Source organism: Papaver somniferum, chromosome 8, assembly GCF_003573695.1.
Source record: "Papaver somniferum cultivar HN1 chromosome 8, ASM357369v1, whole genome shotgun sequence".
Classification (NCBI taxonomy): Eukaryota; Viridiplantae; Streptophyta; class Magnoliopsida; order Ranunculales; family Papaveraceae; genus Papaver; species Papaver somniferum.
Genome location: NC_039365.1, coordinates 42039421 through 42183599, shown reverse-complemented (window position 1 = coordinate 42183599; position 144179 = coordinate 42039421). Strand labels below are relative to the sequence as shown.

The window sequence follows — 144179 nt, the reverse complement described above, 5'->3', positions numbered from 1 at the left end:
ACTTAGATTCACGCAAGTAGTTTGTCAACTCCATAAGAAATTCTCGGGTTTAAGAACTTCGGCAGTTCGCGGACTGAGTTCACGGACTTGGCTCACGCCATTCTTCCGGTTCTCTTGATCAACAAAGTTCGCAAACTTTGGTTCAAGGAATAAGACTTATACATAAATGTGTTTCCACAACAATGCTTATGTCCACCATTGGTTATGTAATCTAAACTCTCATTTCAATCATTGAAACATTCTTAGAGGACGTTATATATTTGTTACACCATTTCTCGTCAAAGCAATTTTCAAGATGATTGAAACATATCACGACGTTCGTCACATGGAAAAGATAAACTTGATTGAAGCGAAAAGCTTACCAACACATATTTCGAGATATAGATAGGCGAGGTATACTCGGCTCTAAATACCAAATGTGTATAATCCAAGTCTATATATAGCATACGACTTCTTGTCTCAAAGAGTAGGAGATAGAGTAGATAGACTTTTGAGTGATAGATAAGTTCAAGTCTTCACATACCTTTTTGTCGAAAAGTTCCATCGGTTCCTTGAGTAGTTCTTCTACTTGTATGATGAATCTCCATGAAGTCCTTGAGCTCAACTACACTTTCTATCCTAGTCTGAGACTTAGTTATAATAGACTAGAAATCAAGACTTATAGTTTTGATCACTAACATTTACAAACATGCTTGACATAGCAACGCATGCGAGTGTTTGATGTATTTTCAAATAGTTGAAGTGATAGTGGTAAAAATGGGTTCTTTTCAGATTTGTGAAGGGAATAAAATTTTTAGATTTTTTTTTTAAAACTTAAGAATGTAGCAAAATTAAATAGCAAAGTGATGTGAAATTTTATGTACAAATAGGGGATTAAGATTCCACCATTCAACAATACTTATATGATCTAATATTTTTTTTTACTATGCAATTTAAATAATTGGTTTGATTCAAAATATTGCCAAAAGCAGATTTCCAAAATATCAAATGTTAATCGCAAGTATAATGCATCAAGAATCTAAAACTAAGCATGCATTATCAAGGGAAAACACAGTTGATTAATACAAATCATTTAATTCATTTTTATCAATGCAATTAATCACATAAAAATATTGCATAAAAAAATAGAGATTACCACATAATTATTGTGAGAATGGCTTCCTCTGTCACCCCTGGGATTGGGTTTAGCTACTCATGATGAAAAACCTCTCAAAATATCTCATTGATGCTCAAAAGTGTTTTACAATGAAGAGAAAGACAAGAAAATGATATAAAACAGGATTCTGCGACCCACATAAGGCGTCCAGAACCAACGATAGAGATGAAGGGCTGTTGTCGTTGGAAAACTATGACCCACAAACGACAGACGACAGTCGTTGTCTTTGTTGGTAAACGACTGCCTTTGGTAGTCTATTCTTTCTCTTCTTCTTCCTCCTCGAGCATCAGCAGCAGCAGAACCAGAATCTCTGCAACTTCAATTTTCTTGCTCTGTAGTGCTCTAAACCTCTCCCAATTCTCCCTTCTCTCTTCTATGAGTCCCCAGCACTCTATATATACTCCACAGGATCAAGAAGTCTCGCTATAACTCGAGATAATTCTCTCTTAACTCAGTTTGATGAAAAAATATTCTGGGAATATTTTCTTCCCTGATTTAGCTTCTCACGCGTAGATTTCCATCCTGGTCACTCTAGAAATGTTTACACACGACCCACAATGTTGCTAGAGCCCTCATGCATGAGCAGAACACGCTCAAATCTTCTCTAATCCCGTGTTTCCCTGTTTTGCATTCCGTGAACTATCCAGCTAATTCTGGCCAAATTTGATCGAACCAAAATCCCAAAACGTGTTTGCTAGGACATATCACAACTTCCTACCAAAAATCAGCCATTGAATCGCCCTAGAACACGTTCAAAAATTCCAACAAAACATCTGCCAGTTGATAGTATTTTTTTCCCGCCAATTTTTGGTTTTTGAATTTGGGAAGAAGATGTCCTCCCCCCTAACCAGAACTGGGGTGCGAATAGCAGCTTTCTTGGGGGTGACCTGGGGGTGCTCCGTGCAACTTTTCCAGCCGAACTTTCCAACAATAATTATTTTCCAAAAATACCTACAAACACACAAAACACCATAATAAGGACGAAAACAAGTACTAACAATACGAAACATTGAGGACAAATTAGACACATAAATGCGTCTATCAGCGAGTTCGACCGAGCAATGCTCTAACAGTGTTTTATAAGGAAACCTAAACCTAACTTGATTTCTAAGAAACTTTCTCTTATAAATAAAAATGAATTTATTTTTTGAAAATAGTTCTAGGAACGGATACGTTTTTCATCTTCTTTTCTCTATCTTCTCAACATTGGTTGTCTATTTTCCTTCCTTATCCTTGCTACTAGAGCTTCTTCAATGGATTGTATGTGAAAGTAAATGTCTAAGTCCACACAAGATATATAAAAATTCATTTCCCTTAAAATTCTTCTCTAACCCCAACTTCTTAAATCAATGTGAAGATGACATGGCTTAATTTTTGTTAGACATTGTCAAGGTGAATGTCTAAAACAACTTTTGATTACTTAAATTAATTCCAGTATATTCAATAACCATTTTTAGCTCTAATAAGATCTAAAAATTACTAAAAGTAAAATTTATATTAAATCCATAAAAAATCACAAATAACACCATTGGAGATAAACTATTTTTTCTCCCTAAACTTAAGGAAAAATTGGAATGAGGATGTCTTCTTTGTTTTGCCACCTAGGAAACACACACAACCACCATTGGAGAAGCTCTAAGTTCGAAGTTAGGTAGATTATATTGTGCTTATACATTCTATATCGGACCTATCATGGACACATTTCCACAGATGAGTATAACATCTCTCATTCTTGAGGAGTACCTGCAGGATAGTGTGTTAAGGACAATTTTCTTAGCAGGTGGCTTTGTCCTTGTGTGTCAAATTGAAGTTTTCAATTTAGTTGATTATTTTTAGGTGGATCTGACCTAGATTCATCTATCGTTCGTTGTTTCATTGTTACCGATTCCAACACAATAATAACTGTTAAATATTTGATTGAATTTATGATGATGATTAAGAAGGATTTTGATCATGAAGGAGTGGGAAACTAATAGTTTCCACTCACTCTATTTTCTTTGATTTCTTTCTTCATAATACATTCTCTCTCTACACATGGTCAATATAAGACCATAGAGATAAGATGACATGTGGACCTCTAATGTCCACTTACTATTTTACTAATACTTATATTCTTACACTCCTATTACATTTGAACATTACATTAACACTCAAAAATCTCCTCCTTAATGTGATGTTCTACAACTCCAATTAATTCTCTAAAATTTTGAAACTTCCTTTTGGGAAGTGCCTTGGTGAATATGTCCGCCAATTGGTCTTCCGTTTTGCAATACTTGAGTTCTATCTCACCATCTTCAACCGCTTCTCGAATGAAGTGATACTTGAGTTTGATGTGCCTTGATTTACAATGCTCAACCGAATTTTGGTACATAACAATTGCGGATTTGTTGTCACAAAAAATTTCGGTGAACCCTTCTTGCTTCTCTTGAATATCTTCCATGATTATTCTTAGCCATACAATATGATATGTAGCTATTGATGCCGAAATGTACTCCGCTTCCGCCGTGGATAGAGCTACGGTTTCTTGCTTCTTCCATGCCCATGTAAATATACCCGAACCAAGAGAAAAAGCATACCCCTATGTACTCTTCATGTCATCAATGCACCCTCCCAAGTCGCCATCACAATAGCCAACTAATTTGACATCCAAATTTCTTGAATACATGGTTCCAAAATTCATTGTTCCTTGTATGTACCTCATCAACCTCTTTTCCGCGCCAAGATGTAGATGACTAGGTGAACTCATGAACCTAGAAAGCATACTTGAAGCAAACATGATGTCGGGTCTTGTATGTGTAAGATACAACAAGTTTCCAATAAGACCTCTATAGTAAGTCTCATCAACTTTTCTTCCTCCATCATCTTTCTTGAGTTTCTCATTCACTACAAGTAGTGTAGATGTGGGGTTACACCAAGCATACCAAATTTCTTCAACACCTTTTCGGCATACTTTCTTTGAGAAATGAACACTCCATATTCACTTTGATGAACTTCTATACCAAGGGTACTTGATCACAAAACCTTGTGGTTGTTCTACATAGACCTCTTCATGGAGTTCTCCATTCAAAAATGCCGATTTGACATCAAGTTGGCAAAGTAACCAACCTCTTTGAGAAGCCAAGGCAATCACGGCTCTAATGGTGTCAAGACGAGCAACCGGTGCAAAAGTCTCATTGTAGTCGATGCCGGGTTGTTGTGAACATCCCTTTTCCACCAACCTTTATTTGTGCCTTTGAACCGATCCATACGCATTGTACTTCACCTTGTAGATCCATTTCACGCCAATAACTTCTTTGTCACTTTTCCTTGCTACTTTCTCCCATGTGTCGTTATCATTTATGACAACAACTTCTTCTTCCATAGATTTTATCCAAACCGGTTCTTTTGATGCTTCTTCAAAATTTTCCGGTTCAACCGTATAATAGTTACATCTTTCATACACTTCAATCAACCTATGCATCTTCTTTGGTGCCGATCGTGGTGATGTTGATGCACTAGTACTTGGAGACATACTTGGAGATGCTTTAAACCTTGCATTTGGGGGTGTTTGAGGTAGTTCTTCACCTTCTCCAACTTCATTTGTTGCTGAAGTTTCTTGTTCATCATCAAGAATAATGGTTTTCTTCTCAATTTTACCTAAAATTCATATAAAGTGACAGAGCTCTACTCAGATAGTTGCACTATAGACATCATATTCGGAGTCAAACTAATCATATGGATAGAAAAAGGAGATGGAAATAGAAAAATGTAGATGGTTTTGATGTTAACCAAATGGTCGATGTTTCACATATCTGTCTGAAGGCCACTGCCAGAATGAACCTATCCTAATGGACTGAGATACCGGTCTGACTAATATCAACACAACTGGCATATACAAGGGAACCAGTGGTCAATAACTTAAATCTAGATCAACAAACTGGCAAATACAAGGGAACCAGCAGTTGACTACACAGAACAATAACCATTTTTTTTAACTTAACGGCACAAATAGATCTTTTTGATCCAAGCGCATGCTTCTTGTCAGCAGATTACACGATAGTTCCCACGGGTCCTGCATTCCATGCTTGCTTAGGCGACGGAAACAGGGAGAACACAGGCATATTGCTATCCAAGTGTTAATACTTATTCCAATTGGTCTAACTGGTCCGGTCTTTCTTTCTCTCTTTTTTTTTTAGTAACTCAGTCACTCTAATTCACCCTAGCAGTGGTAACAACTTGAATCGTGTGCCCCACCTAATCACTTAGAGAAACATGGTTTAAAATTAAAAAAAAAATGAAAAGGACTCAACGAGATATGGTGCAACTATCATGTTATTTCTAACACCTGAGCTCTGTGCTTTTATGAATAGACTCTATAGATGTTTCCATCTAATCAGATTGGTTCCTGAACTCCTACAACCAAGATGCTTCCATCCACTTAGATTAGTTAGTGCCATCCTGAATACGCATAAATCTCTAGGCTCTGGAGCGTATTTATTTATTGCAACTAAAAGATTTTCCCATACCCCCAAACTTAAATTTAACATTGTCCTCAATGTTTCCAATGATAAAATTAACAGCATGAACGAGGAGAAATTGCTACCACTTGAAGCAAAAAGGGTTGAGGAAAGATATTACCGTGTTGCGTGAGATTGGGTTACCTCCCAAGAAGTGCTAAGTTTAAAGTCTTCAGCCAGACATCAAATACCTCAAAAAGGATCTTCACCTTCCAAAGTCATATACCAATAGCCGAAAAAGTTGTGGGTCCATAATACCAAATAGAGCTAACACCAATATGAGACAGCTGCACTGGTTCAGAAAAATGAACAGAAGGAGCACATCCTCATCTAAGGTTTCTTGCAAGACAACCGGATCTATCCAGAACCTCCAGTTGGGCTTCATAAGAGTGTCTTGAAAAATAGATTCATCCGAAAAACGGGTTTCTAATATATGGATTTCCTCCTGAACAGTATCAGGCGGATCAGTTTGTGGAGTCTGAATAGACTCAAGCGATACCTCAGATGCACTAGGCTTGAGTCCCAAGTTAGGGACTTCTACTGGGGATAATTGACAATCTCTACCCCCAAATTTAGGGTAATCACTATTCTCCGTAAGACCTTTAACTATGGATTGAATTTCCGGATTCGGAGAGTATTTAAAATACTCTAGAGCTTCTTCTAGTTCATTACCCCCAAACTTAGAGTTTTGGGTGTCTCTAGATAAACTAGTCACAATATTCCTAATTTCTAGACCATCCGGTTCTTGAAAAAGGTCAATTGCTTTCTATGAGTTATAATCAGGTGGTTCATCCTCTAAATTATTTTGAGGTATACTAGCTATAGGACTTATATGTTTCATATCCTCTATGGTCATCCCTAGAGTTTCCTTATTGTGTTGAAGCACGGTTACTGGCCTAATCTCATGATCACTATCCAAATCGGAAGTTATAGGACAAATCTCAGATGAGCCTACAAATGCATAATTGGGATCCAACTTAGGAGGATCTTTAGGCTCTTCGAAATAAGGGCTTAAGGTAGATTCGGTAGCTAGTAATGGTTCAAACCTAGATTTCCATCTATCGGTATCTAACATAGGAATAGAATCCAACAGAGCATTTACTTGTTCAATGTTGCTATCATCGTCGAAATCCATGCTAAAACGGGCTAGACAACTCTCTAATGGATCTTCCGATTCGGTATTTGGTACAGACTTCGGAACTAAGGTTCCTATCATGTTGACCTCTTCAATGCACGTGTCATCTAGTTCAGAATGTATCTTATTGACATTAAAAATATTCAACTCAATAGTCATATTACCAAAAGATAGATTCATAATACCATTTCGACAGTTTATGATCGCATTAGACGTGGCTAAAAACGGGCGACCTAAAATCACTGGTATTTGGTTCTCTGGTTCAGGGACAGGTTGGGTATCTAGGATAATAAAATCCACTAGATAAATAAACTTGTCAACCTCTATGAGAACATCCTCGATCACACCACGAGGAACTTTAACGGACCTATCAGCTAACTGAAGTGTTATCTGGGTAGGTTTCATCTCACCAAGTCCTAGCTTAAGGTACACATGGTACAAAAGTAAGTTCACACTGGCTCCTAAGTCAAGCAACGCTTTCTCAACACGGTATTTACCTATTGTACAAGCAATGGTAGGGGACCCTGGGTCTTTATACTTAGGAGTAGTGGTATTCTGAATAATAGAACTCACATGACTAACTATGAAGGCTTTCTTCTGGACACTGAGCTTACGCTTTCGCGTACACAAGTCCTTAAGGAACTTGGCATAAGAGGGAATCTGCCTAATTGTATCTAATAATGGAAGGTTGATATTAACCTGCTTAAAAACCTCCAATATATCATTAAAGTTGGACTCCCTCTTAGTCGGAACTAGCAGCTGGGGGAACGGGGCTCTGGGAACAAAGCCGGGCTCATCAGGACCCTCATTGGTCTCTTTGGAGACTCTATCAGTCTCCTAATTTTCTGGCTCATAAGGGTGAACTACAACATGTTCACTTTCAGGTATGTCGACCTTATTATCAACTTTCTTTCCACTCCTAAGGGTTGTAACAGAGTTCACATGATTGTACGATTTCTCTCCTTTAGGGTTAGGATCAGTATGACTAGGGAACCTTCCTTCTTCTATCTCATTGATAAACTTAGCTATTTGGCCGACTTGAAGCTCTAATTTAGCAAAAGACTGGGCACTATTCTTAATATTCTGTTTGGTTTCCTCTTGAAAATTACCCTGGCTTTTTACTAACATTTCTTGGCTTTGTGATAGCATTTCCTGGCTCTTCCTTAATATACTAAGGGTTTCCTCTAAGCTAGTTATTCTATTCTCAGATGGGTTCTGGGTCTGACCTGAAGAGTTCTTAGTATAACCAAAACCTGGGGGAGGCTGATAATTACTAGACTGGCCTTGATTCTGGCCCTTAGACCAAGAGAAATTAGGATGGTTTCTCCAACCAGGGTTGTAGGTCTCTGAGTAGGGGTCAAACTTCTGACGGTTTTCAAACCTAGCATTGTTATAGACAGCATGAGCTTGCTCTTCACTAACCTGACCTTCCCAGAATGAGTTATCCGGCTCTATTCCACAACTAGAGACTTGAGAGTCTCTATTAGGTTCAACAAGGGACTTATTTTTAGATTGACCCATTTCCAATGCTTCTAACCTTCTAGATAAAGCAGCAAACTTAGCATCTGACGCAAAACTCGTATCTACCATATTGGTGCTACTTTTATTGACCAAGAATCTTTTAGGGGGTTCAACACAAGACTCCCACTGTTGGGATTTTTCAGCGAAAGCTCCTAAGAAGGTAAATGCATCTTCATCATTTTTACTAGTGAACTCACCAACGCACATAGATTCGACCATAGCTTTGGTCGAATAGTCCAAACCATTATAAATAATCTCTACAAGTTTCATCTTATCAAATCCATGGTGAGGACACTGGGATAGAAGATCATTGAATCTCTCTAAAAATCTATAAAGAGACTCTCCCTCTTGTTGCACACTAGTACTAATGTTCTGCCTAACAGCTGCAGTTTTATGCTTAGGGTAGAACTTCATATAGAAGGCAGCGATAAGTTCCTGCCATGTTTCTATGGATTTAGACGGTAGGTTGTTCAGCCAGGTCTTGACTCTGTCTCTCAAAGAAAAGGGAAACATCTTAAGTTTCAAGACTTCATCGGTAAGGTCCTTTATCCTAATTGTTCCACAAATTTCCTCAAAGTCCCTAATATGAAAATAAGTGTTCTCATCATCCTTTCCTAAGAATATAGGGATCATCTGGAGAATACTAGGTTTTATCTCGAAATTAGCCGTAGTGGCTGGCGATTTAATGCAAGAGGCTCGGGTGGACCTAGTTGGGAACATGTAATCTTTCAAAGTTGTCATTGCTGGCACAACAGAAGTACTAGGGGTAATTTCCTCACGAAGAGACAAATTCTCAAAACTGAAGTTTCCAAAAATAGGGCTCTCAAAAGAAGAGTCTTCGAGCTCCCAACTTTCACAAGAAGAACTTCTAGGCTCGTCACTAATCAAACGTCCAAAAGTATTTCTTTTCCAGGCCCTTTCGGGCATACACTAAAAAAAAATTCTAAACGGAAGGGAGGTTCTATGCAAACACAAACAAGGCTGACTTCACCACAAAAAACCTACTGATTTCTAGCAAACAAAAAGCATGATGGCTCTACTTAGATTGTTTCTAGACCAGCTTCTAATCCTTCGAAAAGGAATTCGTTACAATCTGAGCAAATTCTATGGAATCAGTACGAGTCAAAGTGAGTTGAATAGAGGCGAGGAAAGCTCAGTGGAGCTTTGATACCCAAGGCCTCACCGGTGTTCAAGGCGGCGCAGTCACGCATTCAACTCACAGAAACCATCCTGAACTTCGAAGTATGCTCAAAAGAGTAACCAATATTTTTCGAATGACTGTCCTATTAAGCTCGTTACCCTATAGGTCTCGTTCTATTCAAAATTTTAGGCTTAGGTTCGCGTTTGGTTTCGTTTTCCTAAGGAGGGCAAGAAGAGAACGGTGATGAAATCCGAACCCTTATCTTGTATGGCCAGTCCTTACCCTTTACGAGGAATTTAAAGCAACTGGTTCAGTCCTCAACATATAATCACCTTAAGGCATACAGTAAACCCGCTTGCAGGAGATTCGCGGGTGTTTCGAAAGACTTACCTCCCGTACCAGACGGGCGAAGAACCGCTGAAGTCGACTCGGGCCACGACTCCTATGTCGTGTACGAACCCGAGGGGCCGAGACGATATTGTAATCGTCGTCCTTCCCTGCAAACAGTTTGTATTTAAGGGTACCCTTCCGTAGGGTTTTAAAAAAAAAATTGTCCAACTGTCCAAAGTCCAAAGTAAAGTGCAAAAATATTACAAAAATTTCCTCATACAATTCTAAAAATAAATAAATAATAAAACTAAATCCTAAAAAACTATTTGTCTTCTTTTTTTCTTTTCTTTTAGCTTTGAGCTTTGTTCCAAGTCCTTAGTGTCCAATCTTCAAACCTGCAAATCAAAGACACAAATAAAGAAACGTAAAGAGGAACAAATGAAAATAATAAAAAATAATAAAAACCTAAAAATTCTACCTAAGCACAAATCCGCGTCGGTGGCGCCAAAATGTTTGATGTATTTTCAAATGGTTGTAGTGATAGTGGTAAAAATGGGTTCTTTTCAGATTTGTGAAGGGAATAAAATTTTTAGATTTTTTTTTAAAACTTAAGAATGTAGAAAAATTAAATAGCAAAGTGATGTGAAATTTTATGGACAAATAGGGGTTTAAGATTCCACCATTCAACAATACTTATATGATCTAATATTTTTTTTTTACTATGCAATTTAAATAATTGGTTTGATTCAAAATATTGCCAAAAGCAGATTTCCAAAATATCAAATGTTAATCACAAGTATAATGCATCAAGAGTCTAAAACTAAGCATGCATTATCAAGGGAAAACACAGTTGATTTAATAAAAATCATTTAATTCATTTTTATCAATGCAATTAATCAAATAAAAATATTGCATAAAAAATTAGAGATTACCACATAATTATTGTGAGAATGGCTTCATCTGTCACCCCTGGGATTGGGTTTAGCTACTCATGATGAAAAATCTCTCAAAATATTTCATTGATGCTCAAAAGTGTTTTACAATGAAGAGAAAGACAAGAAAATGATATAAAAGAGGATTCTGCGACCCACATAAGGCGTCCAGAATCAACGATAGAGATGAAGTGTTGTTGTCGTTGGAAAACTATGACCCACAGACGAAAGTCGTTGTCTTTGTTGGTAAACGACTGCCTTTGGTAGTTTGTTCTTCCTCTTCTTCTTCCTTCTCGAGCAGCAGCAGCAGCATAACCAGAATCTCTGCAACTTCAATTTTCTTCCTATGTAGTGCTCTAAACCTCTCCCAATTCTCCCTCCCCTCTTCTATGAGTCCCCAGCACTCTATATATACTCCACAGGATCAAGAAGTCTCGCTATAACTCGAGATAATTCTCTCTTAACTCGGTTTGATGAAAAAATATATTCTAGGAATATTTTCTTCCCTGATTTAGCTTCTCACACGTAGATTTCCATCCTGATCACTCTAGAAATGTTTACACACGACCCACAATGTTGCTAGAGCCGTCATGCATGAGCAGAACACGCTCAAATCTTCTCCAATCTCGTGTCCAACCCGTGTTTCCCTGTTTTGCATTCCGTGAATTATCCAGCTAATTCTGGCCAAATTTGATCGAACCAAAAGCCCAAAACGTGTTTGCTAGGACATATCACAACTTCCTACCAAAAATCAGCCATTGAATCGCCCTAGAACACGTTCAAAAATTCCAACAAAACATCTGCCAGTTGATAGTATTTTTTTACCGCCAATTTTTGGTTTTTGAATTTGGGAAGAAGATGTCCTCCCCCTAACCAGAACTGGGGTGCGAATAGCAGCTTTCTTGGGGGTGACCTGGGGGTGCTTCGTGCAACTTTTCGAGCCGAATTTTCCAGCGATAATTATTTTTCAAAAATACCTACAAACACACAAAACACCATAATAAGGAAGAAAACAAGTACTAACAATACGAAACATTGAGGACAAATTAGACACATAAATGCGTCTATCAGCGAGTTCGACCGAGCAATGCTCTAACAGTGTTTTATAAGGAAACCTAAACCTAACTTGATTTCTAAGAAACTTTCTCCTATAAATAAAAATGAATTTCTTTTTTGAAAATAGTTCTAGGAACGGATACGTTTTTCATCTTCTTTTATCTATCTTCTCAACATTGGTTGTCTATTTTCCTTCCTTATCCTTGCTACTAGAGCTTCTTCAATGGATTGTATGTGAAGGTAAATGTCTAAGTCCATACAAGATATATAAAAATTTGAATGAAGATGTCTTCTTTGTGTTGCCACCAAGGAAACACACACAACCATCATTGGAGAAGATCTAAGTTCGAAGTTAGGTAGATTGTATTGTGCTTATACATTCTATATCGGACCATCCTGAACACATTTCCACAGATGAGTATAACATCTCTCATTCTTGAGGAGTACCTGCAGGATAGTGTGTTAAGGACAATTTTCATAGCAGGTGGCTTTGTCTTTGTGTGTCAAATTGAAGTTTTCAATTTAGTTGATTATTTTCAGGTGGATCTGACCTAGATTCATCTATCGTTCGTTGTTTCATTGTTACCGATTCCAACACAATAATAACTGTTAGATATTTGATTGAATTTATGATGATGATTAAGAAGGATTTTGATCATGAAGGAGTGGGAAACTAATAGTTTCCACTCACTCTATTTTCTTTGATTTCTTTCTTCATAATACATTCTCTCTCTACACATGGTCAATATAAGACCATAGAGATAAGATGACATGTGGACCTCTAATGTCCACTTACTATTTTACTAATACTTATATTCTTACACTCCTATTACATTTGAACATTACATTAACACTCAAAAATATCCTCCTAAATGTGATGTTCTACAACTCCAATTAATTCTCTAAAATTTTGAAACTTCATTTTGGGAAGTGCCTTGGTGAATATGTCAGCCAATTGGTCTTCCGTTTTGCAATACTTGAGTTCTATCTCACCATCTTCAACCGCTTCTCGAATGAAGTGATACTTGAGTTTGATGTGCCTTGCTTTACAATGCTCAACCGAATTTTTGTACATAACAATTGCGGATTTGTTGTCACAAAAAATTTCGGTGCACCCTTCTTGCTTCTCTTGAATATCTTCCATGATTATTCTCAGCCATACAACATGAGATGTAGCTATTGATGCCGAAATGTACTCCGCTTCCGCCGTGGATAGAGCTACGGTTTCTTGCTTCTTCCATGTCCATGTAAATATACCCGAACCAAGAGAAAAAAGCATACCCCGATGTACTCTTCATGTCATCAATGCACCCTCCCAAGTCGCCATCACAATATACAACTAATTTGACATCCAAATTTCTTGAATACATGATTCCAAAATTCATTGTTCCTTGTATGTACCTCAACAACCTCTTTTCCGCGCCAAGATGTAGATGACTAGGTGAACTCATGAACCTAGAAAGCATACTTGAAGCAAACATGATGTCGGGTCTTGTATGTGTAAGATACAACAAGTTTCCAATAAGACCTCTATAGTAAGTCTCATCAACTTTTCTTCCTCCATCATCTTTCTTGAGTTTCTCATTCACTACAAGTAGTGTAGATGTGGGGTTACAACCAAGCATACCAAATTTCTTCAACACCTTTTCGGCATACTTGCTTTGAGAAATGAACACTCCATATTCACTTTGATGAACTTCTATACCAAGGGTACTTGAGCAAACCCATGTCACTCATCTCATATTTCATCATCATTTCTCTCTTGAATTGCTCAATCATATTGGCATCATCACCCGTAAAGATAAGATCATCAACATACAGGAAAAGATGAGAATAAACGTATCTTTTGTCTTCACATATGGTGTAGGCTCACTCTTGCTTTTTTTGAAGTTTTTCCTTTTGAAGTCTCCATCTATCTTACTATACCAAGCTCTTGGTGCTTGCTTGAGGCCATACAAAGCTTTCTTCAACTTGTATACTTTTTTCTCTTCTCCTTTAATCACAAAACCTTGTGGTTGTTCTACGTAGACCTCTTCATGGAGTTCTCCATTCAAAAATGCCGATTTGACATCAAGTTGGCAAAGTCACCAACCTCTTTGAGAAGCCAAGGCAATCACGGCTCTAATGGTGTCAAGACGAGCAACCGGTGCAAAAGTCTCATTGTAGTCGATGCCGGGTTGTTGTGAACATCCCTTTCCCACCAACCTTGCTTTGTGCCTTTGAACCGATCCATCCGCATTGTACTTCACCTTGTAGATCCATTTCATGCCAATAACTTCTTTGTCACTTGGCCTTGCTACTTTCTCCCATGTGTCGTTATCATTTATGACAACAACTTCTTCTTCCATAGATTTTATCCAAACCGGTTCTTTTGATGCTTCTTCAAAATTTTCCGGTTCAACCGTACAATAGTTACATCTTTCATACACTTCACTCAACCTATTCATCTTCTTTGGTGCCGATGGTGGTGATGTTGATGCACTAGTACTTGGAGACATACTTGGAGATGCTTTAAACCTTATATTTGGGGGTGTTTGAGGTAGTTCTTCACCTTCTACAACTTCATTTGTTGCTGAAGTTTCTTGTTCATCATCAAGAATAATGGTTTTCTTCTCAATTTTACCTTCTTCCCAATTCCATGAAGTACCTTCATCGAACAAGACATCACGACTTATGATCATTGTGTTGTTTTTCAAGCTAACAACCTATAACCTTTTGAGTTGGAAGCCCACACACTTCTAACATGGTATCAGAGCTAGGCCCGTATGAGAGTGGAATGAGAAGTAGACCCAAAGGGCTGCCCGTCCACCCGTACAGAGGTCCACGTTGTAGTGGCTTAATCTCCGCCCTACACGTGGAGGGGGAGCATGTTGGAGAAACTATAAGATAGTCCCACATAGCTAAATCCTTAACCTAGATCTTAATATATAAGGTGTGGAGCCACTCCACTCATTTCCAATTGGTTTTGAGTTGGAAGCCCACACACTTCTAACATAAAACATTTTTTGTTCACAAGCATAAAACATTAAGATTGTAGAAGAATTGTTGGAACAAAGGAAAACCCCAATGTCGCAATTGCAAGAAATATGGACGTCTGGAGAAAGATTGTATACAAAGAAGATGAAGAACAAGCCGGCATAGCCGAAGAAAAAGAAGAAAAACAAAAAATGTTTTATGCTTGTCAACAAAAAATGTTTTATGTTAGAAGTGTGTGGGCTTCCAACTCAAAACCAATTGGCAATGAGTGGAGTGGCTCCACACCTTATATATCAAGATCTAGGCTAAGGAGTTAGCTATGTGGGACTAACTTAAGATTCCTAGCATAAGTGACAGAAGCCTTAGCAAACAACATGCAATCATCCGCAAAAAATAAATGAGAGATAGAAGGACTCCTCTTCTTGAACTTAAAACCCTGAATCATTTTATCCTCTTCTGCCTTTAAGAGCATTTGAGACAGAACTTCCATATATAGGAAAAAATATAAGGCGAAAGGCAATCACCTTGTCTAATTCCCCTAGAGGGGAAGAAAACCTCACCAGGCGAACCATTAACCAAAACAGAATAAGAAACTGTACTAATACACTGAGAAATCATTTGATACCACTCTTCAAAGAAACCAAGTTTCCTAAAAACGGCAAGAATAAAAGGCCATTCCAACCGATCAAATGCCTTAGAAAGATCTAGCTTAATAGTTAGATGACCATTTTTAGAGTTTTTCTTTTTCTTTTTAAAAGAGTGAAGAATTTCATGAGTGATAACAATAATCTGTCTATTGGCAACAAATGGATTGAAAAGGATAAATCAAGGAGTCCAAAAGAGGTTTTAACCGATTAGTTAAAAATTTTGAAATAATTTTATAAACAAAATTTGATAAACTAATCGGTCGAAAATCATGAGGAGAGGAAGGATTTTTAATTTTGGAAATTAAAGTTATAAAAGTATAGTTAGACTGTTTAAGAAGAAATTTATTTTGAAAACGTTTTGTACATGAGACACAATTTCTAATTGGACAATGTCCCAATTATCCTTGAAGAAACCAGCCGGAAAACCATCCGGTCCCGATAAGCTCCAAAGTGCCATACTATTAACAGTATCAATGATTTCATTAATAGAAGGGATGGCAGTCAAGGAGGAATTAATTTCATCAGAAATAATAGGCTTAACAAACCTTAAAGCTTCCTCTATATTACTATTATCAGGGTTGGAAGATAATCTAATGTCAATGGTATAGAAAGATGGTGTGCCAGTGTTGGGTCTGGTGGATGACTTTTTTTTTTAACGGAGCAATGTAAGAAAAACCGTGAATTACACGAAGGTTTCCGGCATCCAGTCCCTTCCTCAACTCTAAAGTCTCGTTCACTAACGGCGATGGCTGAGAAAGGATAATCCTAATTGTTAAGGTGAAATCCTGAATCTCTCTAATTTCTTTTGTTTTGGTTTCTATCTATGTTGACCATATGCATATCCTTTGTGAAACTCAAATCGAAATTGGAAGATGTTATCAGTTTGATTAGTTTATGAAGACTATAGTTTTGATATTACAGAACCAACTAGTGGATCCAATCGGTTCTGAAAAGAATAATGTTAAATTTTCTCCTCTGCATATAGTGGTTGTCAACTTGCTTGATGAAATGCTTCAAAAAAAAAAAAACTTGCTTGGTGAATTTACAAAATTTAGGCTTCAAATTGACAAGCTAAACACTTATACATGATTCACTATATCAGATGTTTTTAGGTTGATCAGAGTTTCCTTTGTATATTTGTAGGTCTAGTATTCATATTATTCTTGTTACTCTCTTTTGGATTTGGTCATCTAGTTTTGAGAAACAAGAAGTCTACCAAGTGTCGTCGATAAATAAGAGACGGGAAGTAATCACTTAGAAACATTAAAGCGTTGTCTACATTCTTATTAAGACATGGAAATTAGAAACGAAGATAGGTTAAGTAAGTTACCTAATGCTCTAATCCAACGCGTCCTCTCTTTCCATCCATTTAAAGATGTTGTCTCCACCGGCATTTTATCTAAAAGATGGAGGAAAGTTTGGGTTTCTACTAATGTCTTTGATTTTCGTGGATGGTGGCGTAATTATTTGGATAAGGCAGAGGGTTCTTGCGATCATGAAATGGATCCAAATGACTATTTAATGGCAGCTAAAGTATTTTTGGGTTTTGTTAATAGAGTGTTGACTGTTCATGATGACAATAGTGATATGCCAGCTTTACAGAAATGTTATCTCGAAATTGACCAAATACTCTTTCATAGAGATACAGTCAAAGCACTGGTCTCTACCATAGAAAGGCGTCAAGTTGAGAAGTTGATTTTCGATAATATGATGTTACTGAATGTGATTATTCTGATGATGATTGTGACGAGGATGAGGAAAGCATTTATGAATATTCACTTAAGAAGCTGTATCTTCCTCACTGTTTTTTCACTTGTGAATCACCGACAAGGTTGGAACTAAACTTGACTTATTATACTGCTCTTGTACTTCCTAAATCATTTTCATTTCCAAGGCTGAAGATACTTAAGCTAACTTATGTCAAGTTCAATGATAACGACTTGCTTCAAGATTTCTTTTGCAACTGCCCTACTCTTGAAGACTTGAGTTTGGACACTTGTACTTGGAAGGTGGAAATGGATGCAGGCAAGTTGTTTTACTGTACTCCCAAATTGAAGATATTAAGATTGTCTGATTTCATTTATGAGGTAAACGTTTTTTCCATACTTTCGGTTTCTTGTTGCTCCATATGCATCTAAATCCTAACTAGGAGATATAATTCGTTGCTATCTAATTCTCCTCTATTCTAGGGTCTCTGCTTTGCTAATGTTCTTGGAACCAGTTCTGTGGCGAAATTTAATAGCTTGGCACATTTGGTTTTAGCGCAATTGAGTTATTTGAATATCCGTAAGCTGTTTGATTTTCTTCACAACTCGCCTAATCTTGAATCCCTCGTCTTCGATAATGTACGTAACTGGTCACTTTGTTCTTTATCTGCACACCCTACACTATACTGATGGTAAAGCTCATGTGCTTGGTGTTACTATTGTTTTTATTTGTAGCGTATCTGCAACAATACGACTGATGATCTTATGACTGATGCGGTCCCTCAGTGTATGTTGCTACACATGAAGTCAGTTGAATTCAACAACTACTATGGGTCATCATCTGAGACATGCGTGCTGGAATACTTTTTAAAGAATGCACTGGTTCTGCAGAAGATGACTACTCGGCTTTGGATATCACACTTACCAGAAGATTTAAAAAACAAAGCTATGGAGAAATTACTAGGATTTCCAAGAGTCTCCAAGTGTTGTATTGTTGAGCTGTTGTAAAACATCTCCTAAATTTTCATTTTGTCGTTTAAGCTGTTGAACTTATGTCAACGCCCCAAAACTTGCATTACTTTTACTTTTAGCAGGGAAAGTGAAACAGAAGGAAAGATATGGTTTAAATGAAAATTTTGTTTCTGCATCTCTGAGAGTAAAACTGAGCATTTCATTTTAAGCTCAAATTGCAATTACAAATCACCAGAAACTGACTAACATCTTAGTTACAAGTTTGGGATGTTACAAGTATGGATAGCTTAGAAATTTTGGTGTTACTGCTTGGATGGTACTGGCTTAAATCAGCTCATTCCACATTAAGGTGGGTAATCAAAATAATTTCACCAATACTGGTGGACCCCTGAGTCGAGTCCAACAATGAATTCATGAACCTCATTTTCACACAGCAATCTTTCCTTTACTACAACAATAAGACTACAGTAAGACTACAGAATTGACTTTATCACTGAACCATTGAAGGCAAATTAACACTTATTCATCTGATGCAGTAAAAATATGATAACTGTACAAAAATGTAATACATCTTAACCACTGAACAATTCATGTAATACTTTGTGGCGGATTTAGTAGCTTTTTGTTGTGGTATGAGGAATTTTCAACCAAGAAGTTGCACGGCAGCAATTGATGGGATTTTCTCTCTCAGCTTTTGTGTTACTGCCACTCGAACAGTTATGACCCCAGCAGCTGGTCCTAGTATCCGGATTTTCACAATCGGTTCCTCAATTGCAACTAGTTCCAGACCTCCACCACCAGTTCCCACAAGGTATGGCCTTATTTCCTCCAGAACCTGAAATACGAAAGGAAAGAGTCGCAACTTACAACCTGAACAAAATTATGATGACTAAAAATGCACAATCCGCTCCTTTTCAAGAGTAAAGTAGCAAACTACAATGGTGATGCTTGCCATTAATGTAAAAATAATGTGCCAAACCAGTACAAAGTGTAATGAGAACCAAATGCCCGAGGGGATACATCTAAATAAATCAATATTCTTCTCTACTCAACAAGGTCACAACGGGTAGCAACTAGTAAGGGGTCATGGATCAACTGGCTTTCTTGATTCTGTCTCCTTATTCGAAGAAATGTATATTATCTTTTGTGTGTATATATGACTAGAGACATGATATCATACTTTGTTTATATGGATGAGAAGAGATGTACAAATGGAAGGAATTAAAAGGCCAGCGAGCAGACATAAGGGCAATCAAAATGCCATACCAGTAGGATGTTAGTATAAACTACTAGGCTACTTAAGGTATTGATTTTCAAGTTAATCAATTGCCATAGCCGTGCAATGACAATCTACAACTAGCAAGTCCCTAAACAACATTTACTTAGTTAATGTCATGCAAGTACGCAACCGTCCAAAGACTTCTCTAGACATTTTAGCATCTCATGAAGTCTCTGTAACTGTTGTAAAAGTTGAAAAAGAAATAGACTACAGTAGGTTGAGTCTAGAGAAAGAACTAAATATTAAGGACAGTCCAACCAATCAACTATCGACTTACATGAAGAGAAAAAAAATATCTCTTTAAGTATCACTATTTTGACATTCCAACCATGTTTGAAGATAATCTTGCTACAAGGATGGACAGAAGACCAAAGGTGATATTGTTATCTCACTTATCAACCAACTTGCTCCACTCCAAGCACCCATACACATAAAAACACACAAAAAGAAGAAGCAAGAAATGATACAAAACAATCTTCTCCAGAATTTCTAAAGATAGCAAGCACCTAGAAATATATACTTAAGCAATTATAACATGCAAAAAAAAAAAATCATTAACCACACATACACGGAACACTTAGCAGATTCTTTATCATACGAACACAAGAAGACAAGTCCCAATCCAATGTTGAATAAAAATAGGTTCACCACACACAAGAACACAAAGGAACGAGTCAAGGCAACGTTGAATAAAAATAGGTCCCAATCCAATGTTGATAAAAATACTTTCCAGTTCCACTCATGTGAAGCAGTCAAGATTCATGACTTATATGATTTTAGTTAAGTAAGAAAGCTGGTCATCCATCCTTTCTCTCCAAATGGAAACAGTCTTCTAATGGTGATTCCACGTACAAATTGGGCTTTATGCAAAACAAAAAATGAGGTGATCCTAAGATCTGATCTGGTGACAACTTCAAAAACCCACTGTATACAAAGAAATCTTGTTCCAAGGAGAATTCTTAATAGGGATGTGTGATAAATGATGTTTGGTCAGCCAGGTTATGGCTCAAATTTGTAGATTCTGTCTCCCCACTTATGTTGATTAAAACAACTATACTATGTCAAGACTCAACGAAAACACTATTTGATTAAACAAGTAAACTGAAGAAAATGATTACCTTTTCTATATTTTCGGCATTCAGTTCAAGACCAGTTTCAGTGTCCTCAACTGGCTCGACCGCAACTATTTCCGGAATCTTTTCCATTAAACGACGTTCGATGCCCATCTTCATGGTCATCATAGCACTTGGGCATGACCCACATGCTCCTTGTAACTTCAATCTGACAATATTTCCATCAATCTCATGCAACGCCACATTACCCCCATCGGACATGAGATACGGTCGCACTTCATCCAAAACTGTCTCAACATTTTCTGCAGTTAGCGGCAATTCCACTACCGACTCTGGGGTGGCAACAGCCTTGACAACTGCAAAGAATGAAAATATAAGAAATGATTACTTCAACTGGAAAAGAGAAAAGGTAAGAAACCCCAAAAGTTACAAAAATACTGAACCAATCAACTTGACAAAAAACGGAATTACCTGTACTTGTAACATATATGAAACATTTTTATTTGACGAGAACAAATAATTACAAGAATGCTGTAAAATGAGATTAACATGAAACTGAGGTTTATTGTACTTAAGCGGATTGAATCATCTTTGAAATCAGGATATGACGATATATGAGGCAATTTTGTTAGCAAAAAAATCTTCTGAACTTTGGCTCCTAACCTCAAATATGGAACATCATGTAAAAATAAACTGACCTCTATCAACACAGACATTTGTTTTTTTACTGCTAAACTCTTAAAAGCATCAGCACAGACCACTAAACTCCTCTGCTGATAAAACCCATCAGACTAAGACCCATTAGCTAGCCAGTACAGCTACCAAAAATCAACTAGAAAAAGTGTGCCAAACCAACAGACATCTCATAGCACCTGGGTATCCTTCCGCGCGCACACACACATAGGGGGAAAAAATGAAAACATTGTGGAATCTATCAATCAATGCGAGGTTCTTACTTTCCAAATTGTCTCACATAAACAGATCAACTGAGTTCACTCCCATAAACCTAATTGCAGACAACCCTCCAACATCTCTTCAACCTAATCAATCTAGCCAAGAATCTCTAAATCTATATTAAATTCCACTCTTTGTTTTATGCCCTTCTACTTGCATTGCACTAGTCCCTAATTGAATTGCACTAGAGCATAAGCAATTAATCAAAGAACTAATTGAATCGCACTGGAGCATAAGCAATTAATCAAAGAATAAAGATTTTATCCCTTTGGAATCAACGTGAGCATAAATTAACCAACTCTAAATTTGATTCAGTAGATAAATACCCTTTTCAAATTGATGCACCCTAATATTTTTCCAAGACAATTCAGAAATTAACCTTACCTAACTGGACTACCAACAAATAAGAATCTAAAAAGGAAGAAAAAGATCACCTTTCTCACGCGTTTGAATATCTCTTCGACCACGAGAATAACGAAACGAACAGCTCCGCCCCAAGAAATTACTTCTTGCGAGGGAAATCTGCCTTGGACGAACGCTTGAATTCTGCAAATTTCATATCAAATTGTAGATTTTTCAGTCACAATCAAGAGATTAACTAACAAAACGGGAAAGAGAGATAGAGAGAGAGGGGGGGTACCTTGAAGGGGAATATAGAAGTGGAACAGGAAGGTTCAGGGGATTGTTGAACCCTAGAGTAAGAAGGGTTTACAATCACTGCTTGCATCTCTCTCTATCTATCTCTACCCTGTGCGCCTGTCTGTATGTCTCTGTTCCGAAATAAAAGAAGCGAAATTTGTTGTTTTGAGGGAGGAGTTGAAGAATTATGAAAGATTCTGTTTGGGTGCTGTAGGAGAGGAGAGGAGAGGAGGAAGAGGACAGTTTAGGAAACCTTCTGGATGTTGGAGATGTGACTTGGCCCTTTTGTTTCATGAGGTCACTAGTGACATGCCAAATTCGACTCTTGGCACGTAGGGCCATCGGGGCATCTCAAGTTCTACTGTCTCATTAAAGGACTAGACTAGAAAAGAAAGTTAATAAGGGTTAATGCCCCTTGTTGTTAATAAGGGATTTTAACATAATGCACGATCATGAAAGGTCCGTATTCACCAACCCTACCACATCTGAATTTTCAGAGATGCAACAAATAATAGACTCTTTAAATTTGTCTGACCTAGTTTTGTTGACTCTAAATTTACGTGGTCTTGTAAACAGTCTGGCAATGACTTAATTCGAGCTAGACCGGACAGAGCTTTGGTAAATGGCTACAACACTATGAGCATTCGAAGCTCATACATATAAACATCGTTGGTTCAGATGACATACCGATTATCTTGTGCACTGACTCTGATTATCTTGTGCACCGATTCTAATAGTCATCAAGGTAAAAGGCCTTGCAACTACTTCAATTGCTGGTTTAGGGATCCTACCTCATATGAGGTCATAAAACAATCCTATAAAACCAACATTAAGAGGTCCCATGCCTTTCAATTCACAAATAGTTTAAGGAATGTTAAACTTTCTCTCATACAACGAAATATTACTCACTTTGGTAATATAGCTCGGAAAGTAAAAGATTTGGGTAACTAACTACAATTTTTGAATAGTTAATTACTACTCAAAATTTGGAGCCTATTAGACAAGTTGAAAAATATTCTGAACATTGATAAAAAGTTCAAGAAGACTTTTATGCCCAAAAAAGTAGAGAAAACTATATTAAAGGTTGGATTTACCAATTGATTGAACTACACACAACCTGTGATATTTCAATTATATAAACAAATATAATGCGGAAAACAATTAATAAAGACACCAGAAGTTTTGTTAACGAGGAAACCCCAAATGCAGAAAAACTCCGGGACCTAGTCCAGATTCGAACACCATACTGTATTAAGCCGCTACAGACACTATCCTACTATAAGTTAACTTTGTACTGGAATGTAGTTGAGCCCTAACCAAGTCTCACACCGATTAAGGTACAGTCTAGTTCCTTACGCCTCTGAATCCCAACAAGACTCTACGCACTTGATTCCTAAGCTGATCTCACCCACAACTAAGAGTTGCTACGACCCAAAGTCTAAGACTTATAAACAAATTTGTCTCCCACAGATAAGTCTATTATGATAGATAAATATGTCTCCCACGGAAGTACCTATGAATTTTTTGTTCCGTATTTTGATAAATCAAGGTGAGCAGGAACCAATTAATAATCCGGTCTTATATTCCCGAAGAATAGCCTAGAAATATCAATCACCTAACAATAACTTAATTATATGGTAGTAGAAGAAGTTATTGTGGAATCACAAAGAATGAGACGAAGAACTTTGTGATTACTTTTTATATCTTCCTATTGGAGATAAATCTCGAGTTAAGCTTAGAGAAGATAGTACTCAATACGATAGAACAAATAAGATCAGATCACGCACTACAGAGAAAATAGTTGGGTCTGGCTTCACAACTCCCAAATGAAGTCTTCAAGTCGTTAACCTATAATGGTTTTGGAAAAACCTAGGTTAAAGGAGAATCGACTCTAGTAGCAACTAGGACACAGGAAAGTGTCGGGATTAGGTTTTCCAGTTGCTAGAGTTCTCCCTTATATAGTCTTTCAAATCAGGGTTTGCTTTCAATCGAAGATAAGATATATAACTTAGTAACAAAGCATTCAATATTCACCGTTAGATGAAAACCTGATTTAAGATTCAAGCTAAGTCTGCTTAAAACCAAAGTCGTTAGATGGTCTTAGATTTTTACACACAAATAAAATATACTTATACTTAGATATGGGTAATCGTACCTAAACGTGTATATTGAGTTGGCTCAATAATAGTTAACCGAAGTTTGCCGTATGAACACTTTTGTCTTAACCACATTCATCTAACACTTCTAGATCCATTAAACATGAAAGATAATCAAATGAATCTAATTGTGTTTCTCATAGATTTGTTCAATTGTTCACTATTTCACAGAAATATATATGAACCAATTGAATCAAAATCGGATTGATTCATGAATGTATTTGTTCATGAGTATGAAAACATACTTCATCGATTTTAGAACTTTAACCACTAAGTTTGCAAACGGGTACGCAAACTATATCTTCCGGACTTTGGTCTTTTCCAACAGTTTGCAAACCATTATGCATATTGTTGTCCCTGACCTTAACTCAGGTAGAACCGTTCTCATACTGGTATGCAAACAAGGTTTTCGGACCTGAATTATACCACAACAGTTTGCATACTTCTATGCATACTGTGTTGTATCCATAAAAAGGTTAATTTGTTCTAAACTCTCATTTCAATCATTGAAACATCCTTAGAAGACGAAAATAGCTGTCTCACACAAACTATTAACTTATAAGTAATTTTCAAGTGATTGAATGATCAATATGAAACTTTCCGAGTCGACATCAAATGATTCTCTCACACAAATCATGTAAGATGTTGCAATGCGATTTTCACATGATCATCTTTTGACTTATTATTTAGTTTCCAACAAATAAATTGTTTCCAACTAAATTCGTCAAGAATATGATGAACGTAGTTAAAACAAAAAATCTTCCAACACATATTTCGAGAAATAGATAACCAAGTTAAACTCAGCTCGAAATATCAAATGTGTGTAATATAAAAGTCTATATAGCTATACGACTTAGTCTCATTAGGAGATAGAATAGAATATACTTCTAAGTGATAGATAAGTTTTAGTCTCCACATACCTTTTGTTAATGAAGTTCCTCCAAGCTCTCCTCAGTATATCTTCGTCTTCAATCGATGAACGCCGTGAAGTCTAAAGCTCAACTACACATTCTATCCTAATCCGAGACATATCTATAAGTAGACTAGAAATCAATACTTATAGTTTTGATCACCTAAACTTGAGAAACAAGCTTGAGATAGTAACACTTGCGAGTTCGACCGAGAAAATGCTCTTACAATCTCCCCCTTTGTCAATTTTAGTGACAAAACTATCAATATGTATGGATTACAAAATAAATAGACTTTGTATCTTCTCATCCATCATGCTTGATTTTATTGATTCTTCAACATTCCTTGAATTCTTCGGCACTCCAAGTACTCCGTGAAGTCCAAAGATCAACTACACATTCTATCCTAATCCGAGACATAGCTATGAGTAGACTAGAAATCAAGACTTATAGTTTTGATCACCTAAACTTGACAAACAAGCTTGAGATAGAAACGCTTGCGAGTTCGTCCGAGCAATGATCTAAAAATCTCCTCCTTTGTTAATTTTAGTGACAAAAGTATCAATACATATGGATTACAAAATAAATAACTTTGTAGATTCTCATCCATCATGCTTAATTTCCTTGGTTCTTCAACATTCCTTGAATTCTTTGCCACTCCAAGTACTCAAGTGATTCTGAACGTGTTCAACTCAGCATCATTATTGCTGAAAATCTGTAGCCATAACAATAAGAAAACATATGTTCTCAATCATTGTTATACAGTGTCATAGTATTATTACATAACATCAAAGTCCAATTGTATCACAACTTTGACAATAATACTACGACGATATGTATCACTCCTCCTTAGTCAATACTTCCATCTCACAATGAAAACCACTCCCCCTTACATGAGTATCCGTAAACCATATGTATGTAGTGTGAACTACCAAATAATTCTCCCCCTTTTTGTCAATATAAATTGGGAAAGGTACCAAAATTGCGGGATCATAATGAAATTCTCAAAGAGATAAATTCATGACTAAAAGAGAACATATCAACTTTTTTGCGGGATCACATAGTCGAAACTTAGTGTATTCATCAAGGAGTTTATAAAGATACAAGATAACTCCTACAATATTCCACAGCCGCACTTCCCACAAATATTTGGCAATTAAGAACAAGTTCAATTAATAACTCTCCCCTATAAAATGTCATTCCCGGAAGAACAACAAGAGCGACCTTACTTTTAACAAGAAAAGAAGGATTTCTTTGGACATTAACAAATTGCATCAAACATGAATTTGTATCCAGAAAACTCGAATAAATTAATCACAAGAAGACCTTATAGATTAATTTAGTCGGAAATGCTCAACATAAGAAAACTTACGGAGCCATACAGTACTTTCACATAGAAGTGGATCGGGGAAAGATCAATACTACGGAATATTCAAAAGTTCATTCTATCTTTTATCTATATTTGCATAAAGACATAATAGACTTAACTTTTGACATATATGAGATAATCATAGTTCATGGACGTAAACACACATATCTCATAAAGTATTTTTGCAATATATAAAACCAATAAAGATTAATACTGCAAAATCATCTTCCAAATAACTTAGAATTTGAATAAATAAATCTTGCAAGATGACAAGACGTTGACAATTGCTATGTGTAATCACAAAATTTTCTATTCCAAACCCTAGTTATCCTTCTTAAACACAAGAATAAATTCTCATAAGAAGTTTTCTAGACAAAAAAAAAATCAACTCCTAAAATACTTAAAGACTTGGACATAATCAACAACCAGAGATCGAACAACAGCAAGATCATCAGTTGCTTTCTTCAGTTCAGAGTTCAGGAATTTAAGATTCTTCGTTGCAATTTTAAGTTGATCAGGAACAACCTCAAAATCACGAAGAAGATTCCCTACCAAATCGGATGACATCTGAACAGGTCTATTGTCTTCAAGATCGTATGCATAGAAACAGGTTATGCCTAGAGGATCCTTATGAAACTCAATAACCTTTTCATCTTCGATTTTTTCTTGATTTTTGCATACATCCATCGTGCAGTTCATGATATCACAAGAAGTTTTCTTGAGGTTACGGAACATACATATATCAAAAGAAAGAAAACCTTTGATATATATATGTGCGTTTAATGAGGAAACCCTGGAGACACATATCAATCTTTCCAAACACGGCAGTGTTGGGACTATATGTTCAGTCATGAACCAGGTGCACGAATAGTTCGTGGTCATGAAAAAGAAATCAGATTCAAGGAGCCAATGGAGCCATATTAAAAACATGTTTTGACAGATTATCAAAAAACAAGTTTTTAACTTTTGAAAGAATATCTTAGCTTAAATAGATTTAGGCATAAAAAAATTTGTCGATAAAACAACAAATCAATTGTCTTAAGGAAAAGACCAAAAAGAAGCTTCTCAGAGAAAGCAACAAGGAGTATTACTTCAAGAGATATTGATTACTTACAATATCAAGTGTAATAATTAACCGGAGCAAGGCTCAACAGTAAGATAATCATTATTTTTAATAGAAAAACAAATTCAACAAAGACCACTTTGTCAAGAAGAAAGTATCTTCTTGAGAATCATGTGCATCCTCACCCGGTCTCAAATATGACGCATAACTATAAGCAGTCATGTAGTAATATGATGAGAATTTTTCTCATCAAGGGTGTTGACTCTCTCTCCTTTTCTTTTATAAAAAACGTCAGAGAAGTCAATAGAGTTAGTCTCCAGGGAATTAATAAAAGGGGGAGAAGAGATACCTGATGTTGTTTCCTTCCTTTCCTTCTTAATGATGTGCGTGAGTCTATTTATACTGGTCTTGAGTTCCGAAACACGATTGTTGATATGAATGTATTCAGGAACGGTTGACACTTTTGAACCAAAACGTTCTTCAGCTATGATATGAGTGTTTGAAGATTTTTTCTTTTGCATAAATTCCTTTCTACTTATTGGATCAAAAAAATATTCATTGTCCTTCTAACGTTATTCATTTTATGAAAAGGTTTCGTGTTATCTTTACAAGCAAAAATTGGCTCATCACAACACTTTCTTTTCCTGAAAGTTGGACTTTTAAAACCAGTAATATGATAGACAAGTTTGTTTACTTCCTTAGACATCCAGACAAATGAAAACGACATCTCCTTTCAAGGTGACCTTTTTTTCCCAATAATAACACTTGAATGAAATGCTATTATATGTTTTCATGTGAGCTGTCGTTGGAGGTTGACTGACCTTGTTCTTATAAACTTCTGCCGCTGAAGGTAAATATTACTTTTTCCATCAGTAAGATTTCTCTGCTGGAGATTACCATTAAAACCAACAAAATTAATCAAACTACTACTTGAAGCGTCTATTCCTTCACAGCCCAAACCTCGTGTGTCACGATGTTTTTTACAAGCTCCCAACATAATGGACAATTTTGTTGAACTAACGTTAAACTTATTCAAGTTTTCTTCCAGTAATTTGACCTTATTGAAAGCAGCAGAAAGGTCAGCCTCCAATTGTTTTTCTCGAGCGAGGAAAACATTTTCTCGGTCATTAAAACAACTTTGTTGAGAGCAACATCTTGCTTGTGATTCTGCAAGTTTTTCTTTTAGCACAAAGAGATTTCGACAAAGATTTTCACAGTACAGAATTCTTTGAACGTATATCTTCTTTACGATCTTTAAGAAGAGATTGTAAGAGATTATATTCACAATCGTAACCCTTAAAGAGGTTTCTCATTTTATTGTTTTCTTGACAGAAAGGAGTCAGAAACTCAGTCAAACAAGATGTTGACTTCTTTTTCTTTATGAGATGGTCAAAAAGCTTGATGTATTGTGAGACTTCCTCATGAACATCTTTTCCATCATCTGAATCACTTTCATCTGAAAGATCATCTAACTGCTCGTCTAGACGAGTTTCTCAGTTATACACGGTTTAAGTCAATGGAGAAAACGTGAGAGGTTCCTCAGGAGAATCAATGCTTTGAACCAAGTCAGAACGTTTCTGAACTGGCAATGCGATGCTTGAGATATCACTTCCGTCCATAGAGTTAGATTACTACAAACACAGACTTATGAGGTCTTTAACGTGTTTGCCTGCTCTGAAACCAATTGAAAACGCGGGGGTATAACCACCACACCTAATAATTCATTTGGCAATCTGTATGGACTAACTCCATATAATTCTAAGAGAACCAGCTTATAAAGCGATCTCAAACAAGAAATATATCAAAGAGTTATATCTCAATTTCTCAATACAATCTGCAATCGAACATATAGAAATTTGTGAGCCCGATTAAAATGAGAAATAACTTGGACGTTACCAAAGACCAATGTCCAAGTGTAAATCAATTTATATCACCAACCAAAGGTTGGATTTACCAATTGATTGAACTACGCACAACCTGTGATATTTCGATTATATAAACAAATATAATGCGGAAAAGAAATAACACATACACCGGAAGTTTTGTTAACGAGGAAACTACAAATGCAGAAAAACACCGGGACCTAGTCCAGATTTGAACACCACACTGTATTAATTCTCTACAGACACTAGTCTACTACAAGTTAACTTCGTACCGGAATGTATTTGAGCCCTACCCAAGTCTCACACCGATTAAGTTAAAGTATCGTTCCCTACGCCTATGAATCCCAGAAGGACTCTACGCCTTGATTCCCTTAACTTATCTCACCCAAAACTAAGAGTTTCTACGACCTAAAGTCGAAGACTTATAACAAATCTGTCTCCCACGGATAAGTCTATTCTGATAGATAAATCTTTCTCCCACAGAAGTACCTAAGAAGTTTTTGTTCCGTCTTTTGATAAATGAAGGTGAACAAGAACCAATTGATAATCCGGTCTTATATTCCCGAAGAACATCCTAGAAATATCAATCACCTCACAATAACTTAACTATTGGTAGTATAAGAATTTATAATGGAATCACAAAGATTCAGATGAATAGATTTGTGATTACTTTTTATATCTTCCTATAGGAGATAAATTTTGAGTTAATATTAGAGAAGATAGTACTCAATACGATAGAACAAAGCGTTCAATATTCACCGTTAGATGAAAACTTGATTTGAGATTCAATCTAAGTCTTCTTAAAACCAAAGAAATATCTCTCCACCGTTAGCTGGTATTAGCTTGTTACACACAAATGAAATATACTTATATTTAGATATGGGTAACCGTACCTAAACATGTATATTGAGTTGGCTCAATAATAGTTAACCGAAGTTAGCCATATGAACACTTTTGTATTAACCACATTCATCTAACACTTCTAGATCAAATATGATGATCAATCAAACATGAAAGATAATAAAATGAATCTAATTTTGTTTCTCATAGAGTTGTTCAATTTTTCACTATTTCACAGAAATATATATGAGCCAATTGAATCAAAATCGGATTGATTCATGAGAATCAATTCATGAACATTAAGCCACGGTTTGCAAATATTGCATTCCTTAATTCATTAATGTATTTTTTCATGAGTATGAAAACATACTTAACCAATTTTCGAACTTTAACCACTAAGTTTGCAAACGGGTACGCAGACTATAGCTTCTGGACTTTGGTCTTGTCCAGCAGTTTGCAAACCATTATGCATACTGTTGTCCCTGACCTTAACTCAGGTAGAACTTTTCGCATACTGGTATGCAAACTTGGTTCCCGGACTTTAACAGTTAAAATCGTTCCCATATTGGTATGCAAACAAGGTTTCCGCACTTAAATCATACCAAATTCGACTCTTGGCACATAGGGCCATTGGGGCATCTCATGTTCTACCGTCTCATTAAAGGACTAGACTAGATGCACGTGAAAGTCCGAAACTCGTAAAGGAAAATCAGATTCTTGGGTTGTTGGCAGTGGAGCAACTGATCACATGTCTTCCGAGTCTAACCTCTTCTCCACCTATAACTTCAATCCTAGTAAACCTTGTATTTTGACAGCTGATGGATCCCCAAGTATTGTTTCTGGTGAAGGGCGTGTTCCGATAAATAGCTCTGATGCTCTTTCTACAGTTTTACATGTTCCGAAGTAAAATATACATCTGGGTACGAAAGCATGCCAGTCCGAACAGAACACATTGACCCCAAAAATGGACGTACACAAATCCTAGTAAACTTTCTTCAATATAAAAGGATGAAAGGTTACAACAATGGAACTACCTGAAACAAATTGGTAGAAGGATAACATCCCTTGTTGTTAAAAGGGGATTTAAGTATCATAATGCATGATCATGAAAGGTCCATATTAACCAACCCTTTGAACAAATTGGTAAAAGGGATAATGACCCTTGTTGTTAATAAGAATGTTGATGGTGGTTTTTAGTATAGGGCGAAAACTGTAAAAGTCTATCTACCTGACCCGACATCAGATGTAGTAGACATTGATATGTCTATATTCCGCAGGGAATTTGGAGAATATATCAAAATCTGATGAGTGCCTATGTCTCTCTTCACATTATACTGAAACTCAAGCTCCTAGATGAATTGTTCACTAGTATAAAGCCTAATGAGTATATAATCTCCTAGCTGCATTATTCACTAATGCCGGAGCCTGCCGAGTATTTTTCCTATGATATGTTCCCCGGCTGAACCCTTAATATTGATGTGGCATGACAATTTGTGTTCACTCGTAGCAGAGTAGCACGAATTTCCAAGTATCGAGGTTAAGGTCCTTGCATAAAAGTACTCAATCAGAAAGCATACTGCTCTCTGGCAATAAACTTAGAGAACACATAGAATTCAATCAATTTTGTGATAATTCAAAAGATTCAAAAATTACCCTAATTAATTTGCAAAAATTAGGGTTTTTGCGCCTTGCGCAATATATTAGACCCAGTTGGTCAAAATTAAGCTTAGGCGAACTAAGAAATTAATCCGCCGTGGATTAGTGAGTGCAAAATCCTACCCAAAATCAGAAAACAAGGAATAAAAAGAGCCGCGGAATAGGAGCAACATCAAAGGGAGGTGTGGCCATGCCTTAGGCTAGCCGACGCCATTTGCAATTGGAACGACTCCATGTTTCCCGACCGGCCTTATTTCCCCGTCGACCAATCAGGTCGCCTTAAACCTGCCACACGTTGGCTGGGCCCATACTTGCCGGCCCTTTTTCCCATCGACCAATCAGGTCGCTTTATATTCGCCACACGCACACTAGAAGTGCGGACACGCCCATGCTTGGACGATCTCTCTTATATATTAACCAATTAGGTTGCTCCAAACTTGCCACAGTGTTAAAAGAGGCAAACTGCGCCAAACGGTCACAAAGCCATTGGCTTTCCAAAAACCGCGCCAACATGCCAAACGTGCTATGTCGCACCAATGAGCTGAACATCATTCCGACATGACAAACATGTCATGCCGCGTCAATGCACTAAACGTGCATGCCAAACACGCCAAACGTGCCACTTTTCCACAGCAGCATGCGAACGTGCCATAAATAGCGCGCCTACGTGCTAGCCCATTTTCTACTCGTGGCCAACGCCATAACAAAGTTCGGTCAAGGTTTCCCAACTAGAACACGATTTCCTTTAGTGGCATTAGTTGAAACCCTAACTTTGGTCGTGGCCCAAATTACGCCACTTTGGGCCCAACAACATTCCACGAGTCATGTGGGACTGGGAAGCCCTAAAGATGGCGCCATGATATGGCCACTCATAGCCGCCCTTGCTCCTGTGACCTTACCCACGTTTTGGCTTCACCATAATTCCTCTGGCGTGGCTATGGCACCGTTTGCACAAAAAACGTCGTTGTGTCGCGGTCACATGCCACACGCGCAAATTAGGGTTTTGGAAAAACCCTAACTTAGCCAAGGTTGCCACGCCAACCAAGCCAAGTAATGCTCCCTAGGGCATTAAGTTTGATATGGAAACTGGAGCCGATGTTTCCAAAGCCGTATTTGGGTCTGACACCAATATGCGCCAAATTCTAGCTTGGCCATGCCGCCAAGCCCTAATTTAGGCCACGACGCCAAATTCTAGCTTGGTCATGCCGCCAAGCCCTAATTTAGGCCACGTCGCCTAATTCTAGATTGGCCATGCCGCCAAGCCCTAATTTTGGACACGACGCCAAATCCTAGCTTGGACATGCCACCAATCCCTAATTTTGGACACGACGCCAAATCCTAGTTCTGGACATGCCACCATGTCACTGGCATGTGCCAATGGCTCCACTATGCTATTAAAAGATTCCAAAAGAATGTGGCTATAATCAATGACCACCCTTCTCATGAGTTACAATCTCAGCCGTCCAAATTCGCCACCGAATTGACAAGCCCGTGGAAAGTCTTAAGCGATCAGCCAAGGCAAGCCTAAATAACATCAAGTGCTATATTCCTGCGGAAAGTCTTCTGACTTTGACTTGCCACACATATTAAACTGCTACACGTTTTCCACGAAAACACTCGAGACATTATTAAACATGTCACAAACTGGGGGATGCTCATCAAGGTATTAGTCTGGCGGTTTACAGCGTGCGGCGTGCAACACGCCCATTACAAGAAAGTGTCATAAAGCAGGGAAGTTAGTGGAAGAAAGAAGAAGTGGGTGTAAACTAACCCGTCTCCTTCATAGTGGGAACATGGTCTCTGGTATTTACACATTACCCCACTTCTCCATCACTCAATCATTCCCACTTTTTACAAGATCAGGGTGCGTTCAATATGACTTGTATAAATAGTTTCTACCTATTTCAACCAAAAAAAAGTTTTGGTCAGAACAACAACACAATATCTAGAAAACACCAAATAACTAATAGCTTACATTCCGAAAGCCAGTTCCACATTCTGATACAAGTTATAAAATAGCCACACCTTCAGAATTAACCATTCTGGTCTCAACACCTTCTTCGATTCCCTCCCTAAGACCAATCATTCTTCTTCACTTTGTGACCGAAGTAAGACTGGAATGTCCATTTCTTGGTTTAGGCCAGGATTGTATAGATTGATCTCTCGAATCTAGAGTACTCCCATGCAGTGCATTTGTATAAGGTTTAGGCTCGTTTCTCATCCACACACCCAAATTTACCAAAACCAGCAGAAACAGTTTTTACACACAAACAAATGGCGACCGTAGTGGGAGATTAAATCTCTCGGTTGCAAATTCAATTCTAAATTTCATTTCTATCCCAATTGGTCTTAGGCCCAATTAAATCGTTAATTGAAACCCATTTCAGTCAAATATTATTTTCAGATGTATTCGGGTCATTGGAACCTTTCAGAAGCAATGAATAGCTGGAAGCCAACTACCATGGAAGACATGACAAAAATGATAGAGGATATGGTTCCCATCCAAGTCGATATTATCAGGAGGCAAAACGATACGCTTCGTATTCTGAAGAGTATAATAAGCCGACTGTGGGAAGAATCAACAAAGGCTTATCCGAAGGATCCTGCCAATTTTCAAGAGTAATACGAAGTATGTTAAATATTTGGCTAAAGCGTGCGCCTCTACCGATGCGGATGCTGACGGAGCACGTAGACACATCATAAAGGAGCAGAAGAGCATCCAATTGGATTCTGCCAATACAAAGAGCCGGGACAATTTCAGAAGACCGGCGGAGGAGACTTTCCAGGTGCGTCACAACATATGCAAGACAAATGTAAATAGAATTCCTTTGAAGCCTTGCTGGAAAACATTTATTTCCAAACCCTCGCAGAATTTCAAAGAGTTGTCCAACAGTCCCCAACCACGACTGCTTTGATGAAAAGAGAAGCACATGAAGAGGGGGAAATCTACCAAAATGCTTATGGAAACGAACACTGCGCCAATGAAAAATATCCAGCTCAGCCACCACGTGTCTCCGTCGCTGAAGGCCCCTCAAGAGAAATTACCTTTCAGCAATACGGTAGAAGTAAACGGTCCGCTCATGAATCAATGATCACTCAAGCGTCAGTTCTTCCCTCAAAGAGAGCTTCATGCCAAAGCTTGCAAGAATTTCCGCCACAGCAATTACTGATGCGGGAGAAGCCAGACTCAAAATATCCATGCTTCCCGTTGCCTATCAGAAGAGTTATAGAGTTACTGGAAATTTGGGTACGAGAGGGAGTAGTCCAACTGCCCCCGGTAGGGCGTCCAACAACTGATCATGTGATGCTAGATTCAAGATATTGCCACTATCACGGGTTTATTCATCATCCTACAAACGAATGCAACGCTCTGAAGCACATTGTCCAGGAAAAGATTGATTCAGGGGAATTCCTCCTGGGGACTGGAGGTTCCCCGCCTTGCCGCGGATCGACATAGAGATGTTACAAATACAATAAAGGATGATTGGGGACTTCTCGTGTCCAGGATTGCGTCACACAATAAACTCTGATTTGCAACCTAAAAATTCAGTTTTGTGGAGAGACCCCTAAGCGGATAGAGTATGTGGCCGTATCGGACGAGAGAAAAAAAGAAATTGACAACACCAATGTACCATCTTCAAGCACAGTCAACACGTCCCATGGCGTTACATCCTCTACCACCAACACCAGCAGCATCAGAAGCATCCCCTCTGACGTGACACCTCTTATTTCCAGATCCAGAGCCGCCGCTACTCCTAATATTTCTTCGAGCATGACGCCTCCAATCATCACCCGGGATGCCACCACTTCTTCGTCCGAACGAGAAACTAGAAGAGCCAGAGGAAACCAACCTTCCAATTACCATTATCGATTTAATGGAGAGACAGGAAGTTCTTGCCAAAACTCAGACAGACATGGCCACAACTCAAAATGAGCCTCTTCAACGTTTCGCTCCAGAAGCCGCTCCGCTTTAACGTTTCGCTCCATAAGCCGATTCAACGTTCTTTCCAGAATTCGCCACTCCTCCCTGCCAAGGATCGTTCCGTAGCCTCCATACTCCTCCCTGTCAAGGATCATGATCACAACCAGCTAAGGTTCATAGTTGTGGCCACTTTTTGATCCATCTCGCCAAAGCTCGTGGTTGTCGATAGTTTCCTCGCCTACGCATCCAGCCAATCACTTTGCATCCATGGACGCCCATGCAATTCCATCCAACCTATTTTGGTTCCCACGACAATGTAGTCTCTTCTGCTGCCAAGAACTGTTGATGTTCGTTTGTTGATACCAGCCAGAGCTTTACCATAGGAACAACCACTACAAAGGTAATTCATACTTCTCCATATTTTAGTTTCACATGGAAGAAGTAAGTGAGTCACCAGTACGGATGCAAGATGATATCTTTATCATGGTCAACTCACCGACCATACAAGATAGAAACATGTAAACCAAACTTGGGGACTGAGGCTCTACACGGAATCCCTTCACTGTCAAAGCTCAGGAGACACTGTCAACCCAAAATTCATAGCCACGACAAGTTCATCTACTCCATAAAGGTGTAACGTAAGGATATCATCACCTCTCTGTCTAGAAGGCGCCTGCAACACTTTACGAGGCCCATGATGGATCCCAAGCCTACTCAGAGAAAACAACTTCAATAACCGAAGAGAGGTATGACTGGGGACTTCTCATCGAGGTCCATCCCCGACAACAATCAAGCATTCATGAGATAACTCCAGAAACGCGTCTGAAACATTTTTCTTGAAAAGACAGAGGGATCCACGATTAACGACATAACTCTCTCACTTCTACCTCTTCGTTATCCAAAATGTTTCGTCCATGTGATGTTCCAAGCATCCCAGCATCACATCCAGGAGATTAAAATAAGCTTGTATAAAATCCTATAGGCGTGGATTCAAGGCGATGCAATTAAAGTAGGCTACACTTGGGGACTGAAGCCTCCTTCAGGTTTAGAAGTTTAAACACAGTCACCACCTTACCGGTGAATGCAGTAGAAGTACATCTTCAACGAGAAAATATGCTCAGGATAATTACATATGGGGACTACCAGCATGGGATGCCTTCACTTCCCTCAGCCAGGTTATTTCTGATTTCAACATCATCACTGTCGAAGCTTTACGAGCCGCAGGAATTTCTCAACATGAAGCCGTACACGTGCATCAAAGACTCCAAAAGCACGCCATATACGTTCACATATACGGCCACGCCATCGGATCTAACAAAAGTATAACTGGGGACTGCTCATCGCATCCCATTCCATACAATAGTCCAAGATTCAGAAGATGGTTCAAAGGATGTCGCTGAAGACTTGATAGCAACACATCAGCAAAGAAACGCCTCTCAACTCATCTATTTCACCCAATGGCTCTGAAAGAATTTCGACCATACAAGTATCCACCACATATCATCATCTCAATCAAAAAGTCCAGGCACCAAATAACCTAAATTCAAGGATGGACCAACAACGCAACCAAAATCTCCAAGATTAGCCCTGACATGATCATTGCCGAGAGTGCAATGGAGTTTGGTAAATTTTGAAATCCACTGGAGAGGTTAGATACTCATTCTTCTGGAGTCAGAACCTTATTACACATTCTGGAGAAGATCGATGGTGTTGTTAGGTGGATACATGCGCAAAATAGGAGAGAGCACCTACCTTGAGTTCTCCTGGCTCGCCTTACTGCTGATTATAACTATTGGAGATTGCTTTGTTTCCTTTAATGATCGCTCTACCACCGCTAACAAATGACGAAGAGGAGCCAGACGCTGCAGATGAAAGCACGGATCCGGACGAGCAACAAAAACAGAAGATGGTCGATATCCCTTTTCATACGAACGGAGTTTCTATAGTTTGAACAGAAGAAAGGATTCCTTCTTTCTCCTTGAACGAGAATAGATGACTGGGCGTAGCACACTCATGCTCCATAGCCGAACAAGCAGCGCGCCAAGATCACCGCTCCATAGAAGAACAAGCAGCGCAAGAAGATCGCCGCTCCACGACCTAACTAGCAGCGTGCCAAGATCACCAGCCACTCAGACTTGTAACGCTCCACAGCACCAGCATCCTGTGGCCAAACTAGAAGTACGCCAACGCTCCATAGCATCAACACCCTATGGCCAAGTCAGAAGTACTCCAAGCGCCAGTTCCATAGCAAAGCCAGAGGTACGCCAAGTGCCAACACTCTATAACACCAGTACTTCGTGGCCAAGCCAGAGGCGCGTTGACACAAAGATCACGGACTGTTCATGCCTCTTGCCAAAGGTCAGTCAGATTTTTTCCTGGTAACCTCTTCATGCCATGCCCTTTCGATTTTTTATCCTTGACTGTCACCATATCATGCTTACCCCGCAACAATGCCACTGTTACGTACTAAGCAGGGGACTTAATGTTGATGGTGGTTTTTAGTATAGGGCGAAAACTGTAAAAGTCTATCTACCTGACCCGACATCAGATGTAGTAGACATTGATATGTCTATATTAAGTAGGGAATTTGGAGAATATATCAAAATATGATGAGTGCCTATGTCTCTCTTCACATTATATTGAAACTCAAGCTCCTAGATGAATTGTTCACTAGTATAGAGCCTAATGAGTATATAAGCTCCTAGCTTCATTACTCACTAATGCCGAAGCCTGCCGAATATTTTTCCTATGCTATGTTCCCCGGCTGAACCCTTTAATATTGATGTGGCATGACAATTTGTGTTCACTCACAGCAGATTAGCACGGATTTCCAAGTATCGAGGTTAAGGTCCTTGCATAAAAGTACTCAATCAGAAAGCATACTGCTCTCTGGCAATAAACTTAATGAACTCTGTGTCAACACATAAAATTCAATCAATTTTGTGATAATTCACAAGATTCAAAAGTTACCCTGATTAATTTGCAAAAATTAGGGTTTTTGCGCCTTGCGCAATATATTAGACCGCGTTGGTCAAAATTAAGCTTAGGAGAACTAAGCAATTAATCCTTTATGGATTAGTAGGTGCAAAGTCCTACCCAAAATTAGAAAACAAGGAATAAAAAGAGCCGTGGAATAGGAGCAGCAGCAAAGGGAGGTGTGGCCATGCCTTAGGCTAGCCGGCGCCATTTGCAATTGGCCACACCCCATGTTGCCCGACCGGCCTTATTTCCTCGTCGACCAATCAGGTCACCTTAAACCCGCCACATGTTGGCTGGGCCATACTTGCCGGCCCTGTTTCCCATCGACCAATCAGGTCGCTTTAAATCCTCCACACGCACACTAGAAGTGTGGCCACGCCCATGCTTGGCCTACCTCTCTTATATATTTACCAATCAGGTTTCTCCAAACTTGCCACAGTGTTAAAAGAGGCAAACTGCGCCAAACGGTGACAAAGCCATTGGCTTTCCAAAAATTGCGCCAGCATGTCAAACGTGCCATGTTGCGCCAATGAGCTGAACGACATGCCGACATGCCACTCCGCTGCGCCAAAGGTGCCACTTTGCGGCATCATGCCAAACATGCCATTCCGCGTCAATGCACTAAACGTGCATGCCAAACACGCCAAACGTGCCACTTTGCCACAACAGCATGCCGAACGTGCCATAAATAGTGCGCCTACGTGCTAACCCACTTTCTGCTCGTGGCCAATGCCATAACATAGTTTGGTCAAGGTTTCCCAACTAGAACACAATTTCCTTTAGTGGCATTAGTTGAAACCCTAACTTTGGTCGTGGCCCAAATTACGCCACTTTGGGCCCCATAACATGCCACGAGCCATGTGGGACCGGGAAACCCTAAAAATGGTGCCATGATATGGCCATCATAGCTTCCCTTGCTCCTGTGACCATCCCCACGTTTTGGATTCACTATAATTCCTCTGGTGTGGCCATGACGCCGTTTGCACAAAAAACGTCATTGCGCCGCGGTCACATGCCACACGCGCAAATTAGGGTTTCTGCCAAACCCTAACTTAGATAAGGTTGCCACGCAAACCAAGCCAAGTAATGCTCCCTAAGGCATTAAGTTTTATATGGCAACTGGAGCCAATGTTGCCAAAGCCATATGTGGGTCTAACACCAACATGCGCCAAATTCTAGCTTGGCCATGCCGCCAAGCCCTAATTTTGTCCACGGCGCCAAATTCTAGCTTGGACATGCCGCCAAGCCTCATTTTGGCCACGACGCCAAATCCTAGCTTTGACCATGCCACCATGTTACTGGCATGTGCCAATGTCTCCACTATGCTATTAAAAGATGCCAACAGTATATGGCCATAATCAATGGCTACCCTTTCTCATGAGTTACAATCTCGGTCGTCTAAATTCGTCACCGAATTGACAGGCCTGTGGCAAGTCTTAAGCGACCAGCCAAGGTAAGCCTAAATAGCATCACGTGTTATCTTCCTGCAGCAAGTCTTCTGACTTTGACTTGCCACACATAGAAAACTGCTACACGTTTTCCACGAAAACACTCGAGACATCAAACATGTCACAAACTGGGGGATGCTCATCAGGGTATTGGTCTGGCGGTTTACAGCATGCGGCGTGCAACACACCCATTACAAGAAAGTGTCAGAAAGCAGGGCAGTTAGTGGGGGAAAGAAGTAGTGGGTGTAAACTAACCCGTCTCCTTCATAGTGGGAACGTGGTCTCTGGAATTTACACATTACCCCACTTCACCATCACTCAATCATTCCCATTTTTTACGAGATCATGGTGCGTTCAATATGACTTGTATAAATAGGTTCTACCTATTTCAACCAAAAACAAGTTTTGGTTAGAACAACAACAGAGTATCCAAAAAAACACCAAAGAACTGATAGCTTACATTCCGCAAGCCAGTTCCACATTCTGATACAAGTCATAAAATATCTACACCTTCAGAATTAACCATTCTGGTCTCAACACCTTCTTCGCTTCCCTCCCTAAGACCAACCCTTCTCCTTCACTTTGTGACCGAAGCAAGAATGGAACGGCCATTTCTTGGTTTAGGCCAGGATTGTACAGATTGATCTCTCGAATCTAAAGTACTCCCGTGCAGTGCATTTGTTTAAAGTTTAGGCTCGTTTCTCCTCCACACACCCAAATTTACCAAAACCAGCAGAAACAATTTTACCCACACACAAAGGGATTTTAACATAATGCATGATCATGAAAGGTCCATATTCACCAACCCTACCACATTTGAATTTCCAGAGATACAACAAACAATAGACTCGTTAAATTTGTCTGACCCTGGTTTTGTTGATTCTAAATGTACGTGGTCTAGTAAATAGTCTGGCAATGAATTAATTCGATCTATACTGGACAGAGCTTTGGTAAATGGCTTATGGTTACAACACTATGAGCATTCGAAGCTCATACATATAAACATCGTTAGTTCAGTCATCAAGGTAAAAGGCCTTGCAGCTACTTGAAATGCTGGTTTCGGGATTCTACCTCACATGAGGTCATAAAACAATCCTATAAAACCAACATTAAGAGGTCCAATGCTTTCCATTTCGCAAATAGTTTAAGGTAAGTTAAACTTTCTCTCATATAACGAAATATTTCTCACTTTGGTAATATAGATCGGAAAGTAAAAGATTTGGGTGACTAACTACAATTTTTGAATAGTCAATTACTGCTCAAAACTTGGAGCCTATTAGACAAGTTAAAAAATATCTTGAACATTGACAAAAAGTTCAAGAAGACTTCTATGCCCAAAAAAGTAGAGAAGAATATATTAAAAGTTTCAATAGAAATACTAGTTTATGTCACACTTATGTTAACAAAAGGAAACATTGTAATCATATAGCTCCTCTCAAACTTGAAAATGGTCAGTGAACTGATGGTAGAACTCTGATTGAAGACTTACTAGTCTCTCATTCTAGCTCTATCAGTACTACAATGAATTCATTCTAAAACAGTAACTTCATAAACTGTATAGACACTTGCATTAATGATGAGGACAATGACAATTTATTGAGTCCAGTAAACCTCCAAGAAGTCAGGCAAACCATCAAACGAATTCCCCTGCGGGCTATACGGTGCCCGATGGATTCCCACCAAGCTTCTATAAACAGAATAAACATAATATTGAACTCCTTAAGGTATATATATATACCTCAAGGAAATGAACCACAAAGTTTTTACTTTGATTCCCAAAACTAATAATCCCTCTTCACCTGTTGACTTTAGGCCCATAATCTTGTGTAACCCTTGTTATAAAATAATCTCAAAATAATAGTCAACAAAATAAAACCAATGCTAAGAAAATAAGTATCCCCAGTTCAGGCAGCTTATGTGCCTTGAAGACACATTCATGATAATGTTGTTATTTCCCATGAGCTAGTTCATTCCATGAAGAGGAAAAGCACGAAAGGGCCTTAAACTTGATATGTCTAAGGCCTTTGACAGAGTTGAGCGGTCATTTTTAATTAATGTTTTGAAATTTTTTGGCTTGTCCAATCATCGGTATGACCTAATTTTTTAATGCATTAGAACTACTAGCATTTTTATCAGGTTCAATGCACCATGCAAGACCTCTAAGACCCCTAGAGGGTTGAGACAAGGAGATCCTATATCTCCTTATCTCTTTATCCTATGCATGGAGCTTTGTCGAGGCACCTAATCCATGCTAAAAACAACTACATTTTTCATGGATTTAAGGTCATTAGTGAAAAAGCGGGGGTATAATAACCACAACCAATAATTCGTTCGGCAATCTGTATGGACTAACTCCAATATAATTCTGAGAGCACCATCTAATAAAGCGAGTTAAACCAAGAAATATATCAAAGAGTTATATCTCAATTTCTCAATGCAATCTTCAATCGAACATATAGAAATTTGTGATCCCGATTGATATTGGAAATAACTTGAACGGTACCAAAGACCAAGTGTCAATTAATTTATATCAACAACCAAAGGTTGGATTTACCAATTGATTGAACTACGCATAACCTGAGATATTTCAATTATATAAAAAAAATATAATGCGTAAAAGAAATAACACAGACACCAGAAGTTTTGTTAACGAGGAAACCGCAAATGCAGAAAAACTCCGGGACCTAGTCCAGATTTGAACACCACACTGTATTAAGCCGCTACAGACACTAACCTACTACAAGTTAACTTCGGACTGGAATGTATTTGAGACCTAACCAAGTCTCACCCCGATTAAGGTACAAAGAAAATAGTTGGGTCTGGCTTCACGAATCCCAAATGAAGTATTCAATTCGTTAACCTATAATGGTTTTGGAAAAACCTAGGTTAAAGGAGAATCGAATCTAGTCGCAACTAGTGATAGACACATTTATGTGTCTAATATGTCTCTATTGTATGTATTGTTAGTGCTCAATTTTGTATTTATTGTGTTATTTTATGTCTTTGTAGGAATTTTTAGAGAAATAAGCCTTTGCGGCGAAATGGGCTCAAAAAGCAGTGTTTTACACCCCGGAGAAATGTATCGTAGGCACCCCAGAAATGTCCCGGAGGAACCCATAAAAACTACTATTTCCACCCAATTGCTATTCGCACCCAAGCTCTGGTTAAGGGGCATCCATCTTCTCTTTAAATTCAAAAACAACTTTTTGGCGGGAAAATATATTCGAAACTGGCAGATTTGTGATCGAGAAAATGAAGGTGTTTTAGTGCGATTCAATCGCTGAAATTTGGTGGGAAGTTGTGATATGGGATAAGGAACACATTGTGGGCATCAGATTCGATCGGAATTGGCTGGAAATCCTTGTTTGAGTCACGAGCTCAAAACAGAGCAACGTGTCCTGTAACACGAGTTTGATTGTGTGTTTGCCATGCATGGAGTGTTTTGGAGGTGTTCGATGACTTCGGAGGCGTGGGGAAGGTTAACTAGAGCGTGCAGGATCAAAGTTTACGTGTGTAGAAGCCAAAAATGGAAATATTGTTAAATATGGGCAGCGAGCAATGACGGGATTAATGGGAGATTATACGGTGTTATGGTCGGATATTTTTGTTCTAAAACACTATAAATACAAGGCTAAAGAGTTTAGAAGAGTTGGAGAGTCTTTGGGAGAGTTTAGGAGCCGAGAAGAATCGAAAGAAAGTCACGCAGGAGAAAAGCTTGCTGCTGGTGCAAGGAAGAACACGAAGAACATAATACCCTCAGGGACAGTCGTTGATTAGTGTCGCTTAATTGCGACAATACTCAATTCCTTTCCCCGACTTCGGAACAACAACACCTCTGTTGTATCGTTCTTTTTGAACGCTCTATATGTGTCGCAAACACTGTTGTAAACCGTTTTTCTCAATTTTCTCTTGATTGTAAACAAATTTTGAGTATCAATGAATCAATTTGAGAGGTTTTTCATCAAGTATCTAAACCCAATCCAAGGGGTGACGGAGGAAGCCATTCTTCCAAAAGTTATGTGGTAAAATTTATTTAAATTTATTTATGCAACTCTTTTATGATTAATTGCACCGAATAAAAATGGAGTAAATGATTTTTATTAATCAATTGTGTTTTCTCTTGATGCAGTATGCTTAGTAAATTGCTTTTGATACTTCATGCTCGCGATTAACAGTGGACGTTTTCAAAATCTAATTTAGGCAATGATTAGAATCACAATTTCCTTTGATTGGAGTTATATTGTCTAGAATCGCGTGATAAGAATTGTTATTGAATCACATAAATTTTGGTGAATGGTGGAATCCTGATCCCCGGTAAAAATTCTCTCCCATATTTTGTTAATATTGTGCATATAAAATTATTTATTTATTTTTATTAAGTCTACAAAAAATTATTCTTCACAAATCCGAGAGTTTGAACCTTCACTACTACAACCCCATAAAAAAAAACATTAATCATTTTGGCTCCGCCGACGCGGAATTGTGTTTAGGTAGATTTTTTTTTTTAGATTTATTTTTCGTTGTCTTTTTTACGTTCTTTGGGTATTTGTCTATGCGATACAGGTTTTGAGGCTTGGATCGAAAAGAAAAAGAAGAAGAAGAAGTTGTCAAAGATTTTTGGCGATTTCATAAAGACTAGGAGCAAATCTTAAAGCAAAAAGAACGGAAAGAAGACGAAGGACTTTTTTTTATTATTATTTTTTAGATATTTTTTTTTATTAATTTTTTTTTAGAAACTGTAATTAAAGTTTTTATTTTTGGACATTATTTTTTTTCCCGGACATTGAACATTGGACATTATTTTTAAAACCCTACGGAAGGGTTATAAATTAAAAAAAAAAATTAAATACAAACTGTTTGCAGGGAAGGACGACGATTACTATATCGTCTCGGCCCCTCGGGTTCGCACACTGACACCGGAGTCAGTGGCCCGAGTCGACTACAGCGGTTCTTCGCCCGTCTGGTACGGGAGGTAAACTTCTAAACACCCGCGAATCTCCTGCAAGCGGGTTTACTGTTTGCCTTAAGGTGAATATATGCTGAGGACTTGAATACGGCTATTTTAAATTCCTAGTAAAGGGAAAGGCCTGGCCAATACAAGATAAGGGTTCGGATTTCATCACCGTTCTATTCTTACCCGCCTTAGGAAAACGAAACCAAACGCGATCCTAAGCCTAAAATTTTGACTAGAACGAGACCTATAGGGTAACGAGCTTAATAGGAAACTCGTTCGAAAAATATTGGTTGCTTTTTAAGCACACTTCAAAGTTCATGATGGTTTCTGTGAGTTGAATGCGTGACTGCGCCGCCTTCTAATGCGGTGAGGCCTTGGGTATCAAAGCTCTACTAAGCTTCCCTCGTCTCTATTCAACTTACTTTGACTCGGATTGATTCCAGAGGGGTTTGCTCAAATTGCAACGAATTCCCTTTCGAAAGATAGAAGCTGGTCTAGAAACAATCTAAGTGGAGCCATCATGCTTTTTGTTTGCTAGAATTTATAGGTTTGGTTTGGTCGAGTCAGCCTTGTTTGTGATTGTGTAGAATTCCTCTGTAGTTTGTGTTTCCTCGGTGATGAATCCTTTTTAGGAGACGCCACCTGAGATGAAGTTACGAGAATATATGTCTAGAAATTCTCGTTATCAAGAGAGGTCTTCGGAAATGACTCTTGGTGAATATATGCGTGGGCAGCGATATATGGATACTCCAACTTTTATTGAGGAATCACCTCTAACGATCTATGAGAAATATTATAAACATAGACCATGTAGTTGGGAACAAAGCTTGAGAGTTCGTGAATATCAAAAATTATATTGTGATGATGATGAGGAGGAGGATGGTGATGATGATTATAATGATATTTCTAGTTCAAATCCAAATAATTTTAATAATTATTTACCTATTCAAAAGGACGAGGATTTGACTAGAAATACCCCCGTTTTAGACGATGATTATGAAACCGATGATGGTTTAGAGGAACCAGTTTATCTTGAGAGTACTGTTTTCGAGTCAAACGATTTAGAAACAATAGTCTTAGATGAACTCGTAGAGATTAGCGGGGATGAACCTGACTTAGAAAAATCAATCGCCCACTTTCAGGAATCTGATGACCTAGAAATTAGGGAGATTATGACCAGTCTACCTAGAGACGCCGAAAACTCTAAGTTTGTGGGTGATTATCATTCTCCATGTTATTTAACTCTTACAAAAATCCCTCACGTGGGACTTGACATCAATACCTCAACCATCTTACAAGACTATCTTCGTACTCGTTTTCCCGAACTTAATAATATTCAACACGAGTCTCAACTGTTAGAAACACATCCTCTGGTTGATGAGGTTAGCCCAGGAAATAATACCAAGATTGACTTTGTTTTCCCACCAAAAACTTTTCTACCAATTGTGGGAACATATAAATTTCAGATGTGTCAATTATTAAGTTTTGAGACTAAACCTAATTACTTTAGGAGATTAGGGTCGACACATCTGTTTAAGGAAGACCACCACTCTCTTTGTGGTCAGCTGTGTAAGTCAAATCTGATTGACTTTAAGGATCCCCAGTTATTCAGGTTGTTATTATTTTTAATTGAGTTTTTTCCAGACTTTTAAACCTGAACTGTTGGATCTTAGCTATGAGGAAGTGCATCCAATGAAATATTCTATCAAGATCCTTTCATAGATGAACCTGAACCAAAATGGGAATAGGTATCTTTATCAGGAAACTAGATAAGGGTATGCAGTACATGTTCATTTCTTGGCTTGTTGCAGATTCCTTTTACTTGTGATAGCTCTATTTGGTTTCGATAACCCACAATTATTTCGGCTATTGCTATATGATTCGAGGTGATTAAACCTTTCTTAGTCTGGCTGAAGACTATAAACTTAGCACTTCTTGGGAGGTAACCCAATCTCATGCAACCCGGTAATATCCTTCCTTCACTCTTTTGCTTCAAATAGTAACTGTCTCTCCTTGTTCATGCTTTTAATTTCATCTTTAGAACATTGAGGACAATGTTAATTTTAAGTTTGGGGGTATGGGAGAAACTTTTTAGTTGCAATAAATAAACTCCAGAGCCTAGAAATTTACGCCTATTAAGGATAGCACTAACCAATCTAAGTGGATGGAAACATTTTTGTTTTAGGAGTTGAGGAACCAATCTGACTAGATGGAAACATCTATAGAGTCTATTCATAAAAGCACAGAGCTCAGTGTGTTAGAATTAACATGATAGTTTCGCCATATCTCGTCGAGTCCTTTTCACTTTCTATTTTTAGTTTTCTTTTATTTCAAGTGATTTGGTGGGGCACACGATTCAAGTTGTTACCTTTGCTAGGGTGAAATAGAGTGACTGAGTTACCTTTTCAAAAAAAAAAAAAAAAAAATTAGACCAGACCAGTAGACCAATCGGAAATACTAACACTTGGATAGCAATATGTGTGTGTTCTCCCTGTCTCCGTCGCCTAAACAAGCGTGGAATGCAGGATCCACGGGAATCACCATGTAATCTGCTGACAAGAAACATGCGCTTCGGTCCACAAGGTCCAATCATGTTGTTAGTTCTTAAATAAATGTGTGTTTAATAAAGTCGACCACTGGTACCCTTGTATATGCCAGTTGTGTTGACCTAGAGTTAGGATTATTAACCACTGGTTCCCTTGTATATGCCAGTGTGTTAATATTAGTCAGACCGGTATCTCAGTCATTTAGGTTAGGTTCATCTTGGCAGAGGCCTTCAGACAGATATGGGAAACACCGTTCGCTTTTCAACCATCTACATTTTTCTTTTTCCATCTTCTTAATCTTTTCATGTGATTAGTCTGACTCCGAGTATGATGTCCATCGTGAAACTATCTTAGTAGAGCTCTGTCACTTATATGAATTTTAGTATGCTTGAGTGCAAACTCGTGTACACAATTGGAATTTCGCATCAGGGTTCTTCCTCTTAGAGTCAATAATTGTATGCCAACCAAGGAGGTTCTTTAGTGCTTTCCAAGGTTTTGCGTAGATAGCTAGGGTATGGAGTAAAGGTTTTGTGGGTACACCTCTGGTAAACCCTCCGGAGACAACACTCCGCCACTAGGGCCACCTAGGGGTTCAAATGATTTTCCTTTCTAGAATAAATTTGCTCGAGGACTAGCAAATAATAAGTTTGGGGGTGTTGATAGACGCATTTATGTGTCTAATATGTCTCTATTGTATGTATTGTTAGTGCTCAATTTTGTATTTATTGTGTTCTTTTATGTCTTTGTAGGAATTTTTAGAGAAATAAGCCCTTGCGGCGAAATGGGCTCAAAAAGCAGTGTTTTACACCCCGGAGAAATGTATCGTAGGCACCCCAGAAATGCACCGGAAGCATCCCAGAAATGTCCCGGAGGAACCCATAAAAATTACTATTTCCACCCAAAAATTACTATTCCACCCAATTGCTATTCGCACCCAAGCTCTGGTTAAGGGGCATCCATCTTCTCTTTAAATTCAAAAACAGCTTTTTGGCGGGAAAAATATATTCAAAACTGGCAGATTTGTGATCGAGAAAATGAAGGTGTTTTAGTGCGATTCAATCGCTGAAATTTGGTGGGAAGTTGTGATATGGGATAGGGAACACATTGTGGGCATCGGATTCGATCGGAATTGGCTGGAAATCCTGGTTTGGTCACGAGTCACGAAAACAGAGCAACGTGTCCTGTAACACGAGTTTGATTGTGTGTTTGCCATGCATGGAGTGTTTTGGAGGAGTTCGATGACTTCGGAGGCGTGGGGAAGGTTAACTAGAGCGTGCAGGATCAAAGTTTACGTGTGTAGAAGCCAAAAATGGAAATTATTGTTAAATATGGGCAGCGAGCAATGACGGGATTAATGGGAGATTATACGGTGTTATGGTCGGATATTTTTGTTCTAAAACACTATAAATACAAGGCTAAAGAGTTTAGAAGAGTTGGAGAGTCTTTGGGAGAGTTTAGGAGCCGAGAAGAATCGAGAAGTCGACAAGAAAGTCACAGGAGAAAAGCTTGCTGGTGCAAGGAAGAACACGAAGAACATAATACCCTCAGGGACAGTCGTTGATTAGTGTCGCTTAATTGCGACAATACTCAATTCCTTTCCCGACTTCGGAACAACAACACCTCTGTTGTATCGTTCTTTTTGAACGCTCTATATGTGTCGCAAACACTGTTGTAAACCGTTTTTCTCCATTTTCTCTTGATTGTAAACAACTTTTGAGTATCAATGAATCAATTTGAGAGGTTTTTCATCATGAGTAGCTAAACCCAATCCCAGGGGTGACGGAGGAAGCCATTCTTCCAAAAGTTATGTGGTAAAATTTATTTAAATTTATTTATGCAACTCTTTTATGATTAATTGCACCGAATAAAAATGGAGTAAATGATTTTTATTAATCAATTGTGTTTTCTCTTGATGGAGTATGCTTAGTAAATTGCTTTTGATACTTCATGCTCGCGATTAACAGTGGATGTTTTCAAAATCTAATTTAGGCAATGATTAGAATCACAATTTCCTTTGATTGGAGTTATATTGTCTAGAGTTGCATGATAAGAATTGTTATTGAATCACATAAATTTTGGTGAATGGTGGAATCCTGATCCCCGGTAAAAATTCTCTCCCATATTTTGTTAATATTGTGCATATAAAATTATTTATTTATTTTTATTAAGTCTACAAAAAATTATCCTTCACAAATCCGAGAGTTTGAACCTTCACTACTACAACCCCATCACAGAAAATCATTAATCAACTAGTACACAGGAAAGTGTCGGGATTAGGTTTTCCAGTTGCTAGAGTTCTCCGTTATATAGTCTTTCAAATGAGGGTTTGCTTTCAATCAAAGCTAAGATATATAGCTTAGTAACAACACATTCAATATTCACCGTTAGATGAAAACCTAATTTAAGATTCAAGCTAAGTATGCTTAAAACCAAAATCGTTAGATGGTCTTAGCTTGTTACATACAAATAAAATATACATATATTTAGATATGTGTAACTGTACCTAAACGTGTATATTGAGTTGGCTCAATATTAGTTAACCGAAGTTAGCCATATGAACACTTTTGTCTTAACCACATTCATCTAACACTTCTAGATCAATCAAACATGAAAAATAATCAAATGAATCTAATTGTGTTTCTTATAGAGTTGTTCAATTGTTCAATATTTCATAGAAATATATATGAACCAATTGAATCAAAATCGGATTGATTCATAAGAATCAATTCGTGAATATTAAGCCATGGTTTCCAAAGATTGCATTCCTTAATTCATAAATGTATCTGTTCATGAGTATGAAAACAAACTTAAACGATTTTAGAACTTTAACCACTAAGTTTGCAAACGGGTACGCAAATTATAGCTTCCGAATTTATGTCTTGTCCAGCAGTTTGCAAACCATTATGCATACTGCTGCCCCGGACCTTAACTCAGGTAGAACCGTCCGCATACTCGTATGCAAACTTGGTTCCCGGACTTTAACAGTTAAAATTGTTTGCATACTGGTACGCAAACAAGGTTTCCGGACCTGAATCATACCACAACAGTTTGCATACTGGTATGCATACTGTGTTGTATCCAGACAAAGGTTAATTTGTTCTAAACTCCCATTTCAATAATTGAAACATCGTAAGAAGAAGACAATAGCTGTCTCACACAAATTGTTAGCTTATAAGTAATTTTCAAGTGATTGAATGATCAATACGAAACTTTCTGAGTCGACATCAAATGATTGTATCACACAAATCATGTAAGCTGTTTTAAGGAAATTTTCACATGATCATCTTTTGACATATTGTTTAGTTTCCAACAAATAAATTGTTTCCAACTAAACTCGTCAAAAATATGATGAACGTAGCTAAAGCAAAAAGCTTCCAACACATATTTCGAGAAATAGATAACCGAGTTAAACTCAGCTCGAAATGTCAAATGTGTATAATACAAAAGTCTATATAGCTATACGACTTAGTCTCATTAGGAGACAGAATATAATAGACTTCTGAGTGATAGATAAGTTTTAGTCTCCACACACCTTTTGTTGATGAAGTTCCTCCAAGCTCTCCTCAGTAGATCTTTGTCTTCAATCGATGAACCCTGTGAAGTCTAAAGCTCAACTACACATTCTATCCTAATACGTAACATAGCTATAAGTAGACTAGAAATCAAGACTTATAGTTTTGATCACCTAAACTTGACAAACAAGCTTGAGATAGCAACGCTTGCGAGTTCAACCGAACAATGTTCTAAAAATTAGAGATTCCCCTGTCATCTTTCACATTTTGTTTGTCGAAAGATAACCTTATGACCTTAATCAAGAACTTTAGGGATATCTCAGGCAAAGTTATAAACTTGCAAAAATCAGGATGCTTCTTAAGTGAGAATGTGCATCCCGATATGTGCGTCTCTCTTATCAGATCTCTAAATGTAAAAAGGTTGCTCTAAATGAAAAATATCTAAGGATACCTTTATTCATTAGCAGGTATAAAAATGAGTATTTTGGCCACCTAGTTGACAGCTTTGTTAAAAAAAAAGTTTCTAACTGGAAAAGCATACATTTTAAACAAGCTGGTAGGTCAATAATGGAAAAAAAAACAAAGACACTTACGGTGGGGAAAAATTAATCATAGAGGTGTTCATTTGACTCAGTGGAGCAAGATATGTTCCCATAAATATCAAAGGGGTCTAATCTTTAGAAACCTTAAAAGATTTAACATTGTCTTGTTGGTAAAGCATCCTGGAGACTAGTTCATGCTTCTGAATGCTTTGTGGTTTAAAGTTTTGAGATGTAAATATTTTAGGAATTGCCATCCCCTTCGTTACAAAAAAAAAAAGGATCGTTCTTTTGTTTGGATAAGCATTTGTCATGGTTTAGATGTTATTAGGATAACTGCATCTGGGATATTAGATACAGTAACAAGGTTTGTGCTTTCAGGGACACATGGATTTATAAAGCAACCTATCCTCTTTGCATCGATATATAATCAGCCAAACCATTATTACTATAATGTTAGTACTTTTATAGATCAAGATACAAAACAATGGAATAGGGATCTTCTAGAGGCTTTTTTCACCCCTGATTAAAATCACTAGGATCCCTATTACCAGAGAAGACAAAATAGTCTGGCCTTATACCAGAAATGACAGTGTTTCGGTTAAGTCTTGTTACAGACTACTGTCGACTCAAGCTATTTCCCACGGGAAAAACCAGAACCCAGATCTTATCTACAAATCTATACGGAAGTTAAATGTTACACCTGAAGTCCAACTGTTTATTTGGAAGTGTTACCAAAACATTCCTCCCACAAAAACTAGGCTATCCCCTTATCACTCAAACCATCGGGATCATTGTAGTATGTGTGGTAGTAACAATCAGGGAATGATGGAACATTTGATCCTTCATTTCCCCTTTGCTATTGTTATGTGGACTGCTCTCCCTTGGAGTCAACATCATGCAAGATCTGAATGGTAATATCACTATCAAAGACTGGGTAAGGAAGTGGATCAATAACAAAAGCTTTAGCGATCAGTTGGTGCCATTTTCATTAGTGTTTGGTGCATTTGTATAGACAGATGCAGTCTTTCAAAAAAAATCAGAAACATCTATGTAGGGTCAGGCTTGCTTTGCAAATGGCTAATAATTTGAATATAATGTCTCGCAATAATGTCCAAAATCAAGTTGCTGCACATAATGCTACTCATCCACTAAATTTGCAGGACCTTCCAAGAAACTAGATCATATTTTATTGTGATGTTAGCTATGACGGAAATACCAACTCACCTGGTATCGATATTGTTATTACACATATTGTAGGGACTTGCTTAGGTTGCAAGCTGGGCGGGCTATGCTAGAAGTGCGGAAGAAGCAGAGAGCATGTCTGTTCTGGAAGATATCAAAAGGGATAGAAGGATGCAGCTAAAAAATGAAAACATTGCTAGCGACGCTCAGAATATCATCTTGTACTTGCAGAATAAAAACTAGCCAGACTTATTGTTTTAGCAACACTACTCTTGATGACTACTCTTTTCTTTTACACGGTTTTTAGTTTTCTAGAACCAATTACATTAGTAGCATTTCTAATTCCATGGCCGATAAAATGGCCAAGTATCGTAGACGAAACAATTTGGCAGTTGCATGGTTGGGTAATTGCTCTCCTTTCACCAACATAATTGTGTAACTTTGTATCTCAAAATTCTTTGAGTCCTGCTATCAAGCTTGCATTCACATGATTGTGAAAAAGAACTAGCGTCCGAGAACCGTTGGATCTGTTTAACAGTTGTAGATCCGAAATTTAGTGAAAATTCATTATTCTATATATTTTTTTAACCACTAATGTGATTAAAAGAGAATTCCTTCAGTCTACTTCAGATGCAGATGCAGTGATAGATCAATATTGCCATGATTCATGTCTTATAGGACTAATCGAATTAAGTTATTTGTGTGACAGTAGTGATATTTTCTACATTTAATACTTACTAAAGATCGATTGATTTTTTCCTTCAAGGATGAAAATCAACCACTGGAAATTAATCCCCATGATTATGATTTATGATCAAATAGATTTTCAACTGCATTCAAATAAAATTGAAATAAAGAGTTCTGATGATTCAAACAAAAGAATAGGGGATTAAGATCCAAAGGTAACTTATCCAAATACCGATTAATATCATAAATACTCAAACTACAATCGAAATCTACAAACTGTAAACGTTCTATTTGGTTGATGATAAACAAATCAGATGACTTCAAAATATGAATGATAAGTATATGAATGACAAAAAAAAAAAAAAAAGGTCACCAATATTGCCTTAGGAGAGAGATTGACTTTGGCAGGGAGATTTTGACCAAACGTTAAACAAATCTTTTCTTTCAATTTCTTCATCTTCTTCGTGGAATCTATTTTTCTCTCTAGTGATTGCTAGGGTTTTGAGTGTTCTTTAATTGGTCTCTTCGGCATCCTTGCCTCTATCTTCGTCTTCCCAGAGGACGAAGGGCCTTGTTAGGGGAGATTTGGCGAAACCTGTTTCTGATTATAATGGTTCTAGGGATCTGGATCTTGAAGTTCCTCCAGGATTTGAGCACTTCCCATCTTTAAAATTTACTCTTTCTTATGTATATGATTCGTTCTTTGATAAGCAGAAGGATCCTGTTCCTGAGGCAGAGATTACGTTTTTCCACCTAAGTTTGAAGATGGGAAGAGAATTATTACTCAGTTTTCTACAACATTTTTTGAGAAGGAAATTAGTCGCTGTAAAGATATGGTGGTCGTGTTTTTTGTGGGTAAGAGATTTCTTATCATTTATATAGGAATTTTGTCTCTAGGGCTTGGAAGCGCTTAAAGGTAATTTCAACCTTACCATTAATAGTGATAATATGTTTATTTTTGAATTTGATAACGATGAGGATCGCAGAACTGCTCTTGAATATGGTGCTTTGATCATTGCTAAACAATTTTTCCTTGTTAGACCTTGGTATAAAAATATTGAACAAGATGTTGTTGAATTGCGTTCTGTTCTTAGTTGGGTGAATTTGTGACAAGTAGCTTTTTATATGCGGAATGCTACTGGGTTGGGTATGATCTCTAGTGATACTGGAGTGCCTATTATGATAAATAAACAAACCCTCAATAGGACTAGAATGAGTTACGCTAGAGTATGTGTGGAAGTTACTGCTGATTGTGATTTTCCTAGTTCTACCCCTCTTATTATTGATTGAAAGGATACTGTGGAGATCAAAGTAGAGTATACTTGGAAACCTACTAGGTACACAAAGTGTAATGTTTTTGGCCATTCTTTAGCTCAGTGTCCTAAGAAGAAAGCGCAACCTGTTCCAGTGGTGGTGCAAAAGTGGGTTCCCAAAAAGTCTGTAACTACTATGGATGGGGATGGTTGGATAACTAAAGTATCTAAAAGAGCTAGGGTTCCAAGGGATATTGGATCTTATACATCTGAATAAAATTTGGGTGATCAAGTTAAGGGTCATCCAGACATTATGGAGGAGGTTATTGATGTGCTACAAGTTAATTTTAATAGCCCAGTTCTAAATGAAGTGCCAATACTTCACTAATGAATAACAAGTTTATTATCTTAGATAGACTTACTGATGTAATGAAGTTAGTCAAGGTTTTAATATGAAAAACTTGAATAGAGATGCTACTGATTCTTGTTTACAAGAAGGGAAATCTGGTGTTAATTAGGGGTCATTTTCAAAAGAGGATTGCTCTTAATGCTGTAAATGCAAATCTTCTTCCTAAGATTACAAATTTGAAAAAATCTTCTAGAGGTACTGTTTCTTCCTCCAAACCTAAATAATGTTTAAGGTAGGTGGTTGGAATATTAGGAGGCTTAATAACCCTCTAAAACAGTTTGGAGTTAAAAATTTAATAAAGAATAATAATCTTTCTATTTTAGGTCTCCTTGAAACTCATGTTCAAGAGTTAAATAAAGATAGGATTAGGAATAATATTAATCCATATTGGAATTTTTAAGATAATGATTATGTTGATTCAGTTGGTATAATTTGGGTTTGTTGGAACCACACTCTGGCTACAATTACTTTGATTCATTGTGGTCCTAAAGCCATGTTTTTGGATGTTGCTACTTCCTCAAATATGAACTTTTTTATTACCTTTGTGTATGGAAATAATTACTATATTATTAGAAGGATTTTTTGGAATTCTATTACTTCTTTTCTGGTGTAAACAATAGGTCTTGGCTTCTTTTAGGGGACTTTAACTCTTTGCTTCATCCTTCTGGCAAGGTTGGCGGGGCAAGTATTATGCCTTATTATTATCAAGATTTTTCTGATTGTGTCCAGAATGCTTACTTATTGGATTTATCTTTCTATGGATGCTTCTATATTTGGTCAAATTTTCAAGTGGAAATTGAATTATTGGTCAGATATCCCTGATGGCATTATTGAAATTATTTTTAAAGATATAATTTTAATTATTCCGTATTTAGTCTTTCTCTCTCTCTTCTTCGTCTCTTATAACACAAACAAATCTTATCCCTCCTACCACCATCTCCAACGCTCCCACCACCACCATCTTCATCGCTCTCATCATCACCACAATTTCTGTCGCCGCCACCACTACCACCACCATCTTTATCGTCGTCACCACAACCAACATCATCACACCTGCAATACCACCGTCTTATAGATCGGTAAAGTTTTAGATCTGATTTGCAGCCACATCCACCACCAATAATAACAACAGGAACCAGCTCAGTTTATGAATTTCGGGGTCTTTTTGAATCGGACGAGTGAGGAACAGTGACAGTAGTGTGTACAAGTGAAGAAGAATAAGGAGAAGATTCATATATAAGTGACAGAGCTTTACTCAGATAGTTGCACTATGGACATCATATTCGGAGTCAAACCAATCACATGGAAAGATTAAGACAAATAGATGGTTTTGATGTTTACTAAGTGAACGGCGTTTCCCATATCTGTCTGAAGGCCTCCGCCAAAATGAACCTATCCTAATGGATTGAGATATTAGTCTGACTAATATCAACACACTGGCATATACAAGGGAACCAGTGGTCGATAACCTAACCCTAGGTCAACACAACTGACATATACAAGGGTACCAGTGGTCGACTTTATTGAATTTATTCCTTTTGGTCAAATGGTCTGGTCTCAAATTTTTTTTTTTTTTTTTTTTCTTGTTCAACTTCAAAGGAGATGGAACAAGTCATGAAACAAAGAGGAGGATCTGTATTAGGTACCAATTGTATACTAAAGAGTGACCATTTCCCCGGATGTCAAAACAAACGATTATCTCCTCACATCGACGGTGCTCCCAATTACCGCCAGGTATTATTATTATTCCCCAATTATTGTTCTTCGATGTATTGTGTTAGTGTCTTGCTGTTGAATTGGAAATTATTTATATACATTTGACCTAATTACTTGAAAAATTGTTTAATTTCTGAATACTACTAAAGGACTGCTTTTTGAGAACTGGGTATAATCTTGTTACAACGTGTTGTTTGGTTCTTTTAGAATATTCAATATCATGTTCGCATTCAGATGAAGAAGAATTCTTTTATAATGGTGTGCTTGGAGATGAGGGGATATTGTGACTGACTATGACGTTTGTGTCTGTTCTTTTGCATGTGGTGAGCCACCAATTCAAATGCAACTGATAGATTGCTTGGAAGATGTCATCTCCATCTTTTTTATTTTATCCATAATGTGTTGCTCACTAATTCTAATCAAAGTAAGTGGTGATGTAATGTCAAAATTCATCTGCAAAAGTTGTGTATTACCGAGCATCAACGGATTTATCTTGACAAGGTACAATAATGTGCAAATGTTGCGTCTTATCGAGCTTCAACAAGTTGATCTTGACAAGGTACCACCCTTCTTTTTCTTTTTAAAGGGAATGTTACTTTGTGTTTTTACCCTTCTTTAGTGTAAGAAAATATTTTGATTTCAGTTTTTATGGTATCAACTCCTGTTATGGATTCCATTTATGGATCAACTACGGCTGTTGATCCCATTTTTATGGGATCAATTCCTATTGTTGATCCATTTTTATGGGAGCAACTCCTATTGTTGACCGCATTTTCTTAAATTAGTAAAATTATGCTTATAATTTAAATGCTTGATTTTTATAGATGTAAATTCTTCAAATGTTGAATTTGTGGTGCAATGGTAGCATGACTGACTCCATGTCAGATGATGCGTGTTCGACTCACGCCAAGTTGACTCTATTTACATGGATCAACTTTCATTGCTGATCCAATTTAGGGGATCAACTACCATTGTTGATCCCCTAAATCGGATCAACTTCTACTGTTGATCCTTTTTTTTTGGATCAACTATCGTTGTTGATCCTCTAAATTGGATCAACTTCTACTGTTGATCCTTTTATTTCCGGATCAACTACCGTTGTTGATCCCCTAAATTGGATCAACTTCTACCGTTGATCCCTTTTTTTTGGATCAACTAGCGTTGTTGATCCCCTAAATAGGATCAACTTCTACTGTTGGTTCTATTTTCATTTGGATCAAATACTGTTGTTGATACAAAAATATCTGAGCCAGTGATGGCGGCGGCGGCGACGGTGGTGGTGGTGGCGGACTAGTGGTGGTGGCGGCGACAAACTAGTGGTGGTGGACTGTTGGTGGTGGTGAAGGAATGGTGGTGGTGGTGGTTGGTAGGTGGTGGTGGAATGGTAGTTGAATGTTGGTGGTGGTGCTAGTGGTGGTGGAGAAGTGGTAAAGGAAGAAATTTGTTCCATTTTGAAATAAACAAAAATATTATATGGGTGAGGGTATTAAGGTAATATAAGTTTAAATGGATAAGGTTATTAAAATGTAGGGACATATTTATTATTGTGTAAGAATATATTCATTGGGATTCAAAAGTAGGGACATATAAATAATGTACCCAATTTTCAACAGGATGGTGTTAGATCTAAAATTGACAGAGTTATGATAAATTTTGAGTAATTACAACAATTTCAATTGTCTCAAACAGAATTTTTGGTTCCATGCATTTCAAATCATTTTACCGTTGTTGTTTCAATTTTTGAAAAAAGAAAACACGGCCCCCTACTTTTAGATTCTATAATTTCTTGACTAAAGATGGTGAATTTTTGGATGTAGGTTAATCCCATGATCCATTTGGTTATAAGGCTTAAGTTTGCTAAAAAGAGGATCATTGAACGGAAGAAAAGGAAATTTTAAAATGTTTTTGAGTAAGTTCTTCAAGCTAACGAAAATATGCAAGTGTCTCAAGATCAACTTCAATCTGATCCTCTTAATAAAGATCTTGCCAGCAGGGAAAGAGATTATGTGTATGAGTATGTTAGACTTTTGCTTACTTTCTGATTTCAGGCCTATTTCTTGCTGCAACGTAGTGTACAAGTGCATTGCTAAGATTATCTCTCTTAGAATGTAAAATGTGTTAGGTGGTCTTATAAGTGTCAACCAGTATGATTTTATTTCTGGAAGAGCTATGCAAGACAACATCATGGCAGCTCATGAAATTGTTAGGAACTATCATATGAAAAAGGGGTCTCCTAGATGTGCCTCGAAGATAGATTTGATGAAGGCTTATGACACTGTTAGCTGGGATGCCTTTTTTCCCCTAAAGAATATGGGGTTTCCTAATAAGTTTATAGAGTGGATAAATCTCTGTATCACTACCTCAAAATTCTCTATTTTGATAAATAGATCTCTTTTTGTTTTTTTTGGGGCTAAGAGAGGCTTAAGGCATGGATGCCATTCATCTCCTTAACTACTTTTTCTGGTGATGGAGATTTTCAACAATATTCTCTCCCAAAAAGTTCAAAGAAGTTTGGTCTCGACCCAAGATACATGATCACAAGCCTCCCCCACCTGCGCTTTGCAGATGACATTCTGGTCATTTTCAAAGGTACTCTTACTGTTGCTTCCACTCTAAATGATTGTTTAGTTAAATTCAACAACTTCTCTGGTTTAGAGATGAATAAACACTAGACTTATGTGTTTCATTATGTTGTTGACGATGCCACTATAAATATGATTGCCCAAGCTCTTGATTGTTCTGTTGGTGAAGTACATGTTAGATACTTAGGGGTACCTCTATTATCTGGTAGACTTTTATATAAGGATTGTATTCCCCTGACTGAAAAGATAAGGGTGAGAGTTAAGGCTTGGAAGGATAGATTCCTCTCTTTCCTTGGTAGAGTTCTATTGATCAAGGATGTTTTGAATGAGATCGTATACTTCAGGCTTTCCTGCTTTTTCTCACCTAAAAGAGCCATACAAAAGCTTAATTCTATTTTCAAAGATTCAACCCTATTATATGGCCAAATTGTTGTCAACCTCATGATTGTGGAGGTTTAGGGATTAAAGACTTGGCTTACAAATGTGGCTGCCAATTTAAGGCATATTTGGGATTGGATCACAGGAAAGGTAACTACCTGGACAGATTGGGTCAAAGGGAATTTGATTAAAGAGCAAGATTTTTGGACTATGGATATCCTTCATGATTCATCTTGGTGTTGGAGAAGAATACTTGAACACAGAGATTTGGTAAGAAGAAAATTGGGGTGGGAAGGTACACAAATGTTCTAAATGACTGTTGGCACCCAAAAGGCAAGATGGAAGAGTGGATAGAGTCAGATATCCTGTGTATTTTTAATTTCAACAGTAATGTTGTTGTAGCTGACTTTATTGTGGAAGGTAAGTGGAATTTTCCTGTGTTTATGGATGATACTACAAACGAGGCAGTGCTTCAAATCTTTAAAGTTGAATTCAATGTTATTGAGGAAGACCAGTGGTGTGGTTTTAAAAGAACCTACAACTTAGACCTGCAAGTATACAGGGTCAGTTGTAGTGACTGAGGTAAGAAGGGGTTTTTCCTCAGGGACAAGGAGGGTGTAATGCTATTTTTTTTGTGTTTTCCTAACTAATTTCCTAAAGTGACAGTGACAAGAGCTAAACAATGGGAAGTATACTAGGGCCTTTGAGTCCACCACTAATTTACATTACTTGTTCTGATCCTAACACTAACCTTGTCCTTATAACTGATAATGAAAGGGATGTCAATCCTCTACATATCTAAGGTCAATCTGATATGGATGATTCAATCACAACTAAGATAATCCTCCTAAGCATTAACTGTCTTTTCAAGGTACAGCTAATCAAAAGGTTCATATATACTGTTAAGTATGAGTTGCAGTTCTACAACACAGAATAAATCTAACTACAATGGATGCATTACATACACTGTGAAAGTTAATTGTTGAAGTCCTAAGACTAAATTCCATCCTAAACAATTAAGCATAACAAGGTTATTATCATGAACATGAACAACAAATAGAAAATTAGGATTTCATCTAACCCTAGCAGAACAACTTAGAACATGAACGGTGAATTAAAATTAGAATTGAAACAAAAAAAAGTAAAAACCTAAAACTAACACTATTGGTGCTCTGGCTAGCCCAGGCATACCCCTCACATTACAAACACCATGTTCTATTTATAGTGCATAATCCCCAAATTTCTAAACCCTAATTTTTGAAAACCTAAAATTTGATTTGGGGATTTTCAATTTGACGTACCCACTAGCGATTTCACCTCGACCCATACCTTCTTCTGTTCTTCCCACTTATTCTGCTGCTTTTGCTGCTCTTCTTTGTGAACTGTGAACCCTAGCTCGAGTCGTCTCATCAACTCCACACCCTAGGTCAGTGGGATGTGAATTTGATGAAACACATAGGCTAGGTAGAGATATGGTGGAGTTGTCGGGTGGTTGTGGTGGTGGTGTGGTTCGAGGTCTGGTGGTGGCAGTGATGGCAGGAGATGGTGGTGGCGGAAGTTGCAGGTGATAGGGAAGAGAGGAATTTGGGGAGAAGAGGTCGATGAAGAATGGGTTATGAAGTGTTTGGGTATAGGTGTTAGGTGTTGTAGTGTTGAGCGGTTGTAGCAAATTCGATGTCCAGCGAAGATGATACGTTGGATGATCACATCTGGATTGAATCGAACGGCTAAGATGGAACAAGCTTGCAGCGACCATTGGATGCGTGATACAGCAATTCTGACGGCTTAGATTGGAGTTAGGTACTATGATGTTTGACAGGAGCTTCAAGATTTGATGCTCGGTGATGAGGCGAACGTTGGATGATGTGATGGATCCAATCTGACGGCCCTCATGGAAATGGGTATGGATATTGGAAATGGATTTGGGTAAGGGTTTTGGGCCTTGGGTATGCCAAGCCCATATCTTCTTTAAGGACAATTCTTCCTCTTCAATCCCACTTCTAGTTGATCCGGCTCTTGCAAACATCATTCTTCGCTGCCTTTCTGCGGGAGTCTTTGTCGTTTCTTTTCTCTTTTCGCTCCGTGAGTTAACCAGGCTTTATTTAGTACCTAAAAATGCAAAATTAATTGAGAAAAGTATTTATTCTTGAAAACAACGAAAACACAGAATATGAGATAAAATGGAGCGTTAGTGCACAAATGATGAGTTAAATTCCAATAAAAAGGTGCAAATATATACAATATTTGGCACTCATCAAATACCCCCAAACCTGAATTTTACTCGTCCTCAAGTAAAACAAAACTAAGGAAATCCTACCTATACCACTGTCGCTGGTCTCTCGATTGCATTTAGCGAATGCAATAAGCCTTTTAAACCACTAAGTGTCCCTAGTGGACGAGTTGAAGTCTCGTGAAGGTTTTCTTAGAACGTACCTACAAAGTTCTAGGACAAAATATAAGCTCAGATTCCATGAAATGTGACATGTGCAAGACAGTAGAAGCTCACAGCAAAATGGAGATGTCAATCTAGCTATCAAAGGCACAATCCTAGCACTGATAACAAATAAAGACATGTGATAAGAGTGTAAAGTGTATCTACACATGTGTAAAGAAAGATCAGATGTTATGACTACTAATCACCAAGAGATAGTTTCTCAGGCTAAGAACCGAGGTCGAAATCTAGCTAGTTGTCCGGACTTTACGAGAATTGTGAATGAGTTGGAGGTATTTCATAATTACTCGCGTTGTACATCAATGGCATACACCCTTCCTTGCTTATAACACAAAAAAAATAAAAGATGACTCTTATTTACATTGACTACTCTCTTTTATTGTTGGACAAGAGAGAATGGAATTGATAAATACTTGATTTTTTTGATTTTTTTCTGATATTTTTCTGAATATATACATCGTTGTTTTTTTTTTTTTTTTTGAAAAAAAATTATTTACAACATGGTAACTCTTTTGATACATAAGCAAAAAGAAACAAAAAATTACATGACACTTTGCAAGAGGTAGCCCTTTTTGATGCACCCAGTTAAATTTGATGGTTGTCTTTCTTAATGTAACCTCCACCTTCTATCCCAACCAACCAAAGAACAAGCTAGTCAAGTTTCGTTCAGTATTCTAAAGTGATTGGCAATCGTGACTTCCGATAGAACACCTCAAGGATGAGGCTATACATGTATTGGTAGATCGTGCGCGTGCAAGATTCTTATCACTATGTGAATTGTGCTAGAATCAGGGTGCCTAAATATCTAGACTAAGAATCCTTATGTTTACATACATGCACAAGAGTCAACATTTCAAGGTAAATGAGCTCCATTTTTATGTTTTTCTCAAATTTTTTCATTTTTTTTTTTATTTTCATTTTTTTTTTCAAAAAGAAAGAGTTCTGTTTTCAATTATACCATGTTATCAAAGTATCTACTTTTCGCCCCCAAACCTAAACTAAACATTTTCCTCAATGTTTCAAAAGATAAACATGATTATAACACATACCATGAGAACGATGCTAAGTGTAGAAAAAGGAAAGAGATTACCGGATATTGGCGAAAGCAAGTTTTGAACTCCATTATTCAAGGCAAAATCCAACAGTAACTCAACTGAATTCACATAGGGTTAGCACAATATATACAAGAAACATATGATTCCACTAAACATTACCTACCAGATTATATACAAACAATTCACTATATACATACAGTCTAAAGAGTTGAGGATCAACCCAAAAGACAAAGTGTTGAAACATAGACAGTTTCAAACAACTATAGTTGGACTGAAATGCGAGTGAGAGTGAAAAACCAAATGAGCTACCCCTAAACCCGGATTTTACACTAGATATACTATTGGATACAAAATCTCGCAGTTTTGGGGGTTCATCATGCACAAGGTCTAACTCGAAATGGACTTTGCTAGGGACGGGAAAACATGCATATTCCAACTGTGGCTCCTTAAAGGTATTGTATTTAGATGCAAAATAGTCCAAGAGGACTTGGGAGGCACACAGTTCCAGGCCTAGATTAGGTATTCTCAGAAAAGTTGGTTTTACAATATTGTTACAAACCAAATCTAGGTTGGGTGGGAGGCTATCAGATTGTGACTTAAGTAGGAAGGTGACATCTAAGTTTCTCACATGCATGAGATCAAGAGTACCAATATTATCAGTCACATCAGCATTTTCTAAGTCATAATCAAGTTGTGTAGCATGCTTATCATCACAAAAAAATTGCACAAGTCCAAATTCAGAATCATGGTTATCCGAAATATCCAAATCAGCATCAAAAGAAGCAATATATTGTGGCTTAAGTATGGAATCAGACACATCAACTATATTTTCATGCATAGGATCATTAGTGTCAATAGAAGATTCAACATTACCTAAGTCATGCTCTTCACAGGATAACTGCACAATATCTAAATCAGTAGCCTCATCACATGTATATGGAATACTAGAATAAACATCATTCATGAAGGTCGGGGTAGAAAAGCCTAATGTATTTGAACCCAAAGGTTCCATAACATTTTCAGCATAGACATGTTATTCTAACATAACATCATCATCATCATCACAAATACATGAGAATCCTACTTTGTCAAACCGTTAGTGTTTTTCGTCCATACATCTGCTTCTAAAATAGGTGAATATGGATTGACATTTTCAGCAATAGGGTATGAAACACTATATCCAGAATTAAGCTCATTGGGAAAATCAACATTTGACTCATGGTGATTACCCATATCATGTGGCATGGTCCTAGTTTCCCTATCGGTTTCCCACTGATGGGTTTTCTCTGCAACTTCAGCTAGAAATGACCATGCATCGTCCACAGTTTTATCAATGAACTCACCATTACACATAGATTCAACCAAGGCTCGAGACTTAAAGTCTAGTCCCTCATAAAGAATGGCGACCAGTCTCCATTTCTCAAGGCCATGGTGAGGACACTCAAACAACAAATCATTAAACCGTTCAAAATAATGAAAAAGTGTCTCTCCATCTAACTGGACAAAACAATTAATACTTTGACGAATAGAGATGGTCCTATGATGGGGAAAGAACTTTTTGACAAATTGATTTGTGAGTTGGTCCCAAGTGGTGATTGACTGCGGTCTCAGACTATAAAACTATGTTTTAGCCCTTTCCTTTAAAGAAAATGTAAACAAACGCAATTTCAAAGAGTCTTCAGACATATAGTCAGGTTGTATAGCCCGGACAATGTGTTCAAACTCTCTTACATGATTATAGGGATTCTCAGAATCGAACCCTCGAAATATAGGAAGTATTTGTATCATGCTTGCGTTTAGTTCAAATGGGCCATCAGTCTGGGGTAAGACGATACATGATAACTGACTTATTCTGTTAGAGTACATGTATTCATGGAGACTACGGGGTTTATTCACATACTCGCCCATTGTTTTCAGAAAAATTTGGTTTTGATGGGTTTTGAACTTTTTTGGATTTGTTGGGTTTTGAAAAGAAAATTTGGTTTGAATGTGGGAGAAAATTTTTGGTTATTGGGAGCAAATTTGGTTTTAAAATTGGGAGCAAGCCCACATTGGTGGGAGAATGCACAATCCACTAGGCAGTTTGAAAAACAGCTTGTGGGCCCGGGAAAGCGTGAAAATTAAGCGTAATAAAACGCGGGCCTACAGTAATACCGCAAGTGCACGGTCGTCAGTTGTAGCTCGTGCAAGTACGGGTCGATCCACAGAGACTGGGTGTGTTTTGGAGTTTTCTAGCTATTTTGGGCTCCTAAATTGTTGTTGGGTTTTGAATGGTCAATGGCTTTTGAATACCAAAAGGGATATGGGTACCAATGAATTATGGGCTTACTTGGAATCAGAGTAACTTAGCCTTGATTTAGCTTTGGGCTTTTATTAAGCTTTGGGCTCAACTTCACCCTAACAGTGAAGTGGGCTTGGTACTTGAAATGAACTGAGCTGAGCCTGAAATGAACTGAGCCTTGGGCTCAGTTGGCTAGGTGCTGAAATGATCTAGGCTTGTGGTTTAATTGGCTGGGCCTCTGCTCCAAGAGTGAATTGGGCCTTTGGCCAAGCAGTTAAATGGGCTTATGGTCCTTGAACAATCAATGGGCTCTTGGCCTTTTAACCTGGACTGGGCTTATGCTGTGAGCCAAGCTCAGTTGCAGCAGCAGCAGTGGAAACCAGGTTGCAGCAGCAGCAGCAAGGAAAAGAAAGCAGCAGCAGCAGCAGTACTGCACAGCAGGGGAAAGAAAGCAGCAGCAGCAGCAAGGAAAAGGCAGCAAGCCAAGGGGAAGAAAACAAGGCAGTAACAAGTAGTAAAAGCAATGAAGCAAAGGTAACACTGACAGAACAATGAAACTACACAAGAACAATGGAACCAAGGCCTAAGCCAAGGGCAGGGGTGTGAAGAAGACAGTGAAGTAAAAAAAAAAAGGAAGGAAAAAAAAGAAAAAGCAAAGCCAAGGCAATGGCTTTAGGCATTCATATAGAGTGGGAAGAGAACCAGCTTGCTCACAGTCACTAGTGAGCACTAGTTTCTCCCCACTGCTCAATCAACTCAATGCTCTAAGGCTCTAACCTAGCATTGACACACAACAGTAGACTAATCCTAACATTTGGGAAGCTAACAGTTGACAAAACAAGAGAGCCTAGGCATACAACTAGAGTGGGAAGAGAACCAGTTTGCTCACAGTCACTAGTGAGCACTAGTTTCTCCCCACTGCTCAATCAATCCAATGCTTCAAGGCTTCTAGCCTAACATTCCATCACTTCACAATGAACAAACTTAACATTTGAGCATTTAAACTAACATTAACATTAAACAGAATTAACACTAACAGGATTATCATTAACATGGGACAAACAGGAACAATGAACAATATTAACCTAAACATGAACCCTAAACAGAACACTAAACTGGACACTTAAACAGAACAAGAACAGGAATTACAGTGAGCAAAACATAAGAAGAATAGGAACAGTAAGCATTAAACATCAAGTAACAGGACATGGTATTCAGAAATTAAACAGGTCATGGAATTATAAAAACAGCAAATATTAAACAGAAATATAACAACAAGAATTAAACAACACAAAATAACAGAATTGAGAACAAATTAAACATAACCCTAAAGATTTAAATTGATTTGAAGTTGAAATTGAAAATTAAAATTAAACATACACTAACCCAAATTTGGGGGAATCTTGGCTAGCCCAAGAACACCCTTCATCCTCTACACCATGAGCTATTTATACTTCAAAAGCCCCAATAATTTACAAACCATAAAATTAAAATTAGGTATTTTCAATTCCGAAATTGCTCACCAAATCCGCTGAATTGGTGGTGACCCATGCCTCTTCTCTTCTCTCTCGATCCTTCTCTGCCCTCAATTTCAATCTATAGCCTCATCTATTTCATCAACTCTTCACGCCTAGGGTTCCAGCGAGAAAGAGGGGTGATGGGCTGATGTAATAGATGGCTAGAGAGTAGGGGGATGTATAGGTGATTGAGACAGAGGAGTTGGTGGTAGAAATGGTGGTGACAGGAGCGATGGATGATGGAAGTAGCAGGTGGAGGTGATGGTGGTGGAATGGGTGTTTCTGTAGAGGAATGGGGGAGAAGAAGATGGAGTCGATGGAGAAGAGATTAGGTGCTGTTTGGTTTAGGGTATAGGGTTCGAGTATTAGTTTGTTAGGCGGGTGTATCAAGATGGGTGTACCGCGATCTGAAGCCGCTGGATATGGAGATGGTAGGTGGATCGGACGGCTAAGAAATAAGCAGCTTGTATCGACCGTATGATGTAAAATACAACGAAGTCTACGGTGCGAGATTAGGTTAGGTGTTGTAGTGTTGAGCGGAATCATCGGGATTTGATGAACAGGCATAGGAGAGACCGTAGGATTCAACTGCAATCTAATCTGATGGCTTGGAATTTAGGCACTATGGTGTTTTGCAGGGACTTCAGATTTTGATGCACGATGAAGAAGCGACCATTGGATGATGAGATGGATCCAATCTAACGGCTAGAATGGAGGCGGGTATGGATAAAAAATGGGTTTGGGTAAGGGTTTTGGGCCTTGGGTATGCCAAGCCCATATCTTCTTTAAGAACAATTCTTCCTTCTTGAGCCCATTCCTAGCTTTTTGGTCTTGTGCGCACCATTCTTTGCGGCTTCCTTGCGTAATTTCTTCCGGCTTTTCACTACTCTTCAGCTCTTTTCTGCTCCGCAAGTCATCCAGACTTATTTATTACCTAAGCAAAATTAAGTAAGAAAAATATTTATTCTTGAAAACAATGAAAATACAGAATATGGGATAAAATGTAGAATTACTGCACAAAAGATGAGTTAAATGCCAACAAAAAGGGATAAATATATACAATATTTGTCACTCATCAAATACCCCCAAACCTGAATTTTACTTGTCCTCAAGTAAAACAAAACTAAGGAAATCCTAACTATACCACTGTCGCTGGTCTCTCGAATGCATTTAGCGTATGCACTAAGCCTTTTAAACCACTAAGTGTCCCTAGTGGACGAGTTAAGTCTCGTGAAGGTTTGCTTAGAACGTACCTACAAAGTTCTAGGTCAAAATATAAGCTCAGATTCCATCAAATGTGACATGTGCAAGTTAGTTAAGCTCACACAAAATGGAGATGTCAATCTAGCTATCAAAGGCACAATCCTAGCACTGATAACAAATAAAGACATGTGATAAGAGTGTAAAGTGTATCTACACATGTGTAAAGAAAGATCTGAAGTTATGACTACTAATCACCAAGAGATAGTTTCTCAGGCTAAGAACCAAGGTCGAAATCTAGCTAGCTGTCCGGACTTTACGAGAATTGTGAATGAGTTGGAGGTATTTCACAATTACTCGCGTTGTACATCAATGGCATACACCCTCCTTGCTTATTACAATGAAACAACAAAATGACTATTTACATGACTCTTATTTACATTGACTACTCTCTTTTTTTTTGGAACAAGAGAGGATGGAATTGATAAATACTTGATTTTTTTTTTTTATTTTTTTTTTTTTCTGAATATATACATCGTTTTTTTTTTTTTTTTTTTTTTTTTTTTTGAAAGAACTTGAAATTGATTTTTACATAAGGTAGCTCTTTTGATACATAACAAAAAGAAACAAAAAATTACATGACACTTTGCAAGAGGTAGCCCTTTTTGATGCACCCAGTTAAATTCGATGGTTGTCTTTCTTAATGTAACCTCCACCTTCTATCCCAACCAACCAAAGAACAAGCTAGTCAAGTTTCGTTCAGTATTCTAAAGTGATTGGCAATCGTAACTTCCTATCAAACACCTTGAAGATCGAGGCCATACATGTATTGGTAGATCGTGCGCGTGCAAATTTCTTATCACTATGTGAATTGTGCTAGAATCAGGGTGCCTAAATATCTAGGCTAAGACTCCTAATAATTACATATTTGCACAAGAGTCAACATTTCAAGGTAAATGAGCTCCATTTTTATGATTTTTCATTTTTTTTTTAATTTTTTTGAATTTTTCGATTTTTTCAAAAGAAGAAGGAGTTCGTTTTCAATTATAGCATATTATCATGGTATCTACTCTATACCCCCAAACCTAAACTAAACATTGTCCTCAATGTTTCAAAATATGAACAAAATTATAATATAACATATGAAGAGGATCATGTTGAGTAGAGAAAAAGGAAAGAGAATACCCGATTTCGGCGAAAGCAATATTAGAACTCCGTTATTCAAGGCAAGAATCCAACATATTTCAGCCGAGATCATATTGGATTAGCAAAATATATACAAAAGGAACAAAAGGGTTTTTTTAAGAAATTTTATCTACTGGATTATATACAAAAAAATTCACCATACACTAACAATCTAAAGAGTTGAGGATCAACCCAAAAGACAAAGTGTAGAGGTTTCAACAGCTTCACACAATAATAAAATGGAAAAAATGCACGTGAAACTGTGAAAAAAAATGAGCTACCCCCAAACCTGGATTTTACAGAAGATATAGTTTTGAAAACAAAATCGCGCAGTTTTGGGGGTTCATCATGGACAAGGTCTAGCTCGAAATGAACTGTGCTAGGGACGGGCAAACATGCAATTTCCAACTGTGGTTCCTCAAAGATAATATACTTAGAAGCAAAATAGTCCAAAAGGACTTGGGAAGCATACAGTTCCAATCCTAGATTAGGAATTTTCAGAAAAATCGGTTTGACAATATGGGTACAAACCAAATCTAGGTTGGGTGGAAGGCCATCAGATTGTGACTTAGGTAGAAGAATAGGCATATCATTATCAATCAAATCAAAATCTCCTAACTCATCTACACATGTCACATCATGCTCACAATCATCAATCAAATTGGCAAGATCACAATCAGAATCATCAACATCATCAACAGATTTATTCTCGTGTATCGGCACATCAGGGGAAACATCACATGGAATACTAGAAGAAATATCATGCATTAAGGTCGGGGCAGAGAAGCCTAATGTATTTGAACCCAAAGGTTCCATAACATTTTCAGTATAGACATGTTCTTCTAACATAACATCATAATCATCATCATCATCATGATAGGGATTTTGCAATCTAGGATAATTTTCAATCCTAAGGTCGGAGCTATTACAAGAATAAAACTCTAATTCATGGGGGTGACTCATATCATGTGGTGTTGTTCATGTTTCCCTAACGGATTCCCATTGATGGGTTTTCTCTGCAATCTCGGCTAAAAAATTCCATGCATCATCCACAGATTTATCAATAAACTCACCATTACACATAGACTCAACCATGGTTCGAGATTTAAAGTCTAGTCCCTCATAGAGGATGACGAAAAGTCTCCACTTATCAAATCCATGGTGCGGACATTCGCTCAACAAATCATTAAAACGTTCAAAATAGTGAAAAACAGTTTCCTCATCCAATTGGACAAAACAATTGATACTTTGACGAATAGCGATGGTCCTATGATGTGGAAAGAATTTTTTGAAAAATAGATCTGTGAGTTGGTCCCAAGTGTTGATTGATTGTGGTCTCAAACCGTAAAACCATGTTTTGGCCCTTTCCTTTAAAGAAAATGTAAACAAACGCAATTTCAGAGAGTCTTCGGACATATGATCAGGTTGCATAGTCCGACAAATTTGTTCAAACTCTCTTACATGAGTATAGGGGTTCTCAGAATCGAACCCTCGAAATATAGGAAGTATTTGTATCATGCTTGCATTTATTTTAAAAGGGTTATTGGTTTGAGGTAATACAATACATGATAATGGAATTTTTATTGACGGATACATGTATTCATGGAGAGCACGAGGTTGGCCCATATTGAAAAGACACAAAGCCCACTATTTGGTTTTAATGGGTTTTCAAAATTTTGGTTTTTTATGGGAAAATTTTGGTTTTGATGGGATTATTTGAAAAAGAAAATTTGGTTTAAAAATGGGAGCAAAGTAGAAATTTGGTTTTAAATTGGGAGCAAAGAAAATTTTGGTTTTTTTTTTTTTTTTTTTTTTTTAAATAAAATTTGGTTTTTGAATAGGAGCAAGCCCACTGTTGGTTTTGTGTTTGCTTTGGCTCAGCTGGTTTGAAAATGTTTGGTGAAACTGAGTCCAAAATCTCGGCCTAGAATTTGGGTACTCGGCCCACTAACGAGTTAACCTAGCGTGATCGGTTACAAGCTCAGCTGGGTTTAAAAACCCAGAATACAAAATACAAGTCCAAATTAAACAAGCTCACAAAAATTAAATACAAGCCCACAAATTAAACAAACAACCCCAAATAAATTATTACAAACCCAACAGAAAATAAGAGAAGCCCAAAAATTGGCTTTAATATTACAAGCCCACAATTAAAAAATTGGAAGCCCACAATTCGGGTTCTCTTAAATGGGTTACCTTTTAAGCACAGCCCAGCTGCTCTGATATTGTTGCAAAAACCCAGTTGGGCTTTGGTTCTTTTCCTTGGTGGCGTCCCAGCAGAGGAAAAACAGGTTCAGAACAGCAGGTCCAACACAAATGAAGTGAAGCAGATGCAGATGCAAATGCTATGCAGTGAAATGCAAAAATAGCTAATAAAACAACAAGAAAAACACAGCACCAATCCCCGGCAACGGCGCCAAAAACTTGGTGGGCCCGGGAAAGCGTGAAAATTAAGCGTAATAAAACGCGGGCCTACAGTAATACCGCAAGTGCACGGTCGTCAGTTGTAGCTCGTGCAAGTACGGGTCGATCCACAAGACTGGGTGTGTTTTGGAGTTTTCTAGCTATTTTGGGCTCCTAAATTGTTGTTGGGTTTTGAATGGTCAATGGCTTTTGAATACCAAAAGGGATAGGGTACCAATGAATTATGGGCTTACTTGGAATCAGAGTAACTTAGCCTTGATTTAGCTTTGGGCTTTTATTAAGCTTTGGGCTCAACTTCACCCTAACAGTGAAGTGGGCTTGGTACTTGAAATGAACTGAGCTGAGCCTGAAATGAACTGAGCCTTGGGCTCAGTTGTCTAGGTGCTGAAATGATCTAGGCTTGTGGTTTAATTGGCTGGGCCTCTGCTCCAAGAGTGAATTGGGCCTTTGGCCAAGCAGTTAAATGGGCTTATGGTCCTTGAACAATCAATGGGCTCTTGGCCTTTAACCTGCACTGGGCTTATGCTGTGAGCCAAGCTCAGTTGCAGCCAGCAGCAGTGGAAACCAGGTTGCAGCAGCAGCAGCAAGGAAAAGAAAGCAGCAGCAGCAGCAGCAGTACTGCACAGCAGGGGAAAGAAAGCAGCAGCAGCAAGGAAAAGGCAGCAAGCCAAGGGGAAGAAAACAAGGCAGTAGCAAGTAGTAAAAGCAATGAAGCAAAGGTAACAGTGACAGAACAATGAAACTAAACAAGAACAATGGAACCAAGGCCTAAGCCAAGGGCAGGGGTGTGAAGAAGACAGTGAAGTAAAAAAAAAAGGAAGGAAAAAAAAGCAAAAGCAAAGCCAAGGCAATGGCTTTAGGCATTCATCTAGAGTGGGAAGAGAACCAGCTTGCTCACAGTCACTAGTGAGCACTAGTTTCTCCCCACTGCACAATCAACTCAATGCTCTAAGGCTCTAACCTAGCATTGACACACAACAGTAGACTAATCCTAACATTTGGGAAGCTAACAGTTGACAAAACAAGAGAGCCTAGGCATACAACTAGAGTGGGAAGAGAACCAGTTTGCTCACAGTCACTAGTGAGCACTAGTTTCTCCCCACTGCTCAACCAATCCAATGCTTCAAGGCTTCTAGCCTAACATTCCATCACTTCACAATGAACAAACTTAACATTTGAGCATTTAAACTAACATTAACATTAAACAGAATTAACACTAACAAGATTATCATTAACAGGGGACAAACAGGAACAATGAACAATATTAACCTAAACATGAACCCTAAACAGAACACTAAACTGGACACTTAAACAGAACAAGAACAGGAATTACAGTGAGCAAAACATAAGAAGAATAGGAACAGTAAGCATTAAACATCAAGTAACAGGACATGGTATTCAGAAATTAAACAGGTCATGGAATTATAAAAACAGCAAATATTAAACAGAAATATAACAACAAGAATTAAACAGCACAAAATAACAGAATTGAGAACAAATTAAACATAACCCTAAAGATTTAAATTGATTTGAAGTTGAAATTGAAAATTAAAATTAAACATACACTAACCCAAATTTGGGGGAATCTTGGCTAGCCCAAGAACACCCTTCATCCTCTACACCATGAGCTATTTATACTTCAAAAGCCCCAATAATTTACAAACCCTAAAATTAAAATTAGGTATTTTCAATTCCGAAATTTCTCACCAAATCCGCTGAATTGGTGGTGACCCATGCCTATTCTCTTCTCTCTCGATCCTTCTCTGCCCTCAATTTCAATCTATAGCCTCATCTATTTCATCAACTCTTCACGCCTAGGGTTCCAGCGAGAAAGAGGGGTGATGGGCTGATGTAATAGATGGCTAGAGAGTAGGAGGATGTATAGGTGATTGAGACAGAGGAGTTGGTGGTAGAAATGGTGGTGACAGGAGCGATGGATGATGGAAGTAGCAGGTGGAGGTGATGGTGGTGGAATGGGTGTTTCTGTAGAGGAATGGGGGAGAAGAAGATGGAGTCGATGGAGAAGAGATTAGGTGCTGTTTGGTTTAGGGTATAGGGTTCGAGTATTAGTGTGTTAGGCGGGTGTATCAAGATGGGTATACCGCGATCTGAAGCCGCTGGATATGGAGATGGTAGGTGGATCGGACGGCTAAGAAATAAGCAGCTTGTATCGACCGTAGGATGTAAAATACAACGAAGTCTACGGTGCGAGATTAGGTTAGGTGTTGTAGTGTTGAGCGGAATCATCGGGATTTGATGAACATGCATAGGAGAGACCGTAGGATTCAACTGCAATCTAATCTGATGGCTTGGAATTTAGGCACTATGGTGTTTTGCAGGGACTTCAGATTTTGATGCACGATGAAGAAGCGACCATTGGATGATGAGATGGATCCAATCTAACGGCTGAGAATGGAGGCGGGTATGGATATAAAAAATGGGTTTGGGTAAGGGTTTTGGGCCTTGGGTATGCCAAGCCCATATCTTCTTTAAGAACAATTCTTCCTTCTTGAGCCCATTCCTAGCTTTTTGGTCTTGTGCGCACCATTCTTTGCGGCTTCCTTGCGTAATTTCTTCCGGCTTTTCACTACTCTTCAACTCTTTTCTGCTCCGCAAGTCATCCAGACTTTATTTATTACCTAAAAATGCAAAATTAAGTAAGAAAAATATTTATTCTTGAAAACAATGAAAATACAGAATATGGGATAAAATGTAGAATTACTGCACAAAAGATGAGTTAAATGCCAACAAAAAGGGATAAATATATACAATATTTGGCACTCATCAACAGCCTACAGCTGTGAATTTGGATGAAGTTTGAACAGGCCCAGTTGGTATTTTAACAGGTCCCAAAGCATAGCCCAGAAGTCTTCAGGAGGCCCAACAAGAGTTTTTGAAATTGGAAAACTTGATAGATTTTCAAAGATTTTAAGCCCACTGTTCTCAAAGTTCCAAAGTTGTTGTTTTGAGTACAAGGCCCAGTTAATGTTCAAAGTTATAAGCCCACAGTCCAATTAAAATTACAAGCCCAAAAGTCCAAAAACACAAGCCCACTGTTGGGTTTAAAATAATATTACAAGCCCAGAAAAAATATAAACCCAACAAACAATAAAGAAGGCCCAATTGGGCTTTGCTAATGGGTTCAGGCTTACTTGTTTTTGGAGGGAAGCACAGTTGGGATTTTATCCCTTTGTGTTTGTTGCAAAAGCCCGGTTGGAGTATATCAAAAGGTTCATATATACTGTTAAGTATGAGTTGCAGTTCTACAACACAGAATAAATCTAACTACAATGGATGCATTACATACACTGTGAAAGTTAAGTGTTGAAGTCCTAAAACTAAATTCCATCCTAAACAGTTAAGCATAATAAGGTTATTATCATGAACATGAACAACAAATAGCAAATCAGGGTTTCATCTAACCCTAGCAGAACAACTTAGAACATGAACGGTGAATTAAAATTAGAATTGAAACAAAAAAAGTAAAAACCTAAAACTAACACTATTGGTGCTCTGGCTAGCCCAGGCATACCCCTCACATTACAAACACCATGTTCTATTTATAGTGCATAATCCCCAAATTTCTAAACCCTAATTTTTGAAAACCTAAAATTTGATTTGGGGATTTTCAATTTGACGTACCCACTAGCGATTTCACCTCGACCCATACCTTCTTCTGTTCTTCCCACTTGTTCTGCTGCTTTTGCTGCTCTTCTTTGTGAACTCTGAACCCTATCTCGAGTCGTCTCATCAACTCCACACCCTAGGTCAGTGGGATGTGAATTTGATGAAACACCTAGGCTAGGTAGAGAGATGGTGGAATTGTCGGGTGGTTGTGGTGGTGGTGTGGTTCGAGGTCTGGTGGTGGCAGTGATGGCAGGAGATGGTGGTGGCGGAAGTTGCAGGTGATAGGGAAGAGAGGAATTTGGGGAGAAGAGGAGAAGAGGTCGATGAAGAATGGGTTATGAAGTGTTTGGGTATAGGTGTTAGGTGTTGTAGTGTTGAGCGGTTGTAGCAAATTCGATGTCCAGCGAAGATGATACGTTGGATGATCACATCTGGATTGAATCGAACGGCTAAGATGGAACAATCTTGCAGCGACCATTGGATGCGTGATACAACAATTCTGACGGCTTAGATTGGAGTTAGGTACTATGATGTTTGACAGGATCTTCAAGATTTGATGCTCGGTAATGAGGCGAACGTTGGATGATGTGATGGATCCAATCTGACGGCCCTCATAGAAATGGGTATGGATATTGGAAATGGATTTGGGTAAGGGTTTTGGGCCTTGGGTATGCCAAGCCCATATCTTCTTTAAGGACAATTCTTCCTCTTCAAGCCCACTTCTAGTTGATCCGGCTCTTGCAAACATCATTCTTCGCTGCCTTTCTGCGGGAGTCTTTGCCGTTTCTTTGCTCTTTTCGCTCCGTGAGTTAACCAGGCTTTATTTAGTACCTAAAAATGCAAAATTAATTGAGAAAAGTATTTATTCTTGAAAACAACGAAAACACATAATATGGGATAAAATGGAGCGTTAGTGCACAAATGATGAGTTAAATGCCAATAAAAATGTGCAAATATATACAATATTTGGCACTCATCAACCAGCTGATTTGGAAGGTGAGTAAATGTGGAGGTTTTTCTATTAAACATACTTATTGAAAAGCAGGGGTTTAACACACCACCCAATATTTCACTTAGCAATCTGTATGGACTAACTCCGAAATACTTTCTAGAGAATCAACTAGACAGTCAGACTCAATCTAGGTAGAAGTATCTCAAGGAGTTAATATCTCTCTCTTGTTTTGATTTACTCAAGCTAATAGAAATCAACGAGTCTTTAATCAAACACAAGGAATAACTTGGATGGTACCAAAGACCAATATCCAAGGATCAATCAATGACAATCAAAAACCGAAGGTTGGATTACTCTAATTGATGATCTAACACACAACCTGTATTATTTCAATTATAAAGATAAAACAATATAATGCGGAAATTGAAATAACACAGACACCAGAAATTTTGTTAACGAGGAAACCGCAAATGCAGAAAAACCCCGGGACCTAGTCCAGATTGAACACACACTGTATTAAGCCGCTACAGACACTAACCTACTCCAAGCTAACTTCGGACTGAACTGTAGTTGAACCCCAATCAGTCTCCTATTGATCCAAGGTACAGTTGTACTCCCTCCGCCTTTGATCCCAGCAGGATACTGAACACTTGATTCCCTTAGATGATCTCACCCACAACTAAGAGTTGCTACGACCCAAAATCGCAGGCTTTGACAATAAACAAATATGTCTCACACAGACAAGTCTATCAAAGGATCAATCTGTATCCCACAGATAAACCCTAAAGGTTTTGTTCCGTATTTTGATAACAATCAAGGTGAAAAGGAACCAATTGATAATCCGGTCTTATATTCCCGAAAAATAGCCTAGAGTTATCAATCACCTCACAACAATCTTAATCGTATGGTAACGAAAAAAGATGTTGCGGAATCACAAACAATGAGACGAAGATGTTTGTGACTACTTTTTATATCTTTCCTATCGGAGATATCAATCTCAAGCCAATCAATTTGATTGTACTCGTATGATAGAAGATGCAAGATCAGATCACATAACTACGATAAAAGTATTATCGGTCTGGCTTCACAATCCCAATGAAGTATTTAAGTCGTTAACCTGGTTTTATAAGAAGAAAACCAAAGGTTAAAGGAGAATCGACCCTAGCACGCAAACTAGTATCACACATAAGGTGTGGGGATTAGGTTTGCACAATACTAGATGTCTCCTTCCTATTGTCTTTCAAATCAGGGTTTGCAATTAAGTTACCTTGGTAACAAAGCAATCAATATCCACCGTTAGATGAAAACCTGATTTAGATTAAAGCTAATATTTCTCAACCGTTAGATCAAAAACTTAGCTTGTTACACACACTTGACAATGCACGTTTCTAGGTTTGTTAACTGTACCCAAATGTATGCACTTATTGGTTCAATAATAGTTAACCAAATGGTTAGCCATATGAGCATTTGATATCAACCATGTTCTTCTTTACCATAACTAGTTCAAATGACTTCAAGATGAACTAGTTAGAGAGTTGTTCAATTGCAAGGAAATCTCATGTACTACACAAGACACAATTGAAGCAAAGATGATTTGATTCACTTAAATCGGTTCATGAACTTTTATAGCCACGGTTTGCAAACTGCATTCCTTAGTCTTTTTAAGTTTAATTTCAGAAATCATATTCAGATATATAACCTTCTCAAGTTCGCAGATTAAGTTCACAGACTTCAGTTACCGGGTAGAGTTTACAAACTCCAGCAGAAATTCTCGGGTATGAGAACTTCGCCGGTTCGCGGACTGGGTTCGCGGACTTAGCTTCACGCAAGTAGTTTGTCAACTCCAGCAGAAATTCTCGGGTTTGACAACTTCGGCAGTTCGCGGACTTGGATCATGCCATTCTTCCGTTTCTCTTGATCAACAAAGTTCGCAAACTTTGGTTCAAGGAATACGACTTATACATAAATGTGTTTCCACAACAATGCTTATGTCCACCATTGGTTATGTAATCTAAACTCTCATTTCAATCATTGAAACATTCTTAGAGGACGTTATATAGTTGTTACACCATTTCTCTTCAAAGCAATTTTCAAGATGATTCAAACATATCATGACTTTCGTCACTAGGTAAAGATAAACTTGATCGAAGTGAAAAGCTTACCAACATATATTTCGAGATATAGATAGGCGAGGTATACTCAGCTCGAAATACCAAATGTGTATAATCAAAGTCTATATATATAGAATACGACTTCTTGTCTCAAAGAGTAGGAGATAGAGTAGATAGACTTTTGAGTGATAGATAAGTTCAAGTCTTCACATACCTTTTTGTCGATAAGTTCCACCGGTTCCTTGAGTAGTTCTTCTACTTGTATTATGAATCGCCATGAAGCCCTTGAGCTAAACTACACTTTATATCCTAGTCCGAGACAGCTATAATAGATTAGAAATCAAGACTTATAGTTTTGAGCACTGACATTGACAAACATACTTGATATAGCAACGCATGCGAGTTCGACCTAGAAATGCTCTAACACTTATTATGCCATTTCTACTCCTAATGCCTATCCCATGTGGTCTAAATTGGTTTGGTTTAGAAAACATATTCCCACACACTCTTTTATAACTTGGTTGGCTTTTCATAAGAGGCTCAAAACAAGATACAAGCTTTTTAATTGGGGGGTTATTCAAGATGCTTCTTGTGTCTTTTGAAATGGTGAGATTGAAACTGAAGAGCATCTCTTTCATGATTGTGTTGTCTGTTAATACAGGAATTCTCGTTGGGTTATACCCTTCCTAGTGTACCAAGATGACCTCACGTTTCTTAGAATAGTATCATAGAGAGTTGTTTCCACTGTACCTTGTCCTTTCTTATATAGACTTTCCAAAAGCCTCTTCTTTTTATGACATCTTGCCATGTGTCCTAAACCTTCTTAATTACTACTAATGCCATCCCTTGTCTAATATGACCTCCTTATTCCTTGTTAATTCCTTCATTGTCCCTTCTACCTCATGGATACTTCATTGGTGGACTTGGGCCCTAGTCCCCAAGTTCCATTGTAGCCTTTCCCTTCTTTGGGGCACCCTAGCCCGGTTAAAGGGGGTTATTTTTCATGTATCAACATTAGTCCCCTGACTATGAGGTTAGTCGTAAGACAACCTTATAGTCATACTTATATGGTCGAGTGAGCATACACATTTCTTTGCGCCTAGAGAAGATCGCCAGTTATCGCCTCGTGAACGGTCTCTCTCTCTCATATGTTCATATATATATATATATATATATATGTACAACTGGTATCTTCTCATCTGTTCCTTGATTTCTTCTTCCCTTTCCTTGTGAGCTACTCGGCTCGCATGGATGACTCTCTCCACGGGTATGTGCTAGTTTTAGCACCTATTCCTGGATTAACCTCTGTAATGTTCAAGCATGATGAACTGAAGCGTCTACTGCTTGTGAAGACTGAAGTCGACGCGCTACGGGAGCGGAGAATTACTAATATACACGACGCGAATGCTAAATTTTGGGAGGTGTCTGAAGCTTATCAAGCCGAGCTAGAAACGGAACCATCAGGTTGTGTGTCACCGGAGACTCAACGCGCTCTTAATGATGCTGCTACCGCAGATGGCGCGGCCAATCAGTTGTATGCAGATTCTCTGGCAATGGTGGCTATAATAGACCGGGCTATTTCAGATTTTCGTCTCTGGATTTCCAACCTAGTAATGCGGCCATTCCTCGGTCACACTTTGGTCTTAACAACGACCACTTTGCTTGTTCCTCATCCTTATATTGATGAAGAACTAGCCCGTCTGCTAGTTCTAAGGGAGGAAGCGGGAATGTTATGGACCATTCGTTCATTTCATCGAGATAAAACGCGTAGGGAATATGATGAACATGAGGACACCCTTCCACTTTCCCAAGGGGCTGGGTTCGAAGACTGGGTTATTCAGGCTAAGGATAATCAAGATTTGCGCTTGGCTGACACACAAGTCAGTGACAGTCGCTTGATGGTGGAGGCTCTGGATGTAGATATTGCTCACTGTCGTTCATTATTGGCAGACTAGATTACATATTTATTACTTCTTTTTGCTTTTCTCCCCTTGTCTTTTTTTTTTTTTTATATTTCTCTAGAACTTTAGGGTTTGAAATTGTGGGAGTATCAGATTTTCCAGAGACGCGGTCTATCGAGATTCGGTTCTCCTTTAATGCTGTCTACGTGTCAGCCATGGCTCTTGCGGTCACTATAACCGTTAGCTCTCTATAAATGTGCAACATTGGTTTCTTTAAGCTTCAACTTGTATGTTTCTTTCTTTTATTATCTGCCCTTTTTTTCGCTCTAGATGGCATATGTTCTTCACGGTTACGTTCTTTCATTGGCACCAATACCCTCGCTGGTTGACCTCCGGTACAAGGAGGAGCAACTCGCGAGGCTTTTGCTAGTAAAAGCGGAGATTGAAGAGCTCAAGGCGCGAAGAGAGGTTGACATAGATGATAAACGGGCCCAATTTTCTGACCAATACGATACTTTCCAGATGGCAGAAAGGGTTCGGGCGAAGGGGGGGGGGGTGTACGTCCAGATTCGACGTGCATTAGACGAGACGGTTAAGATCCGTCAGGCTGAAGATCAACTCTTTGAAGAGTCCATTGTCATGTCGTCAAGTATAGATCAAGATATCGCTGATTGTCGCCTGTCAATCTCTGAGCGGGCTTTTCCTCACTTGCACGGGTATACTTTAACTCTTGCAGCGGCTTCCGCGCTTGTTCGCTCTTTCAATATTCCTGGTGAATTGAGGAGTTTGCTTCTTCTGAGGGGGGAGACAGATATGTTATTGGCTTCTCGGGTAGCGCATGATTTACCATGATCGGGAGAAAGCGCTAGCTGTTGCTCGTAAATCGAAAGTTCCCAGCGAGATAAAGGGACTTGCTGAACTGGCTAATGAAGCCGATTATACATTGTCTACTGTTGTTGATCAGCATGAGGAAGCGCTTTTGATGGTGTAGTCCATAGATGCATACATTTCTAATTGTCGCATGTTACTATCAGATGATGAGTGACAAATGACTTTTTCTTTTTTTTAGCTTTCCTTTGTATTCGGGTGTTCATTCTATATAATGTAGGTTTAATTAAGGATACGCTTATTCCATCCCCCCTTTTTTTTTGTTAGAGGGATGTATGTTAAACACGCCTACTCCTTCCTTCGTTTTTCTCAACAGGTTTTGGGAGGGCGGGATCTATGTTCAACGCGCCTACTCCCCCCTTCGTTTTTCTTAACAGGGTTTGGGAGGGCGGGATGTACGTTAAACGCGCCTACTCCCCCATTCGTTTTTCTCAACAGGTTTTGGAAGGGGGGATGTATGTTAGACACACCTACTTCCCCCTTCATTTTTCTCAACAGGGTTTGGGAGGGCGGGATGTATGTTAGACGCGCCTACTCCTCCCTTCGTTTTTCTTAACAGGGTTTGGGAGGGCGGTATGTATGTTAAACGTGCCTACTCCCCCTTCATTTTCCTTGACAGGGTTTGGGAGGGCGGGATGTATGTTCAACGCGCATACTCCTCACTTCGTTTTACTCAACTGGGTTTGGGAGGGCGGGATGTATGTTAAACGTGCCTACTCCCGCTTCATTTTTCTTGACAGGGTTTGGGAGGGCGAGATATATGTTCAACGCGCCGACTCCCCTTTTTGTTTTACTCAACAGGTTTTGGGAGGGCGAGATATATGTTAGACGCGCCTACTCCCCCCTTCATTTTTCTTAACAGGGTTTGGGAGGGTGGGATGTATTTTGAACGTTCCTACTCCCCCTTAATTTTTCTTAAAAGTTTTTGGGAGTGTCAAACGATCGGGCGCCGTTGCCACTCCCGCAACCTTTTGTCAGTCGATCGGGCGCCATTAGCATTCCCGCAACTTTTTGTCAGTCGATCAGGCGCCATTGGCATTCCTGCAACCTTTAGTAAATTTGTCAGCCAATCGGGCGCCATTGGCACTCCCGCAGCCTTTTTTGTCAGTCCATCGGGAGCCATTATCATTCCCGCAACCTTTTGTCAGTCGATCAGGCGCCATTGTCATTCCTACAACCTTTAGTAGATTTGTCAGCCGATCGGGAGCCATTGACACTGCCGCAGCCTTTTGTCAGTTGATCGGGTGCCATTAGCATTCCCGCAACCTTTTGTCAGTCGATCAGGCGCCATTGGCATTCCTGCAACCTTTAGTTAATTTTTCAGTCCATCGGGCGCCATTATCACTCCCGCGGCCTTTTGTCAGTTGATCGGGCACCATTAGATTCCCGCAACCTTTTGTCAATCGATCAGGCACCATTGGCATTCCTGCAACCTTTAGTAAATTTGTCAGCCGATCGGGCGCCATTAGCATTCCCGCGGCCTTTGGTCAGTTGATCGGGCGCCATTAGCATTCCGGCGACCTTGGTAGATGTTACGAATCATATATCAAAAGTTGGTCTTTATTCGAAAATATGGTTTTACATTGATCTGTTTATGCATAAAACTTCTTAGCCATTTACCATTGATCAGTGACTTGATCTTCGTGCCATTCATGCGTCTGAGCTTGTAGTACCCGCTCTCTGCTACCTTTATTACTCTGAAAGGTCCTTCCCAGTTTGCGACGAATTTTCCTGCACTAGGATTCCTTTACACATGAGGAGCGATATTAAGGACCAAATCGTCTACCTCGAATCTCCTTTCCTTTACACTCTGATTATAATAATTCGTCGTGCGCTTCCTGTATGCCTCAGCAAACCGTTCTGCTTGGGCTCTTCTCTCTTATATTGTATCTAAATGGGCAAAGCGACTTACTTCGTCCGGAGTCGTATGACTAGCCATTGCTACCCTCGCGGATGGAATTGCAATCTCTGCCGGCAATATCGCGTCCTCCTCATAGACCAAAGAATATGGTGATGCACCTGTGGAACTTCGTTTCGAGATTCTGTATGCCCATACCGCGAGGGGGAGCTGCTCATGCCACTCTTTGGGGTGGTCTTCCACTGTCCTGCTCAAGATCCGGATCAACGTCTTATTACTCGCCTCGTCTTGCCCGTTCCCTTGAGGATAGTAGGGGGTCGACGTATGAAGCCTCACATTATACTGATGTAGCAAATCTATCACGTCTTTGTTTGCGAAAGATTTTGCATTATCTGCGCTGATAATCATGGGCGCGCCAAATATGCAGATGATGTACTCTTTGATAAATACTGCGATGGTCGCCCCAGCATAGTCTTTGAGAGGTATCGCTTCAACCCATTTCGTGGTGTACTCGGTGGCGGTTATTATGTACTTATGGCGCTTCGAGGACATCGGGTTGATCTGCCCTATAATGTCTAAAGCCAAACTGTGGAACGACCATGGCGTTACCACGCTATGCAGTAAGGTGTGGGGTGTTCTGATTAGGTTCTTGTGTGTTTGGAAGTTGAGGCATTTTCTGACGTGTTCTGAGGTATCACTTTCCATAGTGGGTCAGTAAAACCCGCCTTCATAGAGCTGCAGGAACAACTTCCGTATTCCTTGATGTTCTGTATTGTGTGACTGAGTCATTACTTCAGCAGCCTCCTCATCTGATAAGCACCTTAGTACTGCGTTACTGTAGCTTCTGCGGTAGAGGATCCCCTCATGCATGAAGAAACGCACCGCTTTCTTTTGAATTTTTAGGGACGCTTGCCTGTTGCTGGGTAATTTTTTGTTTGGATGAAATCCATGTATGGTTCTCTCCAATCCACCCCGTCGACTGTGCAAACCTCTGCGGGTCGTGGTGGGGCTTGGCAATCAACGCAGTTGTCTTGGAGGGCCGATGCTTGTGTCGACATACTGGGCCAATATACCCCTCTCCTCTGAAGCTTTCTGTAGAGGTGAACTGCTGCGGTTTTCCCACATGTTGCCGCATGTAGCTCTTGGAGTATCTTTTCCGCTTCTCTCTTACCCACACATCTAGCAAGAAATCCCCCTGCTGCTCGATAGTAAGAGCTCCTTGGATCCATACAAAATGTTTTAGAGTTTGGGTAGGTATAACGCGATCCTCCTCTGTTTTGGTCAAATCGTCGATGTAAGTCCGCCTCCAATCATCTGCTTCTTCGAAAGCCATGTCTTCTTTTCAGGTGTTGGGAAACTCCTTCCTTATGACTATTATTGTACCCTCTTCCTTATCATTTAGTTGTATCTTGCTAGCTAGTGTGGCCAGGGAATATGCATGTTTATTCTTGCCTCTACCTGTATGATCAAGGGTTGACCCTATTTGACTTATCAGGTTTTGAGCCTTTGCTCGATATGGGGATAAATGTGGTTCTTTGACGTGGAAGTCCCCGTTGACTTGATTGGTTACCAACCTCGGGTCGCCTTTTATTTCGGCGCCTCCTGGGCCAAGCTCCTTCGCCATCCTAAGCCCTAGGATGAAAGCTTCATATTCAGCGACATTGTTACTGCAGGAGAAGTCCAACTTGAACGAATATAAGAAAAATTCTCATTGTGGTGCTTCGAACACTACTACCGCTCCTCCAATGGTATCATATGACGACCCATCAAAAAACATGGTCCAAGGCTTGTTAAAATCGGCGGCGACTACCTCTCCCAGCACCCGGTCATGAATTTCGTCATCTCCTTCCCCAGGAAACATGGCCATTAGATCGGCGATCGCTTGTCCTCGCACTCCTTTAGGTCGCTGATAATCGAGTTCGAACTCTGATAATTGTAACAGCCATCGGGCCATTCTCCCAGTCAAGACAGACTTAGAGGCGAGATACATTATGGGGTTTTTCGCGGCTACGACGATCGTCTTATGTGTTTGAAGATACGGCCTTAGATTTTGTGTTGCGTATATGAGATCTAGGCATGCTTTTTCCACTCGGGGGTATCTTAATTCCCCGTCTCTTAAAACACGACTCACATAGTAGATAGGTGATAACTCATTTCCTCCCATATCTTGTGTCAGGACCGCCCCTATGGCCGAGTTCGTGAACGTCGTGTATAAGTAAAGAGGTACCCCTTTTATTGGTGGTTTGAGGACTTGGGGGCTGACAAGACATTGCTTCAGTTTTTCAAACGCGGCATGTTGAGTTTCTTCCCATTTGAATATAGTTCCCTTCCTTAGCAGGGGCAGAAACGCCGAAAATATTTGGGCCAAACCAGGCACGAAACGCCGTATATAAGATATTCGTCCTATAAATGCCTGGATCTCCTTGGTATTATACGGTGGTACCATAGTCATAATCGCCTCGACCTTACTTGGATCCACCTGAATTCATTCATTGGTTACAACGAATCCCAAGAACTTTCCCGATGTCACCCCGAAGGCGCACTTGAGTGAATTCATCTTGAGTTGGTATTTCTTACATCTTTCGAAAACCGTCTTCAGGTGAGACTCATGGCTCTGAGTTTCTGAGGTCTTAACAACGATGTCGTCTACGTATACCTCTACCGCCTGATGCAGTAGGTCATGGAATATGGATGTCATAGCGCGCTGATACGTGGCACCGGAATTTTTTAGCCCGAAGGGCATCACGACGTAGTAGAAATTCCCATATGGAGTCAAGAAGGCAGTCTTCTTTGCATCCTCTTCGACCATCTTTACTTGGTTATACCCGTTACACCCATCCATGAATGAGAATCGTGTTTTCCCTCCGGTCGCGTCCAACGTTAGGTCTATGTTGGGCAGTGGGAAATCATCTTTGGGGAAGGCCCGGTTGAGATCCCTGTAGTCTACGCAACATCAGATGTTTCCATTCTTCTTCACCACCGGAACGATGTTGGATAACCAGGTCGGATGCTGGATAGGTTTGATAAATTTGGATTTCAGCAATCGTTCCGCTTCTTCTTTTATTGCGAGAGTGGTTGTCCTCGGGAACTCTCTACTTCTTTTTTTTATTGGATGGAATTCAGGAGATACCCCGAGGTTATGAACTACGAGGCTGCTTTCTAGGCCCGACATTTGGTCATAATCGTAAGCGAAAACGTCTCTGTATTCCCTGAGCAAGGCGATCAATGCTTCCCTTTCTTCCGCGCCCAAGATTTTACTGATCATGATCGGCCGCTTGTCTTCCTCTGTTCCGATGTTGATTTCTTTTATCCCGTCCATGGTGAGGTCTTTGGGGGCTCGCTCTTCTGCGGTATGTGTGCTCGTTTTAAGTAATTCTCGTAATTCTTCATCATAAATTTTATTGTATGGGAGCTCGCTGAGGTTTTGCTCTTCCGAGGGGGCCTCTACATCAAGTGTGCCAGAGTTTTGTATGCTTGTAGATGCTCCCTAGGTTAATTGCTATAAACGGTACACGTGTCCCCCGTCTGGTCTTGAGAAATGCTGGAACATAGGTTTCTCTTCGTGTTTCCGCTTTCTTTCCGCTGGGAACGTCATCCTGGACGGGCTGAAGACTGACTTAGTCAGCTCCGTTTTCTCTTCCTCGCTCCATTTTGGTATAGGGGTAAGTTTCACGTCAGTAATTTCATCCGCCTCCTTGGTCAAATCATACGCATCTGCCATGTAAGCTTCTTCTGGGTCAAAGGGGTGACTCGTGTCCGGTATCCAAAATTGTCTTTCTCCTATGTTAGCTTTGATACACTGATGATATGTCGATGCTACCACTTTATGGTTGAGTAACCACCCTCGCCCTAGTAGTACATGGAATGTCGTGTCATCTTCTAGTACATAGAAAGGGGTGAGCCCACGAATGAGGCCAATCTTCATAACCAAATGGACGATCCCAAACGCTGTTTGAGTATGCCCTCCAAATCCTTTCACCTTTGTGGTTCGCATCTTAATTGCCGACCGATGTACTCCAAGGAAGTCCAGTTCATGTGTAGACATTATATTTAAATATGCGCCGCCGTCTACGAAGGCCTTCTTCAAAGGGGCCTTATTGATATACGCAGTCAGGTACAAGGGTCTAAGGTGCTCTCCCGGATAGCAAATATCCTCGTCTATGAACACGATAGCTTCTTTGGGGAGGGAATCGTAAGGCTTTCCTGCCGCAATTGCTACAATAGCTTTATCTGCTTCCCTGCTATGATCCTCGCTACAACCCAACGAGTCAAAAAACTGCTGGGCCAACACTGTTCCCGCGAATTTGCTAGCGACACCATCTGTATTTGTAAACGCGCTGCCTTCTATGGTAACCTCGCATGCTTCTTCTTCCTTTTCTTCCCATGGTTTCCATTCGTCTTCGTTGGGATCATGAGAAAGCATCATTACTTGATTTTTAATTTCTTTTCCTCCCTCAGTATCTCCCATTTCAATTTCGCCCACTTCCAGTTTCTTCTGAAACATTCTTCTTAGGTTGTAGCAGTCGACCGTGGGGTGTTGTACTCTGCGAGGGAAGTGACAGTCCCTAGCGTTTCTCTTATGGGTATCGGTGGGATCCTCCCTTGTTGGAGGCAGCTGAATTTCTTTATTATCCACCCACTGCTCTAGGATCCCGATGATCTGCTCTTTATTACAGAGGAATGGGGGAGGAAGCGGTTGATCCCTATATGACTGATTTTTTTGCGCGCCCCAGCCTTCTTGGTTGTTGTTTACACGGGTGTTCCTTGGTGTTGTTGAGACAGTGTTGACCGCGTTGCGCCAAACATAATCCGAGTTGCTTTCTTCGACACAATCGGCGATTCTTGCTGCCGCTTCTTCCATCTCGACGAAGGTTGGGAATCGGAAGTTCACCAGGATTTTCTTGAAACCTGGCATCGTTCCGCGTACACAGATATCCACTAGTGCATCTTCTTTAACGTCCTCATGGAAATCCAACGCGAAAAGACGAAACAGAGTGATATACTTCCCTATGTATTCTCCTAACCGTTGGTTGCATTTACTCAAGTCGATGGTGGTGACTTTATTTTTGCGGAGTAAAATTTTCTGAGGAAGTGTGTGGATAGGTTCGTCCATGAGCTGATGCTTCCGGGCTTTAGGTTGTCGTACCAAGAGAAGGCCGTATCATTCAACGACTTCGGTAACTCCCTTAGGCATAACTTCCCATCAGAGGCTCGATCGTTCATAGAGGTGACGAATTGGCTAAGATTTTCTTGCGCATTCTCCTGTCCATCATACACTTTGAATTTTGGTGAAGTATAATCCTCTGGATATTTATATTCCACGATCTTAGGGGTGTACGAGCTAGCCATAAAATCATAATTGTTTTGTTTCACCACTTTGTAGTTTGTCTCGAAAAACTTGGCCATCGCCTCCTGTGTCATCATTCCGTGATCCTCTCCTTTATCCTCGGCGCTTTCCAAGGATTCTTTGGCGCTTTGATCGTTGCTGGCTTCTTTCATCAATCTTCTCAACTCTCTTTCCCTGCGGATGTGTTCCTCCAACTCTTTCTGTATTTCCTTTAGAGTGGGTTGCGCGAGTGACGTGCTTATGCCCTCTAGTTGCTTATCCTTATCCTGCGCCACCCCAGGTCTTCTCGCTTGTAATATTGGGTCCGTCACTATCCCTATCCGCTCCCCTTCTAGATTAAGGGACGGATTATTCAACTGACCGTTAGTCGCGTTTGGGCTAGTACCACTCGGCTGCATCATGATAGACTAGGCACGAGCCTCCGGGTGCGGTCGCCAAATGTTAATACTGGAATTCTCATTGGGTTCTACCCGTCCTAGTGTACCAAGATGACCTCACGTTTCTTAGAATAGTATGAGAGAGAGTTGTCTTTCCATTGTACCTTGTCCTTTCTTATATAGACTTTCCAAAAGCCCCTTCTTTTTATGACATCTTGCCATGTGTCCTAAACCTCCTTAATTACTACTAATTCCATCCCTTCTCTAATATGACCTCCTTCTTCCTTGTTAATTCCTTCATTGTCCCTTCCACCTCATGAATACTTCATTGGTGGACTTGGGCCTAAGTCCCCAAGTCCCCATGTTCCATGTGTAAGAAAATAATAAAATTTATGAAGTACGAATAAAAAGAGAGAGAAAAAAAGAGGAAATATTTTCATTAACCAGAGAAGGAGGGGAGACCCCATTACATAGGTATAGGATCTATTTATACAAGAGTATAGAGAAAACCCTAGTATACTAATGGACCGCACATCCATGGGTCATAAGCCCTATAACAATCCCCCTTGTGCGGTCAAAAACGGAACTTCAAATGTGTTGCCTCATTAAAACCTTGACAAGGAAAACCCAATGGGACAAAACCTTGACGAAGAGAAAAGAGTACAACGTGATGATAAAGCTGTTCGATTCTCTTCAGAAAAACCTACAACATAAAAACCCTGTGGGAAAAAGATAATCTTAACCGGGGAGTCATAACCCTGGTGTTGTTGTTGTCTCATTAAAAACCTTTCCGAGTAACAAAACCCATTGGGACAAAATAAACTCGGTAAAGGAAAAAAGAGTTCAACAGACATTCCCCATGATGTCGACATAATATCATTAGATACTCCCCCTGATGTCTCCATCTCCCCCTGATTGCAATCAAGGGAGTTCGGACAATTTCCTTAGTCCAATACTCTTTACGTGTTTTTCAAATAAGGACTTATGAACTGACTTAGTGAATAAGTCATCCACATTCTCATCAGACGGTACTTTATTGACTTGAATGTTTAAGAGACACTGTTTTTGCTGATTGTAAAAGAACTTTGGTGAAATATGTTTCGTATTATCAACCTTGATATATCCTTGCTTCATCTGTTCGATACAAGCTGCATTATCTTCGTAAATGCATGTTGGCTCTTCAGTGGTAGAATTCAAACCACTAGTCCCTCGAATATGTGTAATGATAGATCTTAACCATATACACTCACGAACCGCTTCATGTAAGGCAATGATCTCCGAGTAGTTCGTGGAGGTAGCTACAAGAGTTTGCTTGGTCGATCTCCATGATATCGCTGTGTTCCTTATGGTGAATACATAACCAGTTTGGGATCGAGCTTTATGTGGGTCAGAGAGGTACCCAGCATCAGCAAAACCAACCAAAACATTATTTGGGGTTTCAGTGTAGGGGGTTGTTTTAGCAATCCTCCTTTCGTCCTCATAGGGATAAAATATACCCATGTCAATGGTTTCTTTAAGGTATCTGAATACATTCTTTATACCATTCCAATGATGTTGCGTTGGCGCTGAGCTATATCTAGATAACAAGTTCACTGAGAATGATATATCAGGTCAAGTACACTGTGCTAAGTACAATAATGCGCCTATTGCACTTAGGTAGGGAATTTCAGCTCCAAATACCTCTTCGTCATCTTCCTTTGGACGAAATTGATCCTTTTGTACATCTAAACTTCGACCAATCATGGGAGTTCTAGCAGGATGAAACTTGTCCATATTGAATTTCCTGAGTATCTTATGGACATATGCAGACTGGTGGATTAGTATTCCACAGGCTCGGTGTTCTAGTTCAAGTCCTAGACAAAACCGAGTTTTCCCAAGATCTTTCATCTCAAATTCAGATTTCAAGTAGCTTAAGGTTTCTCTTATTTCATCAAGAGTACCTATTATGTTCATATCATCAACATAAACAGCTATAATTGCAAATCCGGAACTCGTTTTCTTTATAAATAAGCAGGGACATAACTCATTATTTCTATATCCCTTCCCAATCAAATAATCACTTAGACGGGTATACCACATCCGCATGGATTGCTTTAATCCGTAAATTGAGCGTTTCAACTTAATCGAAAACGCACTCCGTGGTTTAGAGTTACTTGATTCGGGCAATGGAAGGACGTCAGGCACTTTCATGTATATCTCTGAATCTAGATCCCCATAGAGATATGTTGTAACCATATCCATAAGCTGCATTTCAAGTCCTTCTGAAACTACCAAGCTAACTAAGTAGCGAAACGTTATGACGTCCATTACGGGGGAGTATGTTTCCTCATAATCAATTCCAGGCGTTGTGAGAAATCTTGCGGCACAAGGAGAGACTTATACCTCAAGACTTCATTCTTCTCATTACGCTTTCTGACAAATACCCATTTATGTCCTACGAGATTTACACCTAGTAGGTTTAGCACTACCGCACCAAATACCCGTCTCTTTGCCAGTGAATTTAATTCTTCCTGGATTACAACTCCCCATTTAGGCCAGTCTGCTCTTTTTTGACATTCTGCAATAGAGCGTGGTTCAATGTCATTGTGCTCAATAATCTCTTGAGAAACAGTGTATGCAAATGCATCATCAATCTGCATGGAGGATGTTTCCATCAACACGTATGCACTCTCATAATCCATAGAGATTTCTTTGTTCTATGGAATCATTTCAAACATTGGAGCGTCCTCCAGTATTGATTCATGGACATAACTGTAATCAAAGACAATTGCATGAGAGGGATTATCTGAATTGATGATAAATGGATTGGGTTGTGCCATATTCACTCTTTTCTTCCTTGGGTGAGTATCCATCGAACCAGGTGGTATTCCCCTCTTCCTTTGTGGGGCCACGGCCTCAGATACACTTCCACCAAGTGTAGGATTGACACCTCTATATAGGGTGCCTTTTCCCGTATTAGGGATTTCTAACCTTGCATGCACGTTTGCAGCTGGTATGTATGATCTCGTCACTTTAGCAATATCAGTGAATGCATCAGGCACGTAGTTTGCCACATTCTGAAGATCAATAATTCTTTTCACTTCACTTTCACATTGTGAGGTGCGGGGATCAAGATGAGACAAGGTGGGGACACACCACGACAATTCCTGTCGTTTCTTTAGGAAATCCTTTTCCATACCTCCCCCTAATGACGGGAAGGTTGTATCATCAAAGTGACAGTCCACAAATCTAGCGGTAAAGATATCGCCTGTCAAAGTTTCCAAATAGCGGATAATTTTTGGGGATTCATATCTAACATAAATACTTAATCGTCTTTGGGGACCCATCTTAGTACGTTGTGGGGGCGTAATAGGCACGTATACAACACAACCAAAAATGCGTAAATGTGAAATATCAGGATCATATCCAGTTACCAACTGGTACGCAAAAAATGGTTGTCTAATAGTGGGTCTAAAGCGAATAAGTAATGTTGCATGCAATATGGCATACCCCCAGGAAGTAATAGGAAGGTTGGAACGCATAACCAATGCCCTAGCTATAATATGTAACCTTTTGATGGTAGCTTCTGCAAGACCATTTTGAGTGTGTATGTGGGGTACAGGGTACTCTACGTCAATTCCGATAGACATACAGAAACCATCAAATCCTTTAGATGTAAATTCTCCAGCATTATCAAGTCTGATAGACTTGATTGGATAATCGGGTGGTGATCCCTCAAACGTATAATTTTTTCTAGGATCTTTGCAAAGGCAGCATTTCTTGTGGACAGTAATGCAACGTGTGACCAACGGGTCGAAGCATCTACCAGAACCATAAAATACCTGAATAGTCTGCACTCTGGATGTATATGTTCACAAATATCACCTTGTATTCTTTGTAAAAATGGAATGTTTTGTTTTGTATCTTTAGCATAAGATGGTCTCGCTCCTGTCTTTGTTAAAGAACAAGCTTTGCAAAAAGAGTGGTGTGCTTTTGACAAAGTCCACGAAGTATAATGAGAGAGAGGTTGCACATCAGTTTCTTTAGATGGCAGTGGCTGACAGACATTGTTACTTTGCATTGTAACTGTCTTTTGTCCCATTTTACTTTTCACTCGAAAGAAAGGATGTCCATGTAAGTTCTTTAAAACACGGATCATCATGTCACGACCTGGGTTCCCCAAGCGGTCGTGACAAAGCTTGTATAAGTCACTGTTCAACAGTTCATCGTTGGTAACAACATGTGATTCGATAATCCGAATAGTAGTAGTGTACAAACCACTAAAGTGACTCATTAATTTCTCTAAAATGCGTTTTTTTCCACATGTATTAGAGATAATATTTATATATTCAATTCCATTTTCACAGTGAGTTTCCAAGTGATAACCATTTGCACGGATATCTTTGAAGCTCAACAAGGTACGATTAGCTCTTGGTGCATATAGAGCTTCTGTGACTTTAATCATTGTGCCATTTGGCAACAAAAATTGAGCATTACCTCGCCCAATGATCACTTGTGATGATCCGATCATAATAGTCACATAGGATTTATAAGGAATTAAGTCAACAAATAATTGCCTATTTCTTAAAATAGTGTGTGCGGTGCCACTATCAGCTAGGCACTCAATATCTTCTGAGGATGACATTCCTACAAGTAAATGGTACTTCAGAGAATTCGATCATATAATTCAATCATGCAATAAATTATCACAGTAAAAATTAAATCCAAAACATAATAAGTACCCAAAAAAACCACTGATCCATCAACAAAAAACGATAATTTAAGGCTACTTAACATAGTTTAAGTCATCAAAAGAAATATTTAAACCAAAGTCTGCTAAACCATAAAGCAAGAAAATAAGCAAGTTTTTAGGTTCAAAGGATAACTAAAACCAAATAAGTAGAAGTAACAATCAATCAAAGTCGTGTGTTTCCATAAGGTCATGGTTCTTGTTGCCCTGGAAGTCTGAAATGGTCAAGTTGACATCTGTGGAATGATCATGTTTCTCCACACAGTGAGCTTCTTGATCTATAGATTCCCGGTACTTTTTGTAGTTGGCTGCTACTTTGGCACTAGCTTTGCATTGCTGGTACCAATGTCCGGAGATTCCACACCTGTAACAAGGTGCATTGTCATTCTCGACCTTCTTAGACAATGAGTTCTTATGTGCTTTTTCAACAATGTTTCCCTTACCACTAGGTCCAGAAGTAACATCTCTAGACCAGGTATTTGAATGACCTCCACGCCCATGGCCTCCATGCCCATGACCCTCACGCCCATGGACCCTTCCACGATGGCCCCTTTGTCCTCTTCCACGTGAGTTATTATCCCCACGTGAGTATGGAGCATGAGAATATGAATCAGCATTTTTAACCCTCTTTTCTTTGGGGTGTTTTCCCTTGTTATCCTTGCCATAGTTAGCCTCGAGAACTTTCTTCTTACCCGGGGCTCTAGCATTTTTGTTTGCTAGAACTTCATTTTGCTTTTTGGCCACCCGCAATAAGTTGATCAACTTGCTGAAAGTTGTTATTCTCTTGTTATCAACTTCTATGCGGTATTGGTTGGCTAGAATAACGGATGACAAAGGAAAAGTAAACAATGTCTTTTGAATCATGTATTTATCTGTGAGTTTTATCCCACAAAAATTGAGGTGTGCTTGTAGTTTAAGCATATCTCTTTGGAAATCGCCTACCTTCACATAATCAAGAAACCGGATGTCATTCCACTATTAATTCAACTGTGGCAGAAGGCAATCCTCAATGCTCCCAAAACGGCTTGCTAGTGCATCCCACAGTTCTTTAGGACACATCATATGTTGGTATCCCCAAAAGAGATTTGGGGCAATATGTGCCTTCAAATATCGGAGGGCTTCAGCCTTTTTTTTCAGTTGCTGGGACAACATCTTTGTCAGTAGAGGGTGTGATAGTGTGGGTGCATTCCTTTGCTACAAAAGCGATCTTCACATCAGCCATCCAACGGTGATACTCAAGTCCATCTATATCCAACCGTCCAAACTCTTGTCGGATATATTCCGTCTTGCTCATCTACATAAGAAAAGATTAAAGGACATTATTATGATCAGATATTATATTCCCAAAAGCCAAGTTTTCTTATGGATTGGGAAAAACCAAGTCTCTTTATGGTTTTTATTGGTGACCCAGTCAACAATCGACTGACTAGTGTCAACGTTACCCATTATGATGTCAACAAAGTTATCAAAGTTGAGAGCATTTGACACAAAGCATTTTCAGAAAACGAAATAAAATAAAGTGAAATACACACACATATATATACACACGGAAGATGGGGGCTAAACATTAGCATATATGACAAAATCGATAAAAATACACTACAATAGTAGAAACAGATTATTCTTCATATAAAAGGAAAAAAAATAGATTCTCAATTAGTACCTAAATTCTGTAAAATATACAAAGACAAAACCCCTATATACATTATAATTATACCATTCATAGCAGTATAGGCGAATATAGCGCGTACGTTAGAAATGTAGAGCCAAAATAAAAGAAAAAATTTATTATATTATTATTACTTTTCAAAATCAGTCACGAATCATGATGTGAATTAAAATAAAATTTACGTTACAAAAACAATGAGGAAATGAATCAACAGATTGGAATCAACAAACATGGACTCTTATCAAATGCATATCAGTCAATAGGCATATCAATCAGTCAGGCAGGGACACCATCAAATATATAATGAACAGTAAATAAAAATTTCATAGACCCCTACTGCTGTTTACATAAGACGCATAAAATAATAATAAAAAATCTGTCCTAAAGACTCATATCAAATAATATAATAATAAATTATATATATATATGATAATAAGATTAAAAATAGAATATTTATTTATATTCAAAAACAGACAAATATGGATGAGTTTAAAAAAAAAAAAGATACTGATGAAATCATACATACAAATAAAATAATGAATCATGGGTAATCAACCACAGCAAATATAGATCAAACCGACATGCGAAGGACATAATATATATTATTACTTTACAGTCACAAAAATCATTTTTGCATCGGGTCATTCATGATATGTTTTTAAAAGACAATACATAGGATCTATTACCTAGCAAACAACATACGGGTGGATCAAACATATATGGGTTATCATAGTACATATATTCATATGGTATTTTATTTTGCAATCATGAATCAAAAATCCACTCAATCCATCAGAACATGAAACAGACATGAATAGTCACTTAGAAAATTCTTTTTTTTATATTACTATATATATCAACCAAAGATTAAAAAAATATAAAAAAGAGGAGATTCTTGTACATACATGAGATCATTGCATAGATACACGACACTTATTAGGGTATAGGGTAAAGATAGTATAATAACACCGATTTGCGTGAAAAAAAAAATGAATCATGGTAATACTGTAGCAGCAACTTCTCATTCATCAAACCGCATAGAGACGAACAAAACATTGAGAATACACACAGACCTTACATAAGTATCAAAGATCTGTCAGTAGTATTAGACCCATATAATTACAAAACAAGATACTAGATTATTATATAATAAATAAACACCAAATCCCTAGCAGACACTATAGGCAAGTCTCATCACATCCGCAATCATAATTTAAGAAGTGAAATAAGAAGTAGGTTTAGGTTTACCTTTCCGATTGATTAAAAAGCAGAGACGGACAAACAGTAGTACCAAAATCCAAGGGAGCTTTCTTTTGATGTTTGATTGGAGAGAACCAAAAAGAAACAGAGGTATCGACGGAACGTAGTCAGATTGGATCTCCGAGACTGCATTAAGAACGTGTGATTAGAAGAAAAAAAATCTTTTAGCAGGGGTAGAGCTCGTTGCTGATGACTTTATGAAGTAAGAATAAAAAAAGAGAGAAAAGAAGAGGAAAGCTTTTCATTAACCAGAGAAGGAGGGGAGACCCCATTACATAGGTATAGGATCTATTTATACAAGAGTAGAGAGAAAACCCTACTATACTAATGGACCGCACATCCATGAACCATAAACCCTATAACATAAATATATTTATACCTAAATCTCGAAAACATCGGATGAATCCAACAACTGTTGGACACGAGTTCATTTGTGCTGCCACGCGAACCAGTGCGTGACAACATGACTCAAATTCTTTTTCTAGCACAAAAAAAGAAAAAAAAAAAAAGAAAAAAGAAAAGAAAAGAAAAGAATAAAGAAAACGTACACAAAATACACGTACATTGGTATGCATTAAAAAGAACATAAAATGGATGCAAAATGTCTGCTTGAAAGGACTTTATTCGGTGGAAGTGTAAATTGTGAAGATACACCAAATTTAACTGGGGAGCATTTCGAATTTGGTTTGGACTTTGACTAGAAGGAGATTTATTTCTTGTTTTCTAATCAGAAATGTGTCTCCAATGTCCAAACATGCTAATGTCGTTATAACCTCGTACTCAAATCCCAGCTTGTTCCCCAAACTGCTAAACCCATTTCTTCCGAGTTCCCAAGCTCAGATTCACACACCAGCCAGTTATTATTTACCAAATGCTACACCTAAGGTCAAATGACTGAAATCTATCTACGGCAAACTTATCTTTTACTAGTGGAGGATAACAGTACCATTCCCTTATTTTTTTCACATTTTTTATTCTTATCAGAGCAATTAACACTGAAAAAATACATTTCTTATTCAAACACACACATGATCACAAAAATCAATCTTAATGTATCTTACACTTGCATAATATGTTATTTCCATTTTTCTAAAGATTTAACTGATCATTATAGTTTGTTTAGGCGTTTAGAAGAGTTTTTTTTCTTCCTTGAAAAAAAATCTCCAACAAGGGGAATGATAGGTTTTTCCTTCTTGATACTTGCCATTTTATTCTTCTTTAACGTTTTCTTGTCTTGAAAATGATCAAAATAACCTTCTTTCTCTCCCAAACTCAAAACTTCAGCAAGAGATGTCGAATACCTTTCCATTTTCGTTATTTCCTCGCGTATATCATCTTCATGACTACTACCCACATACTTATGATCTCCTCCTCCTCCTCCTATATATAATTGAGTACTTCTTTTGGAACCAAGTGCTGCTTTCTCTCCGGCAGCAACGGCTTCGGCTTCCCCCATCTTTGTCATGTTCTTATGGAGCTCGGCATTTAATGTGGCTAAAGCTATTTCCGTCTCCGATTCTCTCTCTTTGAGTAAACTGAGTTCGCGTTTTGTTTCTTCCAATTCGATTTCTAGTTTCCTCAACATGTTTTTCACGGTAGAATTACCATCTTCTTTAGGTTTTTGCTCAGTAGGACTAATATTGCTTGACGTAGTTAAGACTAATGGAAGCTGTGGTGGAAGTGGTGGAGATGGAGGTGAAGATGGCAGTATAGAAGCTTTACATGGTTTTCTTTCCTGATTTTTAAAACTAGTACTAACCGTTTGCGGCTTTGGTGATGACGAAAAAAATACTCCGGCTAGAAGGCGCTCATCGAAAATTGCCACCGCTTCTTTCACAGAACGGAATGCACGCGAAGTATCAACTTTGGCGTCATTATTAGTACTATGATTGTCATCTACTGAAGTAATTTCCTGCTTGTCAGGGTTTTCATGATCAGAAGAAGCAGGCTGTTGAAGAAGGGATTCCATATAGGATGTCATGTTGAGGTAGATAGCAGCTGGATAGAATGTGAAAACAAAAGAAAAACGCAGAAGGGGTTTTTGATGCGTATTTGTTTGGGTTTCTTTGCTTCTACTTCAAAGGTAGATGGAGAGTGAGGTTAAGATGTTTGAGAGTTGGAAGGGAAAGGGTATGGGAAACCGTTGTTTGAAGGTCAAGTCATTTACATGTTAGGTTTGGTGGTGGAAGTAGACGACTTACCTACGATTACACAGTACAATAAATTAGGACTATTGCCAGGGGCGGGCCTGTAAGGACTGTTTGCAGGGGCGGGCCTTCAAAACTAGTGGTAAAAATCCCACAAAAAATCGTCTTCGTTCCGTTCCTCTCTCAGTCCTTAACATTTTCTCCTGTTCCTCTCTCTTTACAACTACAGGGCAGTTCAGACTAAACCCTAGATAAACCCCTAAACCAATGTCAAACATCGTAGTACTCGACAATGGTGCTGGTCTATGCAAAGCTGGAATCGCCGGTGAAAGAGATCCATCAGTAATAGTACCCAACTGCCTAGGTCGTCCAGTCGCTTCAAAAAAATGGCTAATTGCAGACCAACTCCACACCTGCGAAGACCTAACATCAGTTTCCATTCGTCGACCATTTGATCGAGGTTACCTTATAAACCCAGATCTGCAAAAAGAAATCTGGGAACGTATTTTCCGTTCTTTACTCCACATTGATCCTACACATTCTACACTCCTTTTAGTTGAACCTTTATTTAATTTACCATCAATTCAACGTTCTATTGATGAAATTGTTTTTGAAGATTTTGGATTTCAGTCTTTGTTTGTTGCTGATTCTCCTTCTTTAGTTCATTTGTATGAAACGAGCCGGTGTAGAGGGGATGAATTGTTAGGGAAAGGGCAGTGTAGTCTTGTTGTTGATTGTGGGTTTAGTTTTATTCATGCTGCTCCTGTTTTGCAAAATTTTACTATTAATCATGGTGTCAAAAGACTTGATTTAGGTGGGAAGGCATTGACGAATTATTTGAAAGAACTTGTTTCGTATCGGTCGATAAATGTTATGGATGAGACTTTTATTATGGATGATGTCAAGGAGAAGCTTTGTTTTGTTTCTCTTGATGTTCCACGTGATCTTCAAATTGCCAGGTATGAACTGTTAACTTGTGGGTTGTTTATTTTGTACCTTAGATATGTAGAATTTGTCATTTTTAATTAGCTTGGTTAAATTGCTTGATATGGACATCTTCATGGATGAAATATAGATGCAGAAATCAAAATAACGTTCGTGATTCACTTGTATTTGATAATACTCCTGTACATGAAGGTAGCTGGTAACATGAAATGTTTGAAGGAATGGGTCTTCATGAACACATTTCGTCTGTCCCCTGTAATTAAAGTAGATAACATGATATGCTATATTTTTGCGGAAACAACTACTAAAGTGCTGGTTTCGACCTATGGAACACAAGTTATGTAGGTTGAGATGTTTAGTACATTGATATATGCAGGGGTAGAGGATGACTTTATAATGAGTATAGATAGGCCGTGTAACATGATTTGCTTGATACAGATTATAGAATTGAGCCTGAAACTGCTCATGCACGATACTTGTTTGTCATGTGAAGCGTATTTTGTACATTATATAACTAGAAGGAAGTTCCCTAGTTAGGCCTGACATTGTAGAGGTTTTTTCTTCTAAAATAGGAAAATGCTCTTATCATGAATGATCAGGTGGCTGGGAGGATTATTAGCTGATGCTTACCGAATGGGACTGTTAGGGGCCTGTGTTTCCTTTCATGCATGTAATAATGCCATTGTTTCGATGATTCTTGCGTAGTCGAACTTAATCATGTTTTGGATTTGCAATCTCTAAACAAGACTTACAGTGATGGGTGGATTTTTTTGCCGTCTTTCCATGTTAAAAGGGCATAAAATTCTGTTCCAATCACTAAGTCAGTTGTCCAGAGTTGATATCTATTGGCCCTTATTTTTATTTTTTTGATAACTTGGCAATTTCTCCCAGGTAAGAATTGGACTGTTAACTCCATTGTGAGCTTAAGTGTTTGCAGGAGTCGAGGAAAGGACAATCTGTTCAGGTCCTCATATGTCCTCCCAGATGGTATCGAACATATGAAGGGTTTTGTGAAAGACCCTGATCAAGCAAAGAGATACCTCACTCTAGAGGATGGGTTGCCTCTGGAAACAAATGAAGATATGAATCATCCTCTGAGTAATAAAGAAAAAGCAGAAGAAAGGAAGAAAGTTGATTTGACAAAAAATGTAATATTTTCCACCTTATTAATAGTAGTCTTGTAATGTTTGCATCTCATATTGCTTCCTTATTTCTGTACAGGAGTTTGACCTGACCAACGAGAGGTTTCTTGTTCCTGAGATGATTTTTCAGCCCGCTGATTTGGGTTGGTATTATGGTTGTTGTCTAGGATATTGTGAAATCTATTAAGATAAATGAATGTTTGAAGCTATATACAAATATATGTTGGTGTGTGCAATTGTGATGAGCCTCTATGACTTGTGAGTATATGCTCATCCGCACTTCAGTCATCATCACCAAGGATTAGCATATTCTGATAAAACTTATATTTCAAACTGGTGATATTGATAACCCGTGCATCAGTTGGGGGTTAAGTAATATATCTGAATATGATACTCTACTAATGAGAGTAAACTCATAGTAGGGAAAAGTCACCAACATTTAGTTCTCAACTCATTTTAATGTGGGTCCACTAGTTCTGCAATAATTATATGGAAGTGACATTTGCAGATGATGATTAACTCTTTTTTACAATATGTTAGACAGATCTAGATGAGCTATAAAAGAGCTAAAAGTGATCTTCAGTCTCTGAATTATTTTGGCAGGAATGAACCAAGCTGGACTAGCAGAATGCATTGTCCGAGCTGTTAATTCATGCCATCCTCATTTACATCCAGTACTCTATGAAAGGTTCTTCTAAATTTTTCTTTTGTTAATACACTCATCAGAGTTTTAAGTTTCAGGGAACTTTTGAATTATTTTGCTAGTTATCCTTATTCATTGGCTTATTATTTTCTTTTTCTTCTTTGTGTTGGTAGCATCATTTTGACTGGGGGAAGCACTTTGTTTCCCCGGTTTGCTCAAAGGCTGTAAGTTTCCTCTAACTCGGTCATCTTTAATTACTCCCTCCGTACCTATTATATAGGCGGAATTTTGCTTTTTGCTTGTCCCTTTAGATAGGCGGACTACTATTTCCTAGATAAATATTCCTACATATACCCTTATTTATGGTGCATAGATAATTGTGTTATTAATAGGACAAGGGGTAAAACATGAAAAAACATGAAAAAACATGAAAAATTATGAATCCAATGTTCTTTTCTTAATCCAAGAGAATTGTGTCCCCCGCCTATATATGTGGTACGGAGGGAGTAGTTACTTTTCTGACATTTATCATGAGATAATTTTGATTCAGATTTAACTGCATGTAGAGAAAGCGACCTTCGGCCGCTCATTCCTGACAATTACCAAGTGAAGATTACTACTCAGGAAGAGTAAACTCCACTTCCCTTTAGATTACTTTTTACATGTTTTATGAGTGTTCACACCAAGTCCTGTCTGGTATAATCTCACTTTCTCTCTTATTACATGCCAGTCCAATATTAGGCGTATGGAGAGGGGGGTCGCTTTTGGCATCTAGCCCAGATTTTGAGTCAACATGTGTCACAAAATCTGAATACGAGGAATATGGATCTGCTCGTTGTCGCAGAAGGTTTTTTCACTGAGCTGAGGTGAAAGGTTCATTCCTGATACTTCTATTTCTAGCTAACAACATGCATATAAAAATGATTATCTTCTATATTTATAAACATGCATAAGAAGAGTTTGTTCAATGTGCATCTTTACGTTTTGAGCTGTAACCCTTGTCAGAACATCTAATCACCAAGGATAATGCGAAACATGAACCTATAAAGTGAAACAAATCATAACGACTAACAGTTCTCCCCCTGCATTCCTTCTTAAACCCTCTTCTTTAAGAGCATTTCCCTGGTCCAGTAACATTGTTGTCACTAACCCTTCATATGGATACTTGAATAATGCTATGTAATGCCTAAATATCCAATAATTTTGTCTCCCCCATTCTTTGAGATGAACTAAACAAACAACAGAATCAATGATCCCATCACACCCAATTTCCAAATATGAGATTTCAAATTTGGTTTTGTTCACTTTTCGCGGAGCACTGAAACAGACCATCTCAGAATTCACAGTATTGGAAATCAAGTTAAGTAACTGCCATGTAACTCTTCATCAGAATACTTCAGATCCACAATACAATCCATTATAATGGCACTAAGAACAAGAAGACCTGCTCTTTAAATTGGTACTCACGAGAGATCACCGTTCTTTTTTTTTTGTTTTGTTTTTGTTTCTCTAGAACTTGGAGTGGGCTCTTCTCGCCTATTTGAAGGTCGTCACATATTGGAGAACAAGCTCCAGATTTATCAATCAATGAAAGATCTGAGATTTATGGTAACTTCATAGGTCAATTGCAAGCATTGCTGAAGAAGATGTTGCAAGTATATCTATCTGCCAATGCAAACAAGTCATATTCTGGTCCTTCTCTTGCAACTCCCATCAGTGGTTCTCTGGACACGGTGCTCAGGGATATGGTATGGTTTTGAAGATGATTAATTAAAGTCAGTTGCTGCCAGTTTATGATTTGGGCCGTCTTAGCTATAGATTCTTTAGCAGAAAAGCGTGGTTTATGCTTGTTGTCTATTAGATCTTATCATATATTTTAGTGTTGTAAATATCAATTTGTTCTGAAAACAAAATTGTGGGAATGAACAATGACAAGGTTCAAGCTTGTTGGGCTTATCTGGTTTGTGTTTAAAAGGTCGGAGCCATAACTAAACCCAAGTTTCTGTGTATTTGCTTGTGAGACGATGCTATAACCAAAGAATTCCTCTTTGTTTAATGTAGTTTTTTGTGATGATCAGTGCTCTAATCAATTTTGTCATTGAGGTGAAACCACCTCGAAGCTGTATAATCGGGCCAAGCAAGCTTGATTCACTAGTAAATTAGACGTAATGCTAGTATGTCAAGGTGGCCGAGAATCGAAACCGGAGGCTGACATCAAAATTAAAACACCCAAAAATTCGAGTACGCCCACTTTATAACTATATAATTCACTGTTCTTGCACACTTTGCACACTTTAATGTCACAAATAAGTTAGACCTATGAAGCCCATGTTGGTGTTGGTGTTGGCGTTGTAGCTGGTCTTGCTGTTGTTGTTTTCAACATTCATTTCTTTTTATCTACCACTGCATTAGTCATCAACAGATCTGTCAGTAGTGAAGGAGACCACTTCTCCAAATAAGCATACCCATCAGACTTGATAACCTCTGCATGTAAAACATTTAACGGGTAAGAAAATAGTTGTTTAACGCGAAACTTAACAGACACATTTGGTATTCCTCATGAAATATATACAAATGTCCAACTACTTTATCAGAGCTCTAAATACAACATTTACCTCCTATATTTTCGGGTTTAGCTGCAAACTTTAGACAGACAGTTTTTAGTTGCAGGCATTGGTGTCGTTCTGCTAATGCCAGTGTATCTGCCACAGTACCTGCAGTTATACCTTCACATAATTTTGCCTCACACATGAGTTTCAATCGAGCAAGATTATAGTGATTTGCTGCAGCTAACATATGTTGCATGATAGTAGTTGAAGTGCAAGGAGAATCTGAGTCAGAAAGTTCATGTGTTTCAGGAAGTTCATCTGAGTACAAAAATAACAACATGGCCTGCAACACATTATATAATTATAAGGTAGCGGTACTCAGTAAATTTATACATGGAGGTAAAACACAAAAAATATTATATTTTTTAGTCCAAAGCATGAAAAGAAAACAATGAATTCTCGAAAGCCTTACCTTGAAGACAAAAGGTTTAAACTCTTCAATGACTACCGCTTCCTTGTCTGGATTACCCACTAATCCAAAAAAATGAGCTCTAAATACGGGAGACCGAGCTGCAAGAATTGACTTATGGGCTCTGAATTCTTCATTGCCAACCTGAAAAGTAATATCAGAACCAATTTCAGATTGCAACAAACCCTTGAGATTCTGAGCCACATCTGATGCCGGTACAGGAGTAACATAATGTTTCCTTTCTTCAACACGAGTTTGCACTATTCCGACTGTACAATGAATTATAAAACAATCATCCTTGAGATAATCTGAGGCCTCCAACTCCGACCTTTTCATATACTGCGCAAATCCCCTGAAAATGATATTAATCCGTATAGAAACGTCATTTATGCACTAGGCCGCCCTGAATAGAAGAGTTTTTAATGAATTGTGGAGTAGAATGAAAAGTAAGAAGAAGCTAGGAGTACAGAATATAAAGTTTGATTCTCCTTTTCTATTAATATTAGTACAATAATACCCAACTGAACTGTTGGGTGCAATAATCAAAAACAAGGAAAAAACAAATAAGCAAAAGTTATTGATACTTACCTCCTTTATAATGGAAGTGATCGATTTGATGAAACGGACGAGCTCCCCATATCTCCGCAACAACAATAAGGCAAAACTTTGAAAAAACAGAGTGAGTCACATGTTCAACACGTTGGCCTTAAGACATTAGCGCCCGGCTACACGCAAGAGTGATGCTATACCCCTCACAGGATGGATATCTCCAGGATAAAACACCCTAATACACCTGCTACTAGCATATGTCGTAGATGCTCAACTTGAGCTTGGCAACTCCGAAAAAACCATAAAGAAAAATCTCGAACGCTTGAGAAAACAATATAAAATATTTTTTCCCTTGGAGGGCCCTCTAAATATAGAGAAACTCCTTTCCCATATATTTTACAAAAGTAGTGAATTTGTTTATATAATTGACAAATACAACTTAAGAAGAAAAACTCCCCTATGTGGGACTAAAAGGTTTATATAATTTCTTGAAACTACTAAGAATTGGAAACTCCATAATGTGGGACTAATAAATTTCATTCACAAAAGAAAACAATAAATTATAATTTTTATTAAAACTTTAAAAAATCATTTTTTATTAACCTTTTTCCAACAATCCCCCACATGAATGAAAACTCAATAAAACATAAAAACACAGATAGATCTTGGTAAATCAACTTCCCAATGTCACGACCCAAAAAGACTGATCGTGCAAGTGTTGAAATCATACTAGTCATTTCTACGTCCTCTCCCTCACACAAAAGTGTGTTGACCCCAGGGTCATACTATATATGGATTGCACAAATCATGATAGCATAGAGAGCTAGGGTCATACTATATATGGATTGCACAAATCATAATAACATAGAGAGCTTTCATCTTTAGTTCGCACATGGAGAGACTAAAGGTATCTTTCACAAAAGTAAAAAAGCATGAACTAGTGAACCCTTAGTGACCCTTAGGTCCTAAGTTCTAGTAATACCAAAACCATAAAAAACGAAAATCATACAAAAAAGCGCAGGAAATACCATTTTAGGCAGAGGTGTCCATTAGGTCTTGAACCTTTGCTTAGTGATATTTACCGGAATTACTTGCTAGAGACAAGGAACTATGTCTTGAACTTCTAGCGTTTGATGTAATTCGCGATAACAACCACGGATGATATCTCCAAGGGTGCTGCCAAGCTCGTGCCGTTTTGTCCAATTTGGACCTGGACATATCCTGTTTCTCAGAATTCTCTAGAGAATCAAAGCTCATATTCTCATAGGAAGCGACCCCACTTCCTCATTCAGATAGGTGAGTTTCCATAAAGAGTGTTACTGCGACACCCCACTTCAATCTTAAATTGAAACTATAGAACTCATTAAGACTTTCTTAAAAGTCATCCTTCACATGAAGTCACACTGTCACGTCTACACCATAGGGAAGGAACAGAGAATGAAATTCTCTGATAGTGTTTACCTTTACCCGCCACAAATTAGTTGTCTCATTCGAAACCTTGATCTTGGGATCTCCAGTCAGCAATGTTGAGTATCCTTCATGGAAAGTTTAATTTATGAGCTTAAGCCCCTTCCCCCTCGATGCATTTCCAACTATCTCTTTGGCTAAACCTTTCGTCAAAGGTTGCGGGATATTCTCCTTGGACTTTATCCAATCAATGGAAATAACGCCGATTGAGATTAGTTATTTTCAGCCTTAGCTATCATAGCTTGGCTAACACAATGTATAGATATAGCTGGAACATGCCTATGCCAGAGAGGAATGTCTTCTAAAAAGCATCTTAGGCACTCGACCCCCTCTCGTGCTTTATATAACTCAATACTCTCAGATTCCATAATGAATTGAGCAATATATATTTGTTTGGAAATCTTCCAAAAACAAACCCTCATGCTAGAGTGAAAACATATCCACTCGTAGACTTAGACTCCTCTGAGTCAATTATCCAGTTTGCATCACAAAGTCCCTCAAGGACATCAAGATACCTTTCATAAATCAAATAAAAGGTAATAGAGTATTTTAGGTACCATAATACTCTACTCAATGCATCTGAATGCTATTGCTCTGGACTACAATTATATCTACTTAACTTACTCACAATATAGGCAACGTCTGGACTCTTACAGTTCATTAAATTCATCAGACATCCTATAACTCTTGAGTATTCAAGTTAAGATACTCCATTACCCTTATTTTTATCGAGTCTACAAGAAGAATCGTATGGAGTACATGCAGGCTTACAATCATACTAATTGTATCTCATAAGCACAAATTCAACATAATGAGAATGACTAAGACTATAAATGTTTGATTATCTTCTAATCCTCATCCCTAAGATTACATCAAAAGGGCCTAAGTCTTCCAAGTCAACGTTCTCATTCAGTACATGTTTTTAGTGGAATTAATCACATCTATGTTTGTATCAAGTATAAGCATATCAACATACAAGCATACAATCACAGAGGCATCCTTAACAAGTTACTTGTAAATATACTTGTCAGATTTATTAACTTAAATCCACTACACATTATCACATGATCAAATTTTCCATGTCATTGTTTACGTGCTTATTTTATGAACCATACAAAGATTTGTTCAACTTACAAATTTTGTCTTCATAACCTTTCACTACAAAGTCCTCAGGTTGGTGTACGTAAATTTCTTTATCTAATTCACGGTTTTAGAAAAGTTGTCGTAACATCCATCTGATGTATCTCTAATTTGTTTATGACAACAATAACAATTAGCATCTCAACGGAAGTAAATCTCGTCACAGGTGAATAAGAATCAAGGAAATATACATCTTCTTTAAGTTTATAGCCTTTAGCTACCAAATTAGCCTAATATTTTTTTCACAGTACCATATACCTAACGTTTCCTCTTAAAGACTCATTTACATCTCATGGTCTTACTCCCTGGAGGTAAACTAGCAAGCTCCCAAGTCAGGTTCCGACAGACTGAATCCATTTCACTAAATGAAGCTTCTTACCAGAATGGGGTTTCAGTAGATATCAAGGCTTCTTTACAAGTCCGGGGCTTAGACTAAGCTAGGCATGTTATGAAGTCGGCTTCATCAGAAGTCTCAAGTCTAATTGTTTTACTTCTCTTAGGCTCAACCTTAACTTCATCTTCCTTTAAGATAAGTTCTGACTATTTGAAAATAAATCTTGGGGATCAACAACACATCTCTAATGAGGTACATGTTTAACAATAAACATGTTCAAAGAACTCAACATCCCTAGATTATGTAATAGTATTCACAACAAAGTCATAAAAATCACACCAAAGTATAAAAAATCAGGACACACAACCAAAAATCTATGTGTAGAAGTATACTCAGCATACCCTATATGAAGACACAATCAACATTTTTGGTTTCTATCTGGTTCTTTTAGGAAGAGGAATGAAAATCTTAGTCAAACACCCCCACACTTTGACGCATTCATAAGATGGTCATCTACCTTTCCATAAATCATATATATGGAGTTTCATCTGATCCTTAAAAGGTTACTCTATTCAGAATATACTAGTTAAGAAGATTGCCTCCTCCCACAAGACCGCAGGTAATCCTGAACTAATCAACATGGCAATTATTATCTCCTTAAGGATACAATTATTATGTTCAAGGCTTCTAATTGGCTTTCAAATTCAAGTTTATACATCTTAAGGCTTATAAGGCATCATCCTTATCCCTAAGCAAGTATACAAGATAGTACCTCGTACAATTATCTACGGAAGTTATAAACCATCTTTTACCACAACGGTTTTTGGTTGAACTCATGTCAACTAGGCCTAACTGAATTAATTCTAAGGGGTTAGAATTTCTCTGAACATATGTGCTAAAATATTTTATAGCATATTGATTTCACTTTTGTGTTCAAAATCCAAACTAAATTTGGGTACGCAGCCTATGCTGGAAATTTTATACATTGACTTATAATTTTACGGTTCCAAGTCTACCATGCAAAACATTCAAAGACACACAAAAGAAAGCACAAGAATCAACTATGTTCACTTCATCAGACTTTCCTTAAGCTTATATAGACCCTAAGTCCTATAACTGTTGCCTAAAAAATCACTGCCCTTAGTTATAACAATTTTTCCACATTTAATTAAGATCTTCAATTTTTTACCATCTTCAAGAGAACAAGATACAATATTCTTGCATATGCTCGGAACATGAAAACTTCATTCAGTATGAGAATATTACAGATATGAACTTATGCTCGACCTTTCCCTTTTATGCAACCTCTGTCGCAGATGAGTTACTCATATAGAGTTTCTCGACATCCCTTATCCTTTGATAAGAGGTGAACAAGTCTCTGTTTCAACAAACATACTTAGTGGCTCCAGAGTCCACCCACTAGTCTCTCACATTGGTTATTAAAATAACTTCAGACATCATGTCAATGAACTCGTTCTAATTTGTTTCATGTAAATTAGCATTAACTCTATACCTATTAAGGTTTTATGTTTTCTACACTTTACTGCCGTATGACCAGGAATTTTACTAACATAACAATCATCCTTAATTAAAGTAATGCCGGATTCAGTTTTACGAAACATACCTTTCTTATGAAGACTACACTTAGAGTTGTGTTTGATGTTCTCGCCTTTGCCAGCTTTGGAAGACTTGTGTTCATCCACATGTGCCTGGTAGCCATGTTCCTTTTCAATTTCTTGTCACAATCTTCGTTCATACTCTGACCACGGACACGGTAATTTCCCAATCACCTAATACACCACATCTCACAAACCTTAGTTCCGAATCGGAAAATAAAATATGAGTTTTAAAGATAACTTCTAGATCTACAAACTTCGTTTGAATCACCATATAAAAAAACTCATGGTTACCCCATAAAAACTACTTTAGTTAACAACAAATTTCTGCTCGTCAATTTTTTTTCAGAAACGTTTCTCTGTTTTGTAAAATATCAAAATAATACTTTTACAATTCCAAAATTTCCGAAATTTTATGTGGGTAACTATAAAGATGTCTACTACATTTGGTCAAAAGGGTTCATCGAAATTCCTTCTAGGTTAGGAGATAAATTCGAAACTCTACAGCTGACCAAAATTCGTTTTTTTATTTTTCACTTCACAATTAACATCCATGATTATTACAAACGCTAATGTCTTAAGATTTTTGGGTGCAATAATCAAAAACAAGGAAAAATCAAATAAGCAAAAGTTATTGATACTTAGCTCCTTTATAATGGAAGTGATCGATTTGATGAAACGAATGAGCTCCCCATATCTCCGCAACAACAACAAGGCAAAACTTTGGAAAAAACAGAGTGAGTCACGTGTTCAACACGTTTCCCTTAAGACATTAACGCCCGGATACACTCAAGAGTGATGCTATAGCTCTCACAGGACGGATATCTCCAGGATAAAACACCCTAATACACCTACTACTAGCATATGTAGTAGATGCTCAACTTGAGCTTGGCAACTCCGAAAACCATAAAGGAAAATCTCGAACGCTTGAGAAAACAATATAAAATATTTTTTTCCCTTGGGAGTCCCTCTAAATATAGAACAACCCCTTTCCCATAGATTTTACAAAAGTAGTGAATTTGTTTATATAACTGACAAATACAGCTTAAGAAGAAAAACCTCCCGATGTGGGACTAAAAGGTTTATATAATTTCTTGAAACTAATAAGAATTGAAAACTCCACAATGCGAGACTAATAAGTTTCATTCACAAAAAAAAATAATAAATTATAATTTTCATTAAAACTTTAAAAAATTATTTTTTATTAACCGTATTCAAACAAAAACTGGCATGTGTACCTAATTAGAGCGGTAAATGCTTAGACAGCTTCATAGAAAGCAAAGTTGATTCCCCAAGCAGAACAACTAACACGTGAACTTTATTCCAAATGCATTAACAGTTCTGAAGCTTTTTTTTTATTGATTATCGAACTGCTTTGCACCAGGCCAATTTGCACTGCATACAAGGCGAATCCATGTAATGCAATTTAAATGCCTAAAGAGGCGAAATTACTATCATCCTAGTTTCTAAACAGCTTGAGTTACCCATAAAATAGCTAAAGGAATCTGTTGGAGAAAATGAGTTTTAATTAAAAAGATTTTATGGTCTTGGTATGGTTTGATCTAATGACCTAAGGGTCTAAGGATACTCACTCATTTTTGGGTGAATGAAGTGGAACCTTTAGTCCCACATTGTGGAAAACTAAAGAGGAGCTCCACTATATAATCATACCCATGCGATATACGCGTATACCATGCACCAAGTCCCTTTCCTATTCGGATTTACTTTTTGGAGAATTTTTTCTTTAGGAATTTAATTCCAAAATTATTTTTTAAGAGTTTTATTTGTGGGAAATTCCTTTTACGAGTTTTACTTGTTTTTGAAGAAAACAAAAAAAAAAAACCTACATATTTTGACCCATGCGATATACGCGTATACCATGCACCAAGTCCCTTTCCTATTCGGATTTACTTTTTGGAGAATTTTTTCTTTAGGAATTTAATTCCAAAATTATTTTTTAAGAGTTTTATTTGTGGGAAATTCCTTTTACGAGTTTTACTTGTTTTTGAAGAAAACAAAAAAAAAAAACCTACATATTTTGACCCATGCGATATACGCGTATACCATGCACACAAGTCCTTCCTATTCGGATTTACTTTTTGGAGAATTTTTTCTTTAGGAATTTAATTCCAAAATTATTTTTAAGAGTTTTTTGTGGGAAATTCCTTTTACGAGTTTACTTGTTTTGAAGAAAACAAAAAAAAAAAACCTACATTTTTGACCCATGCGATATACGCGTTACCATGCACCAAGTCCCTTTCCTATTCGGATTTACTTTTTGGAGAATTTTTTCTTTAGGAATTTAATTCCAAATTATTTTTAAGAGTTTTATTGTGGGAAATTCCTTTTACGAGTTTTACTTGTTTTTGAAGAAAACAAAAAAAAAAAACCTAACTTGATTTGCAAGTATCTCATCCTATAAATATGACTCGAAATTCTGTTTTTAAAAAAACACACAAGCAGCGACTATTCCTTTTACGAGTTTTACTTTTTGACCCATGCGATATACGCGTATACCATGCACCAAGTCCCTTTCCTATTCGGATTTACTTTTTGGAGAATTTTTCTTTAGGAATTTAATACATATTTTGTTTTGAAGAAAACAAAAAAAAAAAACCTAACTTGATTTGCAAGTATCTCATCCTATAAATATGACTCGAAATTCTGTTTTTAAAAAAACACAAAGCAGCGACTATTCCTTTTACGAGTTTTACTTTTTGACCCATGCGATATACGCGTATACCATGCACCAAGTCCCTTTCCTATTCGGATTTACTTTTTGGGTGGGCAAAAATACATATTTTGACCCATGCGATATACGCGTATACCATGCACCAAGTCCCTTTCCTATTCGGATTACTTTTTGGAGAATTTTTCTTTAGGAATTTAATTCCAAATTATTTTTTAAGAGTTTTATTTGTGGGAAATTCCTTTTACGAGTTTTACTTGTTTTTGAAGAAACAAAAAAAAAAACCTACATATTTTGACCCATGCGATATACGCGTATACCATGCACCAAGTCCCTTTCCTATTCGGATTTACTTTTTGGAGAATTTTTTCTTTAGGAATTTAATTCCAAAATTATTTTTAAGAGTTTTATTTGTGGGAAATTCCTTTTACGAGTTTTACTTGTTTTTGAAGAAAACAAAAAAAAAAACCTAACTGATTTGCAAGTATCTCATCCTATAAATATGACTCGAAATTCTGTTTTTAAAAAACACACAAGCACGACTATTCCTTTTACGAGTTTTACTTGTTTTGAAGAAAACAAAAAAAAAAAACCTAACTTGATTTGCAAGTATCTCATCCTATAAATATGACTCGAAATTCTGTGTTTAAAAAAACACACACAGCAACGACTATTCCTTTTACGAGTTTTACTTTTTGACCCATGCGATATACGCGTATACCATGCACCAAGTCCCTTTCCTATTCGGATTTACTTTTTGGAGAATTTTTCTTTAGGAATTTAATACATATTTGTTTTTGAAGAAAAAAAAAAAAAAAAAACCTAACTTGATTTGCAAGTATCTCATCCTATAAAATGACTCGAAATTCTGTTTTAAAAAAACACACAAGCAGCGACTATTCCTTTTACGAGTTTTACTTTTTGACCCATGCGATATACGCGTATACCATGCACCAAGTCCCTTTCCTATTCGGATTTACTTTTTGGGTGGGCAAAAATACATATTTTGACCCATGCGATATACGCGTATACCATGCACCAAGTCCCTTTCCTATTCGGATTTACTTTTTGGAGAATTTTTTCTTTAGGAATTTAATTCCAAAATTATTTTTTAAGAGTTTTATTTGTGGGAAATTCCTTTTACGAGTTTTACTTGTTTTTGAAGAAAACAAAAAAAAAAAACCTAACTTGATTTGCAAGTATCTCATCCTATAAATATGACTCGAAATTCTGTTTTTAAAAAAACACACAAGCAGCGACTATTCCTTTTACGAGTTTTACTTGTTTTTGAAGAAAACAAAAAAAACCTAACTTGATTTGCAAGTATCTCATCCTATAAATATGACTCGAAATTCTGTTTTTAAAAAAACACACAAGCAGCGACTATCTCTAGGTCTACTTTTCTTCTTCTTCTTATATTTTGTGCGGCGTTTTGCTTCCATCCCTGTTGCTGAGTTCAAGAGTGGGTAACTTGCGTTGTGCTAACTCAAGTTATATCGGGCAGTCTTATCCTGGACACATCTTCGCACGTTGGGGTTTAGCATTACTTCAGAGTATACCCGCGAACTAATGTGTTAAGGACAGCTTGTTGAACCTGTGATTCTGCCCTCATCAATTTGTTCGTGGTAGAGTTGTTTGATACTGTTCTTTATATTATTGTTTGATACATCTGACGTTTCTTCAATTGTTGCAAGATTCCAACAGAATCAACACAATTAAGCAAAGGAATCTGAAGACACGTACGTACCATATTGAGTTCCCTGCTTTAAATGTTACCGGAGATTTAGAACTGCCAAGACATTGACCTTTTCTGTTTTGGTTCTGTAGGTTCAATTCAAACAATGCCCTAACTTCTACTTCTCCAGGGCTTTCCAGATTAATGTAAAAGGATACCCGCTCCTTGCCAGTTTTACGAAACATAACCGTCTGGATAAAAATATATCATCCAATCATGACCACCAACCGTGAATTTGCCACTGGTCTTGTATTTACCGACACCCATTCCCTTGGCTAGAGAATATCCGTTTATCTTAAACTCATGAGAACCTTTCACAGTCTCGTAAAACAACTGCGACCAAGATATCTCGTGACCCTTAGTATTAGACGTTGAAACTCTCTGCCTATTTGCTGCATTAGGGGCCATGATGATCTGCACTTCAGATATTGAAACTGACCGTGAAACAAAGAAAAAGATAATAAAAGTTAATGAGAAAATTCAATAGTAATGTGCTAAGGGAAAAAAATCTATTCGTAAGAAAATTCTGATTACCTAACTTAAAATCCAAGTAATTCTAATCCTAAAACACTTGCCCAAAATATAAATAAATTTCAAAAAGACAAAATCTGCCAAGAAGTATGTTGATCTTCTCCTTTTAAACCTCTTATATGATCATTCGAAATCAAGTCAATAATCCCCAACCCTTAATTAAGAAAAAGACAAATTGTATAATTTATTTTTTTGTAGAGTTCTGTAAAATATGTAATGTCCATGTAGCTTCCGCTTGAAGTTTTTATCTCCTGCAAGAAGACGGGTAGAGCTTCTATGGGGTGCATGCATGGTAACAAAAAAAGTCGAGACACCTGCATTTAAGCCTACTCTATTGTGGGCCCTATTTGATCAATCATCTATGAGATTGTAAAATATTGAACCCAAGACTAATCAAACTAGTATTAACATTTGGATTGTTGGTACAAGTAAAGAGCTATCTGGTTTGATGCATTCTCATAGATAATAATGTTGGGTGCAATAATCAAACACAAGGAAAAATCAAATAAGCAAAAGTTATTGATATTTAGCTCCTTTATGGGACTAAAAGGTTTATATAGTTTCTTGAAACTATTGAAAATTGGAAATTCCACAATGTGGGACTAAAAAGTTTCATTCACAAAAGAAAACAATAAATTATAATTTTTTATTAAAACTTTAAAAAATTATTTTTTTTATTAATCGTTTTACAACAATCCCCCACATGAATGAAAACTCAATAAAACATGAAAACACAGATAGATCTTGGTAAATCAACGTCCCAACTTCACGATCCAAACAAACTGATCGTGCAAGTGTTGAAATCATACTAGTCATTTCTACGTCCTCTCCCTCACAAAAAAGTGTTTTGACCCCAAGGTCATACTATGGATTGCATAAATCATAATAGTATTGAGAGCTTTCATCTTTAGTTCTCACATGGTGAGACTATAGGTATCTTTCACCAAAGTGAAAAAGCATGAACTAGTGAACCCTTAGTGACCTTTAGGTCCTAAGTGCCAGTAATACCAAAACCATCAAAACGAAAATCACATAAAAAGCGCTGGAAATACCATTTTAGGCAGAGGTGTCCATGAGGTCTTGAACCTTTGCTTAGTGAGATATTACCGGAATTACTTGCTAGAGACAGTGAACTATGTCTTGAACTTCTAGCATTTGATGTAATTCGCGATAACAACCACGGGTGATATCTCCAAGATTGCTGCCAAGCTCGTGCCGTTTTGTCCAATTTGGCCCTGGACATATCCTGTTTCTCAGAATGCTCTAGAGAATCAAAGCTCATATTCTCATAGGAAGCGGCCCACTTCCTCATTCAGATAGGTGAGTTTCCATAAAGATTGTTACTGCTACACCCCACTTCAATCTTAAATTGAAACTATAGAACTCAGTAAGACTTCTTAAAAGTCATCCTTCACATGCAGCCACACTATCGCGTCTACACCATAGGGAAGGGACAGGGAATAAAACTCTCTGATAGCGCCACAAATTAGTTGTCTCATTCGAAACCTTGATCTTGGGATCTCCAGTCAGCAAGGTTGAGTATCCTTCATGACAAATTTAATTTATGAGCTTAAGCCCCTTCCCCCTCGATGCATTTCTAACTATTTCTTGGGATAAAAATTTCGTCAAAGATTGCGCGATATTCTCCTTGGACTTTATCCAATCAATGGAAATAACGCCGATTGAGATTAGTTATTTTCAGCTTTAGCTATTATAGTTTGGCTAACACAATGTATAGATATAGCTGGCACAGTCCTATGCCAGAGAGGAATGTCTTCTAAAAAGCATCTTAGACACTCGGTCCCCTCTCGTGCTTTATCTAACTCAATACTCTCAGATTCCATAATAAATTGAGCAATATATGTTTGTTTGTAAATCTTCCAAAAACAAACCCTGATGCTAGAGTGAAACATATCCACTCGTAGACTTAGACTCCTCTGAGTCAACTATCCAGTTTACATCACAAAGTCCCTCAAGGACAACAAGATACCTTTGATAAATCAAATAAAAGGTAATAGAGTATTTTAGGTACCATAATACTCTAATCAGTGCATCTGAATGCTATTGCTCTGGACTACAATTATATTCACTTAATTTACTCACAATATAGGCAATGTCTGGACTCTTACAGTTCATTAAATTCATCAGACATCCTATAACTCTTGAGTATTCAAGTTAAGATACTCCATTACCCTTTGTTCTTGAGTCTACAAGAATAATCGTACGGAGTACAAGCAGGCTTACAATCACACTGATTGTATCTCTTAAGCACGAATTCAAAATAATGAGAATGACTAAGACTACATATGTTAGATTATTTTCTAATCCTCATCCCTAAGATTACATCAACAAGGCCTAAGTCTTTCAAGTCAACGTCTAATTCAGCGCATGTTTTTAGTGGAATTAATCACATCTATGTTTGTATCAAGTATAAGCATATCATCAACATACAAGCATACAATCACACAGGCATCCTTAACGAGTTACTTGTAAATATACTTGTCAGATTCATTAACTTAAATCCACTACACATTATCACATGATCAAATTTTCCATGTCACTGTTTACGTGCTTATTTTATAAATCATACAAAATTTTGTTAAACTTATAAAATTTGTCATCATAACCTTTCACTACAAAGTCCTCGGGTTGGTCTATGTAAATTTCTTTATCTAATTCACGATTTTAGAAAAGCTGTCTTAACATCCATCTGATGTATCTCTATTTTGTTTATGACAACAATAACAATTAGCATCTCAACGGAAGTAAATCTCGTCACATGTGAATAAGAATCAAGGAAATATACACCTTCTTTTAGATTATAGCCTTTAGCTACCAACTTATCCTAATATTTTTCTACAGTTCCATATACCTAATGTTTCCTCTTAAAGACTCATTTACATCTCATGGTCTTACTCTCTGGAAACCTCCGAAGTCAGGTTCCGACGGACTGAGTCCATTTCACTAAATGAAGATTCTTACCAGAATGGGGTTTCAGTAGATATCAAGGCTTCTTTACAAGTCCAGGGCTTAGACTAAGCTAGGCATGTTATGAAGTCGGCTTCATAAGAAGTCTCAAGTCTAATTGTTTTACTTCTCTTAGGCTCAACCTTAACTTCATCTTCCTTTAAGATAAGTTATGACTATTTGAAAATAAATCTAGGGGATCAACAATACATCTCTAATGAGGTACAGGTTTAAGAATAAACATGTTCAAAGAACTCAGCATCCCTAGATTATGTAATAGTATTCACAAAAAAGTCAGAAAAATCACACCAAAGTATGAAAAATCAGAACACACAACCAAAAATCTATATGTAGAAGTATACTCAGCATACCTTATATGAAGACACAATCAACATTTTTGGTTTCTATCTAGTTCTTTTAGGAAGAAGAATGAAAATCTTAGTCAAACACCCCCACACTTTGACATATTCATAAGAAGGTCATCTACCTTTCCATAAATCATATGGAGTTTCATCTGATCCTTAAGGGTATTATATTCAGAATATACTAGTTAAGAGGACTGCCTCCTCCCACAAGACCGCAGGTAATCCTGAACTAATCAACATGGAAATTATTATCTCCTTAAGGATACAATTATTATGTTCAAGGCTTCTAATTGGTTTTCAACTTCAAGTTTATACATCTTAAGGCTTCTAAGGAATCATCCTTATCCCTAAGCAAGTATACAAGATAGTACCTCGTACAACAATCTACGGAAGTTATAAACCATCTTTTACCATAGTGATTTTGGGTTGAACTCATGTCAACTAGGCCTAACTGAATTAATTCTAAGGGATTAGAATTACTATGAACATTTTTGCTAAAAGATTTTATTGCAAATTCATTTCACTTTTGTGTTCAAGATCCAAACTAAATTTGGGTACGAAGCCTATGCTAGGCAGTTTATGTATTGACTTATAATTTAACGGTTCCAAGTCTACCATGCAAAAAATTCAAAGACACACAAAAGAAAGCACAAGAATCAACTATATTCACTTCATCAGATTTTCCTTTAAACTTATATAGACCCTAAGTCCTATAATTGTTGCCTAAAAAATCAATACCCTTAGTTATAACAGTTTTCCACATTTAATTAAGATCTTCAATCTTTTACCATCTTCAATAGAACAAGATACAAGATTCTTTCATATGCTCGGAACATGAAAACTTCATTCAGTGTGAGAATATTACAGATATGAGCTTATGCTCGACCTTTCCCTTTTATGCAACCTCTGTCGCAGATGAGTTACTCATATAGAGTTTCTCGACATCCCTTATCCTCTGATAAGAGGTGAACAGGTCTCTGTTTTAACAAACATACTTAGTGGCTCCAGAGTCCACCCACCAGTCTCTCACATTGGTTATTAAAATAACTTCCGACATCATGTCAATGAACTCGTTCTAAATTGTTTCAACTAAATTAGCATTAACTTTCTACTTATTAAGGTTTTATGTTGTCTACAGTTTACTGCCGTATGGCCAGGAATTTTACAAACATAATAATCACCCTTAATTAAAGTAATGCCGGATTCAGTTTTACGAAACATACCTTTATTATAAAGACTATGCTTAGAGTTGTGTTTGATGTTCTCGCCTTTGTCAGCCTTGGAAGACTTGTGTTCATCCACATGTGCCTGGTAGCCATGTTCCTTTTCAATTTCATGTCACAAACTTCGTTTATACTCTTACCACGGATACGGTAATTTTCAATCACCTAATACACCATATTTTACAAACCTTAGTTCAGATAAAATATGAGTTTTGAAGATAATATCTAGATTTATCAACTTCGTTTGAACCACCATATCAAAAAAACTCATGGTTACCCCATAAAAACTACTTTAGTTAACAACAAAATTCTTCCCATCAGAATTTTTCAGGAACGTTTCTCAGTTTTGTAAAATATCAAAAAAATACTTTTACAACTCCAAAAATTCTGAAATTTAACGTGGGTAACTATGAGGATGTCTACTACGTTGTGCCAAAAGGGTTAATCGAAATTCCCTGTAGTTTAATAGATAAACTCGAAACTCTACAGCTGACCAAAAATTCGTTTTTGTTTTTCACTCCACAATTAACATCCATGATTCACAAACCAACCAACCATTTTTGATTATTACAAATAATAATGTCTTAAGATTTTTGGGTGCAATAATCAAAAACAAGGAAAAATCAAATAAGCAAAAGTTATTGATACTTAGCTCCTTTATAATGGAAGTGATCAATTTGATGAAACGAATGAGCTCCCCATATCTCCGCAACAACAACAAGGCAAAACTTTGGAAAAAACAGAGTGAGTCACGTGTTCAACACGTTTCCCTTAAGACATTAACGCCCGGCTACACTCAAGAGTGATGCTATAGCTCTCACAGGACGGATATCTCCAGGATAAAACACCCTAATACACCTACTACTAGCATATGTAGTAGATGCTCAACTTGAGCTTGGCAACTCCGAAAAAACCATAAAGGAAAATCTCGAACGCTTGAGAAAACAATATAAAATATTTTTTTCCCTTGGGAGTCCCTCTAAATATAGAGCAACCCCTTTCCCATTGATTTTACAAAAGTAGTGAATTTGTTTATATAACTGACAAATACAACTTAAGAAGAAAAACCTCCCGATGTGGGACTAAAAGGTTTATATAGTTTCTTAAAACTACTAAAAATTGAAAACTCCACAATGTGGGACTAAAAAGTTTCATTCACAAAAGAAAACAATAAATTATAATTTTTTTTTAAAACTTTAATATATTGTGTTTTTGATTAATCGTTTTCCAACAAATAACGTCTCCAAATCTAGAACTTCAGCAAAGCTATAATGATTAGCCTAGCTGCACTTGTTGTTCATGTTGAAGATCTTCTATGGAGTGGATCAGAAATCTACAACTGAAGTTGCAGTTGTAGTCCAATCGACCTTGGTTTCACTCTGATGAACATTTTGATGGAACAAAAGAAAGCCATCAGCTAAAAAAAGAAGGGACAACCTTGAAGTCGAACAAAAGCTCGTCAAACTCAACCTAAGCAATCTTGATTTGCTGATCCACTAAATTAAACTTAATGCTAGTAATATATTTCGAGGTGGTGGAGCATTCAAAATCGAAGGCATAGATCAAAATTATATGACCCTCTTTCAGTTTAAAAGAGAAAAATACTTACACTTTATAATTCACTGTTCTTGTACACTGTAATGTTCCAACACACATCAGTAATGATTTTACCAATTATATATTAAAATGCACTTTTCGCCCTTACCATATTTACCAGAGAAACTTATTATTTACCAGAACCTAACCTGCTTGATTTCACGGATGATCACTCTCACATGCCACAACTCATAAAAAAATTACGTAATCACAAAGTCTGAACAATCATAAATTAGCCCTATGAAGCCGTTGTTGGTGTTGATGATGTTAGTCTGAATGAGGTACTTTTTTTTAATCTACCATTGCACTAGTCTTCAACAGATCGGTCACTAGTGACTTCTCCAAATTTGCGTACCCATCAGACTTCATAACCTCTACATGTCAAACAATTAATGGGTAAGAAGATAACCGTTTAACCCGAAACTGAATAAACACACTTGATACTCCTTATGAAATCTATACAAATAGCTAATTATTTTATCGGAATTCAGAAAACAACAATTACCTCGTAAATTTTCGGGTTTAGCTGCAAAGTTAAGACATGCAGTTTTTAGTTCCAAGCATTGGTGTAGTTATGCTAGTGCCAGTGTCTCTGCCACATTATTTGCAGCTATATCTTCATATAATTTTGCCTCACACATGAGTCTCAATCGAGGAAGATTATAGCGATCTGCAGCAGTTAATAAATGTCGCATGATTGTAGTTGAAGTGCAAGGAGAATCTGAATCAGAAAGTTCATGTGTTTCTGGAAGTTCATCCGAGTACAAAAATAGCAGCATGGCCTGCAACACATCATATAATTATATGGTAAAAGTTAAGGCACTGATAAATTATACATTTTTGAATCTAAAGCATGACAACAAAATAATGAATTGTCAAAATTAAGGCCTACCTTAAAAGTAAAGGGATCTAACTCTTCAACAACTATTGTTTCCATGTCTGGATTACCCACTAGTCCAAAAAACATAGCTTTAAATACAGGAGATCGAGCCGCAAGAATCGACTTATGAGCTCTGGATTCTTCACCGGCAACTTGAAAAGTAATATCAGAACCAATTTCAGATTTCAGCAAACCCTTGAGATTTTGAATCATATCTGATTGAGGTACAGGTAGGGATGCACAACGGGTAGGGTGGGTAGGATATGGCATATATCCGCCACCCTACCCGTTTACTGGCGGTTAAGAAATTTTTTACCCGCCACCCTACCCGCCATTAAACGGGTAAGATCCTACCCAACCCATTCTCTGGCGGGTCGGGTAGGGTAGGGTGGCGGGTATAACCGTTTTTTTGACCAGTATTTACGTACCATAGTTGTATCCGTCACGCACATCAAATAAAACCATGCAAGAGTAACAAGGCAACTCTTTATACACATCATACAAGAACATGCAAGAGCAACAAGGATACTGTTTATAAACATCAAATTAAAACATGCATGACTAACAAGGATACCGTTTATATTATATACTCCATGATTATCAAATATGAATGTTTTGGTGACTTTTTACCTAAACTCACTTCATCCATTGTGAACCAAATGAATATAAAGGAAACTACTGTTGAGTGAAAAGTCACCTTAAAATTAGTACACAGTAGTTCATACTGTTCCAGAAAATACAGATATTTAGAAATATTTGCTCGACAATAATCTTGTGCTCATATAGGCATATAAGCAAGGATAACATATGAAGTAACTAGAACAGTAATTAGTCAGACCAACATGCATCAATAACTGTGTGGGTGACGAATCAAATCAGGGGCACAAACAAGTTGAGTATTATTAAATTCTCCGAGGACTTCTTACGGATGTGCAGGTTTATAAAAACCTGTACCTGTGCAGATAGTCTTATCAGGGCTAAGACCCTCGGAATACCTCCGTTACACCAAAAAGATAGATAGATACATACATAAATAAACATCATAATGCAAAAGAAAGACCCACCTGAACAACACCATCGTAATCAGTTGAAGCCAAATAGTTCTTGATGTAGTTATTCCAACAAACGCAACTCAGCTTAGATTTGCTTGACATCTCAACTACCGGATAGTGAATATCGACTGAATCATTTAAAAGGGCATTGAACTCAAAGATCTTGATCTTCTTTGATACACCAGCAGCCGCGAAGTATTCCTCATCCCGATCAAAACCCAAAGAGCAAATTACATTTGAAGAATTAAGTAGATCTGAACTTCTCAATGTAGCCCGTAATTCGAGCTTATCATAGCGGGAATACTTGCACAGCCCATAAAAAAATGACCCGAGGCGATGGTCCATAATCCATAGTTTTTTGTTTTGGAAGCGGCTCCTCATTCTCATTTTGTGCTTTGTTTAGTAAATCTATATCCGCCCGTGTGGAAGAATCAGTTTCTGAAAGCTCAATTTGGGACCTCATAGAGAAGTAAGCATTCTCTAACTGATTAATATTGCTCATCAGTCTTCCTTCGTTCATTTTTGAAGACGGGTAGGGTAGGATAATTTCGGATTATATCCGTCACCCTACCCGCTAACTGGCGAATGAAATAATGTTTACCCGTCATCCTAGCCGCCAAATAGTGGATAGGATAGGATACGGTTAAAAAACTGGCGGGTAGGGTAGGATTGGCGGGTAAGGGTAGGATATGTGCACCCCTAGGTACAGTAATAACATAACGGTTTTCCTCTTCAAAACGAATTTGCACTATACTGACTGTACCATGTATGCTAAGACGATCATCTTTGAGATAATTTGAGGTCTCAAACTCCGACCTTTTCATAAACTTCTTAGATCCCCTGAAATTAACCCATGCAGAAATGTCATTTAATATTTATGCATCAGGGCGTCCACAATAGCAGAGTTTTTTACGAATATGTATCGACGAATTGGGGAGTTGAATAAAAGATGAACAAGAAGTACAATGTTACGCAACTTTGGAAGAAACTATAGTGAGCAAGGTAGTGGGATGCTAATTGTTTAATTTTTAATAACTGTGTCCACCTAAAAGGAGCTGCAAATGCTTAGCGAGCTTGATAGAAGCTGTTAAATGTGCCAAGCAGAATAACTAACTTTCCTATCTAGTTCAAAAGCTTAACACGGACACGTGTGGACTCCAAATGGTATCAGAACTCCATTTGAATGAGTTGCACCAGGCCAATTTGCACTGCATACAAGGTGTGACATAAAACGTTTATGCAAATAGGCTTCGTACCAGTCTAGTATATATGAAACAGCCTGAGGGTTCAACATAATCCAAGAACCATAGGAATCTTAAAACACGTACGTACCATGCGTTTCCTGCTTTAAACGTTTGTGGAGATGTAGTTTTGCTAAAAAATTGACCATCTCGGCGTTGGTCCAGTAGGTTGATTTCAACCGATGCCTTGACTTCTCCAGGGCTAGTTAGCTCAATGAACATGGATATGTACTCCTCGCTAGCTTGATGATCACCGTCTGGACAAAAACGCATCATCCAATCATAACCACCAACTGTGAATTTGCCACTAGTCTTGTATTTACCAACCCCGATTCCCTTTGTATGAGAATATCCTTTTATCTTAAATTCATGAGAACCTTGCACAGTCTCATAAAACAATTGGGACGAAGACATCTCAGACTTTGAAACTCTCGGCCTTTTTGCTGCATTAGGGGCCATGATGATCTTTAGATTTTCAAACTGACAGAGAACTGCCGTGAAACAAAAGAAAAAATTTGTTAAAGATGTTACCTCCTACTACTTTTATAGGAAAACGATACAACTTCGATTCGTAGGAAAATTCTGATTACCTAAATTAAAATCGAAGTAATTCTAATCCTAAGACACTTGCCCAAAATATAAAATTTCAAAATAAAAAACTTCTTCCACTCTGTAATGCATCAAACACCTACATGCAATCCGCGGTTTCTTGCACAACGGTAAAAATGTTGCAAACAAGTTAACAATTTTTTTGCTAAGTTCTGAAGTGCACTTTTCCAGCTAGTCATCGGTTTACCTAAAGCTAGCCTGCTTAATTTCACAAACGGCCACTCACACAGAAAAGGCCGTAAATCACATGCAAGATTCAGTCCGTACTCTACTTGAAAAATCCGGAGCAGATACTCAGTTAACCGGAGTGGCACTTGTGTCAACTCCGAGGAAAACAGACCACTTGTTAGCTGCTTAATACTTATACAGGGCCGCCTTGGGAGCAGCTTAGTCAGCCTGAGTCGGTTAAATCAGGCACCAGCAGTTGGTAATATGGTGACCCACTGTATCTACAAACTTTACTAGTTAAAACAATTATAGCAAGAAGGGACTGTATGTAAGATGAAATTTTGTACGAACTGAGGCTAAGCAAGCTTGATGATTCGCTGGTAAATTAATCTTATATGCTAGTAATACAAATCAAAGTGGCCGAAAATTCAAAAGCGGGAGGCAGAGATCAAAATTTGAAGACCTTCTTCCGATTTCAAGTACGTCCACCCTACGAGCCATTAAATAATAAGTTGTATCTATTTACAGCCTTATCAAACACAACAAGCATTGATAATCAAACTTGACACATATCGAGGTGGTCGAAAATCAAAGGCAGAGATCAAAACTGTAAGACCTTCTTTCCATTTAAAAGAAAGGAAAAATAAAAAAATCAAGTACCTTCACTCTATGATGCATCAAATACTATGTATTTACAGCGTAATGTTCCAAACACGCCAATAGTAATTTTACTGAGTAATGAAGTGTACTTGCCGCACTAGTCATATTATCAGATATCAAAACATGACCTGCTCGGATTCACATTCCACATCACATAATAAATTATTACTTAACCACAAAGTTAGAACAATCAAAAACTAGCCCTAGGAGATCAGTGTTGGTGCTACTGTTGTTGTTTTAGCTTCATTTTTTATAACCGCATGCACTTCTTCAACAGATCTGTCAATAGTGAGGGACACCACTTCTCCACATTTGAGTACCCATCAGACTTCATAACCTCTGCATGTAAAAAAATTAAATGGTAAGAAAATAATTGTTTAACCGAAACTGAACAAACACACTTGGGAATCTATACAAATAGCCAACTACTCAATCGGAACTCTAAATACAACATTTACCTCCTAAATTTTTAGGTTTAGCTGCAAAGTTTAGACAAGCAGTTTTCAGTTCCTGGCATTGGTATCGTTCTGCTAGGGACAGTGTGTCTGCCACTGTATTTGCAGCTATATCTTCATATAATTTTGCTTCACACATGAGTTTCAATCGAGCAAGATCAAAGCGATCAGCGGCAGCTAACATATGTTGCATGAGTGTAGTTGAAGTGCAAACAGAATCTAAATCAGAAAGTTCATGCGCTTCAGGAAGTTCATCCGAGTACAAAAATAGCAACATTGCCTGCAACACATCATAGGATTATAAGGTTAGCGGCCCTGGTAAACTTATAATTATAGAAGTAAGTAAAACATAGGTTCAACTGTATTTTTGATTCTAAAGCATGACAACAAAATAACAAATTGTCAAAAGCCTACCTTAAAAGCAAAGGGATCAAACTCTTCAATAACTACTGTTTTCATGTCTGGATTGCCCACTAGTCCAAAAAACATAGCTTTAAATACAGGAGATCGAGCCGCAAGAATCGACTTATGAGCTCTGAATTCTTCACTGCCGATGTGAAAAGTAACATCAGAACCAACCTCAGATTCCAGCAAACCCTTGACATTTTGAATCATATTTGATGGAGGTACATGAATAACATAACGTTTATCCTCTTCAAAACGAGTTTGCACTATGCTGACTGTACCATGAATGCTAAGACGATCATCCTTGAGATAATTTGAGGTCTCGAACTCCGGCCTTTCATATACTTCTTATATCCCCTGAAATTAAATTAATCCATGTAGAAATGTCATTTATGCACTAGGTCGTCCACAATAGAGTTTTTTTACGAATATGTATAGATGAATTGGGGAGTTGAATAAAAGATGAATAAGAAGTTGGGAGTGCAGAATACCACTTTGATTCTCCATCTCTACAAATATTAGTAGAATGTTACCCAGCTTTGGAAAATCTAGTGAGCAAGAGTGGGATGCTAATTTCTTAATAACAGTGTCCACCTAAATGGATTGATAGAAGCTGTTAAATGTGCCAAGAAGAACAACTAACTTTCCTATCTGGTTCAAAAGTTTGACATGGACACTTGTGGACTTCATATGCATTAGTTTGAATGAGTTGCACCAGGCCAATTTGCACTGCATGCAAGGTGTAGGCATAAAACGTTTATGCATTTAAATGCCGAAACAACACGAAATTACTGGTCTAGTATATATATATGAAACATCCAGAGGATTCAACATAATCCAAGAACCATAGGAATCTTAAAACACGTACGTACCAGTCAGTTCCTGCCTTAAACGTGTGTGGAGGTGTAGTTTTGCTATAAAATTGACCTTCTCGGCGTTGGTCCAGTAGTTTGAATTCAACCGATGCGCTAACTTCTCCAGGGCTAGCTAGCTCAATGAACACGGATATGTACTCCTCGCTACCATGATCACAGCCGCCTGCAAAAAAACTTATAAACCAATCATAATCACCAACTGTAAATCTGCCACTATTCGAGGACTTAGCGACCCCTGTTCCCTTTGAATAAGTATATCCGTTTATCTTAAACTCATGAGAACCTTTCACACTCTCGTAAAACAACTGGGACGAAGACATCTCCGACTTTGAAACTCTCGGACTTTTTGCTGCATCAGGGGGCATGATGATCTTTTGATATTGAAACTGACAGAGGATGGCCGTGAAACAAAAGAGAAAAATTGTAAAAGAGCTACAGTAGATGTTACCTCCTACAAATTTTATAGGAAAACAATACAACTTCGATTTCTAGGAAAATTCTGATTACCCAACTAAAAATCCAAATAATTTCAAGGGGGATTTTGTATTTTCACCTCAAAAAAGATGCCTATTTTACGTTACCCCCTTTTGGACTCCTAATAGGAAAAATCCCCTCTACGTTAACTTTTCCGTCGGTATCTAGTTAATCAAGCTCGTGAAGTGCATGCGTGTGAAAGTATTAATTAATAACCTAAATCGTACCATTCAGTTCCCTCTGTAGATACCAAAATATGGATCACCACGTGGACATATGGAAGACGCGAAATCCGGACTAAAGATCCTGTATCGTGTCACGAAAATCTTCGTCAGTGACTTGTCAAATCAAGTCAGAGTCACCATTATTGACAAATCGACGAGGTAAAAGCTATGTGCGAGATAGTGTCTCATCACGAAATAAGCTCCGAGAGGAACAAGGGTTATGAAGGATCCATGAAGTGCCCTACAAGATATCTGCCGCAAAGTAAAAAAAGGACGAAGTAAGATTACTTGGCCGAAAAGACAATCCACGAGATAGATAAATTATGGAGCAAGAAAAATGACAGATGTCCCTACAAGCCCATGTGAAGTAAGCGAAAGAAGGGGAAAAAATTTATGGAAAACGGTCTGGGCGAAGTGTAAAGCGTTACTGCGAGAACACGACGAGATAAAATGAGCTGTGTTCCATTAGGGTTAGATGGTCTATAAATAAAAGTCCTTGGGCAATGTATAGGGGATGGGATTTTTGGAGAGTGGGAGAGTTTAACCTAGGGGAGAGATTAGGGTTTCCTTGTATTCAAGAACTTGTATCTTTGTTACTTTAAATGATTCATCAAAAAGAATTTTCGGTGTTTACTTTACTTAAGATGTCTTAGATCTTGGTTACTATTACTTTGGGTGTGCTACTGGGTTTCCAGTAGTTACATTTTGGCGTCCAGAAACAGGGAACTTAGATTGGGGATTCATCCTCATCTAAGGAGTGGAGAGAAGCTAGAGTTTTATGAGTAATAGATCTTGGCAAGACATCTTAGCTAAAGTTGTAGGAGTAAGAGACTTTAGAAAACATCCCTTTTTAAGATTAGGTTTTAGAGAAATTCCAACACCACCAAATTTGGGAAGAGAACCAACTCTTAGGAATAGTCATGAGTTCTGCAGATATCATAGCTTTCATGGACATCATACGAACAATTGCAGGAGCACATTTCCGAGAAGTCGGGAGCTGCCACCGGCACCACAACATTATCATGGGGATCTGACGGGACAACATCAAGTTAAAAAAAAACCAAGGAGGGAATTCGTTCGGCTGCAATTTTGTTGTGTATTCGAAGGAGGATTTCCTCAACTTCCAAGATAACGTGCTTTCAAGGATATACAAGGCGGACTATGAAGGGAACGAAATATTTCCAGTAGAGAAGAAGGATCCACTAGAGGAATGGAAAAAAAGAGACATACAATTTTCGGCACGGGATGCACCAAAAGGAGGGGCTCAGCACATGAATTCATTGGTCATCACCTTGACCATGTGTAAACATTTGTTGAAAGAAAAAAGCCAACGAAGAATGTGGGTTGTGGACAAAGTCTTGGTAGATATGGGAAGTTCAGTAGATGTCCTCTTCTACCATACGGTCAGAGCCTTCGGGTATGAGGATTCTGACATGATACCATCGGCATATACAATTTACGGATTCAACGGGGTGGCAACGAAACCAAAAGGCGAGATTTGTATGAGGATCCTCGCAGGAGAATTAGAAACAATGGTTACCGTTTGCATGGTGGATGTGGAGTCACCCTGCAACACCCTCATGGGACGACCTTAGATCCATGGGATAAAGGGATTCGCGTTAACCTATCACCAATTGTTACGATTCCCCATGCCAAGTGGGATTGGTGAGATATGTGGAAGCGGCGATGACGCGGAAGAATGTGATGAGAAGGACATTGAGAATTACGAGGGAAGATTGAAAAAGAAGAAGGAACGAAATAAGAAAATGCTGGAGTTGAAAAAAGAGGACGAGTTAAGGGTATACATGGCAAGATCTAAACAAGGATGGGCAATACCCAGCGAGATACCAGAAGAAGAAGGAGAGCTTGTGAAACCGATAAGGGAGCCGACACCATTAGGAGAACCGATCATGAACTTTGCTGCAGTACAACCAACAAAGGATGTAAACTTGGGGACTGACGATGAACCCAAGATCCTAAAGATTGGAACGACAATGGACAAAGAAGAAGAAGCGAGGCTAGTTGAATTGCTAAAAACATATGGCGACATATTTGCGTGGAGCATGGAGGAAATGCTAGGAATTGATCCACGGGTGGAATGTCATAGATTGGAGCTAGATCTGACCATCAAGCCAATCAGGCAACGAATAAGGAAGATCGCCACAACATATCATGAGCAAATCGATAAGTAACTTCAAAAGATGATGGAGGCAGGAATCATAAGGCCAGCAAAGTATCTAGACTAGATTGCGAACATGGTAATCGTGCCAAAAAAAGAACAATGAATAAGAATATGTATTGATTTCAGCGACCTAAATACCGCGTGTCCCAAAGATAGTTTTCCCCTACCAAATATCCCACAGATGGTGGAATCATCATCAGGATATAAAAGGTTGTCATCCATGGATGGATATTGTAGATACAACCAAATACCCTTGGCTGAGGAAGACCAGGAACACACGACCTTCTTCGCTCCCAGGGGGTTGTACTGTTACACAAGAATGTCATTTGGATTGAAAAATGCGGGGGAAACATATCAACGGATGGTGGAGAATATTTTCGCCAAGTGGGTACATACGAAATTAGAAGTTTATGTGGATGATATGTTGGTCAAGACAAAGGATTCAGGGGATCATGTGGAAGACCTGGGGGAGATCTTTGAACAGATGGGGAAATACAAAATGAAGATAAACCCAATAAAATGCATCTTCGGGGTTGAATCGGCGAAGTTTCTGGGACACATAGTTTCACGAAAAGGCATAGAAGTTGATCCATCAAAAGTCCAGGCTATACTAGAAATGCCCTCACCCGCGACCATAAAAGATGTACAAAAATTAAACGGGCAATTAGCAGCTTTGGGAAGATTTATCTCGCGGTCCTCAGACAAATGTAAGCACTTCTTTGACATTTTGAAGAAAGGAGCAAAGTTCGCATGGACACAAGAGTGTGAAGAGGCGTTGAAAGGTATAAAGGAGTACCTTATTAAATTGTCAATCTTGCAAAAACCAAAACCCGGAAAGGAGTTGTTGATTTTTCTTGCGCCGACACCAAACGCTATTAGTGCCATCTTACTTCGGAACGATGAAGGAGTAGAGAAACCAATCTTTTACGTTAGCAAAACCCTCAATTCCGCAGAGAAAAATTATCCAAAGATTGAAAAACTGATACTGGCATTGTTTTACACGTCACTAAGGACTTATTTCCAAACCCACAAAATTAAGGTCCTTACAAGAATTCCTATAGAATCAATCCTGAAGAATTCAAAGAGAGTTGGGAGAGTAGAAAAATGGAATACCCAGATTGATCAATTTAAGCTAAAGTATGAAGTACAGACTTCTACGAAGTCGCACATAATCGCAGAGTTCCTCGCTGAATTTCCCTTGGGGGAAGACGAAAGCATAGGGGAAATGATGGATGTATACGACAGTCGGCCAGACCCTAAGGACTTGTTACAGGAGAATCATCCCAGACGGTGGGAAATATTCGTCGGTGGATCATCAAATAGTTGTGGAGGAGGAATAGGAATAGTATTCACTTGGCCCACAGGGATCAGGATAGTTTTATGCTTTCGGTTGGAATACAACGCAACAAATAACGAGACTGAATATGAAGCAGTGGTACAAGATTTAAGGATTACGATAGAAATTATATTAAACGAAGTACGAATTACCAGTGGTTCACAGCTAGTGGTTCGCCAAATTGAAGGAAGATATAACACAGTTGATCCGGTGATGCAGAGATATCATCAACTCGTGAAAGAATACTCAATGAAGATACGAAGCCTTATTTGGAGAAACATAGGACGAGACAATAATTAACATGCATATGCACTTGCCTTTATAGCCTCAATGATTGAGGATCCGAAAATCGGGCATATCATGATTGAGCGGTTAATGCAACCCTCAGTAAGCAGAGAGGAAAGGGAGTCCCAAGTAATGATGATAGAAGAAGGGGATGTGGAAATAAGCGATGATGATTGGTGAGCCCCCATTTATAACTATTTGATGAAAGGAGATCTCCCGCGAGATAGGCAAGAGGAAAATAAAATTAAAAGCAATTCCACGAATTACGAGGTGCGAGAAGGAATCCTGTACCGAAGATCGTATTTGGTTCCGATGATGAGATGTTTGTCGCAGAAGGAGGGGATATAAATCATGAAATCAATTCACTATCGGGACTCTCGTAATCATAGCGGAACCAAGTCACTAGCTCTCAAAACTAGGACGCAAGGGTACTTTTGGCCATATATGCACAAAGACGCAAAGGATATCTCCACAAGGTGTGAAGCCTGTCAAATATTTGGGAAAAGGACACATGCACCATCCACGAGCTTAAACTCTATATTGAGTGTATGGCCCTTCCCCATGTGGGGAATAAATATCGTGGGACCGTTTGTAACCGGGACAAAGAAAAGAAGGTACCTGATAGTAGCCAACAGATTATTTCACGAAATGGGTGGAAGCCAAAGCCATACAACACACGAGAGATGATGACGTGTACGATTTCATCCTGTAGCATATTATTTGTAGATTTGGAATACCAGTTATGATTGTTTCAGACAATGGGAAACTGTTTGAAGGAGAAAATGTAAGAATGCTATTTAACGCATTCAAAATTCAACCCGGGAAATCAACTTCGCTATACCCACAGAGCAACGGGAAAGAGGAGTCTACAAACAAGACGATAGAAACAACGTTAAAGAAAAAGTTGGACGATCATCATAAGAGATGGTGTGAGCATATCTCAAACGTGTTATGGTCATATAGAACCACCAGGCGAGATGCAACGGGAATGTCACCCTTTTGTTTGACATATGGAGCTGAGGCGGTGCTGCCTGCCGAAGTCATCCTTCAAACCACGAGAAGAGAATCATGGGAGAAAGGGCTAAACTCGGAATTGATTCTAGCAAAGTTGGACGACCTCGAGGAAAACAGGGAAGTTGCGTTACAACATATAGTAAATTATCATCAGAGGTTGTCAAGGGAGTATAACAAAAGAGTAAAGCTCCGAAGCTTCATACCTGGAGAGATTGTACAACGAGAAATACCCCCATACCAAAGGGGATCAGGAGGAAAGCTAGATCCTACGCGGGAAGGCGCTTATATCGTGAAAATGGTAGTTGTCAATGGGGCATACGAGTTGGAAGATTGCGAAAGAAAGGACACAGATGAAGAAGGGAATATAATATATGGTGAGATCGAGAGGCAATATCGAAAAATGGATCATCCCTGGAATCCGGTGTATATCAAGAAGTACTACCCATGAATGTAATTGATAATGAAGAAAAGGCAATAAATGTGTAGAATGGAGTTTACTAATGAAATATCTCTTCTGTAATCAACTTACACAGGAGCAGGGTCTTTGAAATAAGCAAACAAAACTCACGAGATAACTAAAGAGAAATAAGACCTCACATTAAGAGGAAAATAAGATTCACAAAATAAACATTTTCTAGGGAAACTTAAAACCTTCGCCTTGGAAGGCTGAGAATCCACGGCATGCACCCTAGTTCGCACGAAAAGTGCAAGAGGCAAGATCTAACGCATGTCGTGAAAAACTCTAAGAGAGATAAGCTAGGGGCAATGATAAGACCTATCTGCTGAGGGTCCCTTTTTATGATGGCCTTCAGTATGGGGTGCAGAAATATGACCAAGGCGTCGACGTATTCGGGTGAGCTGCGGGTGCCTGGGACGTCTGGAGCGTTACCAGCCATGACCGTATGGCAAGTATTGGCTACGGTGCACTCGATCCCAAAGAAACCTGACTTAGGGCGTGGCTTCGTAACCCCAAGCCATATCGGCGATGGTGATAAGAAGTCACGAAAACAACTGAATGTCGTAATAACAGGATGGGAGGAGACCAACATGCATGTTAGGGTTAACCTATTTGAAGGGGAAATCAGGGGGAGTATAAAGGGATGGCGCCCTCCAAATTAGGAAGATGTGTGACCACAAAAGATGGCAATGTCATGGGGATAATGTTCAAGGGAATAGCTAGGCCTGTCGCATTGTCGCAGAGAAAATAAAAATAAATGTTAAGACGAGGTAGATGGATTATTATTCGCAAGGGTAATAAGCGCCTGATACTTCGTCGAGTTAAATCCTTCAGAAAGGATGAAGCACAATAAGACCTTAACTAGGAGGCACAATAAGACCTCATCGAGTCACTAAGAAAACACAAATTTTCTCAGACCCAACAAGGAAGTTGAAACAATAAATAGAAAGGACTAAGCATGAAATTAGGCTTGCGCAACATTGTCTTGATTAGCTAATGCTCAACAAGAACAAGAGGCAAGTATATACTTTTATATTTTATGTTCTTATTAAGCATTATCCTCACAAGACTCAGTTTTCAAAAGTATATACTTGGTACGAAGGAAAAGGCACGAGATAGAGGAAAACACAAAAGTACAAGGAAGGGGAAAATACATTAAAAATATTGTCTGCCCCCCAAGATTGGGAGCGTTCAACCAAAGTGAAAGCTAAGGTTACAACATTATCAAAGTTCAAAAAGGTCATGCATCCTCGCGGGAATCATCTTTATGATCCTCGTCGGTTTTGGTATCCTCGCGGGAATCATCTTCACGATCCTCGTCAGTTTCGGTATCCTTGCCAATAGGAGACAATTCATTAATGATAGGAATTGATTCTTTGGCAGCAGGTTCAGTCTCATCATCAGAAAATACTTCAAGATCCAGAGAAACGCGAGGAATGCCTTGGGAATCACAGAACTCATTAAAGAGCCTGACCTTATCGTCTTGAGCATTTCTGCGAAAACGCTTTGCAATCAGGGTTGCATCCTTCACCATCTGATCGAGATCCTCATGCAAATATTGAACGTCCTCTTGAAGAGTGGAGACCTTGTTGAAAATACTGTCATTTTCACGGGATAAAAAAGAGACCTGATCCTTAATCTCTTACTCACTTCCTGAGGAATGAAGGAGTTAAACAGGTAAGTCATCACCAAGAGAAAGACAACGCCAAAATGACAAAGAAAGGGAAACTCACGGCGAAGATCGGACGAGATTTTCCTCTCTTCTGCGAGCTGCTCCTCTAGGTGGAGAATACGAGCACTAGACATTTTCATCAATTCACGAGACTCCCGAAGCTCCATGATATGAGCCATGCTGCGATGTTTCTCCTAAATGTGAAAGATCTTCTTTAAAAATTCCACGAAGTATTACAAGGGGAAAACAAATGTTAAACGCATGTTAAAGACTCACCAAACCTATTATGGCAGAATGTTGCTCTAGAGAGAGATTCAAAGAAACATTCAAAATAAAGGATTGATCTTCATCCAGAAAATCGTTAAAACTAAGAGAAACCAACGATTCGGTAGCCTCGGATCTTAAGAAAGGATCTCCGCGAGTTGAAACAAAAATCTCCCTTAAAAATTTTAGGTTAGGAAGAAGATTAGGCTCCTCCATTTCGGTAGTTTGCTGACCACCTCTAGACGAAGTGGGCTCGGGAGAAGGGGCACTACGCGAGGGGATAGTCTCGCAAGATGAGCGAGGATGCTGATGATGAGAGGGATCAGGGCGAGGTAAGACTGAGTAATGGACTTGGGACAGGCCGTCCACATCCAAGCCGTGACGGCGACGCTGTGAGGTGCAAAAGGTGGGAGGATCGTCCTTAAATCAATGAGGTTAAGGGATGATGCGAGAAGAAGAAAGAAAATTAAGGAAGAAAGGGATACCTGGGAAGTAGTAGGAAGAACCCTAGAACATTGGCGTTTCCTCAAATTCTTAGCAGGACCATTCGTTGCTTGAAGCTCATTCTCCTGAAAATGGGAGGTTAGGAATCGACGAAAACAACGACCAAAAGGGAGGCCACGGTACACGAACCTGTGCTTGAACTGACTTTTTAGAGCGGTCCTTCAATATACCAGGAGGGGGAAGAGGATACTAAGGCAGGAACAAGTACGTTAGGAGACAATAAAATAAAAGACAAGGAAACCAAAGGAGGATAAGACTAACCTCATTGGGAATCTTATGTCAGCAAAATCATCCTGCATCATATGCCGCGAGATGGGCATGTTGAGGGAGAGGACCAGTGCGAGCAGTCCTATTATCGTCGAGACCCCACACTAGAGGACCTTCGGCTATCAAAGAAAACATCATCCAATCCTCATCACTAGAAAGACGAAGATACTTATTTCGTTTCGCACCAATAGGATCAACATCAAAAAGAAGGGCCATGGAGGATCAGCCAAAGTTTTGCGAGAAAGCTTGACGCCCCACTTCTGATAGGCTCTCGTGGTCATATCCTGGCCGGTGTAGTTCACATAGAAATATTCAATGTTGTAATCCGCAGGAACAAAACTTTGCACCAAGAGTGGAATCTTAGAAGTGTCGTCATTAGACCTTCTGACGAATTCATTAGGAAGACGGATGGCATTTCCACTCACTTGATAAAAACCTCGCTGAAGCTTGACTAGGATTTCATAAAAAAGAGGGTTCTTAGGATCATACAAAGGAAAAGAAAGACCCGCTCTCAATTGGCCAGCGGTAATCAATATCTTTGTAGAAGACCAAGTTTTCGTTTGAATTCATCGGTAATTTAATTCCATGAATTTGGTTGCGGTAATAGAGGAGAAACGGAGGAATCAATCGCCGGAGATAGAGAAATACCCAACTTCTGAAGATCGATTTTAAATTCCTCATAAGTCGTGGAGGTGGTAGGACTGAGGACATTCTTGGGAGCCATTAGAAGAGAACGAAACGAAACCTAAGTTTATAGAAGGCAGGGACGGGAAGAGAAGAAGGTAAAGGTTATAAAGGACTGAGAAAAGGGGTATCTATAGAGATGAATAGTCAAACCAATCTACCCACGATCGAAGAATACAAATAGGTGATTAGCGGTTACACGAGAGAAGGCACCACGTGGAGAGATTTTTGATGGGGAGGAGTGACGGTTACTTAACTTCATACGGTTCTTATTCTCCTTTCCCTACTGTTGATGATGGTTTTTAGATTAGGGTGAAAATCGTAAAACCGTACATCTGACATGACGTCACTACGACCACTAGCGCATTTATTAAATCAATCAGCATGTCTACGTAAGAATTACCAGGGTATCTTTTTTTTATATACATGTGTCATGTTTCACGACAGAACCTTTAGTATTGACCGACATCATCTTCGTATATACCAAACCCTAATTCTCATACTACCGTGCCAATGGCAAACCATGTCATCCACGTCTCCACGCCAAGGCATGCCAACCGCGCCACCGTGCCAATGGAAAACCAGGCCAACCACGTCTCTGCACCAAGGCATGCCAACCATGCCAGCTGCACCAACATGCCAATGGAAAACCATGCCATCCACGTCTCCGCGCCAAGGCATGCCAACCATGCCAGCCGCGCCACCGTGCCAATGGCAAACCATGCCAGCCACTTCTCCGCGCCAAGGCATGCCAACCATGCCAGCGGCGCCACCGTGCCAATGGAAAACCATGCCAGACACGTCCCCGTGCCAAGGCATGCCAACCATGCCAGACACGTCCCCGTGCCAAGGCATTCCAACTATGCCAGCCGCTCCACCGTGCCAATGGAAAACCATGCCAGCCACGTCTCTGCGCAAAGGCATGCCAACCATGCCAGCCACGCCACTGTGCTAATGGAAAACCATGCCAGCCACTTCTCCGTGCCAAGGCATGCCAACCATGCCAGCCGCGCCACCGTGCCAATGGCAAACCATGACATCCACATCTCCGCGCCAAGTCATGCCAACCGCGCCACCGTGCCAATGACAAACCATACCAGCCACGTCTCCGCGCCAAGGCATGCCAACCATGCCAATCACGCCACCGTGCCAATGGAAAACCATGCCAGCCACGTCTCCGCGCCAAGGCAGGCCAACCATGCCAGCCGCGCCACCGTGCCAATGGAAAACCATGTCAGCCACGTCTCCGTGCCAAGGCGTGCCAACCATGCCAGCCACGTCTCTGCTCCAAATAATGCCAACCATGCCAGCCGCGCCACTGTGCCAATGACAAACCATGCCATCCACGTCTCCGCTCCAAGGCATGCCAGCCGCGCCACCGTGCCAATGGAAAACCATGTTATCCACGTCTCCGCGCCAAGGCATGCCAACCATGCCAGCCGCGCCAACGTGCCAATGAAAAACCATGCCAGCCACGTCTCCGCGCCAAGGCATGCCAACCATGCCAGCCGCGCCACCGTGCCAATGGCAAACCATGCTAGCCACATCTCCGCGCCAAGGCATGCCAGCCATGCCAGCCGCGCCACCGTGCCAATGGAAAACCATGCTAGACACGTTTCCACGCTAAGCATGGAAACCATGCCAGCGACGCCACCGTGCCAATGTAAAGCCATGCCATCCACGTCTCCGCACCAAGGCATGCCAACCATGCCAGCCACACACCGTGCCAAAGGCAAACCATGCCAGCTACGTCTTCGCGCCAAGGCATGCCAACCATGCCAGCCGCGCCACCGTTCTAATGGAAAACCATACCAGCCACGTCTCCGCGCCAAGGCATGCCAACCATGCTAACCGCGCCAACGTGCCAATGGAAAACCATGCCAGCCACATCTCCGCGCCAAGGCATGCCAACCATGCCAGCCACGCCACCGTGCCAATGGAAAACCATGCCAGCCACTTTTCCACGCTAAGGCATACCAACCATGCCAGCGGCGCCACCGTGCCACTGGAAAACCATGCCAGCCACGTCTACGCACCAAGGCATGCCAACCATGCCAGCCGCACACCGTTCCAATGGCAAACCATGCCAGCTACGTCTCCGCGCCAAGGCATGACAACCATGCCAGCCGCGCCACCGTGCCAATGGCAAATCATACCAGCCACGTCTCCGCGCCAAGGCATGCCAACCATGCCAACCGCGCCAACGTGCCAATGGAAAACCATGCCAGCCACGTCTCCGCGCCAAGGCATGCCAACCATGCCAGCCGCGCCACCGTCCCAATGGCAAACCATGCTAGCCACGTCTCCGCGCCAAGGCATGCCAACCATGCCAGCCACGCCACCGTGCCAATGGAAAACCATGCCCGCCACGTCTCCACACTAAGGCATGCCAACCATGCCAGTCACGCCACCGTGCCAATGGCAAACCATGCCAGCCACGTCTCCGCACCAAGGAATTTCAACCATGCCATCCGCACACCGTGCCAATGAAAAACCATGTAAGCCACGTCTCTGCGCCAAGGCATGCCAACCATGCCAGCCACGCCACCGTGCCAATGGCAAACCATTCCAGCCACTTCTCCGTGCCAAGGCATGCCACCATGCCAGCCGCGCCACCGTGCCAATGGCAAACCATGCCAGCCACGTCTCCGCGCCAAGGCATGCGAACCACGCCAGCCGCGCCACCGTGCCAATGACAAACCATACCAGTCACGTCTCCGCGCCAAGGCATGCCAACCATGCTAATCACGCCACCGTGCCAATGGAAAACCATGCCATCCATGTCTTCGCGCCAAGGCAAGCCAACCATGCCAGCCGCGCCACCGTGCCAATGGAAAACCATGTCAGTCACGTCTCCGCACCAAGGCGTGCCAACCATGCCAGCCACGTCTCTTCTCAAAAGAATGCCAGCCGCGCCACTGTGCCAATGACAAACCATGCCAGCCACGTCTCCGCGCCAAGGCATGCCAGCCTCGCCACCGTGCCAATGGAAAACCATGTTATCCACGTCTCCGCGCCAAGGCATGCCAACCATGCCAGCCGCGCCAACGTGCCAATGAAAAACCATGCCAGCCACGTCTCCGCGCCAAGGCATGCCAACCATGCCAGCCGCGCCACCGTGCCAATGGAAAACCATGCTAGCCACATCTCCGCTCCAAGGCATGCCAGCCATGCCAGCCGCGCCACCGTGCCAATGGAAAACCATTCTAGGCACGTTTCCACGCTAAGCATGGCAACCATACTAGCGACGCCACCGTGCCAATGAAAAGCCATGTCATCCACGTCTCCGCACCAAGGCATGCCAACCATGCCAGCCACACACTGTGCCAAAGGCAAACCATGCCAGCTACGTCTTCGCGCCAAGGCATGCCAACCATGCCAGCCGCGCCACCGTTCTAATGGAAAACCATACCAGCCACGTCTCCGCGACAAGGCATGCCAACCATGCTAACCGCGCCAACGTGCCAATGGAAAACCATGCCAGCCACGTCTCCGCGCCAAGGCATGCCAGCCCCGCCACCGCCCAATGGCAAACCATGCTAACCGCGCCAACGTGCCAATGGAAAACCATGCCAGCCACGTCTCCGCGCCAAGGCATGCCAACCATGCCAGCCACGCCACCGTGCCAATGGAAAACCATGCCTGCCACGTCTTCACACCAAGGCATGCCAACCATGCCAGCCGCGTCACCGTGCCAATGGCAAACCATGCCAGCCACGTCTCCGCACCAAGGCATGCCAACCATGCCAACCGCACACCGTGCCAATGGAAAACCATGCCAACTACGTCTCTGCGCCAAGGCATGCGAACCATTCCAGCCGCGTAAACGTGCCAATGGAAAACCATGCCAGCCACGTCTCCATGCCAAGGCATACCAACCTTGCCAGCCGCGCCACCGTTCCAACGAAAAAACATGCTAGCCACGTCTCCGCGCCAAGGCATGCCAACCATGCCATCCGCGCCACCATGTTAGCCACGTCTCCACGCTAAGGCATGCCAACCATGCCAGCCGCGCCACCGTGCCAATGACAAACCATGCCAGCCACGTCTCCGCACCAAGGCATGCCAACCATGCCAGCCGCACACCATGCCAATGGAAAACCATGCCAGCTACGTCTCCGCGCCAAGGCATGCCAGCCGCGCCACCGTGCCAATGGCAAACCATACCAGCCACGTCTCCGCGCCAAGGCATTCCAACCATGCCAGCCGCGCCACCGTGCCAATGGCAAACCAAACCAGCCACGTCTCCGCGCCAAGGCATGCCAACCATGCCAACCGCGCCAACGTGCCAATGGAAAACCATGCCAGCCACGTCTCCGCGCCAAGGCATGCCAACCATGCAAGCCGCGCCACCGTGCCAATGGCAAACCAAGCCAGCCACGTCTCCGCGCCAAGGCGTGCCAACCATGCCAGCCATGTCTCCGCTACAAGGCATGCCAACCATGCCAGCCACGTCTCCGCTCCAAGGCATGCCAACCACGCCAGCCGCGCCACCGTGCCAATGACAAACCATGCCAGCCACATCTCTGCGCCAAGGCATGCCAACCATGCCATCCGCGCCACCGTGCCAATGACAAACCATGATATCCACGTCTCCGCGCCAAGGCATGCCAACCATGCCATCCGCGCCAACGTGCCAATGGAAAACCATGCCAGTCACGTCTCCGCACCAAGGCATGCCAACCATGCCAACGACGCTACCGTGCCAATGGCAAACCATGCCAGCCACGTCTCCGCGCCAAGGCATGCCAACCATGCCAATCGCGCCATTGTGCCAATGGAAAACCATGCCATCCACGTCTCCACGCCAAGGCGTGCCTAAACCATGCCAACCTTTCCTTCACGACATCCAAAATGAAAGGTTTCTACAATCAACGGCCACCCTTCCATCTGAGATGCAAATCTTAGTCGTCCAAGGTTGCCAGCTAAAACGTGGTAGCCTTTGGCCCAAATTTTGGTCGTGCCCAAACTATGCCAAAACCCTAGTTTTTGGCCGCACCTAAACTATTCCATAATCCTAGCTTGGCCATGCCTAATCCATGCCCGCCGCACCACATGTGCCAATGGCATGTCGTGCCAGCCGCATCTCCACGCCAAGGCATGCCAACCATGCCGCATGTGCCAATGTCATCCCGCGCCACATCTCTGCGCCCAAAGCATACCAACCATTCCAGCGCTCCAATGTGCCAATGTCATGCCATTCCAGCCACATCTCCGCGCCAAGGCAGGCCAACCATGCCAGCCGCACCGTTGTGCCAAAACCATACCGACCTTTGCTTCACGGCTGCCAAAACGAAGGGTTGCAACAATCAACGACCACCCTTCCATCTGAGATGCAAATCTTAGCCGTACAAGGTTGTCAGCTAACGGGTGGTAGCCTTTGGCCCAAATTTTGGTCGCGCCCAAACTATGCCAAAACCCTAGTTTTTGACCGCGCCTAAACTATGCCAAAACCCTAGCTTGGCCACGCCTAAACCATGCCAGCCGCACCACATGTGCCAATGGCATGCCGTGCAACCTTTCCGCGCCAAGGGATGACAATCGTGCCTCATGTGCCAAAGGCATGCCGTGTCAGCCGCATCTCCACGCCAAGGCATGCCAACCATGCCACATGTGCCAATGGCATGTCGTGCAACCTTTCCTCGCCAAGGCATGCCAACCATGTCGCATGTGCCAATGGCATGCCGCGCCACATTTTCGCGCCCAAAGCATACCAACCATGCCAGCGCTCGACATTTTCCAATGGCTTGCCGTGCCAGCCACATCTCCGCGCAAAGGCATGCCAACCTTGCCAGCCGCACCGCTGTTCCAAAACCATGCCATCCTTTCCTCCACGTCGTTGGCTGCCAAAACGAAGGGTTGCAAAAATCAACGGCCACCCTTCCATTTAAGATGCAGATCTTAGCCGTCCAAGGTCACCAGCTAACTCGTGGAAACCTTTGGCCCAACGCCAAGCCCTAATTTTGGCCGCGCCCAAACTATGCCAAAACCCTAGTTCTTGGCCGCGCCTAAACTATGCCAAAATCCAAGCTTGGCCACGCCTAACCATGTCAAAGCCATGGCAGCCATGCTTTCATGCCGCTGGCTACCAAACGAAGGGTTGCAATAATCAACGGCTACCCTTCCTCTCAAGATGCAAATCTCGACCGTCGAGAGTCACTACCGAGCCTGCAAGTCTCCCAAGATCAACTTTCCAAAAAACAGCAACCTGCTACATGTTTTCCACGAAAATACTCGAGACATCAACACATGTCACAAACTGGGGGATGCTCATTAGGGTATTGGTTTGGCGGTTTACAACGTGCGGCGTACACTACGCCCGTTACAAGACAGTGTCATATGAATGAGGCGGTTAGTAAATACTGGGAGTAATGGTGAAACATTTTCCTTCATTATGGAACATCAATTCCAGGCATTACCGGTTACCACCTCCTCCCTTTTACTCATCCGTTTCCATTTCTTATGAGATCAGAGTACGTTTCACTTCGACTTCTAGTAATAAGTCTTACCTATTACCACCGAAAAACAAGTTTGGGTCAGGAGCGTACAACACTCAGAAATCACCTGTTAGCTTTCACATCTGTTAGTTTATGCTTTCTGATACAAGTCAAAACAACTACTCTTCCAGAATCAACTTTTCTGGTCTCAATACTCTCTTCGCTTCTCTCCCCAAAACCAACCCTTCTCCTTCACTTTGTGACCGAAGAAAGTATGGAACATACATTTCTTGGTTTAGGCCGGATTTGTACAGATTTATCTCTCGAATCTAAAGTACTCCCTTGCAAGACACTATTTAGGGTTTAGACTCGTTTCTCACCCACAACACACGAAATTATCGAAACCAGCAGAAACTGTTTTCACCCTCAAATAATCGGAGACCACAGTGGGAGATTAATCTCTCGGTTACAATATCAATTTCCAACTCCCAATCTTATACTTCAACCCAGACATCATGGTGGTAGAAGCAAATGATTCGCTCAGGGATCAGCGACTCAGTTACCAGGCGGCTCAGTTACCATTCATAACAAGACAAGAGGTGACTGGGTACTTTCATGGTGGTAGAAACAAACGATCCGCTCGGGGATCGGCGACTCAGTTACCAGGAGACTCAGTAACCAGTCATAACACGATAAGAGGTGATTGGGGACTTCCAAGATGGTAGAAGCAAACGATCCTCCCAGGGATCGACGACTCAGTTACCAGTCATAACACGACAAGAGGTGACTGGGTACTTCCAAGGTGGTAGGAGCGAACGATCCGCCCAGGGACGACCGGGGACTTTCCACAATCGCGACGGTGCTTCCCACAAAACTCGGACTTACACCCGGAAGATTCATTTTTCGTCTAGAGATCCGAAAAAAACGAGTAAGTATTGGCTAAAAAAAATACATAGTTTACTACTTCAAGATTTCACGGGAATGATAAAACTGATAGCCATGTTACGTTTCATCCCATGCTCTCTACCGACATGCAACACTCACGGTTCCATGGTTTTCCTAGGATGTTTGCTTCACTTGCAATCGTAATCAAGAC

The 144179-nt window shown here is 39.2% G+C and overlaps 6 protein-coding genes and 1 long non-coding RNA gene across 9 annotated transcripts; 2 read left to right on the top strand and 5 right to left on the bottom strand.

The window, feature by feature from the left end:
• The first annotated feature begins 15798 nt into the window (after positions 1 to 15798).
• On the top strand, positions 15799 to 18243 carry LOC113306770 (FBD-associated F-box protein At5g44490-like). The gene is made up of 5 exons (XM_026555688.1): positions 15799 to 16167; positions 16534 to 17221; positions 17341 to 17477; positions 17580 to 17735; positions 17832 to 18243. Exons 2-5 carry the CDS (start codon positions 16684 to 16686, stop codon positions 18102 to 18104), a joined length of 1104 nt encoding a protein of 367 aa, XP_026411473.1. The 5' UTR covers positions 15799 to 16167; positions 16534 to 16683; the 3' UTR covers positions 18105 to 18243.
• A 175-nt stretch (positions 18244 to 18418) lies between these two features.
• LOC113306771 (nifU-like protein 2, chloroplastic) lies at positions 18419 to 22270 on the bottom strand. The gene is made up of 4 exons (XM_026555689.1): positions 22015 to 22270; positions 21809 to 21920; positions 20466 to 20776; positions 18419 to 18903 (listed from the first exon to the last, which is right to left on the bottom strand). Exons 1-4 carry the CDS (start codon positions 22099 to 22101, stop codon positions 18712 to 18714), a joined length of 702 nt encoding a protein of 233 aa, XP_026411474.1. The 5' UTR covers positions 22102 to 22270; the 3' UTR covers positions 18419 to 18711.
• Positions 22271 to 53170: 30900 nt separating this feature from the next.
• LOC113303355 lies at positions 53171 to 54829 on the bottom strand. The gene is made up of 2 exons (XR_003337427.1): positions 53712 to 54829; positions 53171 to 53500 (listed from the first exon to the last, which is right to left on the bottom strand). It is a non-coding gene; the product is annotated as an uncharacterized LOC113303355 (long non-coding RNA).
• A 42991-nt stretch (positions 54830 to 97820) lies between these two features.
• On the bottom strand, positions 97821 to 98921 carry LOC113304612. The gene has a single exon (XM_026553754.1). The coding sequence runs from the start codon at positions 98810 to 98812 to the stop codon at positions 97940 to 97942; it is 873 nt and encodes a 290-aa protein (XP_026409539.1). The 5' UTR covers positions 98813 to 98921; the 3' UTR covers positions 97821 to 97939.
• Positions 98922 to 99169: 248 nt separating this feature from the next.
• Positions 99170 to 103764, top strand: LOC113306766 (actin-related protein 6-like). 3 transcript variants are annotated; one of them, XM_026555684.1, is made up of 8 exons: positions 99170 to 99937; positions 100861 to 101071; positions 101145 to 101208; positions 101669 to 101753; positions 101882 to 101932; positions 102275 to 102337; positions 102439 to 102574; positions 103222 to 103764. In XM_026555684.1, the coding sequence occupies exons 1-7, from the start codon at positions 99246 to 99248 to the stop codon at positions 102566 to 102568; spliced, it is 1296 nt and encodes a 431-aa protein (XP_026411469.1). In that variant the 5' UTR covers positions 99170 to 99245; the 3' UTR covers positions 102569 to 102574; positions 103222 to 103764. The 3 variants fall into 3 exon arrangements, with proteins under 3 accessions (XP_026411469.1, XP_026411467.1, XP_026411468.1); XM_026555682.1 differs by having other exon boundaries at positions 100852 to 101071; XM_026555683.1 differs by having other exon boundaries at positions 100852 to 101071; positions 102439 to 102581.
• A 327-nt stretch (positions 103765 to 104091) lies between these two features.
• Positions 104092 to 114664, bottom strand: LOC113305479 (BTB/POZ and MATH domain-containing protein 3-like). The gene is made up of 5 exons (XM_026554510.1): positions 114485 to 114664; positions 114269 to 114342; positions 104730 to 105078; positions 104324 to 104600; positions 104092 to 104192 (listed from the first exon to the last, which is right to left on the bottom strand). Exons 1-5 carry the CDS (start codon positions 114662 to 114664, stop codon positions 104092 to 104094), a joined length of 981 nt encoding a protein of 326 aa, XP_026410295.1.
• An 11134-nt stretch (positions 114665 to 125798) lies between these two features.
• LOC113305478 (BTB/POZ and MATH domain-containing protein 3-like) lies at positions 125799 to 127603 on the bottom strand. Its single transcript, XM_026554509.1, has 6 exons — positions 127336 to 127603; positions 127052 to 127137; positions 126900 to 127002; positions 126418 to 126752; positions 126007 to 126283; positions 125799 to 125887 (listed from the first exon to the last, which is right to left on the bottom strand). Exons 1-6 carry the CDS (start codon positions 127601 to 127603, stop codon positions 125799 to 125801), a joined length of 1158 nt encoding a protein of 385 aa, XP_026410294.1.
• Positions 127604 to 144179: the final 16576 nt, after the last annotated feature.

Coding starts and splice junctions, on each gene's coding strand:
- LOC113306770 (XM_026555688.1), top strand. CDS start 16,684: ATGGAAATTAGAAACGAAGATAGGTTAAGTAAGTTACCTAATGCTCTA. Junction 17,222..17,340: donor ACTTGTGAATCACCGACAAG/GTTGGAACTAAA, acceptor ACTTGCTTCAAG/ATTTCTTTTGCAACTGCCCT. Junction 17,736..17,831: donor AATCCCTCGTCTTCGATAAT/GTACGTAACTGG, acceptor TTTTATTTGTAG/CGTATCTGCAACAATACGAC.
- LOC113306771 (XM_026555689.1), bottom strand. CDS start 22,101: ATGCAAGCAGTGATTGTAAACCCTTCTTACTCTAGGGTTCAACAATCC. Junction 20,777..21,808: donor TATTCAAACGCGTGAGAAAG/GTGATCTTTTTC, acceptor CATTCTTTGCAG/TTGTCAAGGCTGTTGCCACC. Junction 18,904..20,465: donor ATGCCGAAAATATAGAAAAG/GTAATCATTTTC, acceptor TTCGTATTTCAG/GTTCTGGAGGAAATAAGGCC.
- LOC113304612 (XM_026553754.1), bottom strand. CDS start 98,812: ATGACATCCTATATGGAATCCCTTCTTCAACAGCCTGCTTCTTCTGAT.
- LOC113306766 (XM_026555682.1), top strand. CDS start 99,246: ATGTCAAACATCGTAGTACTCGACAATGGTGCTGGTCTATGCAAAGCT. Junction 101,072..101,144: donor AAGTTGATTTGACAAAAAAT/GTAATATTTTCC, acceptor ATTTCTGTACAG/GAGTTTGACCTGACCAACGA. Junction 101,933..102,274: donor CCCCGGTTTGCTCAAAGGCT/GTAAGTTTCCTC, acceptor AACTGCATGTAG/AGAAAGCGACCTTCGGCCGC.
- LOC113305479 (XM_026554510.1), bottom strand. CDS start 114,664: ATGGCCCCTAATGCAGCAAATAGGCAGAGAGTTTCAACGTCTAATACT. Junction 114,343..114,484: donor AGACCAGTGGCAAATTCACG/GTTGGTGGTCAT, acceptor TTGAACCTACAG/AACCAAAACAGAAAAGGTCA. Junction 104,193..104,323: donor TAAACCCGAAAATATAGGAG/GTAAATGTTGTA, acceptor TTTTACATGCAG/AGGTTATCAAGTCTGATGGG.
- LOC113305478 (XM_026554509.1), bottom strand. CDS start 127,603: ATGTCTTCGTCCCAGTTGTTTTACGAGAGTGTGAAAGGTTCTCATGAG. Junction 127,138..127,335: donor ACTGGACCAACGCCGAGAAG/GTCAATTTTATA, acceptor CCTTGCATGCAG/TGCAAATTGGCCTGGTGCAA. Junction 127,003..127,051: donor CTTTTGAACCAGATAGGAAA/GTTAGTTGTTCT, acceptor CAATCCATTTAG/GTGGACACTGTTATTAAGAA.